Source organism: Falco peregrinus, chromosome 2, assembly GCF_023634155.1.
Source record: "Falco peregrinus isolate bFalPer1 chromosome 2, bFalPer1.pri, whole genome shotgun sequence".
Lineage (NCBI taxonomy): Eukaryota > Metazoa > Chordata > Aves > Falconiformes > Falconidae > Falco > Falco peregrinus.
In genome coordinates, this window is record NC_073722.1 from 122149489 (window position 1) to 122273682 (window position 124194).

The 124194-nt window shown below is 43.2% G+C and overlaps 6 protein-coding genes across 11 annotated transcripts; 3 read left to right on the forward strand and 3 right to left on the reverse strand.

Moving 5' to 3' along the window:
• Positions 1-48720: 48720 nt before the first annotated feature.
• On the reverse strand, positions 48721-55444 carry C2H17orf67 (chromosome 2 C17orf67 homolog). Its single transcript, XM_005230708.3, has 4 exons — positions 55310-55444; positions 54527-54627; positions 50787-50926; positions 48721-49258 (listed from the first exon to the last, which is right to left on the reverse strand). The coding sequence occupies exons 1-3, from the start codon at positions 55362-55364 to the stop codon at positions 50810-50812; spliced, it is 273 nt and encodes a 90-aa protein (XP_005230765.1). The 5' UTR covers positions 55365-55444; the 3' UTR covers positions 48721-49258; positions 50787-50809.
• Positions 55445-56952: 1508 nt separating this feature from the next.
• Positions 56953-74416, forward strand: DGKE (diacylglycerol kinase epsilon). 2 transcript variants are annotated; one of them, XM_005230707.4, is made up of 11 exons: positions 56954-57966; positions 59642-59801; positions 60273-60392; positions 61285-61428; positions 63359-63516; positions 63810-63861; positions 64011-64124; positions 64624-64695; positions 65258-65385; positions 66306-66417; positions 66726-74416. In XM_005230707.4, exons 1-11 carry the CDS (start codon positions 57509-57511, stop codon positions 66915-66917), a joined length of 1710 nt encoding a protein of 569 aa, XP_005230764.1. In that variant the 5' UTR covers positions 56954-57508; the 3' UTR covers positions 66918-74416. The 2 variants fall into 2 exon arrangements, with proteins under 2 accessions (XP_055651680.1, XP_005230764.1); XM_055795705.1 differs by lacking the exon at positions 61285-61428 and having other exon boundaries at positions 56953-57966.
• A 2239-nt stretch (positions 74417-76655) lies between these two features.
• Positions 76656-101278, forward strand: LOC101923508 (meteorin-like protein). Of its 3 annotated transcripts, XM_055794146.1 has the most exons (5): positions 76656-76756; positions 78362-78771; positions 80399-80458; positions 96083-96174; positions 100948-101278. In XM_055794146.1, exons 1-5 carry the CDS (start codon positions 76668-76670, stop codon positions 101083-101085), a joined length of 789 nt encoding a protein of 262 aa, XP_055650121.1. In that variant the 5' UTR covers positions 76656-76667; the 3' UTR covers positions 101086-101278. The 3 variants fall into 3 exon arrangements, with proteins under 3 accessions (XP_055650121.1, XP_055650120.1, XP_055650122.1); XM_055794145.1 differs by lacking the exons at positions 96083-96174; positions 100948-101278 and adding an exon at positions 82982-84647; XM_055794147.1 differs by lacking the exons at positions 96083-96174; positions 100948-101278 and adding an exon at positions 82982-84647 and having other exon boundaries at positions 76662-76756; positions 78317-78771.
• TRIM25 (tripartite motif containing 25) lies at positions 89966-100729 on the reverse strand. The gene is made up of 9 exons (XM_055794140.1): positions 100067-100729; positions 98946-99041; positions 97274-97507; positions 96623-96779; positions 95912-95995; positions 95437-95502; positions 94706-94732; positions 94245-94340; positions 89966-93505 (listed from the first exon to the last, which is right to left on the reverse strand). Exons 1-9 carry the CDS (start codon positions 100688-100690, stop codon positions 92973-92975), a joined length of 1917 nt encoding a protein of 638 aa, XP_055650115.1. The 5' UTR covers positions 100691-100729; the 3' UTR covers positions 89966-92972.
• Positions 101279-101406: 128 nt separating the features above from the next.
• On the reverse strand, positions 101407-108931 carry COIL (coilin). 3 transcript variants are annotated; one of them, XM_055794142.1, is made up of 8 exons: positions 108657-108931; positions 107179-108370; positions 106778-106864; positions 105685-105732; positions 104996-105071; positions 104201-104289; positions 103595-103703; positions 101407-102867 (listed from the first exon to the last, which is right to left on the reverse strand). In XM_055794142.1, the coding sequence occupies exons 1-7, from the start codon at positions 108905-108907 to the stop codon at positions 103617-103619; spliced, it is 1830 nt and encodes a 609-aa protein (XP_055650117.1). In that variant the 5' UTR covers positions 108908-108931; the 3' UTR covers positions 101407-102867; positions 103595-103616. The 3 variants fall into 3 exon arrangements, with proteins under 3 accessions (XP_055650117.1, XP_055650118.1, XP_055650116.1); XM_055794143.1 differs by lacking the exon at positions 101407-102867 and adding an exon at positions 102889-103113; XM_055794141.1 differs by lacking the exon at positions 101407-102867 and having other exon boundaries at positions 103473-103703.
• A 78-nt stretch (positions 108932-109009) lies between these two features.
• On the forward strand, positions 109010-120945 carry SCPEP1 (serine carboxypeptidase 1). Its single transcript, XM_055794144.1, has 13 exons — positions 109010-109130; positions 110167-110312; positions 111243-111332; positions 112232-112387; positions 112870-112944; positions 113153-113225; positions 114273-114310; positions 114497-114625; positions 116130-116214; positions 117018-117128; positions 117767-117904; positions 119247-119410; positions 119525-120945. The coding sequence occupies exons 1-13, from the start codon at positions 109073-109075 to the stop codon at positions 119588-119590; spliced, it is 1329 nt and encodes a 442-aa protein (XP_055650119.1). The 5' UTR covers positions 109010-109072; the 3' UTR covers positions 119591-120945.
• Positions 120946-124194: the final 3249 nt, after the last annotated feature.

Consider the following 124194-nt stretch of genomic DNA (forward strand, 5'->3'; position numbering starts at 1 on the left):
AAAATTATGCTGTCTGTACTGAACTGCTAGGGGTTTTTACAATCACTCGTCGCAGAACTCCATAAAGAACCTTCCATGACTTTTCCTCCTGGCTTTCACTGGTGTAAATCCAATCTAAAACCTGGTAAACAAAGAATCTTCTTGAAAGAATTTAACATTTGTTGCTTGGGAAAGTGTAAAGAGTGACTGTCAGATAGGACTTTGCAGAGAAAATATTGACCTGCAATGGCACTGATGTCTCAGTAACTGCAAAGAGCATTCTCCAATGAATAGTCAATGTTTGTCTTAAACTCAAGTGGCCCAACAGCTAATTCAAGTTGGCAGGCTTTGTTGACCGGCAGACCTAATTATTTACACTCTCCAGGTATTGTGACCTTTAAGGAGCACATTTCAGATTGAAGTAAATGGATATATGCCAATTTACACCAGCTGTGGAACCAAACCTTAGTTTTACACCATGTTCTTAAACATTCTAAGTCAAAACCAAAGTACAAGGATTCATGGAATTTAAGTAATTTCTGGATCCATATTCAAGACAGCTTGGCCCCTTCTCTTCCATTCCATCACTATCAGCTTCAGAAGATGTCTTCAACATAATAGTTTATGCCTTCAGAAAGGCCACCATTGCTGTTTCAGTAATTCCTGTCTACATAAAACATTGTTTGTTGAAACCTAGTCCTCTACTGGTTAATACTGGTGAAAATCAGGAGGAACGTCACTTACCTGGCTACAAAAAATTGAGAATCTTTCCTAAAGACCCCACCTAAGGAAGGAAGAGGAGGGAAGGGAGTAGGCAATATAGCAGCACAGAGCAAGTAAACTATAAAGCCAGAAATAGCACTTTTTTCCAACATTCTCTTAGCACCCTGCTCACTGGACTACACGGGTGTAATTAGGAGACTGAATTAAGCTGTAAACTAAATCTGTGGGAACTCGACATAGAAGAGCTAGCCAGAATATCAGGAACAAAACTTTGTTGTTGGAATTTGAAGGGCTCTTTTGCCAAGTTCACAGAGCGCTTCTGCAGTCCTTTGCGTGTAGAGCACTTAACTGTGAAGCTGGCTCCAACCTCTAGATACTAACAGACAATTTGTTTTTATCCCTTGAGCAATAGTACACCTACAGTGAAAAACTCTGGAGAAATATACAGGTATTAGTGCAGAGAGCGCAGCTGTCCGCAACAGTTACTGACTGGAAGTATTAGAGAGGAATCCATTGGTGAACTTGTTGCAGAGAGTCATCAAATTCTGGTCATCAGAACTTGATCCGTTTTCTTCCAAGTAATCACACTAGGGCAGATGAGAGCATTCCAAATCTACTTACTTAAAAAATGGCACCAGATTTCTAGAGACTCACTCTTAATTTTGCCATGTGTTGCTATGAGAAGGACATCCAGACACACCTAAGGACACCAGTTTGAATGGTGCCGTTTTAGCCCGTGGAAAAGGGCACATCTCCAAGTGCTCTGCGGTCAGGGGAAAGATTTCAAGGGTTCCTGACTCAGTGTAAATCCAATCTAAAACCTGGTAAACAAAGAATCTTCTTGAAAGAATTTAACATGGGTGCTTTGACAAAAGCAATGGTTATTACTAACTGCAACTGTCAGATTATTTTTCCGTAGAAAAATACCAGTTTATCAAAGCAGACTTTGAATCTTGATTCAACATTCTGATATTTAAAAAGGAATTTTGGATCAAAATCAGAGAAGGGCAGAGTGAAAGAAACTGTTCCTTCCACCCATTTCAAGTAGTCGGTAAGGTAGCAGTTGGGACAGTTACTTGGAACGTGAGACAACTGGCTTCTAATCCCTGATTCAGAGATTTAAAGCTTATCCAGCAGCTTTACACTAATTGTTACTCTGGAATTGTTAGCTTTTTGTTTTCTTCTCTGATTCTTGCACATGAAAATTCAGAGGGACTTATTTTTGTTCTGCATAAGAAATGCTTAAGAGTAGGGGCTAACATTTAGCAGTTCCTACAAAGTACAGTTCTTATTTTCTAGCTTCGATTTCTCTCTGAAGCTCTCCACACAGCCGTCAGGAATAGTTCCTGCACTCTTCCATCCCAGTTTCAGCTATGAGTACGCGTAGGGCCAGGGAACCCTAAGTGTATGCACTGAGATTTCTTAGCAAACACAAAAGTAACTTTGTTACACTACATAGGAAAGACTAGAAAATATAAAAACATTATTTTAAAAATCACATTTTTATCTGTTGGCTTTAAACTTGCAACCATGTGTATGAGGAATTGGGTGTGCCAATCCCATTAACAATAATGGGAGCAGAGGGCTTAATTCTCCACATACTATGCTGAAAATGTGTCCCCTTAAGAATACTGCGTGTGTAATTGATTTGGGCTATTTGTTTGAACTTGCCAAATGGATTTCTTGAATATTTGTAGCTAGTTTTGAAAGCACTCCCATCCTCAACCAGACACACACATTATTAAAGGATTTGATTTGACATTTAACAATTTTGTATATTAATATTCCCCTCTTTTTCCTAAATCGACATAATCCTCCTAAATCCTAGCATCAACAGTCATTACACCAAAAGAACAAGATGTTGCTGCTGTCGCTGTGTTCCAGTATTGAATTTTGTATGAGCTTGGCTGATTTGGACAGATTTATATTCTGCGATTTCCTGAACTGTGAGCAGGACCTCGCAGGTTCAGCTCTTTGAAAGCATTCACATAAACAATCTCACTTCATTACTTTGAAGGAAATAGATTCAGTGGCATCTGCGAGAGTGGTGATATTCTATGACACAGAAAGATATCTTTTCACTCTCAATCACTAGCTAAATAAGACTCAACCCTGGGTACCAAGAGACTGGTACGTAATGGAGATCTGATCCCAGATGTAGTAAGGATTCAGGTTATTTTGAGCTACTCTGGATTTCAGCTGTTTTGGGTAAGAATGACAGCAAGAAGCTTAGGTTCAATTGATGTGATGATTGATAGTTCTTCCCATAGCCAATGTGAGTTGCAAACCAGAGTTCAATGTTTTTTCCCCAGCTTTTCCTAGGACTTTTTTAATGATAGGTCCTTATTCTGTCTCACAACCTTAAAGTGCTTTTCATGTCATCTCTTTCAATGATCACAAGCTTTAAACTACATTTTGCTGTCCTGCCTGAGTATTGCATCACTCAGCAGATAATTCCACGGCAATGAATTGGGCTACTCAGAAAGTTTACCCTACGGCTTCAGATCTGGGTGTGATGAACAGGATTCACTCATCAAGTGACTTCCTTATTCCAGTAGGTAGAGCAAAGAATGAATGTTGGCTCTAATTTTAGAGTCACTAGCCAAAATGGCAAGCTCAGCATAGCAGGAAGATGTTGTAATTAGCTGCTGGTGTAAACCAGCAGTAAGTTTCTACCCCAAAAGACCAAGAGGAAGTAATGAAAGAATAGTGACTCAGAGGTGTGTCTCTGAGTCATGAATGCCCTGGGGATTATTTTCAAGACACTGTGGTGAACACTTCAACCCTTGTTTTGGAGGCTGTGCCCAAAGGCACAGTATAGCCTGTATCTTGAAGATTGATCTACCCATTCTGAGTCATAATTGCTGTTACATTGAGTAAGGTGAATGCTAATCACAAAATCAAAATGTTGAACGGAAGTAGTACAACTCAGTCAGCCTTTAGCAGAGGAATCTTTTGAGAAATGAGAATACCTGAAAACTTCTGTGGAAGATACTTAACTTTTTTTTTTTTTTTTTAAACTCTTGTCAGACACACTTCAAACCCAGGCTGAGGAGCTTGAAATAGGTTACTTCAGATACAGGTGAGTGTTAGTTGTAGCAGAATACTGCAATGGGAGAATGAAGGACTGTGTTTAGCACCAACCATTTATTGGCACTGTTTTGTTCCAGTATCTACCCTTACATTGACAGTGCAGTGTTTTCCAGGCCTTGTTGCAATTCACCAGGCTGGATCTATGGCAAATGGGAGAGAACAGCTGGCGTTCTAGGAAAAGGCCTGTCTTCCCATCCCCTCCCTCGGTCATACTGCTCCTTACGGAATACGCCCCACTGAGCACCTCAGGGAGCTCTTTCTGACCCCTTTTGCCTTTAGGTGTTAGTTCAGACTTGAAACATCTGGGACCTTCTAAAGTTTGCTCATCATATAAACCAGCAGTAACTACCAGCATGCATATACCTACCTCTTCCCCTACCCCACACCCTTTTTTTTCTTCTTTTTTTTTTTTTTTTAATAGACCATACCACTCTTCACATTTCTGTTATGATTCATGGAAAGACCTTGGGTCTATGATTCATGTATATTAAAAATCACCAGCGTTACGACCTTTATTTCCTAATGTTCTGCAGAAGTTGTGGTCTTGGTTGTGTTTTGTAGTTTCCTCCTATTAAAATGTCTTTAGAGAAGTTGTGGTTGAGTTTGTTATGTAAAAAAGGCTTCTCACAGTGAAGGTGACTAAGAGTGTAGCTTGCTCACTGGGCTCAGCAGGACTGAGGACTGCATTAGCGGCCCAGGCATTTGCTTTTTAAGGCTACTTAGGATGAGCCATCCAAATCTCAGTAGCATCTCCTTAACCTTTTCTGCCTCCAAAGCACATGAATTAAGTACCAGAGAGCAATGGAGTGAGAGCTTAAAGTCATCTCTAACCGATCAGAAACATGTTTTATTTTTAACAAAAGCAAGAGATTTTTTTAGTCAAAATACTGTGTTTGTGCTGATACTGTTGGGAACTAGCTGTTAATGTTGGAGCCTCATGGACCCCTAAAAGAATGAAAGTGGCCATTTGGCCATTAAATGTTACCGCTGTGGTGACACGGCTGACTTGTCTGGCATGAGATGGTGCAGCCAGCACTTGCCTCCATCCTTCACCTTTATGGCACAGTTACCTAATCCATTTTCTGCCCTCAGCAGTTACAGCTCAGCATAAAAGTTACATTATCAACTTCAGGGGTAAGCCAGATAATGGCTCTGGCGTTGTACTATCAGCTGCCACCAGCTCAGTCACTGCTAGGGAGAAAAAGGATTTCCCCTGAGAGCTAGCTCTCCTGGGGCCAAAACGGTTTTGTGACACTGCTGGTATGTGAAGAGTGATACACAGCAAATAGTATCGGTACATCCCTGCAGAGACCATTCGGGGCTTCCTGTACCGTAAGTGTTGAAGAGACAGTGCTTCTTGGGAGGTGACATTCAGTGATGTCATATTCCATTCCACCCTCTCCAGGTTAAGATGCAGTATTGCAGCCTTGAAGGAGTATTTCCCCTCTACAGGCTTACCCTTTTCATCTGGGCTTGCATGTTTGACTTACAAAAGGCTTGAATTAGGCAGGAAAAGAGAGAACTCTGAACAAATGGAGCCCGTAGGGGAAAATAATATCTCTCTCAGATTTATTTGAGCAGAGTTTAATTACTCTGTTAACAGCCTGTCTTTGGCAGCAGCCCTGAAGCCCTGTCCCAGCTCCTGGAGAGAACAGGAACCGGCTCACCCAAGCCCACCTCCCCTCCTGCATTTGCTGGGCAGGCCGGCAGCACCGCATCCAGCCCGGAGCTGGCTGCTGGGGCAGGAGCTGTGCACAGGAGGAGCCCAGCCCTCACCCACCTGCCTCCTCTCTCCCTGCAGGGCTGCTCCTGCTGCCCCGACACCCCGTGCAGGGCACAGCCTCCCCAGGCTGACAGGCACCTTGCGTGGAGTGCTGTAAGAGAGGCTGCCGGGTCAGGCCCGCTGGGTGAAAATGGAGCAAGGAGAGCAGCAATATTGATATTTGTGGTTTTGATCAATGTGGTTATTTTAGGATTTTCATGTCTCTAAAACCAGTATGCAGCCCTTTATTATATGTCAACAGTCTGCAGCTTAGCTCTGTTAGCTCCACTGAGTTTTGTACACGTTCCATAAATATGAATCATATAGTGCACTTAAAAAAAAAAAAAAAGAGGGCTGATTTATGCTTATTTATTCTGTACAACTACAAACATCTGTGTAGAAAATAAATATGGACACTGAAGAAAAAAAACACTTCACCCTTTTTTCCTTCACCCCTCTTATTTTTAAACCTTACAAAGGCAAGCCATGTGGTCAACATCTGGAATGTATGTGGGAATTATTCAGATGAGCCTTAGTGGTAGTTGCCTTGTGCCAGGCTCCTGAAGTGGCAAGCAGTGACAGCCTGCCACGGCTGTGTACATGCCACACTTGCACACCACATCCACATTCCAGTTGTCTTCTTGTTGCTGGGTTTGCCACTGGTGGCTCATAGACCTGGTGGAATGTAACTTCACCTATTTCATAGCAAGTATATTTTGCGTGTCTGTGGACAGGGCTATTCCAGGATGCCTGTATTTGATAGTAGGCCATCTTTGAGAGGGAGGGAATGGGTACTGTTACTGGTTTTAGTTTGGAAAGATAACGATGAGCCACCTGAGCAACATGCCCTTTGCAAGGCCAAGGGAGGACGGGCACATCCCTTCTTACAGCTGCAGAGGCCCCCATACAGCCTGCAGGAGAACACCCATATCCTGGCAAAGCTGAAGCTTTGCTGGGGCTCTCACTGTGTTACAGAGAAGCAAACTGATGCTCTTTGAAAACTGAATTTAGTGGATCAGCACCAGGAACACGGCCCACTACGGAGGCACAAGTCCAGCTCATTCTAGCTGTGCCCCGGGCTGTGCCAGGAGGCCGTGGCACTGGAGGTGAACTGCCACCCGGTGAGGTCTGCATCCCTTGTGCCTGGGCTGGTGGCTCCTCACACCCTGCTTGCCCAAAGCGCACATCACAGGCTCCAGCTTCAGTTTGCCTCTCAGCCGTGCAGCCAGGTTTGTAACGCCCCACCATGCTCTAGTTGGCTTCACTGAACTTGAATAAAGGCAGTAGGAAAATGTTTCCTGAGTATGACATGCTTATTTGCTGTTTCTAGCCTTGTAGCTGGAAGTCCTTCAGCAAGAGGCTTCATCTTATGCTGGCAGGGGCTGCATTTAGTATCAGTTTTGCCTGTTACCATCAGCTAAGAGCCAGCATCCATACTTACGGCAGACTTTGGCAAAATCTGTCTTTGCTACTGTGAGAATTGCAGAAGACACACTGGAACTAAACAGACTTTCTCTCCTGACCTGACAAACCTTGTTGCTTTTCTTCCCGAGCAGCCAGGCATCTTGTACTTAGAAGCTGGATCGTGAACGCCTTACTCACATCAGCAGCTCATTACATCAGTCATCCCACTTACGTCGGTGCCAGGCTAATGCTCTCCCTAGTAACTTCAACGAGAATAAACGCCTGCGAGTAACTCACCCTGCCGAGCTACAGCTTGGCCCGCCAGCCCTGCGCAGGCAGCGGGGCGTTCTGCCCCGCCGGCTGCGGCTCCATCAGCGGAGCGGGACAGCGGCGGCACGGGCCGCCCCGCCGCTCCCAGCCCGGGCAGCGCCGGCGGGGGCGCGACCCGCCCCGGGGGGCAGCGGCCGGCGGGGGGCTGGGGAGGGGCGCTGCGGCTCCGCTGCCCCCGCTCCTCCGAGCGCACCGCGGCTCCTTGGCAGCACCTCCGCGCCGCGACACGGAGCCCGAGCAGCAGGCAGGTGAGCGGGCCGGGGGCTGCAGCAGCGTGTCCCCCCTCCTCTCCGCGCCTGAGGCTCCCCCCGCCGGGCCGGGGGCTGCGGCAGCGCCCCCCCCACGCTGCCCGCGGCCGCGGGGTTCCCGCACCTCGGGGGCCCCCTAGCGGCGGCGGCGCCCTCTAGCGGCGGCGCCGGTGGCACCGCGGGGCCAGGGCTCGGCCTCGCACGCACCGAGGAGCCAAAGCTTTCCGTGGTGCAAAGCGGCGTTACGCCGCTGGCTTTATTGCTAATTGACTCCAGCTGAGGATCTGGCCCAGCTTGTTCAAACAAATTAAAAACGATGCAAATCAGCCGCAAGTACTTGATGATTTCACTGTGCTAAGGGGAATACAACTATTTGGCACCGGGTGTGCTGTCAATGGGAGGATTGCTAAGTATTTTGCAAGCGCAGCACTTTCTAAGTGCAAAATGGCTCACTTATGTTAGGGCTGATCAAAAATATTTTGTCAAAACTGTTTTTCAGTGGAAAATTGAATTTCCAAAAAAAACCCCATCTTTTTCACAATGGACGCCTGCTTCTGCAGAAGTTTATTTCCCTCACAAACAATTGAGCCAAAATTTTAAACTTCTGTTTACAGGCTCTTAGTTTCTGTTGAAATTATTCATATTTTGTTTTTTAAAATAAAAAGTTTGCACTTCTGAAGCAGAAGAGGAGTCATTTTCCATACAGGTCTATGAATTAACTCTCATAAAACCCCAGCCAGCAACACAAGCATAGTTTTCTTTTTATGGATGAGAAGCAAAGAGGTTAAGTGATTTGGCTCCAATCCCTACAGGCACCATTAAAAGCTCCTGGCTCCCAGTTCTGCGCTCAGAATGTTAGATCGCATGACATATCTTTGTGAGGCAGTTAAATGCTTTCAGACTCCCTTGGATTTCAACAGGAGAATCAGTCAGTCTACCGAGAACAAAAAGAGTGATGGAGTAGTCTTGCCTCAGCTCACGGGGTGAGGCCTCAGCAGCATGAGAGTGAGGGCTTCTGACTCTTAGGTCTTTGCACGGCACGTCACGCAAGGTGGCTTGCCATACACAACACTTGCACCTTGCACTTCCTTCTGGCCCATCGGGGCAAATCTTACAGCTCAAGGTGGAAAAGCGGTGGCTGTTCCGTGGACAATGGTGTTGACCCTGGGTCTGGAATCTAGTTGATACCCATAATTGCAAATGGAACTGTGGAGTCTTACTGAGTGGTTAATAGTACAGTATTACACTGTCAGCCCCCAAATGGTGATGGTCAGCAACAGAGAGGAAATCAGAAGACTCAGTAGGTTGACAAGGTGACTGAGGGTTTCAGTCATGTCTTGATAAGAGCCCATAAGCTGAAGCACCGAAGCTGTATTTCCGGTTCTGATACTTTCATAATGTCTAAAAATGGTTAAATCAGAGCATTTCCCTATACTTCAGTTTTCATACACATTTATGAAGTTTTTCCAAACCTTGTGAGAGAGCAAGGGCTTACTAAAGGGAATGGTATTTAGCTGGGCAGAAACTTAGGCTGACCACACTGGGGTTTTTGTGTATTCTCCAAAATTGCAAGAGGCAAGATTACCTCCCACCTGTGCTCTGAACTTGCACGTGTACCTCCAGAGGCCGCCAGCTAAGAGTAGGTTCCCACTGTAGTTAGGCATCAGAATGTGAAGTGACCTGGGGTCTGGTGGTTTTCATTAGCATATGTCTCTTCTCAGATGTTTTGAAAACTGAATCACTTTGTATATTGACTGAGTATCAGACTGTGAGATGGAAAATGTTACTTAGATTCTTCTGTACACGGCATTCGTTCTTGCATGGTACAGATCTTTTTCACTCAAGTGGCTGTGTATGCTAATATTTTTACACTGAGGCTTTACTATCTTCATTCACAATTTCTTTATCTTACAACTCGTTATCCCTTCTCTTGACATTTTTCTTTTATTCTGGACCAAGTATCTTGATGAAGCAGGTGGAGGAACTAGACTATACTGCACGGTATTACAGATGCCTTACCAGGTTGCAGCACTACTGCATCTTCTCACTATGCCAATCAAGTCATTTGTGAACTAGCTAGAGAATGGTGATTTTTCTACAAGCAGGTGGTGTAATGATCTCGCTGACAAATTCAACTTGCATGATTATCATGTTCAGGAGAGTTCACGGTATGGCAGTTCAGAGGCCACTGACTGGAGCATACCCTTTATCACAGGAGCCAGTATAAAGAAGCCAGCTTTTTCTCCTTTTCCACTTCAAATTGCTTTTAAAAATATGGTTCCAAAAATGTCAGTGATTTATTCTTAATTCAGAAAAAACGGTTTAAGGAGTCCTTACATCCTAAATACCAGTAATTTTTTATGAGCAACTTGAGATACTTTTTTTGCTGTTCCTTAGCCAGTTGTGGAGTTGATAAATATTGCTGAATATTCTAAATTTTAGGGAAAAGAAGAAAAGATACTTTTTTCCCCACAGAAAATCTCTATTCCTGTTTTTCCTTGACCTCTAATTTCTGGTTTTCCCCTAGCAAAAACTGACAAATGTTCTTTCTGTCAGGGCCCTACAGGTGCTAACAGGCCTTCATCACCCCAGCCAGCCTCACCTGCCCCCTGCCCACCACGGGTCCAGGAGCTGTATTTAAGCTCAGCTCTGGGCTCTGCCCTCCTTGTTTGTTCCCTGCTGCTGCTGGAGTCACTAGCCCCATCGTGGCTCTGTCTGGCTGTGGCTCCCTGTGATCTGGCCTTGCCTTGCAGGCTGTTTTCCCTGCTTGGTCTTGGACTTGTCTTATTGCTGTGGGCTTGCCTGGCAGGCCCGTGACAATGTCTGACCTGGTTAACCTCACTGGAGCTGGTCCTGGCTTGACTTCTCAGCCTGACCTTGTCACCAGGGACCCCCAGATGTGGAGATGTGGCTGCCACCCTGGGGCTGCCTTGCTCACCTGGCTCAGGTACTGTGGGACAGGGCAGTGGCTGGCAAGGTCATACCCCCACCAGTCTTGTTATCACTTCCAGCCCCACATCCCTTGGGGAGCAGCCAGCCCAGCTATTTCAAACACTTGGAAGCAAGACAAGTGTTCATCTGGCTGTTTTACTGTACGCTTCCTTTTCCTTGACAGTGGGGAGATGGAAAGAGTAGGCTGCTAATGCTAGTCTTGTTCTTTTCATCCACTGTCTAAACTATAGACATTTTAAATGTTCAAATTGGAATTTATATAATTAGGAGATTTAGAGACACACAGAAAGAAATTACTTACGCAGTAGCCTGCTAGGAAAGCTGGAAATGAAGCTCACTTCTTGAATCAGTGATCCCCTACCCACTGAACCAAGCTTAAAACTTTTTAAGTGCATGGTCACCTCATTTGGTAAAGGGAACTTTTAGTAATTCAAACAGTTTTTGCGCCACTTGCCACTCCTCTGCTCTGTTAACAGGTAGATAGATACATTGGCTCCTAGTTCCTGGTGTTTCTGCTGGTTTGAATCACAGACTTTGTGCTGGTGCGACCCACTATACCTTTGTGTGAGAGGCTTGTGTGTTTTGTTGCACTGGAATTACTTTTATTATAAAGTCAATTCAAATTTGGTAATTTTCTGTTAGAGTTTATTTACTTTGCAACTCAGCAAGCAGGTGAACAGCTTTGTCTGGACAAACCTATAGATGAACCCGGGACTGGTATCTAACAGTCTGCTTAGTGATGTTCAGGCAGTGTAGTATGTAGTGTATACATTGTGTAGCAATTCCCGGAAAAGTCCATGTTACTGCTTTCATTAAGTCTTAAAAGTTAACATCAGCCAAGAAAGTTTTGCAGCCTCAAACTAAGGAAATACAGGCAGTTGGACTTACAGCAGTATGAAGTGATGAGTTGGTAGCTGCTAGGAGAAAGTAACATGTCACATAGCGGTGTCCATCACGGAAATACTCTGCAGACATCAGCCCTCATAATCCCTCTTTCAAAGATACACAGAGGCAGAATCAGTTTAAAATAGACTGTGCTGTGACTTGGCCAAGAGCAGCCTGGATGAAGTCACCGGCAGATGCAACACAAACCCAGGCTTTGTTGGTCCTGGTACTGTGCCCCCAGTTCCCCCTCTCTGGTGTGGTGGCTTGGTCCTGTTCTTGCCCTGGCTGGGCAAGCTTGAGCTGGTAACCTCCATACTGGGAGGAGCTGGGAAAAAGGTCCGATACTGGCGAGCCCTGAGTTGTGAGCTGGTGACCTAGACTGAAGAAATTCTATGTCAGTGAATGGAAACAATCTCTGAATAAATGGGCCTTGCCATCTCACACAAATGGAAGGAAAACAATATTCAGTGTATCTGAAGGACAGGGCAAGGAGCACTTCCCAAAACCTTGTTTCAAAAGTTTTGTGGGGGTTGGAGCTCTAGAGTCAGGAAAAGGCAATTCATCTAGGTTTTTGGTTTCCTTTTTGCATGCTTTATCATAACTTATTATTGCTGAGGTTTAAAAAGGAGTTGTGTAAGTGGCCAGAACTTTTTCAGGTGAAAACTGCTAAAATTCCCTGTAACTTGAGTAGTGGCACATTGATTGGCATGGCCTGGGCATGGTCTCTCCGGAATTCAGTGGAGCTCCACTTGCATCAAAAGCAATTTTGGTCCAAGATGCACTCTGCTTTGTGTTTAAGGTGCCTGGCAACATGGTAATGAGCAGCTTTATAAATGACTCTGTATTATTATCTTTATGTCTTAGTAGTAGTATTGTTATTTTTATGGTACTGTAATGTTTATTATGGCTATTTTATGGTGTAATTTGATTAGCGTGTTACCCTAATGTCACGTAGAAAAGGGGAGGGCATTCCTGTCATACTTCTGAACACTGCCCCTCTGTTTTCATCTGAGGAACCCAAAGCCCTTCGGCAATCATTAATTGTCCCACACCGTATAAGTAAACTCAAGCACAAAGAACTGAAATGATTCCCCCAAGCCCACACAACAAGTCAGTGGCAAAGCTGAGAGTGAGACCTCAAGAGTCCTGACTCCCCGATGTCTGTGTTAACCACTAGAAAACATTCCTGTCACGGTACCAGCAGGTATAATAGAAAGGAAGATTGCCACTTTGGAGATTTTTAGGTCAGTTGTAATGAGAACGCTCAATGTTTTATAAACCCTTTAGGTTTCCTGTTTAGGACTTGATCAAACCATAAACTGCTCGTTTAAGTAAGCTCCAAAAACAAAATGTACTAGAAAGCGGAGGAGTAAGGAGACAACATCCAACAGCAAACTTATGTTTATTGCTCATTTGCTTTCCTTGCTGGGATGATGCCCTGTACTTAGATTAAACATGCAGAGCCAAATTTATCCCTAGGGTGTAATTTTTTTGGACTCTGAATGACACCAGGGTGAATTTGGCACATTTACACTCAAAATTAATATGGGGTTTACGAATATTTGGAATGGTGTCAAAATGTTGTGGGTTAAATTCTGTTCTCCGTTCCACCAGTGCTAACGCAGGTTAAGGCCATTCTGATCTCGCGCTGGATTTACAGCAATGTAATTCCGCCGGCCCGGCGTTCAGCTGGTGTGAATTAGTTTATCTGCACTGGAATGCAGGCAGCTCAGCTGCTTTACACCAGCTAAGAATCTGACCCATATTTAAATAGAATTACTCCTAAAATACACAATGGCAAATGCGATGTCAATTAGGCCCACTGTGCCCCTAATTTGCGCTGGGGAAACACAGCTGAAGCTGGTTGGGCAGCTGTGCCGTGCAGCAAGGCAAACCTGAACCTGACCCCCGTTCGGGCTTCTGATGCTTTCTAAGTTTTAAAATAACACTGCAGCGTTACACATGCTGTGTGTGTGTAAATCATCCCAAACTGCTACAAATCATCGTCCGTTCTCCTGTTTCAAAGCAGAGATTGGGAAGTGCTTGGTGATATTTGGGCTCAGTTCAGATATTCCCGAGCTTGGATGGATGGATTGTTTTGATTCTTTCTTTGAACTCCTTTCCCACCCCTGCTAAAAGAAACAGACAGATCCACTCAGTTAAGCGACAGACAAGTTGGAGACAATGTGCCACTGCCCTCCCCAGTCCCACCCCCCACGTGCCAAATTTGCAGACATCTGCTAGCTGGAGCGGTGCTGGTGTTGGTGGGATGTACTGCCGTTAGCGTTCGCAAATGACTGAAATTAACCTCTGTTCAGTAGGCCTTAACTTGGTTTATGACTGGGAGTCTTTTGTTTTACACTACTCTACAGAGGTGCCTTTGCCATGCTAAAGATTTAACTAAATTATAATGAATGATCCTCACCAGCACTGTGCCCCTAATTAGAACAAGTCGCACAGACATATTGTCTCCTTGATTTCCTCTGTTACATTTCTCTCACTCTCTTTCTCTGCCTGAGACACATGGGTCCCATTAAACATTTTAGCATTTAATGTGGTTCCCTTAAATGACTTCTCAAGTTTTCAAGTTCCATTTAGAATTGTATGTTACTCTCCTGACTGTGGTTTTGATTTTGTTCTGTTTCATGCATTTAGCCAAAGCAATTGCTCTTCTCCCCCCTCTAGTGGGGAGCAGCTTGGGTCTGTGGAAGCTTGTGTGTGCAAGTATAGCATCGCGTCTACCTATACATTTTGTAGCCATTCACACAAATCTCTACATTCTTATATGTAATACAGAGATGGTGAAATAGCTCCTAACGATTGGTGTGCGCAAGAGTGGTATGTTTTTTTCAGTGCGGTGCAGCTGATTTGTTAATGAAAGCAATGTGTCTGTTACCACTATATTTCTTTCAAGATCTCTGTGTTTTTGTACTACTCAGAGCTTCTTATTAATCTCTAGATATTTCCAACCTAAATAGAAGTGATTAACAAAAAACTTTTATAACATGGTTATACATATGATTCTGTGACGTGTATTACCCCCATTATGTATCCCTGTTGTACAGATGGAGTGCTGAAGGACAGAGATTTTGTTGTTGAGCACGTTGTCCGTCACGCCCGTCCTCAGTAACCGCTACAATGAGAATACCAAATTGTCCTTTCAGAGAGTATCAAGTCAAGTTCAAGGTCTGGACCCTAATCCTGAAGGTATTTTGTGGCCTGGGCCCAAGGTGTCTCATAAAGCCTGTCTGTGCTTGTCTTAAAGCTTGTCTATATCACTGTAGTTATCCCATTTCAGATGTATGCCTGGATAATTATTTTGGAATAAGAATGCCTTGTTTCTCCCACTCTTTCCCCATTTATCTTGCGCTCCTCTGAAAAGGCTATATACCTGTTTAAAGGAAAAGGGCATTCTTACTCCAAAATAAGCATCTCTTTCCAAATATTGTCGTAACTGTAAAGAATATTATAATAGCATAACTTAGCAATATAATTATAAAAGGTAAGTTTTATTTAAGAGAAAAGGTCTTTCCATAGTCGGAACAGAAATCTGTTACAAAAGTGAGAAGAAAATCTGGATTTCCAGGTTCCTAGTTACATAAGCAGCATCGTATTGAGGACTTGTATCTTTAAAGCTGTTGACTTTCTCGGTCCCAGACTGACACTGGTTGCTGTTAGGATACTGTTAGGACTGTGAATCCAGAAGCTTATTCCTTCCTGTTAAAAGCATTAATACCCTGGTTCTGATACCATTGTCACAGTATTTTAGTGGTGGATTTTGACATGCTGTAACAAAAACGTAAGGCACAATTTCAGTGACAACGTCTTGCTTCTTAGATCCCTCAGATGTGAAATCAGCTAAGATTTAATTATGGCAACTTACCAACATGACTTGTTCTTTAGATAATTCTTAAAAGTTTCCATGATGTATTGGCTTCCCGGTTTAAGCCACAAGAAGCTTGAAATTTATCTCTGGAGCTGAGATTTAGGTTTCATTAACAGTTAAGCCTTCGTCTGGAGTGCTGATGTGTTCTGCAATGGGTAGCTTGGCTTGTTAGTAACATTAGCAGATTTGTGAGTCCTCAAACACATCCATGGATAATTGTGTTTCAACCTTGTGTTCTTTATTATAATCCGCTGTCTGATAATGGGTGACAGGGTAGATAAGAGAAGGAAAAGTGCCAGTAAGATTTCATTCAGTCTTGTACATTCTACCCGCAGCTGCTCTTTCCTCTAAGGTGATGGCTGACTTGGCATCTTTTGTTTTCAATCTGAGAAAGCCACGATTGATGGCAGACTTTTAACGCGTCTCTTGCCAGCCACTCGTGGAGACTTTAAGATTGCTGTAAAGAGGTATCACAGGTCTAGGAGCTGCTTTCTGGACTCATTCTTCTTGCAGTAGTGCAAACGGACAGCTTTTGTTTCTATCACAGCAATGATCACTGTTTAAATTAAATAGAGCCCTTTGAAATTGTATCAACAGAGCGGTTTGCTGTTGATAAATGCAGTTTCACTAAAATTGAAATGCTTCTTCAGAGAGGGTATCAATTTTGGCAAAATTTTCCATGGGGACAGTTAAAAAGAGCATCATGGTTTTGTTGAGAGAAATTGTATGAACTTGAAGTATTTTAATTTGACTTCATCATTTTAATTAATGCTTAGATTTTCATTTTTGTATTAAGGTTGCAAAGATAGATATTTAATAACATACAATGCATTAGTATATTTTGTTGTTTCTACATAATAGTAATTAAAAAAATGGTTAGCTAATTCTAAATTTTGGAAAGTCTTAGAAATCTTGATTTATGGGGAAAATCTGACATTTAAACTTAGAATGAAAATAAATTTTAAATACTGAAATTTCCTACTAGAAAGAAATCCTGGTTTCTGACTAGTTCCTGTATTAATGCAGACATTTTTAATTTCTCTAGTTGATCTTTCAGTTCTTCAAAGCTCTGCAGCCTTCTGAAAAAACTTCTATTCATGAGAGCTGTTCCCTAGAAAAGGTTATTGTAATAAATACTTGTATTTCTAAACTGTAGAGTAGCATTACTTCATCTTTCACAGAAAGGTAGCCCTGTTTCCTACTGGACTTTTTTCACAATATTGATCATTTCACTTTTATTAATAACTTATTATGAGTGCTTTTACTGTCTCTGCAATATATTATAATCACAACACTGCTGTTGCAGTACAGATTAATTTAATTTATGAATTAAAAAAAAAGGGGGGTTATCAGAGAATCTAAAATCCAGACTGAAAGACTCTTATGCTGCTTTGGCTCCATGTGACTTGCTCTGTCACAGTCCTCCTGTATGATCTTGGGTGAGGAATTAACAGTCTTACGATCCCCGACCGCTTTGTGGTAAGCTTCTAGCAGCAGCTCCGTGCCTCTCACGGATGACAGCCCATGCTGAAAAATCCCGATTCATGTCATCTAAAGGGTTAAAAATCAAGGAGGTGAACCACCAACAACAAAATGCCATGCCTTTGATTTAATAAAGAGATAATCCTCTTTCTATTAGCTACGATAATAATGACTCACCAGTAGTAAATGAAGGAATATACACAGAATGACATCATGTGAACAGCGCAGTGTCTGTGGGACTTAAAACGAAGAGGATTATTCCAATATATCAGTTCTGAGCCTAAAACTGGCAAGGATGGATCTGGAGTAAAATTTAACATGAGAAATGTTTATTGAAGCACTAACATGAGAAAGGAATTATATAACTGAAGTTATTAAAAACAATAAGGTCCTATTTCAAAAGCTTTAATTTTGATAGAATAATATACACCCAGATTGACATAAGGCTGTAATTCTATTGAGTCATTCCAATGACATCATGAACCACAAGAGGGGATGTGCCATGGTTTATCGATGTCTGCAAACCACACCCCGTTCCCCAGCTGGAATTACAGCCTGTGTCTTGCACTGGAGACCGGAGTCTCACTGGTTTGTAATGTGGAGGGAATTACCCTGAAATCCCCAGAGTTAGGCTGGACTGACACTGGTGTAAAGGAGGAGCAGTTAATGCACCGATCACTCACAATTCTGAATTTCCAGGCAGCCTGCTTCTAGATGGCCCATCAACACACTATCACAAGAGTTTCCAACTGCTTTATATGGATCGGAGATTATTTAAAACAAATTATAAACCGTAGCAAATTAATGCTTTGGTTACAGGGTCTTAATCTGATTTTTAGAGACAAGGGACTTGCTTTAAGTTGATTTTGTGGGTCTGGATTGTCCCTGATTGCCCTGCCCCCATGAAGTGGGAGCTGGGGAATGGCTGGAAGCAGCCACTTTGACCAACTTTAGGACTTAAATGGTGGTTCTACTAAATGGTGAGCAGAGAGAGGTTCCTATAGAGAATGATTCAAAGCAAAAGCTGAGTAAAATGCAGATGAGATGTTCAGGCTACACAGTTGCACACTGGAAATGGGTGACACAACCGACTCTTCCGTGCCCTGATGCAGGCTTGGGAAGGTTTCGCTGGCTCTGGTGGCCCCGTCTGGAGGTACGCACCTGAGTCTGATCCCACAAAATGCTTTTGACCAATCTTGCAGCACACCTATTTCTCTGTCAGAAAGTGCAGATAGTATCACTTGTGTGGTACGTAGATAATTGGGCTGGATGCCAGTAAAGTTTTACTCATATTAGGCTTGGTTTTAACATTTTACTGTAACAAGTAAGGAAATGCAATTTAGATCTAACGGGCTAAAGCCTGCTTCGGTTTATTATTCTTATATTTAGATACTAAATCCTGAATATCTATTTCGGGTAAACTGAATTCCAGTGTCAAGCAGAAGAATAACTCAGAGGTCAATGAGATTCATGGTGGTGCCACTAAGGACAGATACAGTGAGTCTTGCTTGTGCTGATGTCAACAGCAGTGCTGGGGGGGAATCCACCCTGCTGCACTGCACAGAGGGTGCTGACAGGGTGTCTTTTATGAGGAGCTTGAAATATTCTGGAATCCTGGCTTCCTACCCTAGTCCACAGGAGTCCAGATTTGGTGACTTTCTAGGCGTGTTGCAGAAGACATCCATTTGTCAGATATCTGGAGAAAGCAATAGTATGCCTCTGTGCCCCTGCCCTGGGAAGGGGGTGGGTGAAATGCTGGGGAGCTGGTGTCTGGTTATTTTGTCCATGGTGAGACACCTGGGCAGACAACTTAATTAGCTGAAAACTAAACAGAAAATATATACAGACTTGATCAGGGAAACGAGGCAATAGGGAATTCTGCCTAGCGCTTTGGGGTAGGAACAGGTCCGTAGACTCTAGAAAGAAGGAATTGTTTATAAAGGACTCACATTTTCTGACAGTCCTCAGCAGGGTCATATCTTCCCTGTCTTCCTCTTGCCTTCCCCACCTACCTCTCCTTCTCATTGAATGATAAATGTAGAAGTATTTCGTTGTCATTCAGTGAGCTGATTTCTTGTTTTGGATGTTGGTCTTTGATAACGTAAGTTTCTAAATGCCTGATTAAATTTACTCCACTGTACTGCTGCAGATCGTGTTAGAAAGGCGATTACTAGATGACACCACATCAGTAAAAAGGTGGATAAATAAACGAACTGGGAAGAAGACATTTTGGAGCAGAGCTCTAAAACTTCTAAGTAGGGTCATTTTTCTAATTATAGGATAGTGAGGCCGAAAACTCTTAAGTGCCCAGGCAAAGGATGAAAAAAAGTATCCAACTGAATAAATAAATCTCTTAAAGAAAAAGATAGTTGTCTGCCAAGAAACTTAATATGAAATGTTGAGAGTGCAGTTCTGAAAAAGATCTAATTGGAGATATACTCCTAGGAATATGTAAATAGCCTTTCAGTTTCTTAACTAAAAGGAGAAACAGATGCCAGCTCTAAGATCTAAGATCAAATATGAAAAGTACTGAGGCCTCTAAATGTCACTTTAAATGTATATAATTAGATTCTTATCTCGCTAGGAGGTTGGCCAGTGCTTTTCCAGTGGAAGGTATAAACTCTTTACATTCTTTTACAACAAATGGTTCGCTTGTCTACTTTAAGTGCAGCAAAATTCAAACATCTAGATTTTAAAATAATTTAAAATTTTAGGTGGCCTTAAGTCAAAGCAGTGATACGTCAGTTTTGAGTAACTGCTGGTTTGGTACTCATTGGTCTGGACCTACTGATTAGAGACTCAGTATTTATTTAGTGTTTGGGTACCCCAGTAGTAAAAATTTCAGTGATGGCACGTGGACTTGAGTATGATGTCAGTTATAGATGGATCAATGAATTTGAATAAAATAAATAAATCCATTTTTATTCATTTAAGGCCCCACTGTTCATCAGAATCTTAGTCTTTACACATGAAGGACGACAATTCTATGGGCTTGGAGGCCAGTCATAAAATTGCAGATATATTTTTGCTCTCCCTGACTTTGGTAGGGACCATCGAGGAAAACACTGAACCATAGAGTGAAGATTAATGTTTACAGAAAGGATGGCTCAGTCATTGCCTGACATTGCAATTTTTCATTTACATGAGGATATTAGATAATTCAACAAAAATTACTATACTCCACTATGCCTTCATCACCAGCCAACAGACTAAGACCCAGGAGTTTATTTTGTTTGTCTGGGGCAACAGCTCTGACTCCAGTTCTACTGAAAGCCAAGACATAAAATGATTGTGACATTTCTGATCCAGCAGGAATTTGTAAGTACCAGAAAACTCAGGCAGCTTTCCCTCCACAAGTCACAGGTTCAGGTAGGAGGCTTGGTCTTGGGCTGATTTTGTTCAGTTTTGATTACTGCAATAAATCTGAAATTAAACTGAGCTTTCCAACACTGAGTTTCCAATGATGCCAGGCTAGATTTATGGTTCTGGGAACAAACCATACAGTTTTGCAGAGATTGTGGTGTTGCCATAGAATCATAGACCTAAAGTCTAGCTCAGTCCCTCTGCCTGCTCTGAAACAGAGCGAACTCTATCTCAGTCCTTCCTGTCAGATGCTTGTCCAGGCTGCGTTAGAGACTGGTAACGGTGATTCTCCCTAGGTGTTTGTAGAGAAACACTTAGAAAATTATAATAATGTAGGCCTGCTCTCTTATGGTGCACCCAGCTGGACCTCAGTGGCAGTCAGCGTTACGTGGCCCATGCATGATGAAACCAGATCTTCCTTGCATTAAACATTTCCATTTTGCTGTTCAAAATCATTTCAGTGAAACAGTTTGTACAAAATGACTGGGGGGGGGGGGGGGGGGGGAATGGTTGAAACTAGTCCTTTTCCCTTATCTTGGGGAAAAAAAAAATCTTGGTTTAAAACTTAGAAAAATCACTACTTTCTGGTTTTTCCAAATAAATGTCCTACTGTTATGAAACTGCGACAAAATGCAAAATTCCCCAAAGCTGGTTTTCCAAGCATCCCCAGCAGAAGGTCAATGCAGTGCTAGAAAAAGAACTTTGTACTGATTCCCTCCTCACCCCTGTTCTGTTGGATGTGGTTCTCACCCGTACTTCAAAGCTGCTTTAGAAAGACAAGGAAAAAAATGGCAAGTGAATGTCATTGTCCATAAAGCCAGCAGGAAACCTTTCCATTGTCTTCTGTACGCTCTGGAGCAGACCCAAACAGAAAATCAGGGAAGGATAAGGATTGCCTAATCCTGCCAGCATCTTCTGTGTGGCCTTCTGTTGTTCCCAAATACAAACTGCATCCTTACCAGCAAGCACTCCTGCCTCCACTCCCTGCCCTCGGTGCCACTGTAAATCCACCCCATAATCCCAGCGTGCCGCTCCACTGCTGTACTATCCTTTTTGGAATCGACAACAAATGTTTAGCCTGGCCAGGAAAATATCTGGGAGGGATTTTTTATTTTCGTGGGGACAGTAGCAGTGACCTTTGCGCGGGCAGACAGATTGGCACCTCTGCAAAAGCCGAAAGCATCACCTTTGCCTTTGCTGTCTGCCTCAGTACTCAGATCTCCCACACGGGCCTGGAATGTGCCTCTTGTCTACTACCGGCTGGCTTGGGAAGTTTTGAAAAGGTTTAATTTAGCTCTCATTTGAGTCCCTGCGCGCTGCCAAAAAATCTGAACTTTGGTTCCAAGCAGAGCTTAGGAATCCTGGTTCCCAGGAGAAAAGAGGAGGGGAGGACAGGGGAGAAAAAGTGGGGCATTTTAAAGGGGAGAGAGAGATGATACCAGATAGTTGGGTATTTTTTTTTTTATTTTTTTTTTTTACTTTTTAAAGGGACAGCTGTTTTGTGTTCTTGTCTGCTCCATGCTGTAGCGGGGAGGATGAGTGACCAGCTCCAAAACTTGGGGTAACAGCGCCACCCCGTGGCCAGTTGCAGCCACCCACATAGGGCTGTCCTGGGGCCCTGGTGGCTTTGCTAGTAGGTGACAGTTCTCTGGTTTATACTTATAGGACATGTATAGATGGGTAGGGCCAGCCTGTGCCCTGAGGAGCACCAGCATGGTCCTGCGCCTCGCTCACAACAGGCTGCTTCGTGGCATCCCCAAGGCAAGAGAGCTGTGCCTCACGTGGGGGACGGAGGTGTCCCAAGTGACTCCAAATGCCAGACCATCTCTGTTGTGCTGCGGTCGTGCACCTCAGAGCACGGGGAAGTGGGTGGCAGGGCAGCTGACCTGGCTGCATCTGGGGTCGCGGAGCTGGCACAGGCGAGATGCCCAAGGCTCAGGTTGGCAGTGAGTGCCTGAGGAAAAGGACAGGAAAGTGAATCTCATGCTTGTGCCACATCTGTGAGCACGTTTATATATATATATATGGACAACTGTGAACGGTATCTGGCCTACAAAACCCTACAGGTGCAGAGCAGAATCAAATTTATTGCTTCATGGACAAATCAGAGACCACTGTCTTGCCAGGTGTAAATTACCACTGCTCAGCTGAAATCAATACAGTGATGGTAAATCGTGGCACGTTACTGGAAGTCTAACAGTGTTTGGTGCATTGCTTGGAGCCCCAGTCCTGTCTCATATGGATGCACAAGAATCTCAGCTTTCATTTTGAAAAGTCCTTGTACTTGTGGGCAAAAGCTTGATAATGTGACCCAAGCACTCCATAAGGACTTAAAATTTATCTAAAGGAAAATGGAAACATGGAAAAAAAGGGGGGGAAAATATGAGTTTTCTGCTACGCTTTCAAATTTTCAAAATAGCCTCCTTATTCTGGAGATCCTGGTGGCTGCTCTGCTAGTTGGATTGAAATTAAATTAAACAATTTGCAGTGTCTTAGGATTTGATCTAAATATCCCTAATATAGTAGCATAGGTATGGAAATAAATTCTTCTTTCTTGTAAGGACATGTATTAAAAACTGTATATGCCATTTCTTACTAATCTTCCCTTTTTAGACTGTTTTCCCCCTTGTCAGTGACATTAGCATATCCAACCTACATAAAGCACAGCAGCTCTGATTTTTTTTTCACTAGCTCAGGTAGACAGTCAACATTTGCATTTATAGCTATTAATAGTTTCTGGTACCATCCCAATAATTAGACAAACAAGATACTTCATGTGTGCACATAAGGAGCAATTGCACAAAGCAGCGGTCACCAGGACCACATTTGCAGGAGGATTTTTCTTTCCTATCTGGTTACGGTATCCGTGGTAGGCACTTCAACAACCAGCTGTCAGGGAGAAAACTCTGAGACTCCTCAGAAAATCAGCAATGGGACTTTTCCAATGATCTTGTTGACCTCAGATGTCAAACATAATCGGGTTAACACACCGAGCAGGGAGCTGCAGAGAGCTGTCAGCTTACTCCAAAACTAACACCCAAAGGACGCCGTTCCGCAGCCTGCTCAGCCGCCAGCGGGACTCCCGGTACAGAAGAGGGCTGCAGCAATGGCCCCCAGGAGGGATTTCATCAAAAAGAGTTCCATATGAAAATATTACTGCTTGTTAGTTTACTAATAGCTGCAGGCTAAGTTATGACAGAAAGCAAGAATAAAGGCATTTGTGTCTAGAGAGAAGAGGTTTCACTGTGAAAGTTATTCGTGCCCTGTGATGAGGGACACCAGTGGCCAAAGACTGACAAGTTCTCAAGCTGACTACAGTGTAGGATGTGAAGGTGGCACCAGTGCTTATGCTGGAGATGTCAAAAGATCTTAAGGGGTTGGGGACCTACATGACAGGCACATCTGAATGGTGGTTAAGTAGAAAATACAAAAAATCTCAACTTGCCCTGTAGAAGTGCTGAGTTTCATGAAGTCCTCTGCCACCATGAAATGTAGATTGCAAAGATCCAATTCACAGATGATAAGTGGAACTATACTTCAAACTTGTATACGATATACTATAGAAAATTCTACGTTTATATTTTAACTGAGAATTGTATCCCCTGCTACTGACCATTTCCAGATGTGAGAAATATTACCAGTTTTTGAAAGTGGTGTAAGCCTGGACTAGGTGAAAGCCTGACATACGCTGTGGGAAGGTGAACTGCCACAATAATCTGCTGCTGGATAAAAAAAGAGAGCCGAGCAAAAATCTGGGAAGGAAGGGGAATGGCATGGATGTCTGGAATAACCAGCTGGGGAAACTTGCTGGCCGTTTCAGCTTAAAATTGAACTACCCTCGTAACTCAAAGATCTTTAGTCAATTCTGAAAGCAGGAAATTTCAGCCTGAATCTTTCCTTATTACAACAACATAAATAATTACTTTGGAGACTTGTAGTGAAATAAAGCTGATGTCATTAAGAGGAGAACTGGACCCTCTTGATGGTTAATGAAAAGCTCCAAAATTTCAAAGGAGCAAGCATCGATACTTTATGTTTCCATGTAGCTTTTCCTTGGAAGTTCTTGAATGCTTTGCAAATAGTAATTAAGCTTCAGAATAGCTATTTACAGATTACCAGAATAAGGTGTAAGGAGATTAAACAATTTGTCTTGACTGACAGAGTGAGTGAAAGCAGGGTTGGACTAGATGATCTCCAGAGGTCCCTTCCAACCCTGACCATTCTGTGATTCTGTGAAAGCAGGACAAAAAGCAGGGATTCCTCCTGCTTGCTTTTGCAATGCACTAACCAAAGTGCTGCCCAACACTGTGAAAATCCATTATTTGTGGAAGCAGCATCCCATATGATTGGGAGACTGGTGCTATTTCTGGGTATACCCTATGCATAAAGCTAGTTATAAATTTCATCTTCCAGGATTATATTAAGATTAGCAAATAGCCCATAAGAGGCCTGAAATACTTGTATTGGTAAACTAAGCTACTGCAGTTCCCAACAGCATACAGTGCCTCCATGTATACGACCACAAATAATGTTTTATAAAGAGGAGACTAGGAAAAGAGCTTTCTAAGAAGGGGGTTTCAAAGGTGTCACAGTTATAGCTCTGTATAGCCCAGATGCTGCATAAACACCACTCACATTTAATGCTTCATTAATTTCTTTTGTAGATTAATCCGTGTTTGCACAGAATGCTTTAAACCTGTCCACTCTGATCCCACACATTCACCGCATGCCTTGCAGCTGAAGGCTGGTTGATCCCACTCCATGAGCAGTTTTGTGAGCTATAGGATATGAACTGGCCAGCAGGTACATGCACGTGGGTATGGACAAGGGACAGAGGTGTGACTTCTCAGATGCCTTATTCATGATAGATATTTTTCTGCAAAGTCATTGTAAATCACCGTCATTCTGAGCTGGCGTGATTTCCCATTTCATTCACACTGCCCTGAACATACTGACTTCAAGTGCTGTCACACCTGATTAAAGCTAGGTGGGTAGAAAAGGAATTGGGTTCAAGTGTAGCTAAGCATCTTAAATTCATGCTGTGGGCCAGATCTTGGGCTGATGTATTTCAGCAAGGATGTTATTCTATATCTGCTGAAGACACAGCTTCTGTTTTTTGATTAGGCAGAAAAGAGTTTCTAAAAAGCCTGGGAATATAATATGCTGGGAATCCTTCACAGACTGTTTTTCCATTAGAACTGGCTGCCAGCCTGCTTATGAGGCTGTCTGACATCAGGTATATCTTTCCTAGGAAGTCTCCATTATCTGATACTGGTATTATTTTTGTGCCAATAATTGAATTAAACTATTCTGTTCTTATTTTTAAATGAAACCATTCTAATGTAAAAGCCATGGACAGATAATATCCTTTAATTCAGGTGGCTGAAGATACTTCCTTTTGTTTTAACCGAAAAGGAATCTAAAAACTGAAACAAAATTTTGATGGTCAAGAAACTGTAGTCCAAAGCAGCTCACGTGTTACGTGACAGAGAGCTGATCAGACAGCTGTCTGAGACGGTGGAAGTGAATACTGATCTAATTCGTGCTGATCTAAACTTAGAGTTACATGATAAAAGTCACAGAAACCACTTCGATCATCTCCAGGCTGAGATCGTAATCGCCAGCTATCTAACAGCAGCATTTGGCTGTGGCTGCAAATTAAATCTTACGTCTCTGTAAGGAAGCACCCTGTCCAACTCCAGCAGTGACTTCAGGAGCAAGGAGTGTTTGGGGATTTTTATTTTATTTTTTTTGTCAGTGACTAGAGTTGAGGAGAGACTGATGAGGTGTTATGCTGAGACGCCTCAAAGGAACTGATTTTTGGAAATCCTCAAACTATCAGGCTGTTCTCAGGGCTGGCTCAAGTTAGGCAACCCAGAACAGGCATGCAAAATCACTAGTCCCTTTTAAAAAACATCAGTCTTCATCTGTCTAGCAGACATATTGGGGAATCAGGCTAATGTAGAAATATTAGCTGTAAAAAGCCTTGAAAGTTGTACAAATCTAAAAAAGGTACTTATTAGAGCCTGTAAAATCTGTGTGTATAGTGCAGGATTTCTTCTTCCACTGAGCAGCAGAACACGCTGTACTGTAGCTATCATCCCCATAAAACTGCTAATGATGCTGTATTTATGAATAGTCATTAGAAAAAGTGAACTGTCTTTGCCATTTTGGTACTCAGCCAGCCCGCCCACTTGCCCGTATTCTAATAGAACTGAATGCTGACTGTGATGTGTTGCCTTTGAGGATGAATTAAGGCAGAGAAGGAAATATTGCAGATAATGATGCAAACTGAAAATGGCTTGGTTTGGTTTAAAGCTGTGCTCTAGGCTGTTTGGGAGCCAGCCCAAATCAGTTTGAGCCACTCACACAGATCAGTTTATACACATTGCTCTCAGTGTTATCTCCTAACAGGACTAGTTAACATCAGTGAGATAATTTATTAAATATTTGACTTCACTTTGTAGTTGGAGACCGTGTAAACAGGAGTTCCCCTGGAAACATGTTAAGAATGACTGCAACACGTTAATACAACCACATTGTACTTTCAGCTTGATTCTAGGAACATGTAAAAAGGTATTGGTAATCCACCACCGGCAACTGAATACACTGTGATACATTTATTCAGGAGTTGGATTATTTTTTTTTTGCCATTTCTGTCTCTCTCACCTCCTCCTACCAGTCCCACCCGTCACTCTCATCCTGGGATTCATGTGTTGGCTTTGAGAGGCAAAATTGTTCTACCCATCTACGATGATAGTAGCATTTACTAAAAACTAATGAAATGGGTGGCATTATGATGTCAGGAGGATCAGAGCCAAAGGTGGTTTTCTGAACGGAGACTCTGCATGAATCTCCCCAGACTGCCCAGCAGTCAAGGAGATTATATTCTCAACTGTTAAAGCTGTTTACACATACCAACCAGCACTGACTGCCTCTTTGTGGCAAGTTGTTTACATGAATTTATTTTGGGAAAATTCCATTAGACGGGACTAAGATTTCTTCATAAATCATTGAATTTAGCTTGTGTACTGATAAAATCTGGTTAGTCATTTATTCTTCTGAGCAGTGCTTAGTTATGAGTGTTCATTATTTGTAAGGAGCAACTTACATGGGTAATATAAAAATAATGGATTGCCTATGGCTGTTTTCAGTGGTGAATATTTTACTCTGCTAGGAAAGATGTATTAGAAAATGACCCTCCTTACCAATTCATCTAATAAAACAAAGGACTCATTAACTGCAGTCACAGACCTAATGTATGCTCTGAATTTTGCTAATTTAGCCAGCAAAAATCTCCCAGTGAGACACTGAAACCACTTTGAAAATGGTCCTGCAGATCTGTTTGCTGTAGCCTGTGTTGCTGTGCCCTCTGTAGCAGTAGGGATCTGGCTTGAGATATTACTGCTGCCGCAGTGCTCAGCTCTTTCTTAATCAAAGGAGAATCGATGCTGTTGGACTGGATGGCAGCGTCCTAATTTTGTGCACTAGCAGAGAGTGAGTTTCCACAAAGTACCATTTACCAAATCATGGGAGAGATGTATAGAGTTTGAGAGGACAGAAAATTCACTCCTTAGTTTTGAACAGAAACTTATTCTTACTTTGACCTAGTGTATCTGCTTGTTCCGCAATTTCAGGTGAATATACAAAAAGTCTGAAAAGATCTAATACTCTTAAAATTCTGTAATTTATAAATCATCTTTCTGCTGATTTGTGGCTTCTTTACGAGCATTTGCTGCAATTCATTTATATAGCAATATATCATCGGTATAAAAATATGCATTAAAGAAAGGCCCAAAATGCAAAGCTAGGTTCTAGCTGTCTGTTTTAATACAAACTTCTGGCATGTTCCGACCCAGGATTTTGGTTGCTTCATTTCAGGCAAACGGACCAGGGTCAGATTGTCAGGAATAACTTTCTTATAATTAACTGTCTGCATCGGTTTACACTAACTTGGGATTTGACACCTTGCCACCAAATGGAAGGTGGCTTTTCATCCTCTAAATTCATACAGACATATTAATCCAACACTGAGGTTTGGCATAATCTCTGATTTTATATAGCACATTTCTTCTCCAAGTGCCTCACAAGTATCGCTCGAATGCAGCCATGCCAGGTAGGGAAGTTAGAAACATTCCACAATGCTCACCAAAGAAGGCAACTTAACGCCTCCTTTTATTAAAAATAACATTAATTCAGAGAACCACAGTTTCAATTGTGTTGGAAATATTCAGTCACTCAGACTAAACGGCATGAAGCTCAGTTAATGAGGTGTTTAGCTGCTCCTTCCAGAACCTGTACCTCTGCTTCAGCAGTCTCTGTGTCTCTTGGATGGTTCTAGATCTTTACCTTGAATTAATAATTTGCACGTAAGGGTCTTTAGAAGATTGCTTATTGTGATGTCGAGTTCCCATAAAGACAAAGCAATTATGCCTCATGCAAATAAGGCTGCTCCCACTGAAGTTAAATGATAGTAAGCGGTTAGCAGTAATGATCAAGCGCAGGCAGTATTTTGTTGTGGAAGAAATATTTCTGATATTTGACAGATTTGGTGATGTTGATTTTCTTGTCCCACAATGTTGTATCTTCACCTTCACCAGGAAGCCTGATACACCAGTTACTGTTTCTGCTTGTATGTCTCAGTCCTAGAAGCTGGTCTTCTGAGTAAGGTCTCTCTGTGTGCAAATAACTCGGGTGAAGATTCAGGCTGTCTTCTCCAGATAGAGGAAGAAACACAAAGTCCTGCCTTCTAGATGACAGGAAAAGGCTAGGATGACAGGTGGTTCATAAATTAATATTTGGGTTAATTCAGTCAAATAAAGATGATGTAAAGGTTGGTAAAGGCAGACTGGCAGAACTGGAATCTAGATGTTTGTTGCCTGTGCAGGTGAGGGAGAGATGCAGGAAGAACAGCCATAGTGTTCCCGTAAACTTCCTCCTTACGCGTGCTGTTGCAGATGCTGATTTCAGCGCCGCTGTGCCCCTCTGCGGTGGCCGCAGTGGGTGTCGTAAGTGGAAAGCCAGTTCCACATGTGCAGCTCCGGGTGGAGGCATTCCCCTTGCTGGATTGCAGGCTGCCACACTGCTGCAGCTGGTGTGCAGAAGGACTTCCCCACGTGAGCAACAGCTTTACTTTCCATCTCGGGTTCCTGAAGGACTCTCAGAAATCTCTCCCTGAGAAATGCACAGAATCAGCCAGCCTGTCGGCCAGCTCAGCCCTGAACTCTGCTTGTTTGGCCCAACCAGAACTGGAAGAACAAATGTTGCTGAGGCCCAGAACTTGGGTGCGAATTGGACCCCAAAAGAGTACGCTTCCCACTTTGCTTTCACTTAGCACAATGTGGGAAGTTCTTGAGTAGCAACAAGTTTCAGGCCAAGCAGTTACTTGATTATTTTTTTCTCTACTTTTATTGATTGTTTGCTTTTAAAAAAAAGATTGGCGAATCCAGCGATCATGAAAGCCCTGGATGGATCCAGGTGTTGTGTGGGCAGGATTTGCATGAGTGCCTCCCAGAGCTCTGCCAACGCACTTTTGTCCTGGCCAATTCCTTCTCTTGCTACCTTTGGCCTCTCCAATGCAGACACCACCAAGTCAGGAAGAACTGAGACATGTTATTAGGTGGTTTTGAGCTGTGGATGCTTGCCTACAGAAAATGCTATGCTTGCTTTCTCCCCTGACCAGACGCAGTGCTTATGCTAGGCTTCCAGAGGCAGAAAGTGGAGCAAGACTAAATGTGACTAATGTGGAAAGGAAATGGTGAAGAAGGGCCATATTCACACCCCTGCTGTGGGAGTTCCAGGGGATGTTGTGCTTTCTAGAGCACTAAGGCAATGGTGGCTCCAGTCTGTCTTGGGGATAGGATTCCCCTTGCTGGCTGAATGTGGAGACCTCAACCTTTCTTTAGGTTGCTGTGCTATGCCTATCTCTGTGGTGTCCAAACCCATCGCTGGCTGAAGGCAGAACCTGCAAGTCCTGCTTCCAAAGAATAAGGAGGACCATTGTGGACTCCCCTAGCCCAGAGATGCTGGCTGCTCTTCCCCCGGACAATTAATATGCACACATGCTGGAGCTTGCTATGGCCAGGCCCTAGAGAAGGTCTAAGAGGCACAGTGTCAAGTGACCAGGGCGTTGGACCAGAGATCTGGACAACTTGGTTTCTGTCTGGGTCTGCCGGATTTTCTCTGTGACTCTGGGAAAACTACTTAGCATGTCTGTTTCTCTTCATCTTCTTTGCCTTTTACATGATCCTTAGGATAGGGCACGGTCATATAATCATATGTACTGGAGGGGGCTACTGTGTTATAAATGATGAGGCATGAAAGATCATGTTCTTCAAGCTGGAAAATCTCATGCTGAAATGAGTAAATGCAGAAACTGGGAGAGCTTTGATGTTTTACCCGATAGGTAGCAACTTTTCACTGATTAAAATCACAAGATTAGGGAAAACTTTAGCTCCCTAAAAAACAACCAAAGTAAAGATAAGTAATTAGAGGAAAGCTATCTATCAAACAAAATACAGAACTCACAGAAAACAGTTTCCCCTATGGCTAAAGGCATGGGCTATAAAACAGAATTTTTTTTTTCCCTTCACAAATCATTTAAACATAAGTAAGAAATCAGTAGCTCCCTCTTCAGAAGCACCCTAAGGAATAAAAATGCAGTGAATCATGGGTATTTTATTACTAGCCTGTGTGTCTATCTGATGGCAAGCATCAATGGCTTCCCTTACACAGGGTGCCCAGGGGGATAGAAGAATGCAGGGAATAGCTTACTAGTTTCTGTGTCTGTCTAGTGGCAGAAATCCATGTTTTCTTATAGAAGACACTGCGGTAATGCACGGGCAGCATTTCAGCGTGTGTGCCTGTCTTTCTGGTGGCAAAGCATAAAGTGGGATTGAAACGTTGCCACCAGTGAAGCGCCTGCCGTGCCAGCGCGGCACGGTTCTGGGGCTCAGCCCCTCGCAGTGCAGGCAGAAGCTTCTGCCATGCAGGTTTGTAAGGGCAGCCAAGGACAAACATTAGGAGACAGAGAATGCTGGGGGGGAATAGCCAGAGTTTGATAACAGAAACAGATACTGGTACAGGAGTTTATTCTGCCTTGTGGGGAGGGAAGATGGGTAGAAGGAATCTTCTCAGGTAGTGGCTGACGGCTGACACTCTGGTTAGGATGGAAGTGCGGTAAGGCATCAAACACGTTAGTTTCTCACTAGTTTTGAAGAAAGCTGCTTCTGTGTGAATCTTGAAAACGGTGCAAACTAGGAAGGTCCTGATACTTCACTCCCCACGTAGCCTGGTTCATAAACAACAGAGGGCCAAAGCCAGCTAGGTCCAGAGGAGGAAAATTTTTATCCATATCGGTGAGTGATCTATCAGCCTACAGGGCTTATCTCTGAAAGTGTTTTTATCTGCTTACTCTTTAGAAAGGGACTGTCTACCAGGCCATGAGCATCATCCAGTGATCTCTCTATGAAGCCCATATCTATCTGAGCTTTCATACTTCATCTAGAAAGTTAGCCACATTACATCTACGCCAGAGACCGCAGGGAAGAGTGAAGATACATAAGGTAACTTTAAATAAGCTGGTGGGGACAGAGAGCAGTCTAGCTGAACTCAGAATGGGATAGTTTACCCTACCAAAAAGCTAGATAAATTGGCCTAATTAACTTGTATTAACTCTGCCTTTCTACTGCTAGACTCATGTTACTATGTGAGCTAGGTGGTTTTAAAATGGCTCTCACGTATCTGCTTTACATTGCAGCGTGACACACAGACATATGCCAAGTCTTGATTTAAAGACTGTAAGTAACAGGAATCTTGTTCATCCCTAGATAAGATACCGCAGTGATTAACTGCCCTCATTGTTAAAATTGTCCATGTTATTTATTAATATAGACACAGTCTCTAATGTTGATTCTGATCTTAAAGGGAAAGGGTTTCTAAGGACTATGGCTGGCGCTCTTTAAACCTTTTGGCTGCTTCTGAAGATGGCTTTTTTTTAAAAAAAACAGTGTTCCAAGATAGAGGCAAGAATAGCTATTTGCTCCTTAGTTTGGTTCACGCTTCTGTTCATAATTTCCTTACAGCAAAACACAATTTAAAAAACAAGCCATATAAAATTTTGTTCCTCTAGTGATTTATTTTATTTTCACGGTGTCTGGAGACTTGATGTACTCCCATCCTCTCAGAGTGGTTATTAGCATTTGGCCTGGCTGTTTCTTGTGGAAAATCATAAAAATATTTGGTGAGCAAGAGAGAGATGCTAAGTGCTTTGGTGGTCTGATCAGGGAGGATATTTAGAAAGACTGCATGTTTTGTTTTGAATGAAATGACTAGCTGTGTCCTTCACTGATGGCAGAGACACACCAAATTGCAGTAGAGTTCTGTATTTTTCTTTTAAATCATTCTTTTCATTTAGAATGTTTTGCATGAAACTCCTGACTGGTATGTTTTCAGATTAAACTACTTCTGGTGTTTTGGTGAAGATAAATAAGCATCCTGACAAGGCAACCCTTAGAGCAGGCCAGTAGCCAAGGCCAGCTGAAATTTAGTAAGACGGTTAGAGGATGAATAATTTCAAGTGTCATGGAAGATCGGGAGACATGGATAGTGGGTCTGAGTCAAAGGACTAGAGATCAACCTCAGCAGGCTTTGGACCAGGCAAGTAAGAGAACTGGCCAGCTGAGAGAGGACAGCTTCCCAGAGGAAATTTTTAATGCTTCAGAAGTAAAAAAAAAAAAAAGGGGGGGGGGGGGGGGGGAAGCTGTAATCAACCCCTATTAGCACCAGAAATATCCTTTTCGCAATGTCATAATAAACATTGAGCTTGTAGGGAACTAGAGGTACTACTTCGGTGAGTATGTTTCCTTAGTTCATTTTTAACAAGAAAATAAAATTTTGCTGGATTTTTCAATGCTTTTGGTGTCTGCTGTTTTTGAAAGGAAAACAGTTCAGAACTCTTTTGTTAATCTGTTGAAATCCATAAATGTGAAAGAACAAATCTGAGAAGAGCTATCACTGAAATTATACTAGTATAAGACAACTGAAGCTTAAAATATTCAGTTGCTCAATACCAAATTAACACCTTCAGAATGAAAAACAGGAATCATAACAGATTATCAGAAAAGCTAAATAATTTCATTAAAATTGCAGATAAACTATACAAGTCCTAATAAAAAATTGAAGAAAATGGCAAAAAATACTATTCATTATAAACACTCTGGGACACGGCTACTTTCATAGCTGCGTATGGATAGTAAATTTATAAATAGTCCTAAGTCACTTGTGGACCAGCCATGGAATTACTATTACCAGCATTGGCACTGGTGTCATTATTGTAATGGCCTAAAATAACATGAAACTGCTTCTTCTAAGGACCCTGCAGGAGTCCTTAGGTCTCAACACATCCTAATTTATTCTGTTTCTATGTTTTCTGCAAAGATACTGTCTACCTTGTAATCGAGTGGCTAAAGAGCTTGATTCTTCCCTTGGACTTTGCATTGCAGGCTCTCAGCTGATTCAGGGAAGCATTGGCCCACAATTTCATGACTCTTTCCATAAACTGATGGTCAGGAAATTGCTTAGGAAAGCTGAAATTCCAAGTTGGGAACTCAGACAGTATCTGCCAGTTCTAGCCCAGAAAGATGATGTCTTAAGGAAAGCGGAAAACTTGCGCACGTAGGCAATATTTTGTCCATATTCTGTATCAGTCAATATTCCGTATCAACCCCTTTTCACTATAGTCCATGCTTTCTATCTCTAATGTATATGCATACACATATGTGTTTTGATTTGCCACTTCATTTAACTCCTCTGTGCTAAGAGAAATACTAATATTTATTTCTGAACACTGTAAAGCTTTTTTGCTGCAATGTCTGCTTTCTGATTCCAGCAGAACACTATCATGTGAAAGAACCTATTCAAAATCCATTGCATTCCCGTCCTTTTAATTTATGCAGTCAGATTTATACTCTAACTTCACATATCAGTTCTTGTCTGCTCTTGAGTTCGTTTGCTTTCATAGCAGATGGAGCTGCTAAAGTGGCTGCATACATACCAGCCTTCTTAACACTGGAATGATATTGTCCCTAGGTGGGTTTCCTTGTAATTGCCACAGATCCTCCCAGAAATTCTCGCAGAGTGCAAAGCACATCACAAGTTCAGCAAATGTGAGACGATCAGATGATAAAAGCCTGTTTGTGCTGCTCTTAACTCAGTAGGAGTAATAGCTGATTCTTCACATGCCCAAAATGAAATTAAGGGGGCTACTCAAAGAGGTTGTGGTTACACGGTTACTTTAATCTGGCATAAATCTGGCTGCTGCTGAAAAGGGTTGTTCCACTCCTCTCCCCTCTCTTCCACTGCACCCAGTCACTTTTTTTCACCCAATCTTGTCTGGCACCAGTGATTATACGGCTGTGCAACGAGTTGGACCATAGAACTGATCCAGCTGAATATCAACTCAATTAATTGTATGCTTTTTTTAATTAGTTTCTTATGGTTGTACAGCCACATGAATGCTTGTGCTGCGTAAGAGAGCACAGAAATGAGTGTCTAGGGGTAGAAGGAATGGAAGAACCACTTTTTCAGTAGCAGCCCAAAGGGCCACTGAATGATGGCCTGATTAAACTAGCAGCATCCAACCCACACAAATGAAACTATCTAGGCTAGGCTGTGAACTTCTCGTGTTTCTTGGTAGCTTCCATGCTCCTTTCTCATAAGCACCTTCCCATTTCTCAGTAGCCACTGAACACTTACGGTTTTCAGGCACTCTGTCATGGGAATCCTCTGCCCATCTCTTCAGCAGTCAACAGTTATCTGTCTTGCCTTCTTTTTCAGTTTGTAATTTCTACAATCCCCCAGCAGTCCTACCCCGAGCTTGTCAAATTAATTCAAATTTCTTGTTTGTATTCATTTTTCTCCTTTTTACCACAATGTGCATGCCATCCTAAACTTTTCCAGAGACCAGTCAACCAAAGAAAAACAAGGTATTTTTCCAAATTATCTAAACAATGAGCATTTCAGTTCTGAGACACAGCCTAGTGATCATTTCCCAATCCACTGAAATATTGTCCTAGTTCTGTTGGGCTTAGGGGCAACATGCAGTATCCAGTTGAGTTATCCCAACAGCAAAGCCATGCTTCAGTTGTGGCTCCTGGGTTTCCTCCTTTCCAAAAGAAGCAATCTGTGTTAGCATTGTGCTTGGCTCCGACTGCGTTCCCCTCCTTGCTGCCTGGCTGTCTCCGTGTGCAAGGGGTGCCAAACCAGAATTCTTCAGCTCCCCTTCCCAGCCCACCCGTTCCCCACCCGTCTGTGTGGGAATGGGGAAGGGCCACTGCTGGGACCTGCTGCACTAGCAGCCAAGGTAAAAGGAAGGTAAAACTCCCACTCCCAAACTCTACCACAAGACAAATATTCTCAGACCAGCTACCCAGACAGGGCAGGTTCAGACCCATGGCAATAATAACTTGTGTAGCATCTGTGACTTTTTCTTTAATGTGATGTAAAAAGCCCTTGTCTGCGGCACATTTTTGCACGAGGCTTGAGACCAGAATGCGCTGGCAAAGGGAAGCATCAAACCCAGTAACAGAACAAGAAAAAATGCAGGATCATCCTGGAAAGATACAAATCTTCCAGGTCAGTGTTTTGCATTTGTTATTGTTTGTTTCAGTTTTATCACAGAGCTGATGGTAATTATTGCTGGTTAGATGCATCTTCTGAATTGACTGGTGCGGAACAGCTTAATAAACTTCACAAATTTCATCCTCTACCGTTGCTTTGATCGTAATAGGTGAGAGTCTGTAACACTTGCTAGCAGTTAGTACTGCTGTATTCCACAAATCAGCCCATTCAGTAAGGGCAGCAGAATTTGGATGCAAACTGGTACACGGATTTGTTATTTTTTTTTCCCCTGCCACAGCTGAAGGCCAATATGCCTCGATATCCCTGAAGTCAGTGATCTCCCCAGGTTTATAACAAATGAGGGTCTGGCCATTCAACTTAAAATCCCTTGTTGGAGAAAAAGCATAGTCCCAAAGTGGGGTTTTATTTTCAGATAGAACCTCCAAACTCAGCTTGTTAGGACTTGCCATGAAGAGTACTATCATAATACTAAAATTTGGTCCGATGGGAAATACCTGCACTATTAGGATAAAACTTAAGGTGACAGTAAGTTTTACAGCTTTACTGTCACTATGCTCTGAGACAGATAATACACAGAATTTAACAAAAGATTTTATGATACATACTGGATGTTCCTGCAGAGATTTATCTTAATGGTTTTAATAAAAACACAGGAGAAAGACACTTAGCTTCTTACTTGACAATTTTTTTTAAAAAAATGTGCTTTCTTGCTTTTTTAAAAAAAATTTTGGTAGCTTGAAATGATTGTTATTCTCTGAACTGCTCTGGTCTGTTATATTCCCTTCCTGCTCTTGGAGCTAATTTCTATTTCTTTGTCTCAAAAAATGATTGTATTTGTATCATCTCCAGACAGGTCACAGGAGGTACGCTGAGTGCACACTGGATATGTTACACATCTGGTTTATATCCTCCTCCACTGGGCCACTTCATATCCCAGAATGCAGCATTTCTGTATGGTTGCCATATATCAAAACACAAAGACAGACACGCAGACAGTGAAGCTAAGTGGACACCGCTACATGAGACAGTTAGAAATTCAATTAATTTCAAATAGCCACTTTCTTTTAAGTGCAGTTCCTGAATCTTGAAGTAGAAGCAATATTGAACTGTAAAACTATGCAACACAATGTCAATGTCTCCATTAGGCAAAAAAGGCCAACAAACTGGGTATTCTGGGTTTTCTTTGCAACAGCCCGTTGGCATTTGTATATAATCCCAAGAGACTCATTTTAGGGATGGAAAAAAGAAATGTCTATTTAGACAGAATCTGTGGCGGTCTCTCATTTTCATGATATGCACCACAACAGAGATTTACTAGCTGGTTTTTTAGGTCACTTCTTGGAGGCCCATGGACCATAGTTCAGGGGCTTCAGCAGAGGGGATAATGTATGTCCTGTAGGTGACCAAAGCACAATCACAGTGAGAAGGCAGACCCTCGGTGCCCTCAGGCTGGCATCCACTGCCCCTGCTCTGCCAATTCATCTACTTTCCTCTTATGAGACAGGACAAATCTTTCTCGGTCAGCACAAGACAGTAGCTCTGTGAAAGGGCTGTGCCAACGGTAATCCCTGAGGCACCACCTCTGCGGGCCAAGAGAGCCTCTGAGCACGGGAGAAAGAAGTACTTGATGCTGCCTTGGGCTTCTCTGCTTCTGGCACAGTCTCACTGCCAAAGTGTTTTGTCCCATAAGCAGGTTTGGGTTGGCCTTTTAGCAGTGACAGAAGCTTTCTTTGGGTTATCTGTAAGTTCAAACTAATCTTTACTCAGATCCGCGCGGCTTTTCAGACTCGTGCAGTGACAGAAGCCAGGCAAGGTTACAGCCATCACTCGATGCAGTGACCTGACATGGAGGCAAGCAGGCAATGCCATGGACTGGCAGACAGGCCGACGGCCAAGCAGACGGCTGTGCTGGGCAGCCCCAGAGCAAGCAGGTCCGTGAGTGACAGGAGCGTGTAGCCCCTCGGCACTGCAACCACCCTGTTAAACGGCAGTGTCACAAGGCAAGCGGGCATCCCGAAGATCAGCGCTCGAAATTCAAAACTCTGCTTCTATAAGCTCTTGGGGTTGAAAAAAAGGTCCCCTGTGTGTCAGACCTGGGCCCTGGGAAGGTGTGACAGGAACGGGAGCTGGCTGGGGCAGCACAGGGATGAAACGTGCTGGGAAGAGGGACGGCACTGATTGCCCATTGTCTCCATCCTTCCATCCACCCCCCCCAACGTATGTGCACACCTGCACCTACACACCCAGTTTCACTATTGATTTGTCCCTGGATTGAATTAAGCTGAAGGATCAAAGAGCAAAGCTGGGACGCTGTTTCCACACAGACCGTAGGCAGGGGCTCTGCTCTCAGAAGCCAGCCCAGTGTTTGTCCCTGCTGGCCTCACCTGATTCAATCAAAATACAGCCAAAGGCCTTGTGTTTCCAGCCCTCGCTCCCTCCCGTCACACCCCCCTCAGCTTTATTCCCGCTTGGGCTCCTTCCAACTTTGTCCCCTGTTGTCCAAAATGCCAGAAAGTGTAATTCCTTCCCCCAGGATTGGCATGTTAAAGCTGGGAGCAAAGACATTTCTGCCTGGTCAGAGGCAGGGAATATCTGTTCCAAACGCTTTTAAATAGGCACATCAAACTTTATGACACTTCTTCTAGAATAGTGGATTCTATTTTCCTTGTATAAACTTTGGTGGAACGATTTTCTGTGCCTGCATACATGTGGACTGCCTTATTCCTGGTTTGGGGAGGCTGGCTCTCTGGTAGTTGAGTGGTGCACACAGTTTCTTAATGTGAGCTTGCGTTTTTGGAAGCATTAAATCTTCAATTTTACCTTACGGTTCTGTTGAAAGTATGGCTCTTAATAATAATACACCATTGTAGAGCTTTTTAGTTAAATGCAAACTCTTAGTGCTAATTTAAGCAGAAGTAAGATACTTTATTTACAGGTTTGCTCAGGGTGTGCAGTTCATTATTCCACCCTGAAAATTTTAGGACAGTTGAGGTGATGTATTTATAGTTCCCAAGTACCCCAGCCTAATAACAATCAATTTGAGCTGTGGCATGCATTGTTCCTGTGATAGCAAAGGAGATCAGAAGGTGAGGTTTGGAGATAGTAAAATCTGGTCATGAGGCAAATGAAGTGAACAATGTCTGAATGCTAATGTTATGGTAAATGCTGATCTCCCTGATTGGCAGTAACCACTATAATTGCAACATCTAATCAACTCTGTCACCACGTGGGTGAACGCAGCCATTGCAGTCCAAAGTAGTAAGTTGTCTAAATAATGTATAGCAACGTTATATGGGGAGGTGTTTGTACACCGCACCATAGCAGGACCTGGGTTTTAACAGGGAACATCACTTCCGTAACTGAATTCTAAAAATAAAAGGAAATTTCAAAAAAAAGCATAAGCTAATAAATGCACAGCATCTTTTGTAGTCATCCTCTGCTGATAGTGCTCTGTAACCATCTCTCATAGGATAGAAATAGCAGAAGAGCAAAGCTGAAAATAAATGGGACACGTGCTTAAACTGGAGCAACAGTTAAGGAAAAAGTCACCTTGCTGTCTTTTCATATATTTTCTTGTCTTGTTTAATTTAAGGAATCATGCTCTAAAAAAGCACGTTTTGGTATTTCTGTTGTCCTCGTGCTTCTCTCTCTGTGCTGGTGATTTACTGTGTGTAGCCCAGAGCTGTAATCCATTTCTTCTGCTCAGGCAAGTCATTCCGGGCACATGTGTGTCCTGCCGCTGACAGACTGGTGCCACAGGTGCTGTTCGCTTCAGACCTGCTCTGGAGAGACTGTGGTTTCAACAGCAAAGCTGTCGGCGCATAGGGAGCAGAATTAAAAGCTTGCGAATGAATTACCTAGGTGGCCTGCACATTTGTTATCCCTGGTAAATAGGAAATAGGTGAGTAACTGAGATGATAGAAGTAGCCTCCTCCTACCCCTTGGCAGCCATGAATTTCAGACCGTGCAGGATGATTCCCTTCCAAAGTGGAACTGAAGATGCATCAGCAGTCTGAGTGCGTAAATAATGCTGCAGCCCTTAGCACACCCAGGCAGTGTATCATCCATGCTACCCCATGCCTCTCGGGGTGGATCCCAGCCAAAGTTAAAACAGTGCCCTCTGTTCAGTGCACCATTTGAAATCTACTGTCAGATTACTTTGAGGGAAACCCCTCTTTCTTTCTTCCTTGGGTAGGATGAAACACTGTGAGTATCTTTGGGGTGAGTTGCCCCTAGGTGCAGCTGGCGTGATTATTACACAGGATGGCCGGTGGCTGAGCTAAACGAGACAACCACAGCATGCACTCTTGGACACGTTACTAGTAATGGGTAAGAAAGCTTTAACCTCCCTGGGCAGTTTAACCACAGCTGCAGAATTTCCCCAGTGGAGGAAGCTGTGCAGCTGATAAAAGCACCCTTAAACAGCAGGGAAGTTTCCCAGTTCACTAAAGCTGGTGTGGAAGAAAGCACTGGGATAGTGCGCTGCATGCTTAAAGCTTGAGGTGAGAAAACGAAGACAAGTCTGACTGCAGAGCTCATAATCTATTGCATCTGTAAGTAATTCTTTACTGAGGTTGAACTGGAAAGCTGTGATACAATCACACATAATGAGTTCTGTAGGCATGCACCAAAAAACAAATAAATTGGCTTACTGTCAGCTGTAGGGATTTTGGTCTTACTCTATTTTTGTGATTGTTCACTTTGCCGAAATTCATTGCATTGAAGTGTCTCTTAAGAAATGCTTTTAGCCCCAAAGCAGTATTAATATTTAAAATGTTTTTCTCAAGCAGTGCAACAGCTGTGCAATGTGAAATAGAAGACATTTTTCTCTCTTTCCCTGAGCAGCTCTAAAGCATCAAATGGTAAACAGAGAAGAAGGGGAAAAAAAAGAGAAATCTTTTTTTTCTGCTATGGCTCTTATATAAAAAACAGATATTAACACCCCACCCCCCCAAACCTCCTCCAGTGCTATAGATCTGACGTTAGCAAAACTTTGTGTATCACTGAAATGCCCTCAGATATTGATGACTTTAAAAAAAAAAATTACTCTGGGCAGAAAATGTTCTTGAAAACCTTCATTTCTGCAGCTGGAATGCTGAAATGCAATTCAGAACCACCAACTGTTGAAACTTAAGCTTAATGTCTGTAGTTTAGAGTACATTCAAATATATGTAAATAGATACATACATAAAAATAAATATAGACACAAATCTCCTACATTTATTTGTTTTGATTTTTGCTTTGAACTGAAGTTTGTTGCCTGTGAGCCTAAAATTGTGGGGTTTGCAACTGGAAAATTAATAAATGTGCATGCATGGTTGGCCAGGCTGACAGCAAGCTATGACCATGGTGTCCCATGCTGCCTCTTGCCCTCAGACTTTAACCTGGCCCTCTTCAGAATTGCCAATAAATTTCAGAATTGGAAAGAACAAGGTATGTCACATATCTTGGAACTGCTCCCTCCCTAAAGACACAGGCAGGATCTGCTGTGTGCAATTCGTATTTCAAGCTTTTCTTTGTGTCCATGGGGGCTAGAACCATGTGTTCTAAATGAGAGATTCTGGTTTCTTCATGTGGCTCTAGGAGATAATGACCAGTAGTCTTGTCCATGTCAGACAGATCTTAATACCAGCCTGTTGGCCTCTTCTGTGTTAGTAAGGAAATGAGTATATTTAGGAGTTACCGGAATTGTATTTGGTAACAGAAAAAAGAAAAAGGTTGAGTACCATGTCCCATAGCATCTTTACTTCTGTGGAAGGTTGGACTTCCAGGGACAAGAGTTACTCGTATTTTACAGAACGAGATCCTGATTATTTATTTTTTAATTATACTTCTAAATTATTTCTTTTTCAGGCTCAAGGCTTCTGATTCTTGTGGATCAGGGTATTTGGCTGTTGTGCAGTCTGAGACTTCTGCAGTGACCTATTTGAAATGTGACTCACGCGATAATACAGTATCGCTGTAGTGTAAAATAGTAGCAGTAGATAATGCAGGATAACACAGTGAGGACAGCATGGAATAACCTAATATAGACTAGAAACGAAGCAAACCTACAGCTGCACAGTATTGCTATGAACAATTCCCTATACGTATGTATGGTTGTGGGCCACAGGTCTAGCTGGTGTTCGAATGAAAGGGCATGTCTCCTGATACACTTCATTTGCTGTGCAGAAATCTTATTTAACCCTAAATACCTGACAGTTGCTTCCAGGAAGATTTTACTTTTCGAACATAACATTTGAAAAGATTTTTGGTTTTTAAGTCATTGCAGTTTCATTTGTAGAAAGGCGAGGAATCCAACACATCCGACTGAGCAGGGCTCCTTGATGGGTTGGGATGCTGCATGAATAATAAATACATCCGCAGACTCAGAGTAAATACTCAATGGCACATAACTAAGGTATAAAGGAGTAAATTTTCTACAAGTTGGCCACAGATGCCTTGTCGTTTCCCAGTAAATTAAAGAGTCTTCCATTGGACCTATAAATTTGTCATACTGGTATTCTTCCATGACTACAGAAACAGCCTGACCCTGCTTTGATGGAGTGTTCCATTCCCTACAGATAACGAGAGTCCAGTGCTGTTCCTGTGTGTACCATGGCACCAATAAATTGAGCATAAAACCCTTTTTGCAGCTCATCCTGTGGCTGCCACTGAGTGTTAGTCTTTCTTTTTTACTGGGGTTTTTTTTCCCAGAACCTTGATCAGCCTTTGCCAGAAAAAAAAAAAAAAAAAGTGCTCTGCTCATTACTTATAGGCTTATGAGCCATGTTTTGATAACAGAAGTGTAGGAGTAGGATGGAAATCTTTCTCCCATTATGAATCACGGTAGGTCACCAATATTCCAAGCACAAGCTGATTCAGAGGAATGGGGCTGAAGGCCATACTATTAGCCTGGATTAATTTCAGACTTCAGATTTGTCTGTGTCAGAGGTAAAACTGCTACCTATTTTGCTTAAAATCCTGTGGGTTTACATGCCTTACCCCTCCTCAGGATACTCTGAATGTCAGATCTTGCCCGTGGTTGCAAAGGGTCTCCTGGGGGAATGGATCAGTGTTGTGCTTTGCACAGGAGACTTCTTGCACGGTGCTGCACTTATGGAGCAATCCCTGAGCAGTGCAAAGAGCAGGTGGAAGAGCTGGGAGAAGGAGGAGAGCTCTGTCCTTATGCCAGGCAAGGTAAGGCCAAACCACGTGCTGTGAGGATCTGCCACATCCTGGGCGAGATTTGCTTGCACAGGAAAATGTTTGGGGTTTTATTTTTATTAAATATTTATTTAATATTTTATATATTGCTCTGTGGTTGGGGGTGGGGTGGGGGGGTGAGGATTCTCCCTCCCAAATGTTCCACAGGCACCTGCCAGGCTCTTTGGATAGCTATGGACAAAGATGCTGCCACGTGGAATTCAGAACTTGACAAGTGTTGAATGGTTTTCAGCCCCAGGAGAAAAATGTTCAAAGTATCACAAGCACAGGTGTCTGAGCATAAAAATAGCCATGCCAGTGCTGCACGGCGGTTGTTTCTGCATAATTACCGAGGATCAGATTTTGAGAAAGCTCAAAAAGTTACAATTTTTGTAGATTTTGGGTACCTCCATAACCAACAAAAATAAATGGACACTAGTAGAATGCCTATTCTGAGAATCTACTTTAGAATTAAAGGAATCATGACCTAGGAGGAGCAGATAAATCCCACCTTTGTTCATTATTAATTTAAGAATGCCTTATTTACATTTGATCCGTTCCTTTTGCTGCTAAGGCTTGCTTTTATGTTCGGTGCGTTTTCTATGCAGGAATGCAGCAAACCCTGTTTATTTAAATCACCCACGACTGATTGCTCCTCAGATCCCTGTGAGGTAGGTGAGCTCTACTATAGTCATCTTATGGACCTTGCTTGGCCCAGTGTCTCCCAACCAGAGAGGGGCAAACCCATCGTTCTGCAGGGCTTAGTTTAAGCTGTGCCTCTTACGGATCGGTAGAGGCTGCGACAACACTCAAAGGAGTAGATTTGTCTGTTAGGGCTGGTTTTGGCCGAAAGTAAAACTGGCCCACCAACACACGAGCAATCTGCTGGTTGAACTGGGTAAATCTGTGTGCTAGAACTGCATATCTTAAATAACTAGGACAAGCTCTTACTCTGCAAATAATTATGTATGTGAATAATTTTTCTGATCTGCTTGAAGTTTATTACTGACATTGGAACTAATCCTATACAGTGTATGGGAGGTATATAGAAGTACATCCTGATCGCATTAAGTGGAATGTTGGGCTCTGTTGGTGTCTGGACAGTAGAAGTGCTGTGGATCTGATAATTCAGGCGTTTTGTGGGCTGGATTCTGGTCTCTGTTCCATAGGCACTATAGGCATATATTCAATTACACCAAAAGAGTTCAAGAGCCAGTCTCTAAGCTGAATACGTTGTGAGCATTTGGAGCATTTTGCTCAACTGATTTTTTAAAGCCAGTCAATACTTGCTCTTCTCTGAAAAATGTAAAATGAAGCAGTAGTCTGCCCCACTTTTTCCTTGGTCTAAGATCTCCTGTATTTAAGGTTGGCTTACTCAGTTTAATAAAGGCATGTGTATGATGCTTATGTTGCATACATTGTGCAAGACAGAAATGCCCAAATGAATCCTTGGATCCAAATCCCCCCAGATTTGGAAAAAAAAAGTACTTCAACTGATCATCACTGAAATATCCGGGGGGGGGGGGGGGGGGGGGGGGGGAGGGGGGGGCGGGGAAGATGGGAAGTACCAAGATGAGCTTGAGATTTGCAGCAATACCAGTACTTCAAACTTTTGGTTTCATGTTGAGCCTACACTAGGCTGGACATGCCTATTTGATAGAATAGACAGTTGTATTAGCTCAAAGTTCATTGAACCTTTTCTGCTTTTTACTGTTTTTTCATTTTAGTACACATCTTTACCCCCAGACCTGAAAAAGGATTAAAATGCCAGAAAGGAGACAGATCACTCAGCATTTCTAATCACATACCAGGAATCTCAAGACACAGTTCTCACAAGATTTTCTACTCTTTATAGACCATAAAAGGCTCGGATACCCTTCTGAAGTCCACTCTGATCTCTTTAGTCATTAAAATTAAGTTTTTACTGAGAATTTAAGCTAGTTTCCTACTGCAGTGATCACAAATCCAGTTTCACCCCACAGCTTCAGAAGTTATTTATGCATTCATTCATTCACTAAGACAGAGTAACAAGTCTTCATTCAAAACAAGATTCTAACATTCAAACCAAGGCTGTAACTATTGCAAAAAAAGCCCCAAAGCACTGCAGGAAAACATTTCTGTTATTTCATTTTGGAGTGTTATAGGCATTTGCTTTGTCTCTGTCTTTCAGGTTCACTTTCAGAAATGCTCCAGAGAAGCAGTACTGTTGTCATGGGCAGAGGGGGACACTCACTTGCTTGGCCTCCATGAGAAGCAAGCAAATGCTCTATCATCTAAAATATGAACTGGTGAGTTTAATTTTGCATTTACCATTACCTTCACCACTGTAGAAGTGCATTTCAAATAAAGCAAGTGATTAACTTGCTTTGAGTGAAATTTCTGGAAATTCCAGCCTTAGTAAGTAAGGTGAACAGTACTTCTAGTACATGTTCTCCTGAACAGTAAACTGGTCTGGTTGAAGTAGCCCAGTAGTTGAACTGCTGCATTGCTTAGTGGCAATAGTAGAACTGCTTAATACACCGTTTGTCTGACTGTGATAAAATCTTCTAGCCTTGGCCTTGCTGAAGAAGTTGATGCTTTCAAAAATTCCAGCCTTTGTCTCTTTGCCCTGAACAGTTGTGTATTGAAATTACACTTGATATTATTTATCTACTCTTTATAGAGGTGTACTACATTTCAGGCCCTGGGCACAGTATGCTTTTTCAGTTTGGGTTTGTACAGCACCTAACACAGTCCTTCAAGCTCCTAAAGATAATAAATGTAGTAAGCTAATGTCATGCTGTGAAAAGTGATGTTTTTACCATATAGTAAAATGTCTGCAGATTACATTTTGGGCTTACTGAAGGTAGATCAAATGGGACCTACTCTGAGAGGGAAGAGCTCCTGCAAACACACAAAATTCTTTCTTAGGATCTGTGTTTGCATGGCAGACAGTAAAAAGTCACAAGCCACTACAATGTACTGTGCAGAAATCTTCAACCATTTCTTTCTATGGCATTAATTAAGCGTACTCACATAACCAGGCAGATCCCACACTAACATCCACAGCAGTCTTGGATCCAAAGGGGGAAAAAAAATCAGCCATTTGCTAAAGGTCTTTTTTTTTTTTCTTGTACGGTTCAGAGGTGACTTCTTATTTCAATCATCTGAGCTGAACATTTTAGGAGAAGAAGTAAAAACCCAAGAGGGGAGAAGGGGGGATGCAGCGTTTGGAATCAAACGGCCGTTGGGGGCTCTGATGCCGTTTATACGCAGAAACAGTGGCATCTAGTGGGCTGTTTTTCAGATGAGAAAAGACAGCAGGCACTGAAATATAAAACAAGTGAGCGATTAAAGCCAGTGATACGTTTATCTCTTTCACAGATGAAAGATTTTCCCAAGTCTGTTGTAATTCTTTTCTGCAAAAGCATTTGGAAACAAACTATTTTGCCTCTTTTCCCATCTTCAGTATACAACTTTCACAACACTTGTTCTTCCTATTTTCATTATATTAAGCCCTCCCATGGGTTTTGCTTGCAAATTCTAATTACTTAATGTCATATAGACTGTCATAAATCTTCACCCAGTAAGAAAGCTAATGGTTTGTGTGCATGTGCACAAGTCTAGCATTTTCCCCCAAGATGTGACATGGAGAAAAATAAACCTCCAAGTAGTCCTTGAACACACTTGGTCTAGTTCAACTTTGGATGATTTCAAGCACAACATGGCTTTGAAGGAAGGATCTGTGTAAAGGAAGAGAATAAAAACGCAGCAGAGCAGCCACACTAAGGGCTCTGAAAAGAGCTTGATTACATAATTTCTGTAGCTATAACTAAATATAATGTTTATGCAGTGTTAACTTTTTATGCTAATTAGTATGAGTTTTTTCACTGCTGAGTCATAATAAATGTTTGAGTTAGTTTATTTATACCTGACCCTAAGATCCTGCTCTTTTATTAGTCTGCTGGATTACATGTAAAACTTGTATATATTATATGGACCTACAGAAATGTATAATAAGCAGGGTAAGGGGCTGCAGCATCCGTGGCAGGAGTTTAAAGTAGTCACACTCATGCCTTCCCTCTGTCTTTATACTTCACTGTTTGCCAGTGCTGAGCAAACTTAAAGTCTTCTGTGCTGTCTCTCCCTTGGCTGTCTCTCAGATAGGTTGAAGGGTGTTTCTCTGTTTACTTACAGGGCCCAATTTAATTTGTATGGATGGAGAACTTGGCTGCTTAAATCTAGCAGAAGAAGTGGATGTCTTAAAAAGCAGTATCTTGGCTACATTCTTCATGATCACAAGATTACAGAGGCACTGATAGGCTTCAGACTAGATTTTTCTTCTTTTCCCTCATAATTTTCTGTTCTCTCTCTTTTTCTTTACACTTTTTTCTCGTTTTATTCTCTGTGTTTCAAACTTTCCTGTGTGATATCTGCTGTTTTTCTGGTCTTGATGTACCAGGAGGTACTTCAATGGTCAGTTCTACTGCAGAACAGAAGTGCAGATACTTTTAAGAGAGTTTACTTTTGTAAAGAAGCAGAAGTGCTGGAATTCTAGAAACACTGGTAGTGTTGTTATTTGAATCTGAGTGCAGATACAAGTTGGATCCTTTCGCCTGACACAAACTGTGACACAAATTGCATTGGCCTGGCACAAATGTGGGCTAAAGACTATTAAGACTACACCAAAATTTTTCCTCTTATGAAGTGGGAGGGAACATGGAACAAGGACCTGGAAGTACTTGACCTTTCTATGTTTCTACTTTTCTCCCTGTAAATTAGACTTAATAATACTTTTCTCTGGAGCTACCTATATGAGATCCTTCAGCCCTAATGCAGAAAAACAAATTTAGAACTAATAAACAATCTCTATTCCACATGTTTGCTTTAGGATTAGCTCAGTGTTACTGAGGTGGACCTAGAAGCTACTATTTAGCCTTACTAGTTATCTAACTCATGACTGAATATAACTAGGTGGGAGTTCTTTTATTTCAGATAAGTACTTAAATCAGTTTTCACTGGGTGGAAGTTGGCACAGTTGGCATTGGCATGAATTTTTCACTGCACAAGAAAAAACAGAGACAGGATTTCACCTAATGACTTTAACTTCAATAGAGATATGCAAATTGATATCTATGTATTGAGAGTAGTATGAGCGAGGCACACAATAGCAGCCTGATTATACATTTTTACACTCCCAGATTTAATCTCTGATTTCATTTTGACAGTAGGGGAAAGCAAGCCTTTGAAGCTTTGAGATTTAAATTATTTCCTTGAGTCATCTAGGAAACCTCTTACTGGAAGGAAAGTATTCTAAAAGGACTGTTGATCTATTTCAGCTTATCAAATGCCCTTTGCAGCAATAATTACCTTATGCATCTTCATAAAACTGTGGTTTATTTTGCTAGCAGTCCTCAGGCTCTCAGTGTGACTGCAGTGAGGAACTCTGAAAGTTACTTTGGTCCATTCATAACTAATTCTATTGCCATTACGGATCATACAAGAGCCATCAAGACATTCATGCTGTTTTGCAGATGTCACATGTTTACCACCTGACTTTACAAGATATTCTATGCTAAGACATAAGTTACCAAGGCATACAGGCAGAAAAGGGATGGCTGGATACATGTGCCTGATCTGGCAGAATCATAAAGGAAAGGGAAAAGTAGTGCAGAGAAACTACAAAATGATTAGACTACACTGCAGTGCTTCCCAGCTGATGATCCTGGGAAGTCCTCTGACATTTCCTTAGGACTTCACAACACCAAGCCTTGCTTCCAGTGATTTTTGTCAGCGTATATTATGGGAGGCAAAGGCCATCTGAAAATGGATTTGAATCAAGCTTTTATTATGAAACAATACATGAAATACTCATCAGGCAATTAAACGTAGATTAGTGTTGCATAAATGTTATGTCTTCATACAATGTTGTTTTTAACCTAGGAAACTGTAATTAAGGATTCCTCCAAAGTCCAGAAAGCTGGTCTTCTCTTCATGCTTATATTCTCCAATTTCCTATGGATCTCTCCCTCCAAGTTCCTTTTGCTTCAGGCAGTCTAAACCTGTACCCTTAAAAAGCATACTGTAGGACTAATCAGTGATTTATTCTTGTCCATACCTCAGAAACTGTGGAAACCCTTGGTTGATTTATTCATGCATGCAATCATTACTGGTAGCAAATATATGGTGGTCTATAACATATCTAGCCATTTATAGTTGGAAGTTTTGCTGTATCACTGTATTGCAAAGAGGTTCGGCTCTACAATGAGCATGCAGCCAACGCAGGAATGATCTTGTCCTCTTTAACACAACCGTAATATATATCCTCTTCAGCGCCCATGAAGAGATCTGCAGGAAAAAAAGAAAATATAATTAAAAAAAATGCTGACATTGGCCATACTAATAATGTATAAAGGGCTTCAAACCATTTAAGCACTTTTCTAACATTAATTCTTCACAATTGCCTGTAAGCAGTTATTGTGAAGAAATGCAACAGCTAAGTGAGCCAGCTTTCAACTGTGTCTCAGCTAGAAGATTTTTTAAAACTGCCAACTTACCTCCCAGGGCTAAGGTCTGGGAATTTTATGGTTTTCGTTTTAAATAAGTTTCAGACCTTTGTCTTATTTTGAATTAACATAGCTCCATCAAAGTCTACCACAACATCCAGATCTTCAAAGGTATTTAGGTATGTACAGGTACAAGTAGATAGCAGAATTTTAAGCAAACTTTCTGCCTCTTGAAACAGATCATCCCTGTCAGACACCATCTCTGTATTCCACTGCTTAAATACTTTTGAAAGTACAGAGCTAAATTTGCAACTTTTACATTAAAAAGTTAACTGTGAGTGATAGAGCATCACTGTTATGTTGATGATTCAAATTTATCCCAGTTGACAAATTTCATGTCTGCTTAAAGAATGCAAGCAGGAAGGCTTATCCTGTGATAAAAATACACAGATGTAGGTGTATCTTCTTTTTTTGGCATCACAAACAGCTGTTGGGTAATTGGAAGAGTTTATGATTAATACTTATCGTTTACAATCCTATATGCTCCTTACCTCAATACATCATTTTTTTTAATGTAGCGGTAAGTTGATAGTGCGTGCAAAAAACACAGAAGGAAAAAAAAAGCATGACCATATCACAAACCTAACGTGCATGGGGTACTACTGGGATGTGTCATTTTGTCACTGATTGGCTTGTGAGTAGTGCCTGGTTTCTGAGCTGTGCTTTGGAGTCTATTTTCCAATTGAATTCTGTGATGCATATGATAAACAGAGGCAATAAAGCAAATGATGCTGCCTGTTACACTGATGTTGGAAATCATAAACAGAACTAATAATCTGTGCAACTTCTGTGAAAATGTTCTATGTTAATGTTTACCAGCATGTGTACTAAATAATGAAATCCATTTAAAAACTCAGCAGCTAGCAAATTACTATAGCTGTGATACTGCAGAACAGGCTCAACTCCTGGCAGGTCAGACTGCATCTTAAGTATCTCAAGGATGACAAGATTAATCCTGCCATGGTCCTACTAAGAGTTAAGTGAACAAGTACAAAACTTAAATAGATGAGTTGGAAAAGGAGGACAAGCAGACAGGAAAGAAACATTAATGTTGTGCAGTCACCAACTTACATCCATATAGCAGAGAAATGCATAACCAAATGTCTTATTAACACAAATAGAACTACACTGACACAGCTGATCCTAGGGCACTTATGTTCCCTGCCAGTGCTCTGTTGCCAGGCACCTTTCAGCACAAGGTACTTGCTCCAGCCATTAGTTATTTGCTCCTCTTCCAGTTTGTGGCTCTGCCTGTTATGGAGAAAGAAATATGCACCATAAAAAAAAAAAAAAAAAAAATATATATATACCAATTGAAAGGTAGACAAAACCATTAGATCGGATGCACTAAATCCCTGTTGCAGTGTGGGTAGCAATGTGGGTTTAACCAGTGTTCAAGGAATTGCTCTTCTGATCTCTGCTCCAAGCGCTGGAGGTAAAGCATATACTCCTATTTAAAGAAAAGAAAAAGTAATTTCATTATGACATTTAAGTCTAATGTCAGGCCAATGAACTAGGAGAATTTTACAGCTTACATAAGAGCAATTAATTTACTCCTTAAAATTATCAAATATAGTGAAATGGTGTTGCTAGTCAGCTTGCTCAACCTAGCAATATGTAGTGAATGATATCACCCAGATCATTAAAGGTGTTGCACCAGAATTTCACAACAATATTTATAAATAAGGAATTCTTCATACACATTTGCATTTCCACACAGAAGCCTTTCTTGGTGCTGAGGGCACAGAAGGATTCTTAGACAGGTCTGTTGTAGCCTCTTTTGAAAATTGATTCCTGCTGATTAAAAAACATTAACCCCTTATAAGATCATGTGGCAGTACTCTGAAGGCTTCTAATAAGTAGCATGCATGAGCGCTGATTGTGCTTTCTGTGATACATAAAATAATGTGAATTTCCCATACTCCTTTATAGGAGGCTTGGTGTAAGCAACAAGTTATTAAACTAAAGTGGGCCGTGTACCAAAAACTTGACCTTCACAGGACTTTTAAAATGTTACGTCCCAGCGCATGTGGGCTGGTAAGCTTTGTGGAAACTAGATTTTGCAAAATAACCCCCCCACTGCTTTGCACAGTAGGCGCCGCAGGAATGGAAGCTGTAGCATAAACCCTTTGTACTGGCCAAGAATTCCCGCTGTCATCCAGTTCTCTGCTCTTTGTGCTGAGCAGAGGGTGACTGGGTGCCAGCAGGAAGCATTGGTATCCTGCCTTTTACTGTGCTTTCTCTCCTTGCGGCACAGGGCGACTTGGCTCGAGTCCCCCGTGAGACTGCATTATGAACTTACGGAGAACAGAACTATATGACTGAGAAGATGCGACATGATAAAAAACAGGGTCTCAGTCAAAGTAAGATTAAAACATGCTGATAACATAAATGATATTTTTAAAATAATCAGAGATGGCAGATCTTGCTGTCTGTAACTGAACAGGCTTTTTGACTGAAACAACACTGTGGAAGTCAAAAAATGTCACAAAGAATTGCAAATTAAATTCCCCAGCTCAGCATGATCTGGCCTAGTACAAAAAGCTTTTGCTTAAAATAGATGAACGAAGGTGGGTTCATCCCAGCATTTCATTCTGCTACAAAGAACCCATACAAAATCAGTTTTTCTCCTGCAGACAGCAGTAGAACTGTGCACAGGGGTACAGCAGCCATGCACCTTCATTACAGGGAAAGTCTTCATGTTCCACAAGGCAGAAGGGGATAGTTTTTTTATTGAAAGGTGGTTCCTTTTCTACAGAAAACCTCGACATTTAGTGAGAAAAACAAATACTCTTATGTTTGAGGTTTCTTACAGAAAGCCAACATTGCTGTATAGAAAAAAGGAAAAAAAAAAGAAGGTTGGAATTCCTCAAGTGTTTGCTACTAATCACGTTAGGATGGGAAGTGGCAAGGACAGAGCCACAGAAATCAGCCATCAGACACACCTCTAGCCCTAACTCCCTCTACTCTCCATCTAGAATCATCACCTATCTCAGCTTGGAAGACCCATAAGGATCATCTGGTCCAACTCCCTGCTCCTCACAGGGCTACCTAAAACTAAACCATAGGCTGCGTTGTATGTACACATGTAACTTCTCGCAGTACAGGATATAATTCAATCCAACTTCTCTACTGTTCTATTTATTTTGTATTTAATACATGTTATATTTACTATATAGGATGTTATATAATTGTGGTGGTATATTAAACATAAGCATAGATGGGAGCTGTATTCCTGCTGATTTCTAATTTCTTACCCAGGTGGCCAAGAAGGCAAACAGCATCCTGGCTTGTGTCCGAAACAGCGTGGCCAGCAGGACCGGAGCAGCGACCCTCCCCCTGCACTCGGCCACTGGTGAGGTCACACCTCGAATCCTGGGTTCAGCTTTGGGCCCCTCACTCCAAGGGGGACGCAGAGGGGCTGGAGCGTGTCCAGAGACAGGCAGTGGGGCTGGGCCATGAGTCTGATGGGGAGCAGCTGGGGGAACTGGGGGTGTTTAGTCTGGAGAGGAGGGGGCTCAGGGGGGACAATACCGCTCCCCACAGCTGCCTGACACGGGCTGTAGGTGGGGGGGGTCGGTCCCTTCTCCCGAGTAACAAGCGACAGGACAAGGGGGAACGGGCTCAGGCTGCAGCAGGAGGTTCAGGTTGGATGTTGGAAACATTCCTTCCCTGGAAGGGTGGCCCAGCGGTGGAGCAGGCTGCCCAGGGAGTCAAAGCACATAGATGTGGTGCTTAGGGACACGGTTCAGTCAGGGCCTTGGCAGTTCTGGGTTAACAGTTGGAATTGATGATCTTAAAAGTCTTTCCCAACCTACAAGATTCTATGATTCTAGTTTGCAAAAACAAGGCTCATTTAACAGCAGCTTAGAAACCAACCCAGTCCCGAATGCTGTGGGCAGCAGTGAAGCCCGTGCCTCTGGGTTTTGGCTCTGTCGTACAGTCTTCACGGTGCAAGGTGGTTAGCAAGCATGGTGCAGTATCCTTGTGACGGCTTTGATTTGTTGTGGCCTTCACACTCAACAGAGAAACGTGTGCATCGAGAGTGCTGTGTGGCCTGGTGGGTTCTTTTTGGCTGATGTACAATAACCACTGGAAAACCATGAGCTATGTCCACAATCCTGGCACACAGTGAGCTCAATCCTGCCAGGCACATAGCACTCCGTGTCCCATGGAGCTCAGAAGTGTTCAGCACCTTGCCGAGCTGAGCACCTCGTATTCATCACACATGCACAATCTATTGTGTGCTTTCTAGCTTCTGTGGGTTTTGGCTCTTCAGAACCATGTAATTTTAGCACAGCTTATTTACTTTGGAAAGAAATAGGCAGTAATTTTAAAATACCTTAAGCACCTCTTGAGAAGTGCAGAATTATATGTTACATCTTGTCAAAGCAAGTAAAACAGAAAGCTCTTTAATTCTTCTTTTGTTATAATATGATTTAGAAATAAATAAATGTAATTATTGCATGCAAAAACAATTTAGTTGCACTAAAGCTAGCAACTAAAAACTTGTACACTATCATAACAAATCATCCTATCTGTAGCATTCATAAATAAATGAATGAAAGTAAGTGATTTTGAAAGCTAGTCGAGAACTACCTCAATCTCCACACTGACCACTGACACCTACATCTCCTTTCTGCCTTGAGTGCAGAATGTACTGTAAGCAGAAGACATTTCCTGTTATTTAGTTTTTCAGGAACAACCTGATGAAATCCACATTTCTATAAATGAAAAGCTACTTTCTTCTCAATAATTTAATCGGCATTTTTAAACCATGATAAATAATTTCCACATTCTGCAAGCGTACGTTTCCTGAGCAATATTCAGCACTTACAGAATGCTACTTAACAGTAATTGAAAGAATGTAAAAAAGCTTTTTTAATATTTTACAGAAGAAGAACTCAGCTGCTTAAAAGGGTGATAATCATAACATATTGCTTGGAATTAAATCTATAGAAATTTAATACTAAGCACAAATGTTTTGGAGATTTTGTTTGTTTGGGGTTTTTTTAAGTTAATGTAATTTAAAAATAAGTATCATCATCACCCTCATTGGCTCATCAGGGAAACCAGCTTTTCTCGGTCTGTCTTCACGACGAGTTCTCAGAATCTGTTTGGCATCTTTTTCAGTCAAAATTGGTGAAGTGTCTAAAGACAGAAAAGCAGAAATCAGTTCTGAAATTACCAAAAAGTTAATATTTGATCTGTCAGTTGTAAAATGAAATGTCTCCAAACCTGATTTTTGTCTATATACAAAGTGTTCTTTCATTACAGCCCCTTCCCAGGGGATACTGCATTCCAGGAGATATGAGTGGAATTTTAAACCATTTTTATACTTGTGCTTTCTCTAGTTCTACCAGTATGAAGCAAACCCTACATATTCATGTTACTCTCTAAAATGAGGAAATATAACAGCACCATCTAACCACTGACATTAGTAACTCTTCCAATTATTTGTTCTTTTCTGTGTTGCTTTACTTAGGATTATTTTTCAAAGTAATGAGTTAGACTTTTGTTGCAAAGGACAGATTGCATTGAACACTTAGCTTGCAGGACCTTGGTAAAATAATATTAAAATAGTAAGGTAGTAAAATTAAACTTTTTGATTTTACAATAAATGACTACAGTGTGGTAATGCAGAGAGTGAAATACGGAATACAATAGCATGATTGTTAAAAATCAAATCATGGAAAGCATGCAATGCAAAAATAGTTAAGTATCAAAAATTAAACAGGAAGATACTAAAATACAAGGCTGACAAACTAATAGTATTATAATATGCTCTGCAGCTCTACATACGTACACAGGTTTGTTTTATGTAAACTCCTACCTGTAAAAGTGGTCATCAGGACCAAAAAGGAGACAAACACAAGAAATGTCTTCATTTTGATTCTGCTTTCTCTCAGTCTGTTCCAAAATGCGTAACGCTGACTGAGGCATTAGCTTATTTGACGTAGCTACGTCAGTCACAAATGTTTGTTTATGCTTTAACTAATTTGAGCGATAGTATGATTTTGAAGACATCTGGCCTGAAGCTTTGAATTAGGCTATTATCTGCTCACACATTCTCAGCATAACTCTGTTCCTGAGGGAAAGAAAATAGCAGACCTTTTTTCCACTTCAGGCTTCAGAGTTACACTGGGTATTTAAAATTTGTGAAAACAGAACAGATCACCTTACTTTAGCGTAGCAAGCAAGAGTTTCGGGTGCCTCAGGTAAACGATTGTTTTTGAAAAGAACCAATTGCTCGTTACTGACCGTTAATCTCAAAGGTGGCTGCAAAGGGGCCCCTTTTGCAAAAATTGTCTCTTCTACAGCACAGAAGTAGGTATTAATGTGGTTTTACTCTAGCAGAGCCAGATTACCACTGCTGAAAAACACAGCAGAGATATTTTTTATCAAATTAATAGAATGTTACAAATGAAAACTCATACGGTTCTTCTATTTTCAAGACAAGTTAGTAGGAAACAGGATTATAAATGTCCTTACTAATAAGCACAGTGTGAAGTAAGAACACAGGTTAACCAGTGTCGTTGCCAACAGCTTGTTTTGGTTTTGAGCACCACTGGCACCACCATGTGCAGGAGAAGAAATGTGTCCCTTTGAGAATAGCGTATGAAACGGGCACCCAGCATGATCGGCAGCTCTCGCCCAAGGGACGTGTGCCACTGGCACTTGCCCTGGGAGGGGACCGCGCAGCCGCCCGCATTGCCCAGCACATGGGGGCTGGCCCGCCGCTTGCCGGCCTGGCTGCCAGCCGCCCCCTCCTCCCTGCCCGTCTCCTAACAGAGCAGCGTTCATCCCGCCGGTGCTGCTGTACCCGCACAGGGCAAATGGAGCAGTGGGACGTAGCACAGGGCCACAGGGCTCACCAGTGTTCTGATTCAGGAAGGTTCCAGAAACGGGAGCACGAGGCCAGCGGGAGGCCTGGCGCTGCAGCGGGCGGCTGCCTTGGCCCGGGCCCACGTCTCCTGCCTTGCACCGGCTGGCGCGTTACTGCCAGCTCCGAGCCCCATGGGCACAGCGGGGAGGGCTGGGGGGTCGGGGGCCATGGAGGGGCCGCTGGGGCTGGGCCGTGCCCCGCTCTGGCCTCGGGGGCCTGAGGCACCCCAGGCTGCGGGGGGGGTGCCCTTCAGCGCAGGCTTTGAGATACCAACAGCCCAAATCCCAGGCAATGCCGCGCGGACGGCGTGGCGGTACGGAACTGTTCAAGGCAGTTCCGAAGGTGCAAGGCCCTGCGCCTTCTATAAGCAGCAACTGTTTATTTTTCGACCTGCGGCGGGGGCAAGCGGTTACGGCCGGGGCGGGAGGGCGAGACGGTGTGACCACGCGGCCCCGGGCACAGGCAGCCGCCGCCGAGGCCGGGCCGCTCTGCGTGTACCGTCGCGACAGCCGGTCAACCCCCAGTCGCGATAAAGCGCCGTCGAGCCCCCCGCCCGTTTCGGGGCGGCGCCCAGCGCTTGGCAACCGGCCGCTTCCGCTTCCGCCGCCCCGCGCATCCCCGGCGGCCGGCGCTCCCCCCTCGGCCCAGCGCAGGCGGCCGCGGCCCGGGGAGCCCCGCCGCTGCGGGGCGGGCAGCGGGCGAGTGCGGGCGGTGGCCCGAGGGGAGGGGGCGTGAGGGGCCGCCCCCCGCCCCCGCGGCGGGGCCTGGGTGGGAGCGGGGCGGCCGGGGGCGGCGCGGCGGCTCCCTCCTGGCGCGGGGGGCCGGGCCCGGCCTTGCGCTTGACCCGGGCGGGCAGCGGAGCAGCCCCCCGCACCTGGCCGGCGCTGAAACCTGCCGCCGGTAGGCCGGGTGCGGGGCAAGGAGGCGCTTAGCCCTAATAAGGGATTAAAAGATGCTTAACGAAGCTGCGCAGCGGCCCCTTGAACTAGGGGGCCGTTCCCGGGCTCGGCCCGCTGCCCGCCCGGCCGGCGTGAGGGGCGCTAGGCGGGCCTGAGGGGGTAGGGGTGAGGAGCCAGGTGTCGGGGGGCCAGGCCGGCGTGAGGGGCTGTGCGAGGGGCTAGGCTGACGCGGCCGAGCTGCTGAGGAATGGCAGGGGCGGCGGGCAGTGGTGGCGCTTCCTCCTCGGCCGTGGCGGACTGGAGCTTGGTGTTCTGGACTCTCTGCTCCGTGATCCTGCCGGTGCTGATCACCTTGTGGTGCAGCTTCCAGCGGTCCCGGCGGCAGGTGCTGATACGGGACATCTTTCGCAAGAGCAAGCATGACTGGCACTACACGGACCTCTTCGGGCAGCCCTCCTACTGCTGCGTGTGTGCCCAGCACATCCTTCAGGGTGCCTTCTGCACGGGCTGTGGGCTGCGTGTCAGCGAAGGCTGCCTCAAGAAGGCTGACCAGCTCTTCCTCTGCAAGGAAATCATGATGAGGAGCGATGGTGGAGCCCACAGCTCAATGCCACACCACTGGATCAGAGGCAATGTCCCGCTCTGCTGCTGCTGTATGATATGCAAACAACAGTGTGGCACACAGCCCAAGCTCTGCGACTACAGGTACTGCACGGGAATTTGACTGTATATGAGGAAAGTATGATGCCAAATCAGTATGGTATTTCCCACAGGGTTATTGGAATGCATTACCCCAAAGAAGAGCCTGCTGTAGTCAAAATATGAAACTCTGTTAAAATTACAACTTCAAGAATGAAATTGATTAAATTAAAATTGATGCTGGTGGGTAATTGGAGTCATAGATTGTGTCGTTGCATCTCAAGTCCGCTTGTTCTCTTAATTGCATGATGCACTAGCTCCTGCATAATTACATATGAAAGGCTCTCTGTGTCCAAGAGAGCTTATTTTTTAGGGGATGACATTGGGAAGGTTCTAACACATTTGCCATTCCTACAGTGGGTAGCCTGAGCAATTTGGGTGGCACAGCTCCCACTTCAGAGCACCAAAATGTGTGTCTCTGCAAAATTGGCATCTGCTCAGTGTTATCTAGAACAAACAACCATCCTATAGCTGTTTTAAGTTCATTTCTGGGGGTACTCAAAGCTAATGGGAACTTTTAAAAGCTACTGTAATATAATCTATTGTTTATAGGTTAGACAGGTGGTAAGAGTGTTCAAAAAATTCAAGGGACCATTGAAAGGGCTTGCACTTTCATCAGTAAGGCTGCTTGCAAAGTTGTCAGCGTGACACATGGTAGCACATTATGCCAAAATACAGTGCTAATGGCCCAGGTCCTAGGTGTCGTGTGTTACTTCAGCCTTCTCAAAGGATGTCATCTTCCCAGCGTATATGCTACTAGCTTTTGCTTGGCTTCTGTGTGATACTGTCAAACTTCTTGGTAAGTAAGCAGAATTACTGTGTAAATGAGCATACTATCAGAAACAAAACCTTGAGAGAGAGTGGGTGTGGGAGAGGAGGGAAGGAGAGGGTTTTGGAGGCAAAGGGAGAAGAAGAGGAAAAGGAAGTCACAGTACATGGCAGATATCAGTGCCACTCTAGTTGTGTGCTGGATTAGTCAGAAAGACTCCAAAAATAGCTTGCACAGCTGCTTAAACCGAGGGTTTGGATGTAGCAAATGAGGATTAACATTCTGCAGGGGCTGGCAGTGCATATTGCAGCCTTTCCTCTTGTTCCGATCTGTTTTCCAGGACAGCTTTTGGAATAGGTCAAAAAGCTGAGCAGTTTTGCATAACAAAATCCCAACAGCCTTGTGCAGTACTGCGTAACCTTTTAGGTTTCAGACTTAAAGGGATGTTTGCATTCTTAAGAGATACATTAATTAATGTTACTAGTAACACTTCAATAAATTGAACTCTAGCGTTTTAAGTGTGCTCTTCAAGGGTGAGGGGGAGTTTCTCATACAAACTTCCAGTGTAACCTAATATTGCAAATAATGCAGGAGGGTATTTATAGCACCTGGTCTGGGAATTAAAAAGAATAGAATTACTTTAAAACTGTTGGGTTTTTTTCCACAGAATTCAAATGCTTTTCTAGACTTGCAAGTCCATGACCTGGTTATGTAATTTTCCGTAGCCAATACGTAGTCATGTAAACTTCCGAGTAATGCATGGTTTTCTCCTTCTTGTGCTTAAAATGTTACTTATAATGTGCATGTGAACATAAATACTTTGCAGAAGGTTAACCTGTCTAAAATAAATGAGCAAAATCGATGTGCCTGTTGTTTGAGGACTTTTTTTCATGTATTTTTGTCTTTTTCCAGATGTGTGTGGTGTCAGTACACTGTACATGATGAATGCATGATGGATTGTTTAAAGACTGAGGAGTGTACATTTGGAGAATTCAGAGACTTAATTATCCCACCATACTATATGTCTACAATCAACCAGATGCGTAAAGACAAAAGAACAAATTATGAAAAGGTAATTGCCTACTGCTTCTTGTTTTTTTAATATATTAAAAAAAACCACCCCACACATTAAACTCAGTACCTTGTCAGGTTAATAACTGTCAGGTAAATGTCTCAATGTACATGAAGTACTTGGAGTGTTAATTCAGAGGTGTTTGTCATGTTCTTAACATCGTAGTCGCAGCATGAGCAAAGATTTGCATTTTGTTACTCCAAAACACTGAGATTTGGGTACCTTCCTTGAATGTTTTGTGATTTCTCTGCTGCTGTGTTCATAATACTGCAGTATTTATCATCCTAGGCACTGTAGAATGGAAATCTTCAATTCGGTGTGTCAGAAGTATTTGTTTCTTGTTTGAATGCTTCAGGCTAATCGGTAGTTTCCTCATTTCAGCACTTAGAAGGGACAGGTTTTGGAGCAAGGCTTTAACCACTTTCAAAAGTGCAGTGCTTGTGTGACTGACTGACTTTTACCTTTTTCCAGGTAGTACCTTACTGCAGAAAACACTGGATGCCAGTAATCATACTGGCTAATACTCGTAGTGGAAACAACATGGGTGAAACTTTACTAGGAGAATTTAAAATTCTGCTGAACCCCGTTCAGGTATTTATGGTGAAAAGCCACTATAATAAAATAAAAGTTTAAATTAGGATAAATGTAACTTTGTTTACACAGTGGCAGTAGGATCACAAAGGAAACACTCATGCGTTTTATTCGTTAAGAAAGAATAGCTTTATTTAGAGAGGTCAAAAGTGCAGAAGGTCCTCCTACTCCCATGTTTGTTACGGTTCTAATACTGGTACATTTTTTTTTTTTTAATTTATGTTAATACATGGCAGTAATTCTGTTAAAGATGGGTATCTGGCTCTTGAAACCGTATACAATTTTTAGAAAATGAAATACTGAGATCTTAATTTGAGACCTGTGTTTGTTTAAATCCTCACTTCACTTGTGAAAACGTCAGTGTTTACAGTTGCTGCTTTGTGTTGCTGCTTTCCCCTTAAAATCCACTGGGATGGTACAGGATGTTGATGTAAGGCAGTTAGCTTCTTGGATTTCCTGGCTGCACCTCAATACCTTACTCTGAAGTTCAAAAGCCAGCCTTAGACTACAGCCTAATAGAAACCACTATGCGTTTTGTTTTGAATGCATCCCAATAAGGCTTTAAAGAATAAACCTCTTTGTATGCTATTTAAAAATAGCTTTTAAGTCTTCCATGTGTACAGAATTCATCATAATGCCTCTAGATACAGACTTTTCTTAGGACAGTGTTAGCTTGGTTTCTTGGTGGCATTTATTCCTAGTGAAGCAGCTGGAGGTCTACTGTGAATTTGGGAAACCAAATCCTGCTTGTAAAAGTCACGTCGGCTCAGTTGCTAATGTAATATTGTAAATGGAGAGTCTTTGTTTTGCATTAGAATGAGCTTCTTGAAGTTGTTCGTCTGTGAGGCAAATCCTGAGCCATGTTCTGTGAACTTATTTTCCTTTCTTCTAGGTATTTGATCTAAGCAAAATTGCACCTGCTAAAGCACTCCAACTTTGTACCTTGCTGCCTTGCAATGCTGTCAGGGTTCTTGTCTGTGGTGGGGATGGCACAGTAGGCTGGGTCCTGGATGCAATTGATGAAATGAAGATAAAGGTATTGTGTTTTAAATTAAAAGATGTCTGATGGCAAAATGAGTTTTGGAGCTACAGAAGCAATACACCTAATCTCTTACCTGCATTTGTTGTTTTCATCTTCCTGAGTAAGCCTGCAGAGAAATGCTGGTGGAATTGCTTATTTGTGTTTGGGAGTAGGGGGAAACGCATCTTGTTATGAGTCCCTGTAGTTCAGGAAAAATATGAAAGCTTTAGATTTTAAATTATATTTAAAGTCGTTCTTTTCTATAAAACAAGAAGAGAAACTGCAGAATATTTTATGCGTTGTTCTTTCCTCTTTGTCTAAACAGATTTACTTTGTCGTAAAAGGCATTGCTAATAATGGCTAATGTGCTCTGAGTTCTTATTTCTCCCAGCATGCTCAGTCTTTTATAATAACCTCATAATTTTGCTGGCTGTACTGGTTATATCACTAGTATGTAAATGAGTGCCATAATTTGCATCTGCTCCTTACAGTATGTTCTAAAGAATCTTACCAGTCTGCAGCCTTACCTATTAACAGCAAGTAGAGAAGGAAAAAATAAGCTGTATGTTTACTCTTGATTTGAAATGGAAGATATTCCCATTTACAGGGTACTACTAAGAACTCCTGAGAAAGTTAAAAGTTAAGAACAATTACTAGGGCTTTAGTGCTTTATGTAGTAAACTTTTTCTCTAGTGATATAAGGAAGAAAGTTACTCTCATATTGATGTGTTTTGCTTTTTTTTTCCTGTGACTTTCTTGTTAATAACTGAAATGCTGTGGTTGAAGACCATTATTACAACTTCATGCATAGTCAAACTGAGCTTCTTTGAGAATTTTTATGTACCGATGAAGTAGAAATGCAACCAAGTTTAACTGTAGAGGTTAATGAAGATAAGTGCGTGGTTACTTGGTCTTGGACAGTTGATATATTGTCCCTCAGAACCAATATAGTTTGATGAAATCTGGATTCTTTGTTTCCAAGTATTCAGATTGAGTCACATGACACACAACACATTGGAGTTAGATACATACTGTTGAGTTTATCAGCAAAACCTTTTTATTATCAGCAGTAGGTTATTTGCTCCCTTCATTTATCTTGACTCTCAAATACAGGTTACCTGGCTGATAACTCTTCTTGAAAAAATAGTAACCATAATGCCACTTACTGCAAGTACTTTTCACAGCTGAATTTCAAAGGCTGTGGCACATCTGAAATAACTGCTCACCCTTCTGTGGTAAAGAGAACAAAGACCTTTGCTAAGGTGGCCAGTTTTCAGTGTCTGCTGCTGTTGCTCTGTGATCTGCACAGGTGATTATCATCTGCTCCATCTGTCTATGACAGCTGGATCAGCGTGTGTATGTGGCAGCTCTGAAGCTTAGGTACTGACTTTCCTCCTTTGACTATGTGAATTTCTGTCTGTGGTTGAATACTCTACTATTACGTGCATCTGTTGTTTTAGACCTAACCTCACTTCAGTCTGTTCAGAGCATTTTGGTGTCTTGTTATGGTTCACAGCCTTGTGTGTTACATCTCGGTGTCCATACCGCTTTCCAGAGGTATGTGCAGTATCGGGGTGAGTAACTTACCACCGCTGCAGCAAGTCAGCAGTATATAATCAGGAAATCAGATGAGAAGTTCAGGCTTTGACTTCTAGATCCAAAGCGTCCTTCTCTTGAAGGAATACTCTGTTTGGTATTAATAATGCATTGTTTCCATATTGTGTTTGTGTTCTTTCCTTCTCACAATTTCCTTCCTTTGCGTTATCCCTGCAGTAAGTACTCAGATGTGCCATCTGCTGTACTAACGCTGCCAGCTCTATTGCTCTGCACTGGGTAACAGGCTGCTGTGAAGGTTAATGATACTTTTCTAACCTGAACATTGGGGGTAAAACGGGGAAAATGAGTGCTGGAGAAGGAGCTAATACACAGTGCTTTTGTGTCGTAGGGGCAAGAACGTTATATTCCACAAGTTGCAATTTTACCTCTGGGAACAGGTAATGACCTGTCTAATACACTGGGCTGGGGTGCAGGTTATGCTGGAGAAGTCCCTGTAGAGCAGATCTTACGAAATGTCATGGAGGCAGATGGAATCAAACTAGACAGGTAAGTAACAGTGAAAAGATAAAATCTGTACAACCAAATACTACTATAGCTCTACTGATGTCCAGTTGGATCAGTGTATGTAAAGAAATACAGCTATTGCTGAAGGGAACTACAAAAATACTGAGGTAAAAAACTAGTCTTTATTTAGTTGGTCTGTAAAGCTTAACTCTTTCATAATTTATATGAATCTCTTGACTTGATGCCAACACATATAAGAGCTTCCTAACTACAACTTTGATACTAAGTGAGAACAGTCTGTTATGAGTCTAAGTACTGGCTGGTTTTTTTTTCAGGTGGAAGGTTCAAGTGACAAACAAAGGATACTACAACTTAAGGAAACCAAAGGTATCGTTTTCAAGTATAAATATGGATTTTATGGAATACCTGTATGTTTATACTTATTTTTCTGGTTACCTACTTCCCATTAAACACGTGACTCTTAAAACATAATAATGATATTTAATAGGATCATAACTGGAAGTTCTGTCTTACAGGTATTCACAATGAACAACTACTTTTCTGTAGGACCTGATGCTCTCATGGCTTTAAATTTTCATGCTCATCGTGAGAAGACTCCCTCTCTCTTTTCCAGCAGAATTATTAACAAGGTGTGTTTGGTAAAGTGACATTGTCTCCTTGTAGTTGTTGACTTGATTTAAGGCTATTTTTTGCTTTATGTTGCTTCGCTGCCCTACTTCCTGTCATGCCATTTTAAGCGTTCACTCCTTTTTCTTGGGAAACAGATTCCATAAGTAAAACATGTTTCCAGCCCACGCACAAGTGTTCTTCCTTGCCTTTTCTTGCTTGCTTATAGAGTGTGGCTGTTTGGTCAGTTTTTTGTTTAGAATGTCTCATTTTCTTTGAAACATAATGATTTGAGGACATTGCCTGTTTCCTTTTAAAGTGGAAAGTAAATTTCTTATGCAAATTGTAGCCTATCTCACGAAGAAAGCTTAGTTGAAGGCGTGCAAATACGTTGTGTATGAATTCTAGAAGGGGTTTGCAGAACAGTAACTATACATGAATATTTCAAATAGTCTTCATATGTATTGTCTTTCTCTTACAGTGTTTTCTGTTCTCCCTGTTTGGTTTTTCTTTTTTGTATAGGCTGTTTATTTTTTTTATGGAACCAAAGACTGCTTAGTACAAGAATGTAAAGATCTTAACAAAAAGGTTGAGGTAAGTTTTTTTTTTAACTTGCTTATTCTTTGGATAATCAGTGGAGTATAAAAACATACAAAAGTTTTGGGGATTTTTGTTGGTTTTGTTGTTCGGTGTTTTTTTCTTTTCAAAAGAAAAGGGGAAAAGCTTTGCAGTTTGCATGTATATGATGTTTGTATAGGATGGCTCTGGACTTTAAGTATTTTTGATGTTCCTTTTGCGGTCTTCAGCTTACTTCATGGAATTAATGTCTTTGAGCTTACTGAAAAGTCCTAAATTTTGGCCTTGACTCAGTTCTGTAAGTTCAAGTACTGATATTCAAATAAAATTTGCCTTAGCACCAAATACTTACATAAGTGAGGTTCCTTTTTTGCTTTATTAACAGAAATTTATTACAGCTTAGGATGTCTTGTGAAACCAGAAGTCATTTTTTAAAAGTATGAAAGGAAAACATGTTCTATTTATACAGGGCCAATTTTTCTTCAAGTGGAAGTCTATTAAATGCATAAAGAGAATAACTAGCTAATATTGAATTACTGAATTTGATCCACAGTAATTAACTTGTGTTTGTCTTTTAAAGCTAGAATTGGATGGTGAGAGAATCGAGTTGCCCAATTTGGAAGGCATCATTGTCCTGAATATTGGATACTGGGGAGGTGGCTGTAGGCTCTGGGAAGGAATGGGCGATGAGCCATACCCCTTGGCAAGGTACGCAGTGCATCTTCTTTTTCCTTTAACAGTTCTTGTAGTGCAAGCATTCCCTGCAGCAGGCTGTGCTTATGTAGCCAGACCTGTCTGAAAGTCAGAAGATTCCTTGTGACAGTAGGCTATCTCAGATTATTTTTCTCATGTTAGAGACTTGGACTAAGTGCATCCCACATATTGAGGGGTTTTTTAAGACTTTTTTAAAATGATGTCTGGCATGATTAAGTGATACTGTTGAAGAGGCTATTAAAAATAAAGGTAGGCTTCAAAAAGCAGAAGATATGTCCGCTTCAGAATATAAAAGAGCACATCTTAACGGAGGTTAAAATATAAAGTAAAAACAAAGCAAGCAAAAAAGTTGACTCTCATGCTTGAGTAAGTCAGCTGGAGCAATACTAAAGAGAACAGGTGAGTATATTAATTATTCCCTCTTGTGACTTCCTTCCTCAGAGGTCATATCAATATACTTCATAATTCTGTTACAAGGCTTATGATACTGGATTTCTAAAAAATACTTGGGTGAATATTTACCAAAAGCTAAAAAAATTAAGCCATGAAAAGGCTTTCCTGTAGATTAATAACTGAGTGAAAAGACGGAATATTGTACAAATTTATGGAAGTGAAGTCGACTGTGGGCCTTAAATATGCACAATGAACCTTGGAAAATCATATAATTTCCAGAAGCCAGCTAGGGTATACCAGCTGCTGTATTGCTCTACGCTTGTGTCTTTTTTTATGGCTTCTTTTGCTGTTCAGTGTGATTTGTTGTCCAGCACAAATAGATAGTTTCAACATATTTGTAGAATAACATTAGTCTTCTCTATAGGAATAGCATAAAAGGACTGGGTTTTTTTGGTAATCTTTGGACAGCTATTATAGAGCTCATGAGCATCACTAAAAGAGTCTGTTTTCTTAATTCATAGACATGACGACGGACTTCTGGAAGTTGTTGGTGTTCATGGTTCTTTCCACTGTGCCCAGATTCAGGTGAAGCTAGCAAATCCTGTTCGCCTGGGGCAGGCACATACCGTGAGGGTAAGTGGTGTTTATCAACCTGTTTCCCTAAATTTTTTTTAATAATACACACTACAGACTCTCAAGCACTCAGCTGTCTGATCTGAAGTTGCAGTTGAGCTAGATGTTTCTCTTGCTTAGTAAAAATTAATTACTTGATAATCCACAGTACTTGCTGTGGTTGGTGGCCTATGAGTGCAACTAATTACATACAAAGTTTGTCCCTGGTCAGACTGAAAACGTGCAGCATCAATATATTGTAGTTGTAAAAGGTATCTTCAGAGCTCCTTTGAACTGCTATGATGGTGTGTTCTTCTCTTTAATACTAGCTGATCTTGAAGAGTTCAAAGATGCCGATGCAGGTGGATGGAGAGCCGTGGGCTCAGGGGCCCTGCACTGTTACCATAACTCACAAGACACATGCACTGATGTTGTATCACTCGGGTGAACAAACAGATGACGACGCTTCCAGTGTGTCTGAGCAAGACCACATTAGAGAACAGACGGATGAAGACGTATAGATGTCATGGAATTAACATAGTGCAATGATGAACTTCAGCTCACTAAAACACTGAAAGCACCTAACCTCAGATGAAGGTTTATGCCCTAAGGTTCATACTTGTGAATGAACTAGAACTGAGGAAAAAGCCATGCTTTTACGTCCATGAAAACTTTCACAGCTAAATTACCGTGAACTGTTTCTTGCCTTTTTGATTGGTGGGGATGCCCGCCCTTTCTAGGTGGAGCAGTTATTTATTACTCCAATGGCCAGAAAGAGACGCATATTGCAGCCCTTCTTTGCTGTGGAGTCGGATCTTCTGCACATACACAGTATAGAATGCAAAATGTTTGATACCCTTGGAAAGGGGGAACAGCTGGCAGTTTGGCCTGTTTCCCCCTGCTCTGTTCCCCAGAACAGTCCCAGAACAGAAAACCAGACCAAGCAGGATGTGGGCTGGCGTTCTGACAACAGGCCCGCTCCTGGCTGCCGTCTCTTCTTGGGAACAAGACAAGTACTCTTCTGTGCACCTGCCGGCGCAGTGCCTATCTCATAGGCTTGATGGAGAGAGCAGAGGATCTGGGAGCTCTTGGGAAGGTGGTTAGCAAGAAAGATGATTTTGGACATAGGTTTCTGGAAATGTTCTGTTAGCAAATGACCTTTTTCATTGGCTTTGTAAGCCATACGTAGAGTACTACTGAGGTCCCAAGTACCCAAGATACAACTTCCGAATAATTGTACCGTGACTTGTACTGAATGATCCTGTGGCTCTGCTTCTGTTCAGTGAGAAACTAATTCTAGTTTTTGTACATAGCAGCATTGTAGTTCTTGAGGAGGCTTTTTAGGGGCTGTTTAGAGGAGGATTTTAAAGAAAAAATGATGATTGGCAAATGTGGGGGTTTTTTTGAAAGCTTGTTAAAGATCTTGCTTCATAATTACCCAAAAATGATCAACAGTAAGTCAGTCTGTTAACTATTGCAATTTTAAGTGTGGAGGCTGAGAGCTAAGTTTGCAGAGGTTAGCAGGTTCTGGCATTCACATGTATAATTTCTCAAAAAAACATGGAAGCATTTGTTTTCCAACTGGCTCTTAGGGGGACAAAGATACCTTGTTGGACCTGAAACTTCATTTCCTATATGAATATAGGGCAAGAAAAAGATTAGTGGCCCATGCTGATAGTAAAGGTTAAGAACACATACAACAATACACAGAAACTGTCAGTTTGACTTATCTGAAGCTTCTCAGGTTAAAAGCTTCTCAGGTGAAAACATCTTCATGGTTACTAGAAGTAAAAATCTGCTTCCTTTTTTCTTTTCTGTTGCAGGTATTTTAAGCCTGCAGCAGTTGAGAGCTATGAGTTGAGGTTTAAAATCTGTCATTCATTTAGTTGAGTCCAGTTGAGTTACTGAAGGTGATCTTCCAGGTAGGGAGAGAATTTATGCTAAATGTATACTGCATAAGCTAAGATCATAAGAAAACTTGAGAGCTTTGGTCTGAACTTTGAATGTTGCTGCTTTTGTCAGAACTCCCCCAATCTTTTTCTTTTCTTTTTTTTTTTTTTTTTTTTTTTTTTCTTCTGGTGTTTCTGGTTTTGGTGTTTGTTTTTTTTATGCTAACTGAAAGTGATACCATTGGGTAAAGTAGGCAATGTTTCTAGGTTTTGTAAAATGAAACTGTTTTTCAGCTGTCTATAAAATGACATTTGCATTAACGGTGAATGAACTATTTATATTTTAAAATAATTTATTGAAACCTTGGCAAAGTCAGTATTTTTAAAACCTTCAATTGTAATCCTCTTTGGAGAGCATTTTTTTAACTTGATGGTGTTTGTTGTAGAAATTGTATGTACTAGATCTTAAGTACTACTGATTATCAGTGAATTTACAGCTGTCCGAAAATGTGATTAGAGTGTAATGAACTGTAAAGCAGAAGCCATTTGTAAATTCCATATTCATTAGCCTTATACATATCATCTTAGTTTATTGTATGTAAATATAGAGAACAAATTAATAGTTAAATCTATGTAAAAATATCTATACTATTATAGTATACTATGTATAGTATAGTACACTACCTTTTTTTTTAGTTACAAGGTTCAATTTATATTAGCTTCAAAAATCTTACTAGTTATTAATATTTTTTTAATAACTTGTAACAGTATCCTAAAAATAGTTCTGTGCTATGGTTGTGTAACTGTTGTTTACAAACAAATTACAAGTCTCTGGAAAAGCAGGGTATGTGCTATGAAAGGCAGTATTTTCTCAGAGAAATGACACCACTGGCTACTTAATCTAAACTATTCATAAAACAGTTTAAAGAGTTATCTGAAGTTGATAGATTTATAGCCTAAGAACCTTTAACTATTCAAAAGCTTCACTGTGAACTCCTGACATCTAGAAAAAAAATAATCAATGCAAGACTTTGAAAGTCTCCCTTTTTTACAGTAGGTGAGCTGGCTTCTCTACTCGTGCTTTGCCTGAGTGGGTGCCAGTGACGTTGTACTGTGTTTGTGCCAGCAAGATCCTCCCCCTTACTGTGGCTTACTAGGAGTCAAGTTCTGTCCTAAATGCGTGAAATCCTCTTTGGGAACTGTAAATCCATCATTCCTTTTGGGGAAGCGTAGGAGAATTAGAAGTGAAAGTAGCATCTAATGGGGCTCTTGTTTGGGGGGACCCTCAGTAAATGGTCTTGTTTGTATTGGACCGATCATCCCCTTGTTGCAGGTGGACGTTAAGAAGTTTGTTTCACAAATTCACTGTTGGTGATTGCAGCACAAACGATCCATAGCAAATGTAGCCATTGTAAGCATGGGGAAGCCTCTTGTAAAATTGTATTTATGGTATGGAGAATATTCTGTAAGATTGAAGTGCCCAGTCCCAATCAGACATGGGGTCATCCTTCTATTGTAACTATATAGCTGTCATATGCATGACCAAAAAAAAAGTTCTTTTTAAGCGTACAGTGTTAGCACTAGAGTCTGTTGGGAAGTCTTGCTATTTTCAACACGCTGTCCTTTGATTTCAATGAATCCTCCTTTCCACTATGTTGCAAATTGCATTAAAGTCTGGTTTGAGTTACTTTTATGGAACTGTTTTAAGTTTTAGTCCAACTGCAGACAGTAAATGTCAGCAATGGGCTCCCAGTTTCTAATGCTAGCATAAATGAACTTTCCTAATTTGTAATATAGCTGTAGTTGCTTAATGTTGTCATGTGTGTGTTGTGACTGTAAAGCTGTTACATGCTTTTTTTAATGTTGTAGGTGCATAAAGCACCAACCAGTGCAAATAGCTACTCTGTAGCTCTTTGAAAACAGATTGGAAACCTGAGAATACTGCTGTACATTCTCTATCCAGAAGAGGGTACTCTGCAGCTGGATCTCACCTCCTGCACTGAAGAATTTTCCTTTACCCTGTAAACGATTAACATTTGGAAAAAGAGTGAAAGCGATGTTTCAAAAAGACAGATAATGAATAATTTCTTCTGGCAGTTTTGATACGGTATACCTTTGTGTAAAATGTACAGGGTGAATAATAACATCAGTTGTCAAGTGCTCAAAAGTAAATTCACAAAGTTTTAAGTTTTATTGCTGTATATGCTAGCTTAACTGAAGTTCGGTCCGATTCAGATAGCTTTACTGTAGGTTCTCAGTCCTGTGACATGTAATAGGAAAAACTCGAACTTGTACGGAGAGCCTGTGAGTCAGCTTGCTGCCTTGCTCAAACCTCGCTTGTTTTCACACCTGTTGAGAGGATGTGTATGCATATTTTGATGTGTGTAGAATTTCTTGTCATAGGCTTTGTTTTACTTTGTGTTTTCACTTCAGCAATTCATAGCAGGGTTAAACAGCTTCAAATATCACCTGCGTTTTGGATCTTTCTCCATGTCTGGACTTTTTTAAAAAGGTATCTGAAGCCCAAACTTGCATTCTTTGTCTTCAAAAACAGCTGAGGTGAGCAGCATTCACTTGCATATATTTTTTTTTAAGTATGTCTGTTGTGCCTGGTATTTAAAGCAGGTTAAGGTAGTATTTAGAGTGTACTTTTAGCAACAATTTGGAATTATTGCAGTTATTACAGAACATAGTCTTGTGGTTTTTCTACTGCAATGGCAATATTTCTGTTTCAAATTAATTTGGAATTATGCTCAAATTTGAACATTTCTCCCAGCTAGCACTGTTATGAATTGCATTTCTTGTTCATAATATGAAGACCGTATAGCGTAATTTATAGATTTGCTACTCTTTTTATATGTTCACTTTCGATGTTGCCCCTTCATAGGGTGTTTTTTTTCCCAGGTCTTGCTTTTCATAGGCACTAAGGAACTTGAAATGCCATTTACTTTAGTTAGAAGCTTGAAGTACTTGCTCTTGGAAAACAGACTTGAGTTTCTCCTGGTTGCAGAATAAAGTGCTGCCATGTTTGCACACACTTGGGGAAAATAATCTTGTTGAGACAGTGCTTGTAGCAAGAGTAAGTTAGAAGTTTCTTCTGTATAACTTCAGCTGACTCAGGTTGAGAATTTGTTCCCCTATACGTTTTGTCTTGCTGATGTTTACAACTATTCAGTAAATACTGCTTTCCCTCAGTCATTTAATTACTCATTTCATGCTGTCTCACTACTTTCAGCTAAAAACATCATTTGGGACAGTATCAAAAGCTCTGCTGAAGCCAGGATAGTGAGCCTGGCATCTGTCCATTTTATCCATGCCAGCTAGCTTGTCAGAAAACAAAATCGGAATGGCTTCACACAGTTTATTCCTAGCCCAGTATTCCCCACTGTTTGGCTTTTTCAGTCACCATAATCACACCTGGAAGGTAACTAGGAAAGACTCCGAAGGTTCCTGGTCTCCCTGACCTATTTTCAATGTACAGTTTTTGCTCTTTGCTGCTGGAGAGGAACCTCCCCATTCTCCACAGGTTCTCAGAACTGGTAGTTAAAGGTTCTGGCTTGAGTTTGGCCAGTTCCTTCTGGTTCTGCATTATGTTGCACAGAAGCTCACAACTTTTATGGTGTATGCTATTGTATCTCACTGGTTTGTAAAAAAAAAAAAAACTGAAAGCACTGTACTTTAGCTGTGAACGGCATAATGGCATCAATGTTACGATAGTTACTCTTTCTCACTTGGCAACAAATGCTTTTTGGTAGAGCACCACTGTAACCAAGTTAGTTAATCTGTAGGTAAGAGTAGGACACTTGGGAATCTTTGCATGTGTTCTAACTGAAAATCCTTTTTTGTTCTGTATTTCATACCAACTACTGGCAGTTTTCTTCCTTTTGGAAAAGAAGGAGGATTTGACCCTTCAGTTAGGAGTAAACTAGGATATTTTCAGATTTAAAAATAGCAGCATATAACTGATCCTGTTGAATGTGAACCATTTATTTAAAATGCTCTGATTTTTTTCTGAGAAATGATAGCTTGCTGCTTGAACACAGGAATGAGACAACAGAGATCAGTTGTTCATTTAGCAATTAGGTATATTGAGAGAATTTATGCATTGTCTATTTCAACTTTGTTTAGGTCACAGTTCTAAAAGCACGACATGTCTTTGTCTCACTAGCAGTGCTGAATACCCAGTTCAGGTTTTGGGCATCTCAGGGAGAGACTTCTAGCTGGAGTAAAGCCACATGCCTTGACTAAACCTAGTGGTGTTATGCGAACTTACATTAGTTGAGGTTCCGGCCCTTAACTGTTCAAAAGTGTGAATGTATTCAAATTTTTACTTTGTTTCTTGTTAATACTGCCCTGTTTACTGTGTTGTATACCTTTATTGCTGTATGTAATTAATTTCTTGTTGCATTTGCAACTTGTTTGTAGATTTCAGCATAAAAATAATTTTACAAGTGGGAACTTCCATTGTGAGTTTATTGCGTTCTGTATCTTCAGAGTTTACATCCCTCAAAAGCCATTTTGTCTGCTACCAGCTGTTGTAATCCATAGAGTACCTCCAGCCATCTTCTCTTTCTAGGATTTTTATAGTTAAACAGAATGTATTTTTATTTTTGTAGCTTGTAACTTCAATATGTATAGTAGTTATTTCTATTTAGTAATTAGTGATTAGAATACTGTAAAAATGTTACTTTTAAGAGCGGTAACTTTAAATTAGTAATAACTAATTACAAGAAAATACCAGCATGTTAACAGTTTAGAAAAAGAAAAGTTACTCTTTAGCTTGGAAATACTGTGATGCTGTGACTTGGGATTTGTATTAAACGTGTTCATGCATATATTCTGAAGTTGCACTAAATAGGGAAAAAATGAGCTTAAAATGCAAGTAATAGATCAAAAAGTAGAATTTATAACGTTGGGATTTGTTTTTGTTTTTTCAACTGAGAAAGGTGACATTTGGGATTCGGGGTTTTTTTTTTCTTTTGTTTTCCCATGAAAGAGTAAGGAAGGAGTGATCAGTGTACTCTTGACAGAACAGTTGGTTTTTTTATGGTGCAGTTTGAGAGATGTATTATTTAGTGCCCAAACATAAGCAAAAGCTGTCTGCACCATTCCTGCCTCTCAGAAAACAAAACCTCAGTGCAAACCTGTCTGCTCACAGCTATAAAGTATATGAGATCTCACTTGCAAGGAAATAACTAACTGACATAACACTGAACCTCCAATATAAATGTTTAAAGTCAAAATTTGCTAATTTTTTCTTGACATCATGATGCTTTCAAACCCAAATTGTTTTTCCTTTGTGTTTTTTTTTAAAGAAGGCAGGTTGAAGTGAGAGGGTAAGGAGGTACTGCTGTAAAACTCTTGGTCATAAAAGCTGGGAAGAGTGTTCTTTATTTACCCTGTAGGCACAGGGTGCGTGCGTGTGGAGCGTCTCGTAGAAGTCTGCTTTGTTTGCGTTCTCATCGGCTTCATCCAGTGTTTCGGAGGAGGGTAACAATATTATGGCCCCCTATAACTGTGATGTTTGCTCCAGCCGTTACACGCGGTGGTGTCTTAGTTGAGGAGCTGGGCCAGGTTCTGTCTGTCAGAAGCTGCAGCCTCAGTGAAGTCCCAGCACTGCCCCTGGTTCTGTGGTGGTCTCACCATTAACACAAGTGGGACTGAAGAAACCTTTTGTCTTCAGTCAGTTGTGTCATGGCCTGCCTGTTGTGACCTGGGCTTCCAGAAGGCTCTTTTGAGAAACATCTGCTCCATATTATTCTTAGAAGTTTGTAAATACAGATTCTTCACAGCGCTGGCTCTGTTACTGAATTTTCCTAACACGTATTTTTGTTGTCTTGTTATTTGTACTGTATTTCTCTGTAGATTAAAGTGTGTGGATTAAAGTATTTCAACTCAGTTTTTCCTGTTCCCCACTGTGCGTAACCGCAAACGTGAGTTTTCAGCTCTGCAATAACCTAGTGATGATAGCGACTGCCGGGCCTGCCGAGGGCTGCAGCGTGATGAACTTCGTCATTTTGAGAACGAAGTTGCGTTCCGTTGAATGCTGCAACCGTGCTCCTGCCTGAGATCCCCGCCGCAAAGTCCAGGCGTTTCAAACCTCAGATACGTGAGAATTTCTAGACAACACGGTAATGTCATTCAGAGGCAAAGTTAATACTGTTTGGTAACCGACAAAGATGGCTCGGCAGCCACTTGCCTGCTTCTGATTCAACCTTCTTGAGATGTTCACACCTGGGGAAGAGCCGAGTTTGTACAGCTTTATAATGGATGTGTTTAAAATGGTTTGAAAACCCCAGGCTTCAATAGTAGGGTGAACTGTCGAGATTGTCCTTGTCACTGATTTGGGATCTTAACAGTTTGTGATGCACACTATTTAGTCTAAGGGGGAAACAGGCATACGGATTTCTTACCTGTAAAGAGCAATTTCTGAGTAAGAGTTTTAGCAGGAGATGTTTTGGCGTTATGTGGTGCTACTGTAAGGGAAACGCGGGAGGGCTGCTGGGCACAGGTCAGCAAAACACAGACGGGGCTTTCCCCAGCAAGCGGAACCGCTGCTGGACGACGTCCAGAGATAAGTGGCGCAACGCTTGCTCCTGATGGCAGCAGATGGGTTAGTTTGGGCTTTTGGAAGTGAATAAATCCTCCTGTGGGGCCACTTCATCATAGTGGCAGCTCCTTCCCTGAGCCCTCTGTGCTGTTCCCCAATCTCATTTGCATAAAAGAGGGAACGGGCTCTGGCCACAGCTCCTACATTATGCTGCAGTCAAACCTTTTAAAGATTATTTGTGTGGTGTTTTCCGTTCAAGATGGGGTCAGAGCATAGATATTCAGCAGGCTTTTTCTTATACGGGTAAGACAATAGTTTCACAGAGCTTTGAGGGTCACTGGCACTAATGTTAGTACAAGATACAGGTTTAATGCATTTTTATAAATATTATGCGTGGGTTTGTATTATAAACATCATAAATGTTTGTAGAACTCTTGGAGTGAACCGTGCCCGGCACCAGCTTGAGCCTAAAGTTGTGTGAGAAAAGTCACGTTGCAGGTACGTGTGGGGAGGAACACGGGGTCCTGGAAACGCGCAAGACTGAAATTCTATTTCTGCCTTTTGATAGTAAAAGTAAAAATGTAAAATATTTGATGAATGAAAAGTAAAAGTAGTTGTACGGGGATCCAAATAAGATTCAAGGAGTTCAGTGTATCTGAGGACTAAAACTCTGCTTTTGTGCTATCTCCTCTAGCAAATGTTTTTTCCTTTTACAGAAAAATCCCTGGTTGCAGAAGCACCGCCGACAAACCCCGCTTCGTTCCCCACGCGGCTGCGGGCCATGCGAGAACACGCTGCCGCCCACAAGGTAACAGATGGCCGGAGGGCCCGAGCGCATCGTGGCCAGCGGTGAACAAAGCGGCGGGGCCCTGCATGTGCCACCCAGCAGCACAGCCGCCGTTGTCCCGGCCGGCTGCAAAATCCCGATTCCACGCTCAAGGGCTGCAGAAAAGCGCCTGGCTCCCGCCAACCTGCAAAAGAGCAGCTCCCTATGCTGTTCATTGAAAATATGGAAAGGTGAATGCATATAGAAATCTAATTATTGGCAGCACAGCCTGGCTGTTAGCATGATAATCGCGGCCCTGGTGCTTTCTGGTGCACGGACGGGAGAGGTGATGGTGTAATAAGTAACTAAGGGTAATTTGCTGATCAAATGGGGTTTTAACAAAAGGAATGTTCTTGCTGCAACAGATTTGAGAATGTTCTGTCTGGTGAGAAAAGACTTAACCATGAGGTTGCACGATGTACTTTCTCAAGGCAAATGTTAAACCATAATCTCATGTTACTATGACAACTTTTGTCTTTGTTTAGACCTTAGTGTAAAAATAGATTAGTTTTTAATATACAGCTTCTTGCTACGGGACTGAAAGCATAACTGTTTGCTTAAACCGGCCTTGAAGCTGAGGATAAAAGGGCTGTGTTACTTGTCGGAATTTGCGAGCCTGGATGGAGCTGCGACTCCCCGGCCACCCAGCGCGCTGTTTTTGCTTTCCTGCCTTAATAAACACCTAGTGAATTTATTTCGGACTCTAGTTATTTCAATTCAACTCTAACAATGGTGCAGGCGGGGTTAAACGCTGGGCCGTGCACCGGCCGCCCCGCGGACCGGGCTTGTGCTGGCGCCGCGTGCGGCTGCTCCTCCGCCCGAGCGCGGGAGCCTGCGCGGGGCTTCCCCGCTCGGGGGCGGCCCGGGGGTGCCGGGGGGGCGGCCCGGGGGTGTCGGGGGGGCGGCCCAGGGGCGGAGGCCGGCCCAGCCCGGCCGCCCCCTCCCTCCGCCCGCGCTTATATCGCGGCCCGCGGCGGCCGCCCCTCAGCGGCGGGGTGGCCGGGGCATGGCCGCGGCGCGGGGCCCGCGCTGCCTCCTGGCCCTGCTGCGGCTGCTGCTGCTGGCGGGCGCCGACCGCTGCAGCTGGCGGGGCAGGTAGGCGGGGGCCGCCGGGGGGTACGGCCGGGCGGTTGGGGGGCGGCGGTGGCTCGGCCGGGGGGCGGGCGGCCCTGCCCTCGCCGCGCTGGTGCCTTGGCGGGCCCGGGCTGGGTCCCTCGGGCGCGGTGGGCGCTGAGGGCGGTGGGGTCGGGGCCGCGCCGGTTAGGAACGCTGTCTCTGTGAATTCTGACGGGAAACGTCAATAATAATTTTAGAAATTGCGGTTTATTAAACCCAACTTTCCAGGCGTTACAGCAGCGCTCGCCGTGCAGCTGCCCCAGCCCGCCGGCGGCGGGACCGGCCCGGGGTGCCTGAGGCGGGGAGGGGGCCGGGGCCGCTTGTCCCGAGCCGAGCGGGGCCCTGCCCGCCCCAGGCACCGCCGCTGCGGCCGGGGGAGCCTGTGTGAGGGCTGCTGGGGTCGAGTGGGAGCTGGGGGCCGTGTCTCGGGGTCCTCAGTGATGGATGGGTACGGGGCTGGCGCACAGGTCTGATGGGGGGGGTTAGTCTGGAGAGGAGGGGGCTCAGGGGGGACAATACCGCTCCCCACAGCTGCCTGACACGGGCTGTAGGTGGGGGGGGGTCGGTCCCTTCTCCCGAGTAACAAGCGACAGGACAAGGGGGAACGGGCTCAGGCTGCAGCGGGAGGTTCATGTTGGATGTTGGAAACATTCCTTCCCTGGAAGGGTGGCCCAGCGGTGGAGCAGGCTGCCCAGGGAGGCGGTGGGGTCACCACTACTGGAGGTGTTAAAAAAGCACGTAGGTGCTTGGAAAGTGGTTTAGTGGTGGTGTTACCGAAATCTCGGAATGAAGAATTTACCGACGCCAATGTGATGCAGATAAGCAGACACTTCTTTATTGACGGCCGGGTGTGTGAGTGAGTCTTCTCACGATCAACGCACACCAAACTTCAATATCATACACCTCATATAGAACTTATTCATACATATTCATTAAATATTCATGCATAATCATAATATTTCCTGAAAATCATTAACATATCCTCCTCCCAAATCCGATTCTGCGCAGTAAAGGTTAGAAAAGTCTAGAAATGGGTCTGGGTAAGATTTGGGTAGGTGGTATATGAGTCGGTGGTCGCGATCTCCCCCTGCCAGAATTACTTTTTACTAAAGTTCACGGTTTCTTGGCAGGTAACCACAAGTTGTTCCAGTCAGCTCTCCCCAGTTCCCATTAATTCTATATTCTGACATTTCAATACACTTTCTACATACAGAAGACTAGTCAAATACAAAGAAATCTCTCCCCAGTCTACCTGTAAATACTGTATCCAATTATCTTCAATCATCTTGAATATTAAGTCTATTATCTAAGTTCTAATCATTCCTACTAGGTGATTCTGACCTATTCTTTTGGCCTTGCTACAGGGCTGTGCAGAGGATTTCATAGCAGCTTTTGCTGTGCAACTACAAGTTTCATTAAAATATATTTCTTATTCCAAATGATTTTATAAAATCAAATAAAAATTTTAACTTATTAGCAGATCTGTAACAGTGGGTTTGGCGGTGCTGGATTAACAGTTAAGACTTGATGATCCTGAAGGTCTTTTCCAGCCTGAGTGGTTCTGTGATTCCATTGCCTTGGCAGCGGTCTGAGCTGGGAGCCCCGATCCCGCGCGGTGGAGCAGGTCCATCTGCGCTGCACCGAGGGCTCCCTGGAGTGGATGTACCCAGCACGAGCCCTGCGAGTCCTCCTGGAGCCCAACCTCGCCAGCGCCCGGCACACCACTGTCTGCATCAAGCCCGCCAGCGACTTTCAGGGTGCCAGCATCTACGTGGAACATGCTGGGCAGCTGCATCTGGTGGTAAGCGAGGCAGAAGGAGCTCGACCTCACCACGTGTCTTGCTTCAGTGCCCACGCACCGCAACGAGTGGCCCTCTTCCTGCAGGCCAGCCCACAGAGGGACATCAGCCGCCGGACAGCCAGCTTCCAGTATGAGCTGCTGAGCAACCAGAGCACTACTGGCTCCGACTTCAAAAAGATGGCACTGGTCGAAGGTAAGAGCAGGGCCAGACCTCAGGGCTCCCCCACTGGGGCAGATCCACGGTGGCATTGGTTATCCACTGACCTTGCCTGTGTGGCCCTAGTGACAGCCCTGAGGGGTTTGTCATTGCAAGGGAGGTCCTTCTCCTGCTCGCTGACTGCTTGGTGCAGTATATAGTCAGATTTCTACCGTGGGGGGCATCACGTAGGCACAGGAGGGAACACTGCAATGTAAAAAGCAGCTCTGCCTTTCCATTAGCAGCCAGCTTGGTCCTGGATATATGCACTGTGAACATGGGTGTCCCCAACCCCTGGCGGTACCATCACTGAGGACAACTGAGTGCCTTAGGAGGTTTATTAGGTTTTAGGAGCCTAAATCCTATGTTCAGAAGGGATTTAAATTAATCAGGTCCCAAGGTCTCAAGACAGTTGCTGAAAATTAGAATGAGAGTTTGAAAATGGGATTAGCTGGCTAAATTGCTTGAAACTTCATTTACCGTTCTTTCCTATTCTCACACCAACGCAATCCTGCACCTAATAACGCTTATATACTCCCCCCGCTTTATGTATCCAAGGAGCACTGAGGTTGAAGGGGCTCTTTTTCATCCTGGTTATTAAAAATCAAGACCCACCTACTGCTGCCGTTATATCCCTGCTGCTGAAATAAAGAATACCCTGGCTAAACCTGCTGTTAAAAAAGGGGAGTATTCAAGCCGTGTTGCAATGACAAGAAGCTGCCCTTAAAACGGAGGGTTTAAATAAAAAGAGCAACTATAGTGCGTTTGGGTTGTCATCTCTCCTCCCCTCTTTGTTAACCTGCCCAAGGTGCTGCTTTGCTGTTCGCTGGAGCTTCATGGCATTAACTGGGGGAACATGCTTATTTTAGGAAGTGCTCAATAGCATCACCGGCCTGATGGCCCAGTACTCAAGGCAGGAGCTTTTGGTAACAAACGTGGTATATACCAAGTGTGTGGATAACAAATGACGTTTATGGGGGAACAGAGCCTGATTGATTCAATGAACCCTACAACCTGGTGTTAGACTCATGAAAGCTTCAGGTGTGGCGTGCAGTGTTTTCTTTTATCGCTAATATATTGAATGACTTAAGCTGCTACCTCACACTTGAAAGAAAATTCGGCCACGTCCACGCTGGATTGCTGGTATTTCAGTAGACAATACTGGAGCGTTCCCTGGCTGTGGGGCTGCACATTGACTGAAGTTGTTGTAGCTCCCAGCGCACACATAGATGCTTCTCTTTATTCTTATCTTTCGTAACCTAGAAGTAATATAGGAGGTTCTTCCCCTCTTTCTGCCAAAACAGAACCAAATTTGAAAAGGTTGAAAAAAGATGGAGGATAACTGTGTGCCAGGTGCTGTGTTTTCTGCTATAGGTTTTGCATGCTTCGTCAGCTGGTAGAGGTATTGTGTGCTGCCAGGCCCTGTTGTCGCTCAGTGACTCTTACAAATCATCTGTGCTTGTTTCTTTGCTTCGGTTGTATTTGCATAACAAGAATTCTGGTTTGCACCTGATCATGATGTTCTCTAGGCTAGTAGTTCTACCCCATTTCCCCTCATAATTCACCAGTCCTTCAGCAATGAGACACACTATAGTATTAAAATAACTGTTCTGGTTTTTTCTAGCTATGTGCCGGCCTTGTGACAACGTGGAACTGCTTATGGCCATTTGCAGCAGTGATTTTGGTAAGCTGACTAAAGAGAAGTCATTTTGCCTTTAATTATGCATTGATTATTTGGATTTATTTGCTTCTTTTCTTAAAATAACAGCATGACTCTGCTCTTTGATCTGAGAAAGAAGTTATCTGTGTGGAAAATAATTCGGACTGGGGAGGGGGGAATGAAACCTAGAAGAAAGAAGCTTTCTTTCAAGGCACTTGTTTCCTGCAGGCAGAAGGGTTATGGTCTAAAAACGAACTGGAAGTAATTCTCACCAGTGTGCTGCTGGCTCTCACACAGAACAAGTCACACGCCTGTGGACATGCGTACACACAGGTTATACATGCTTGGTGTGTTCCTTTTTATTTCCTTCATCCTTGTTTTTTTGTTTTGGTGAGTTTTTTCCCCAGTGATTAATATGTTCTCTCTCTTCCCTCACAATCTGCGTACTTCCCAGTTCTATCTGTACAGAGGTAGTAAGTTGTTTGTGACCTAGCTAAGGATTTCAGGTGATTCAAACTTCTTCCAGTGATTACTGGTTAGGTTTCATGCCTTATGAGAAAACAGAGTTGAATATTCCCTAAGGGAAGAAATTATAAGAAATCCGATGGTACATTAAAAGCTTTTTCCATTTTCTCTACTTAATAATGCAAGGTATTTTTTTCCTTTTTCTCTCGATCGTGATTCATTCACTTTATTCCCATAGTTTTGCACGTGGAGATTTGTACCTCTTTGATTATGTCCAGTAGCTAAAGTGGTAGAGCTGCCACGTGGCCACAATTATATTGCCGTAAATATACCTACATAAAGAAATAAAATTATGAGCTATATTTAACCCTATTCAGCGTTTAAAAAAATCCACCAAATTACTGCTTTCCTACTAGAGGTTGCCATACTTCAAGGCTACTGATAAAATCAAACACCAAGATCTTTGTGCTGATAGAGAAACAGCGTGTGGAGCATGCTTCCCTTAGAGTGCTTCTTAGCTGGTAATTTTCCTTCTTCTTCTAAATTAATTGGTGCAGTCCAGCTCGTTGTTTCTACTTCGTGAAGTTATCAGTTCCCAGGCACTCTCCCCTCGCACTGCCTGAAAGCCCAGAGATGACAGATGTGGAGGCCCAGGCACACAATGGGGGCACTTACACTTACAGCAGCAACAGACCAGAAGAAATGGCCCTTTGAACTGACTCTATTTATGGCCTGACTTCCCTGCCCTAAGCTCACAAATTGCCATCATCAACGTTTTTGATTAGAGAAAATAGCTGCTAATGAAAGTGTAAATGGCACTGGGAGTGAATAGGGGCTTTATAGTTATTCTGAAGGTGGAGGTCTTCAGTCACTAGGCCCTGAGCAGTGCTGGAGCAACTGGGAGCACCAGGAGCAAGTGCATTATAGCTTGTCAATAGACTTGACTGCATCTGATTAAAAATGATCACACGGAGAGGCAGACAGAGAGCAGAGACATCTGTTACGCAGAGTTCTGGATTCCACTGGAAGTGCCATTAAATGAGGAAGTTCTTGGGAACTTCAGAAATAAGCCTTTTCTGCCTCTTGACTTGTGGAGTTCTCTGTCCCTGCATGAAAGAGCTTTGTGGCAGAAGCGTGGTGGTGTTCCCCTTGCATTCATAACCCCTCGTTTGCTCAAGAGCTGTTGGCTCAGACGGTGGCATGTTTCAAGCCTTCTCTGGATATGGGATTGAAATTAGTTTAGTTAGTAGAAGAATAATTCATTGCTTTGAAAAATGGGGGTGGTGAGAATAAGAGAGATGGCTTCAGGACAGCAAACACCTGTCAGATGGGACGTTTCATTCTCCATACAGTTGATGCAAAGGGTGCTTTCCATCAAAAAGTCTCTGGCTTGTTATGCTTTCATTCCCAGAAGACAGCTAGGATCATTGTGGGAGAAGGGAGTATGTGTATGCTATGTGTTTTTTTTTTAAATAAGGCTTCAAATAAAGTCACGTTAAGAGTTCTGCTTGTTGTTTATCATCTCCCTAAAGTGTCTTTTCGTGGATGGATGACATTTTCTTTTGAGGGGAAAAAAAATGCCAAACCTTTAAATGAAAAAATGTTTAACAAGCTCTTATTTTTTCCAACCAAGCCATATTCTGATTCTTCTTGGATCAACCTCTGTTACTGCTGTCAAAGGAAAAGCTTCAGAGCCCCCTGGAGACAGGAAGGAGGTTGTCTGTGACAGTCATTGTCATGGAATATAGACTGAAAAAACCAAATTCCTGGGCTGACCTCATTTCATGTGCTTTTTTATCCTTTACTGCTACTTGGAAGTATCAAGCAAGTTATATGCTTTTTCCTCAGATGCAGCTGATTTGAGTAGTCATAAAGCATGCTTCCAAGCACATAGCACTGTGTGCGTAGGGATCCTCCGTGTAAAGGATGCAGTGTGTGCTCAGAAATGTGCCCACCTGTGGGTGGTAGGTGTCCAGACTGCACAACAAATCTGCTTCTCCAGTTATTTCATTCAGTGAGCTCCTAGTACCTGAACTGCTTACCTGCTGCTCCATAACCAACTCCTGTCTTGTTCACATCTAGTGGTGAAAGGATCTATCCGAAATGTTTCCCACGATTCAGAGAACCACATGTCACAGGTTGATATCAGCGTCCAGAAAGTCTACAGACAGAAAAACAGAATTTTCCAGCAGGATGAAGCAAGTGGTGAATGGCGAGGCCCCATCCAAACCCTGCTGCAGTGCAAGGTGAAGAAGGGAGGTGGAGATTTCCTTTTCACTGGAAATGAACATTTTGGTGAAGCTTGGCTGGGCTGTGCTCCTCGGTTTAAAGACTTCATGTTCATTTACCAGGCTGCCAGAGAAAGAGGAGCCAACCCATGTGAGTTTCAGCTCAACTGACAGGAGTGACACTGGAGTTGAGAGTGGAAAACTTTCAGCCCAGCTTTTGAATGCTGAGTCTTGAAGTAGAGTTAAAACCAAGGGCTAAAGCTAACAATTTCACCAAAACTGGGACCTGGAGACTTTCCTGAAGATAATGGCTCTGTGAGCCATGTAAACTCTGACTTTTAATCCACATTTGCATTGGTTGCATTATTTTCTCCTTCGCATCTTCTTTGCCTCACAAAATAACTCTGAATTTTGAAAAAGTCTTTTTTTTGTGGTTAGAAAGCAGCTTGGGCTCAGTGTTACAGAATTCTTTCCAACATCATCTGCTCTGTGTACATACTGTGTGCTTTTTCTCTAGACTTTTTTTCTCTCCTCCCCCATCTCTACTTGATTTCCCTTCTGAATAGCTCCTTTGTTTGTTTGTTTGTTTGTTTGTTTGTTAGATGACTGCTAACTATAGTCTTAGCCATAGTTATTAACCCTTCAGACAATTGGCGGGTTTGCCAGTTTTTTTGCCTTCTGTGTGTTAGCAGAGAGATTAACCCTCTGGGGCAAAATCACAGCTGGTGTAGTTCTGGTTTCTGCACAGCTGACAGCATCTTATTTTTGCTCCTCACACAAACAGGCCAAGGAGGGATACAGCACTTTAGCTAATATGAACACTAACACTGTATCTCATCGCTACCACATGAGAAAAGGTGTTTGGGAAACACATTGAAATAGTCGGAGGTCTTGGTTGTAGCATTGGCTGTGTGAGAATGTAATGTTCGGTATTGATGGTACTGGGCCCACAACTACCTCTGGTTCCTGTTTAGGGAACAACAGGAGAGATCTAAGTGAACTGGTCGTTGTAAAGTTGGAGGATGGATGGGGTATCAGAGTACTTGGGTTTTGAGAGCTGGAGGTCGATGCTACATTTCAGATTTTAAATGGAGTACTCTTCTTTGGTTGGTATTTGCACTGAAAATATGAGATAAAATGTTTTCTTTTAGTGTAGATGGGAGGTACTGCATTTCTTTGTCGTTTTATATATTTGTCTATGTCAAACTTCTGTGGGGTTTTGCCTTTTAAAGGGGCCTTAGCCATTTCCTATAGCGTTAATGTCATAATACTTGCTTTCATAGAGCATCATGCCTTTGAAGTAATGTGTTCTTTTTAAAGCATGTAACTAGTGTAGTTAATGAGCTGTTGAAAAACTAAAACAACCCAGTGTGAAGTGAAACAACATACTTAGAAATGCCTGTGATCTGGTAATTTAATCCGCAGCCTTGTGGATTCATCAGCCTTGCAATGAGCAACCTGAAATCCTTGCAGCTGGTGAGAATAATGAAAAGCTTATTAAAGACCGTGGATGTTGTATATGTTCATTCTATTTGACTGTAATCTCCCTATACCGCATAGATTTGAGATAACTATCACAGTATCAGTAACTAGTAGAGGTACCTGATGTTCCCATGTGGTGGGGTAAAAAGCTTTTCTGTAGAAAATCCTTTTGTTTTCATTTGTTTCAGGTTTTAAACAAATATTCTGACTTTTCTGGGGAAAACGTGTAATGTATAGAGTGCCTACACTCAAGAAAATTTCTGCTGTGCTAACATCAGTAGTGCTACTGCTGTTCACGTTTGGTCCAAATTTCTCGCAACATCAAGTCTGAGGGTGTTCAGATACAAACACGAGTAACAGTGGGGCAAAGCAGCCAGTGTTTCCACTGGGATAAGATGAAAAATTTGAATCAGTGGAAGAGCAGTAAAATGGTTAAGAGTAACATACGATCAGGCCATACACTCTTTAACTTCACTGACTCCATTAGCGTGACAGGGTGGACAGCCATTATCGCAGCAAGGAACTGTGATTACATCAAGGCATTTTAATTTCATCTTTCGGTGTTTTAAGCTCTGTCAGCCTAAGTACTTAGTTTTGAGGGCAGCAAGCAATGTTTCTTGCTCTGGCATTTTACCTCCCATGGTTCCTAACTGAACTGTGGAGTCCTTTCTTCAGCCATAGTAGAATAAAAGCTAAAGGGGAATAATCTTCCTTGCACTGGCCGTGTTAGTTTATGTATAATAGGAGCCAACAGTTGCATTTAGGTACTCATTTTAGTCTTCTCAGACAACAAGAGGTTGAACAGAGACAAAACACGTGAGGCAAGCAGTTTGTAATGCCCACTGCTTCATTGTGTGTGTCATTGGATGTATCCCAAGTTCACCCGCACTGCTCTGTTTGGTGGCCCCCTTGCAAAAGAACAGGCAGAGACCAACTGTATTGAGGGCATGAAGCATTCAAACCAATGCAAATCAAAACTTATAAAGACAGAAATGTGGACTGGGAGCAAGAGTGGTGAAGAACAGCAACAAGGAGTTCAAGCTGCAACTGACCATAATTTTTGCTTAATGGTTAGAGGAGGCATCTTCCATAAAGCAGCAGTCTGCCATGTAAGATTTGTTCTGTTGCTTGCTCTCTCCATAGATGATTAAAACCTTTCAAAAAAGTCCTAGACGTCCTAAAGGAGATATAATCTACCGTTCCAGAGATCTATTACAGGAAGTCCCACATCCCAGGAGCTTGTCATTCTGTGTTCAGCAGCCATATAGAAGAGAAAGCGTCTTTTATGACACCAGACAAACTCTTTGTTCAGTTGTTTCTCAAAAATTCTGTGGATTTTGCTCCTTTCAAGATGGATAAATAGGGCCAGGCAGCCTTACAAAAGCACAGTGATTCACGTATTCAGGGAATGGGTACCTAAACAAAGTAAGGATGCCAAAAGCGTCTTCATGTTCATCTTCATGGGCTGTTTGTTCTGCCCCCCCCCCCCCCCCCCCAGTCTTTGGGGATCAATTTCTTCAACTCTGCATACAGGCAGATGGGGCCAGAATGGTTTCACATACGGAGAGCTGAGGTGATGAAAAACAATTCTTGGAGGAATTTGGGTGCCGGCTCTCATTAGTGCCAACTTTAAGAATTGAGATAAACCTCGTATGGGGAAGGGGAGGACCTAAGTTACAGTCAAAACACATTTGTGAACACCTGCAAACAACCAAGTGATCTTTCTTAACTGTGGTTGAATTTGACCCAATGAATTATCTTTACCCAGGAAAGCATGTAGAACATTTTTCCCTTCAGCACTGCAAGCTTAGGTCTTTCAGCCTCTTCCAGGAAGGAAGCAAAGCCTTTTCCGTAGTCCTTCTGATGTGTAATATTTCATAAAGCAGCAGGGCTCTTTACACACTCAATCATTTGTTCTTTGCCGGGCTTGTGCCTGATGTGTAGATAGAGAATCAAAGGAGGGACAGGACGTTTCCCCTGTTCGTTGAAAGACAAAAGAGCCGCAAGAATCTCTGCGAAGTCTTTGAATGACTGGACCAACACCGTGAAGTGAAGGTTTGTGAATAGACACCGTGGGTTAAGTCTTCTTGACTGATTTGAATGAGGTTTCGCCTGCTTACACCAGAGTGGATTTGGCCGTTTTTGAATGCAGCTGGCCTTCTCCTCGTGTCTACCTTGCCTCTTCTGTGCAGTTTCAGAGGCACTGAATTTTCAACATGTCATTCTGTAGGAAATGAATTACACGAATACAGGCTTATTCCCTTTGTTAGAGGTTTGACTCATTCGCTCTCTTTCTCCAATTTATGACTGTTTTTAAGGTAAATGTTTCAATAGTTTTTGCTGCAATATAAGCTCAACTTTTGTGTCAAACAAAAGGATAAGAACTGTGTTTGCATAACAAAGTAGGGTAAGTCTTCTGTCACTGTATGAAATGGCAAAGTCATGGCTTTCAGAGACCTTGACAGTTCTAGCGGGAAGGCACAGGAGCTGCGTGCCAAAGTCTTGAAATCAGAGGTTTATGCTGAGCTTTGCCACTGAATCAAGTACTTAATACCTTCTGCCATCAGTGAGAAAGCCCATGCTTTAATACCTCTTCTAGGAGCTCATTCTGCATTAAGATTTGTAATCTTAACTTCAGCGAGTGAGGAGGAATAATTTTTTTTTCTTTCTCTGTCCTTGACCAAGAATCCATCTTTTTCTCCCTTTTTAATGGTCTTGATCTCATTCTGTTGAAATCTAGCAAGGCTTCCAAAGTAATCACGGAGAGTCAATTAAGAATATTTGTAGTTTTTCTAAATGGTTTTCTTCATTTCAAAGTGGTGAGTTTTGGTTTCAGTATGCCACAGTGATAACTTAGAGATAATTCATGCTCCTGTAATATTTAACATATTTATAATTTTGTCTTAGGATATAATCCTAGTAATGTTTGAAAAACTGTTTCCCTGAAGGTAGAGCAGTGGCTGTCTCACTAGCTAAAGGAATACTCTCACTGTCTTCTGTAGGCAAGTACCTGAAACGAATCGGGGGCTAACAGGGAATACAGGGGCTCCAGGGATGCCGTCAGCGTGCCACAAAGCAGCAGCCCTCTGTGCTGTGGGCTCGAGAAGTTACAGCAAAATTCCCATGTCCTTACCTATTACATTACCTATGCCAAGATTAAGGATAGCCGAACTGCTTGTCGATCAGTTTCACGCAAAATGAATGCTTGACTTGAATCCTAGGGGATTTACTTTTGCAGGAATGGTATTCCTGACTCCAAAAGAAAAATTGTTACACTTCATTGAAAAGTGCTGCTGATAATTTCATCTAAAGTTTTTGGGTTTGACTTCATATAAATGGACCTATACACAAATTACCTTGTTACCGTCAAAAGTAGGATTTGCAGGATCAGGCTTCTAAGGCACAACATTCCTCTACAGACAGATCTGGAAACTCTCTCTAAATCTGGGGAAAAACCTAACCATAAAGCAAAAAAAAAACCCCTTCCTTCCCCCACCAAGAACTACTTGATTTTTAAAATGGAACATAGGTGCTGTAAAAAAGGTGCTGTACAAATTCTTTTTTTACATTAAAAAACATTAATGACTTTAATACAAACACAGACAAAATACAAGTAACTCACTTCCTTAAAGTTCTGTTGAACTCATTTAGGATCTAGAATTGCTCACGATGGTATTTTCAGCTAAATTATCTGCCTCTTTTCAGTTACCTTTTATTATTTTAATGGTGGCTCCTCCCACCTCCCTTATTGCTTTGGCCAGACTCACATAATTGCCTATATTTTATGTAAATGGAATTGTTACACCGTAAAATGGTACACAAATGTGTCTACCACACAAAGTCCAACAAATGGTGTGAATAAACCCATTATTTTCAATGTAACAGCATCTGATAGCAGCCTGCGAAACAGGGGGCTGACAGATGTGAGCCCATGACAAGGCCTAGGAGAAAACTGAATGAGGAGCACTCTGACAGGCCACAATTAATTGACTTTTGAAATAACTCCTTTTTTTCCACAGTTCTACTTGACTGAGCAAGATTCACAAATTGCTGTCTTGAACTTTTTAATGGGACAGAATAGCTGCCAATGAAAGTCTAAATGACATGGGCTTTGAATAGGAGTCACACAATGACCACACCGTGACACGTTTTTAACTGACATATCGATGATTTGAGAAGTAGCAGCCACTCAGCTGGAAGGGAAGCGAAGAGAAGAGATGGAAAGGAGTCAGAAAATTGGCCATAGAAACACACTTTGGTAAACATTAGCCAAATGCAATTTTGTTTTAGGAAGAGAAACAAGTATTAGGTTTCTTTCTGATAACACTTTCACGTATGTTCCCAGAGACTCTTTGGAGTCCAAGTCTGTTGTACCTTTTGCTGTGAAAAAGTGCTCCCAAAGCTAAATCACGAGGGAGTTACATTAGTAAGTAAGGAAACAGACCTCGTACGAGTGACGAGCATGCTGACTTCTGAGGTTTCAGTACCTGCTCAAGACCCAGGCTGTAGTCACCGTCAAGTTTACACAGGCTCAAAATATCTATTTGTCTTTCTTTGAAAAATAATGCCAAACTCTGGCAGACCTAATTGACCTCTTAATCCCAGGGACATCATGGGAGAAGCAGTGAAGAGGAGGCTGGGTTGTTTTTCTTGGATTTTTTTGTTTTTTTACCACCTGCCACACTGATCGAGCAATACTGTTGTCTGACTGGGAACTCTTTGGAGTTTATTCCAAAACCCTCATCAGCCTAAGTCACTTGGAGAACTTTTAAGTGGAAAAGTCAATTTTTAATTTGTTTTGTGGGTCCCTTTGTTTTGGCTAGTCTTTAAAAGCCTGTTGAGCCACCAGAACAGCTCCCTGTTGAGCTGCTTTCCGCTGGCCACATGGAGAGGCAGCAGCTTGCAAACGAGAAATGCTTTAGCTTGATTTCACTGAGCAGTGTAAGGAATCGTCACCTATTGCTGCTTCTAGAGCTAACTTAAGCTGGCAGATGCTGGACGTCACCTAAGGCTTTTTTTTAAGCAATCCCACTGCACATACTGAGCCCCTAGTCATTCACCTTCCTCCAGCTATTGACCATGATTTTGCTTACCTGAAAAGGTCCCAGTTTTGGTTACTAGCTAGGATGCAGCGTTACTGGTAAAGGGTGCATAGCTCAGGTGAAGGAGATAGTTTAGGACAGCATTTGACAGTCCAGAGGATACCACAGCTGTCTCCCTTTTCTCTCTTCCCCAGTTCTCGTGTAACTCAGCGAGTTATGCAGTGAAAGACCTGTTGTTTGTACGCTGTAGTGTCTTTATTTCTGCCTTCCTTACTGCTTGCTTCAACTTTGAGCACGGAACAAAATACTCAGAGTTAGGGTTTACCATGAATATTTATTGAATTCAGAACGTCATCGTTCATTCACTTTCTAGCTGAAAAGATCAACAGTCAACTTCTAGAACAGGTACAAGCACACACATAAAACAGATGGCGTAAAATCTACGTCTACTGCCCTGACAAGGATGTCTAGCTGATAAATATATATGAAATACCATGAAGTACATGGCTGATATAGCAGAACCATCAACAGGTTTATTATTACATAAGCATTTATTTTTCTAACTGCAGTATTTTACTGATGGGTTTTATTGAAGAAAAGATTAAATTTAAACAGATAGTGTATTTTCAGTGGGAAAACGTTTCTCTGTTTATTCTCAGTTGTTCATTAATATGCAAATCATTCCACATCTTCATGGTTTTATTAACACCAGAATTGGTTCTTTTTCTAGACTGGATAAGTTGGATACTTCATACTGTTAAAAAAAATAAGTATAATTAAAACACATGCTCGTATCTACATTTTGTTTAAAACCAGTACAGCTTTGCTAGTTACTGGCTGAGTAAAACACTTCAGTTGTGTTGAAAAGGCTTTTGCACCATTATTTGTCGTGCTGTAACTGGTATTTTTTTTTTCTAATGTTTTGTCACCCTGATGTTTCAATATATCCAAAGATATCTGAAGCTAATGAAAATAACAGTTTTCAGGAGCGTAATTCAGTTACGCGTTTCTCATTGAATTCCAATTTAAAAGAACCTCATTCTAGCATTTCTAGTCGTTCATAGCACAAAACAAACAAAAAAGAGAACCAGGAATACAGCAGCAGGCTTGTATCACTGCCTGTGGTAATCCCACACACCTTAAATGTTTTACAGTGTTGGTCATACACCAGTGTCACAGGTAAAGCATCCCACCTTGTCCAGTGTGGCAGAATAAAACCCCTCTCCTTTACTCTGCTTGAGTATCACTCCAGACTGTAGCTAAAGAAGCCCATAGTCTTAGAGGTTGGTATTAATCCCGCCTGAAAGTCAAGAAGCAAGCAATAGGAAATGTGGACTTTCTCCACTGCACAAACTGCCAGAGCACTTTTTTCCCCCCCGTGAACAAGGGGGCAGCTACTCCTTCTGCACCCTGCCAAGGGGATCTGCAGCCCTGCGGCACAGCCAAGCGGCTAAAGGGCCAGGATTTCCCAGAGGAAACTGCTCTTGTCCCTCGCTGCTGAAAAACTGGAGGTGCAGGAGGAAAAGCCTTGTGTTCATTGTTGCTCCTAGCAGGACACATCCTCCTTCCTGCACCTTCTGGAGTCTTCTGCTTAGTTTGGTAGTTTTAGTGCTGGCTGTGCTTTGGGATGCTGAGACCCTTGAGACAGGACAGCCCTGGCACGCTGAGGTCCACCACCAATTCCGTATCCTGTTCTGCCCAAGGAACTGGAAGCCTCTTACTAGACTTACACAAAGTACTAAGAGTTTACAAACCAAGTAAAAACAGAGATGCCAAGCCTGAATTCCTGCAAGTCTCCCTCTAAAGCACTTTGGCGAATGTGAAATGTTGTCCCAGAGGTTCTTCTGAGCCTTCCGACAACTCCCTTCCACACTGCCAGCAGCCGCTGGTTTATGTCACCCAGTCCCGTAAGGGGGAGTTTTGCAAATCAAAGCCCAGGAAGTCTCTCAAGCGAGCTCCCCTGTTCTTCATGGGCTCCTACAAGAAATCAGAGCTAGCACAGTGATTCCAGAGGCATTAACAAGTTACAGGCCCAGTTACTATGAGATCCAAATACCTTGATTCCCTACTGGTTGTTTTAAAGTTGTAAGAAATGCAAAAATACAGATCCCCCTGTACAGAGCGAGGACTTCTGAAGACACCACAACCCAAAGAAAAGGACACCAGGAGAATTAAAAATACATCCTCGTGGGAATGGACATATACTCTCCTTTGTGCTAATTCCCTGTATGTTTCGAGAGATTCAGCTCTCTGCCTACAGGCTTCGAACAGAGATGAAACAGCATTTTCTAGGCACTGTGCATACTGTCTTGAGACTCCTCAAATCAGAGTGCCAGGAACACGTAGGAAATCCAGTGTCTGCCACCCAAACTACTACAGATGCACCAACAGAGAATATCCTGCCTCCCAAAGAGGAAAAGCTTTACAACAGGAGACCCTGCTTTAAGCAAACAGCACCTTTATGCTCCCTACACAAGCCAAAAAAAGCACTCCCTGAACTCAGCACACAAAGAGCCTTCGGTGTGAAGATGTGAAGCAGGTTCTGGGTCACAACATGAGACAGAATGCTTCATCCCACAAACTGTATTACAGGGAGCACACTACTGCTTTGCAGGCTGTCTTCCTGAAGACTGGCGTACTCCCAGTCTCTGAGTCAATGCCATATATTTCCTGGTGATTCTGACACCATTTCTTATCCATCAACTCTAGAAGTCTCTGCATTTCCATTCTGATCAGATTTGACATACTAGCTTTTATAACTTAGCATCATAAAACCTGAACTTAGTGATTTTAATAGTTCACTCTGTACCATCTCATGGAGTCGTACACTGGCAACGTGTACATTGCAGATCCTGACTATGAACAGTCTGCGTACAGAGAAAAAGGCAACACTGAGACCTACCACAAAGCCTGGAACCTGAATTTAGCAAGGAAGAATTCCTTGCTAAAGGGGTTACTGCTACCTGTGAAACACATCTAGACCTGAAAATTAATTCTGGAGATTCTTTACAGCAAGCCACAGAAGGCACTGAAGACGTTTAACAGTTTGTATCGTAACTTTGCTTTCAGAAGGACAATCAAAGTCTTTGCTAAACCTTTCATTATAGTTTTTACTATCATCAACATTTTACTGAATCACTATATCTAAAGGCTTTAGCGATTCAGACCAAAGAACCAGCAGATTTCCCAAGCTGCTTAAAAGAGCTAATAATTTTAGTCTCGAACAATCTTCGAGACTTCTTAGACTAAAACATACAAAGAGTTGCTGCAGGACTGATTACCTGCATGTAAGCACTTAGGTGAAATAAATAAGGACAGTCCTTACTGTTTCATTTGGCATAGAGAGAGAACAGTGCCACTGGAAAATAACCAGAAGGCAGGGTACAGGGCTTCAGTGAACTCAGCTTTGAATTTGTAGATCAAGTTGTGCTTCTTTCCAACAGCCATGAAAATCACAAACCCTCCCTCACAGTGGAGCAGCACACCGATCTTGGTAGCGTGCACAGCAGGCAAACACTTCTCAACATCATTATGCCAGGATGATATTTTGGAATTAAACCACTCAATACACCAAGAGCTGCTGTTCCTCCCCAGGCGACTCTCGGGCCCCTGCCGGTCCATGCTGCCGTAGCAGATGCCAATGCCACAGAAGTTACTCTGTTGCAGTTCCACTTCCCAGTAGTGGATGCCCTTCTTGAAGCACTGCAACCCCAGAACTTGGAAACAATCGGTGAAGCGCTGAGGGCTGTTATTATAATTCAGGGAGGTGTCTGAGACAGACATCCTGGTGTATCCGTCAGACAGAATCACTTTGTTATGAGCTGTGTTGCAATCCAGCATGACGTTAACAGCATCTGCAATGACGTGAATTGTTTGAATTTACTGAAGAGCAAAGCACTTTTATTTGTACTGTCCCACCTAGGCACTTGTTCCTAGACATGTTTATCTCCCTTCTCTGCTCTCCTCCACACTGCAGGCAATTCTTCGGGCCACAAGAACAGCTGTTGGGTTCAACTGCAGCTCTGTGTTACACCTCAGGCAAATGGAAGGCACGTTTCCTTCCTCCCTGCATCCCCATGGGATTCCTTCACCACGTATATATATATGTGCTGGGAGAAGAAGGGGATTGTTGATCTGGCAGCAAAAGGTACACCGTATCGTATGCCATCTTGGACAGCATCTTAAGCAAGCCATCATGGCCTTGCATAAAAGCCTACATGTCATTTCAAAGAGAAACCCAGTTGTGTTACACATCCTGTTTCTGGGCTACCTTAACGCAGTCATGTTGGGGGAAACCAAAGCCATTACTGAGAAAACTTCATCTCCCTTTGTAAAGATACATGCATACCAAAGATAAATTTGATTCGTCTGGCAAAAGAAACACTTAGAAACCTCCTGCCCACTTTTCCTCCAAAAATTTCCTTCATTTGTAGCAACCAATTGATAACCTACTAAGCTAACTAAACCCCCTCAGAAGTCTTTTTGCAGATAACTACAGAGGGAATATACCACCAGGGCAGTAAGTGCCAAACCCTCATCTTTAAGTAATGTAACTTTTAATTAGTAAACTCATCTTTAAGTTGGGTGTCTTACACTGCAAAAGCTCCTCTCTGGATTTCTTCAGAAAGCTGTCAATAAGCTCCTTGGTTGAAACGGCAGCTGCAGCATTCGGTGTTCCCACGTCTGGTGCTGTGTCGGCAGAAGAAGAGAGAGTTGGGAAGTTGGGAAGAAACCCTGCATGCTTAACAACCTGAGCGCGTCTGTGATGGTGTGAAGTGGACCTCTAGAAGTTACCTGGTTTAGCTTCATGCTCCACACAGGGTTAACTTCAATATTAGCTCAGGTTGCTCACCGTCTTGCCAAGTTTTGAAAACACCCTGTTGTCTCTGGGCAACCTCTTTGGGCGCCCGATCGCTCTCAGAGTAACTAGTAAGAGCCTTCTCAGAGCAAGAGTTGAACCTTTGCTTAATGTACCAACACTAGTGACCATCTACTTATCATTTTAAGAGCAGTCAATGAAAATTAGAATAAGTATGCGGAAAGTTTGGACTCACCAATTTTACCAGGTTTCTTTTTCTCCTCTGGAGGGGGGGGAAGAAAAAAAAAGAAAAAAAAAAAAAAAAAAAAAAGAGAGAAAAAGGTGACCTGTGAGCTCTACTGAGACTGAAAAGCCACTGATAGACTCTGCCAGCTCTGACACCATCGTCATGGCTCTTCTGAAGCTGCAGCAGCATATGAAGCTGACAGTGCAGCACACTGAAGCCACATACAAATACACCCATACCGGGAAGCTGCACGTGAAGCACAACCTCCTGTTCTCTCCGTTTCACAGGGTCACAAGCCCAGAACGAGCTTCATCTCCACTCCAGGATGCAGCGTGTTCAGGCAAGTGGCAATAAGCCTCTTCCCATGAGGTACCCAGACCTGTTCCTTTTCTTTTTACAATGGAACTTCTGGTGCAGCAACAGGAGCCAAAAGTCCATTCAACTCCAGCATCCCCCACAGACCCCGCCGAGTGCTCCACACCCGGGACTCGCGAATGGAAAGGACCAGGTGTCAAGGGCTCAGTAGAAGGGTGTGTTTAACACTTGGATTTATTTCAAGACAGTATGGAAGATCTTCTGAACAGGCTAGAGTGCCACATTAATACTAGTATCTGGACAGAAAACACTGAGGCCCTCGTATAACCTGCCACAGACTGTCTGCATCACCCCAGCCTTAGACTGTAGGCAAGATGTGGCCAGCAAAACGTTTGAGTAAGGGGCTGCTGTTCATCACCACTTACTGGTATCTGCCTCGACCTGTGAAGCGGCTGGAGTCTGGGGAAAGTTCTTCTCTTTGGAGGCATGATCTTGGGAGGGGGGGAAAGAAAAAAACAAAAACCAAACAACGAGAACATGGAACAGCTTGTAAGCAGGATTCAAGACATACAAATCCATCAAACGTGCCAACAGACGTTTAGTGCAAATGAAAAAAAGTCTGCAAGAACCCGAGGGCTGGGAGGCTCCGCTTTGCTTTACAGCCTGCTGATACCGCTGCAGGTGCACACGGAGGCTAATGCGCCATCGTATCTGTGCAGTTTGCTGCTTTACAGCTCACAAGGCATCCAGTACTAAATAGCCCAAGCCACCCTCCCTCCCTTTCCCATGCCAGAGCACTCGCTACAGGTAGTCACTGCATCACTCCTATAGCAAAGGGCTCTTGGGTAACTGCTTGAATTCTTATTTAATTAGGAGAGGATGATATTCTTTAATACTTACATGGTCCCAGTGTCTGTCTTCCAACAAAGGTTCTGTTTGGAGAAGCTAGTGGAGGGGCTTTGGTTTTCCTAGGTGTTAGTTTTGCTGCAATGGTGATATTTTTACATTACGGTTTGTATTGCCAGGAACATTCATGCATTAGCAAGGACATTTTCTAATCTTATTTTTCAGTTATGGGAAGAACTTATGTGACACACAGCAGAGATGGTAACAGCACAGAAGACACCCATACCCCAGTCCAGAAGACACTTTTGCTTAACCCGGTAAGTAGAGCTTTGTTCTACACCACTTACACAACCAGCACCTTCACAGCTGGGTAGCCATAGTCCTGTCACTCTAAAGCATTTTATGACTTCCCTGAAATCCACATCCTAACTGCATCCAGCCCTGCTACAGAATAAAAACATAGATTACTGTAGGGAGTAAAGGCTGAGGTGTGCCAGCAGGGCTTGGTATTGTACTTGTCAGCTTATCCAAGCAGAGATAAAAGCGAAGAGACACTGATGCAATTTTTTTCTCCTAGTTTAGCCCAGACTGTAGCATTTTTGTGTGGAAATGCAGGACTGCAGGAGCTGGAAGACACAATTTATTTTAGCCAACTGTATGTGCTGCACTATTTTTTTTCCAATGATACTTGGATTGGAGAGGAAGATCCCTCATTTGTGCTCAAAGGCAAGGCAGAAAATGCCAGTTCTCCCAGCAATACGTTACCTTCCACTCTTTCCTCCCTACACTGAGTCACTGCAAGTTTCACAGTGTCTTTAAGGTTAATGGCAGACTGGCAAGTGGAATGTATCAGGTTTTGGTCCATTTCAACTTCAGGAATGAAAGCGTTTTTTGTTGGTGTTCGTTGCAGTGCTGCTGCTTTCTGAAAAGGCAAATGGAAGATCTTGTACAGACCACCTTATGTAGCAGAGAGAGAAAAATACAACCAAATTATTATAAACAGGGTGGGTTTTGTACATTTATTTCAAATTTAAAGCAGCAAAGGCTACAGTCAGACAATGACCCATGGCAAAACTTCAGCAGCAACCCACACACGATTCACAAGTGAGAAGGATCCACCAGACAGCATCACAGCACAGAGCTGCAACACCTCACGGGGATGAGCTCTCTCACCCACTGGCCCCTCTGCGGGCTGTAGAGGTAGTAGCTGACTTGGGGCGAGTTACCAGACACCATTGCATCTCTCTTTCATTGGTATTTATGTACTTATCAGGATATCCTTTTGTAGCAGACTTTTGCACACGCCTGCATTACCATTCGACTGAAAGTGTCTGGAGAGCAGGACTACCACAGCAGGTTTTTGTGATTCCACATTCTCGAAATAAGAATTGGATTTGCATTTAAAGGATATATTACCTTCAAAAACAGAACGTCATCCTGTTCAGTCAGTGCCACCTCAATCTGATCTCTCAGAGACTGAATGTCATTCTTCTTATTTCCCAGAACACCATAAATATAATCAAACTTTTTCCAAACTCTTTTTTCTTCATCTGCAATTACTTTCAAAATCTGATTTTCTCTTTCTTCAATTAAAGCTTTAATTTCTGAAAACTCATTTCTGATCAAATTGATCTTTCTGGAAGCTGTCTCCTGGAACAGATGAAGAACAGACAGACACTGGCTTCAAAAGAACAGTCTGTGGACAAAGTACTGCTTACTACTACTACAAGAAAGCCTTTGAGGAACATGTAGGCTTGAATTACTTGAAACAGGCCATAGAAAAGCTGTGTATTTCTGTGTCATTAGGAAAGAAAACGCATTTACTCCCAAGGAATGAGGACACTTCTTGGTCTCCAGATCCCGGCTGCGGGCAGAGGCCGGGCCATCTAGGGGGCACTGGCACTGGGACAGGGCCATGCCACCACTGGCACACTGCTGTCCTAGGTTCGGCTGGGATGGAGTTACCTTTCTTCTTAGTAGCTAGTATAGTGCTGTGTTTAGTACCGTTGTTGCTGGGTAATGTTTATACTAAAGTCAAGGTTCCTTGGGCCCTGCCAGCGAGAGGGCTGGAGGGACACGGAAAACTGGGAGGGGACACAGCCAGGGCAAGTGACCCAAACTAGCCGAAGGGGTATTCCATGCCGTATGACATCATGCTGAGTATATAAACTGGGAGAAGAAGAAGAAGGAAGGAGGGGGACAACATCTGACATTATGGCATTTGGCTTCCCAAGAAACCAATAGGTGTGATGGAGCCTTGCTGTCCTGGGGATGGCTGAACACCTGCCTGCCAGTGGACAGCAGTGATGAACTCCTCGTTTTGCTTTGCTTGCAGGCGTGGCTTTTGCTTTACCTGTTAAATTGTTCTTCTCTCAACCCTTACATTCCTTTCTGATTCTCCTCCCAACCCCTTTGGGCAAGGGAGGAGTGAGCTGGCGGCTGTGTGGTGCCGAGTTACTGGCTGGGGTTAAACCCTGACAGCCACACACCCACTTGGACAGCTGTAGCCATTTCTGCCTCGGAGATGCGACATCTCTGGTTCATACAAAGTTATTCCTGATTCTCCAAGAGATGTTCCAGAGGAGCACAAAACTACTAACAGTTTCTTGGTCTCTACCACTCGGTTCAGAAAGGACGGTGCAAGTGACACGTACCACTGATGTACCATCAGTACAAACAGCAGCCCCAATCGTCAGCTAAGAGCAAGGATTAGCTGTGGTCATTTATGGGGCAGAACCATCACAGATTTCTGCACCGGTGCAGCCATTACAGCTCACTAATCCTTTAGCTTGGGCTGCACGGACACACACTTTCTGGTACGACAGGGAAGGAGGGGTTTGAGCCCCGTTACGGGCCGGGTGTGTCAGCACGTGCGGCTATAAACCCCTTGCACGGTGGCTGGTTTACTCCCGTCTCCCACGGAGCTGCCTGGCTCTGCCAAAACGCCTTTTCTGTTCCTTCCCAACCACATCTTCTCCTGCCAGTGCTATCTCAGTACTACAGCCGTTGCCACAAGAGTGTGACCCTCAGTGACACACAGTGGCAGTGTATGCCAAGCAACCCGACAGCATTTTGAACGGCCACTTACAATAGTTTGGCTTTGATGTATTTTCACAGCCTTCATTGCCTGAGCAGCTTTTTCACACTGATTATGCAGCTCCACAAGTCTCTTCTTCAGCGCTGACTGCAACAGGAGAGATCAGAAGGTCGTTCAGCGCAGCAGTTGCCATGCCTGCTCTCAGTCAGGGCACACATACTGCAGCAAGAATCATATTTACAGGACGTTTTAAATAACCATTGTAATCATTTAGCACTATTGGTTTAAAATCTACTGCGCCTTAAGCCTTGGGGGACGCAGAAGCCCTCTCCCACGTGTGTTCGACTCGTGCAGCAGGTGCCTTCCCCGCAGCTCCACCTCCCAGCAGCAGGAGCAGCTGTTGATTCAGTCTCTGTACGATACAGCCTGGGTGTTCTCATCAGCCCAGGGTTTCCCAGTGCCAAGAATAAACTTTCTGTTGGCTCTCAGGTTGGACTTTGGGCACTGGGTTGACATGACTGTTCACCCCACTTGTTTTAATTGAGAATTTTATCACTCAGATGGGAGTTATCTATCCCTTTAGTTCAATATGCTGCCAAGCTAAATCAGGGAGGACTTCTGAGCATAAGAAGGACACACACTTGCCAAACAGATGGGAGACTGGCCACCTAAGCTTTTCAAGCACACCTTACTCATCCACCCTCTGACTTTGAGCTGGGCTGTAGGAGAGGAAGGCTAGCCTCCCTTCCTGCCACTCCTGCCAACCTCCTCCTGCCTCTTCTCCACCTGCTAGTGAGCCCCTGGGCTGCTCTTGACACATCATCGCTTCTTAAGGACGTACACAGAGCAGCGCCTGCCTACGGTCCCTCAAACGGCTGACAGCGGGGGCCCCGGGACACAGGTGACGCCCGCGGAGGCCCCCTGGCCGGGCCGGGGGCTGCCAGTGCCGTAGACCCCCGCCCCCCCGGCGTGGGGAGAGGAGGGAAGCGCAAGGAACGACCCTGCTGAGGCCGAGCGGGCTCTGGAGGGCCCATAATGTGCTGCCAAGGCCAGGAGTGAGGTGTGCCCTCCGCGTCTTGTCCAGCCTTCCCCTGGCACACCCAGGGCCCCGGGGGAGCCCCGGGGTGCCCCTCGCAGGGCGCTGCAGCCCCCCCGGAGCACGCACCGCTCACCTCGGCGTTGGCTTTGGCCAGCTGCAGGGGGCTGGTGTCGCACAGCTTGTGCCCGAGGAGGCAGAGGGAGCAGATGCAGCAGCCGTGCTGCCGGCAGAAGAACTCGAGGAGCTTGTTGTGCTGCGGGCACTTGCGCCGCTGGAGGTCGCGCAGGGGGGCGCAGAGCTGGTGGTCGCGGAAGGCCGGGCTGTCCTGGTGCGGCCGCAGGTGCTCGGCGCAGAAGGAGGCGGTGCAGGTCAGGCAGGTCCGCGCCGCCGGCGCCCGCAGGCAGCTGTCGCAGCGGACCGGGAGGTCCCCGGGGGCGTCCCCGGCCGCGCTCCCCGCCTCCCCCTCCCGCTCCCCCTCCCCATCCCGCTCCCCGGCCCCCGCGCAGCCCCGGAGCTGCTCCACCACCCGGCACAGCACCGTGTTCTTCTGCAGCTGCGGGCGGCCCGCGAAGGTGGCGCGGCACTGCGGGCAGCTGAAGTCCGCCGCCGGCCCGGCCCAGGCGCTCTCCAGGCAGGAGCCGCAGAAGTTGTGCCCGCAGGGCACGGTCACGGGGCTGCTGAAGAGGCTGAGGCAGATGGAGCAGGTCAGCTCCTCCTCCAGCACCGCCAGGCCCGGCTCCGGCGGCGAGCGGGCCATGGCGCGGCTGCCCGGCCCCGCGGCGCCTGAAACGAAAGCGGCGGTGGCGCTTTCCGGGAATTTGCGTGGCCCGGACCCGCCCCGGCGGGAGGGGCCCGGCACCCGCCCCCCGGCGGCCCGACCCCCCGGGGCCGCCTCTGCCTGAGCGGGCGGCTGGCGGGGACCGCCGGGGAACGTCGTGCTGAGCTGTCTCGTGTGTCACCAGAGAAGGGCCCAAAGAGCACCTGTTGATGTTTACATTTTTTATTTTTCTGTAGGTGAACAAAGCACTTCTTCCTGGGCTTACCTGGGGCAAGGCACCGTCATCTTTCAGAGGCTCGCAGCCGCACTGTATTTTCTCAGCACTCACCTGGTGTCCACCCGTGCAGACAAAGGTATGCAGATGTAAAGGGTAAATACACACCCTCACAACTACAGCTTTTGCTTCTGGAGCAGAAGATGGAATGTTTAGAGCTCAGGTGAGCAATTTATGTTCTGCATTGTCAAAGAGGGCTTGAAATTCTGTTTTGAGTAAGCTCGACCTCTCCTGTTGTCTAAAAACCCATAATGTTTAATATTAAAAATTACTGAAGAATTTTACCATTTAAATAGCTGCTGAGGTTCCTACTCCCTTTGCTTCCTTGCAATTACTTGAGAACTTCTCCATGTGGTTCTGAGCTAAATCTATCCCTTTGCCCAGAGAGTGCGGATTCAAAGTGCTGCTCAGTCAGAGCAGGAAGTTAGAAGCACAGCAGAATCAACGGTTCATGTACATGTGGCTGCACAAACATCGAGACAGCTGTTCCAGTAATCTTTGCCTTTTTTGGATTTAATATTCAAAGTGGTTTAAGTAGGTATGATTTGCCTATCAGAATTATAAATTACCCCAAATTCGTACAGAGCAAGCAGTATGTATAGTTGCAAGGTCTGTAGTCACAGCAGCAAACTTTCAGATCTAAGATCAGCTCAGCAGCTCTGGCTTCAGCCTCCTGCCGGGGCTCAGCTGTGGGCCTGTGGCACGTTGTGCCGCTGGGCCTGTGGCTCGCAGCTCAAACACATCCTCGTTTTGAGTCGTGAGGCTAGAACTCGTCAAAAACTTTTAACAAGCTTTTTAAACAAACCCATAATGCTAAATTGCATGGAGGAGGGTGGCAAGGAGCCCCCGTGACTGACAGTGGGGCTGCCCCAGCAAAGGGGCTCACAACAGACGGGCGTTTGTTCAGAGCATCACCAGCTGCTTCTGGGATTCACACGCACGTTCCACATTTCTCACCATGCAGCGCCTGGGCCCTGCCCTGGCTCCCCAGGTATGAGGAACCTGTGTGTGGCTGTCGAGAGGTGGGTGGTGTGACAGGAGGGGCAGCCAGCCAGCTCCCTCACCCTGTGTTTACTTGATTTGGTTGAAATTGTGCATTGAAACCTGCAGTTCCACCCAAACTTGGTAACAATGGATAAATAAAACTCAAGATTGTATCTTCAAAACATCCTCTCTCTGAAGTATGTTTCTTTTCAACCATCATGTTAAGTCACAGCCAGAGGGATTCTGTATCCATTTAATTTATAGCCCAAACACACAGTAGGCAAAGGAACAAGAGGCGAATCCTGCTCTAAAATGCTGTGAAATACTTGCATTTTGTTTCTGCAATTTCTTAAGAATCCAAAATTAATGATTTCCTTTAGAAAAAAAGTCTTTCCATTAACCCCAACTGGCTCAGCACAACTGTGCTAGAAGCTCTGGAATTTTCTTTTTACCCAGTTTGCAAGAATATAGATACATGAATCTAACCATCCCTTTCTCTAAAAAACAAGCACTAGCATGAAACAATGGCAACTGAAGAGAACCACAATACACAGATTAGTTTTACTCATATAAAAATGATTCCTTTGCAAACAAGACATTTTAATAGAGGTAATGCAAAGGTGTGCAGCATTTTAATGTAGTCACGCCCTTGTCACGACTACATGTTAGCTAAACCATGACATACAGTTTGTCAGGTATGTGTTTGTATCTAGGGGCTTTTTTCCATGTCTCCTGTTTAAGAATCAACTACCCAGGACAGGGAGTATCTAAAATTTTAAGACTTGCCAAGATGCAAGTACTTCATGGGTACGAGGTGCTGCCTCAGTGCTGGTAACTAGCAGAGATGTCACTGAAGCGCAGTGCTCTGGTGAAGCGCAGAACCTGGCGAGCCATTCTGCTATTGAGAAAGAAAGAAGAAACTTTCAGCACTTAAAAGGGCAAAAAGGTTTGCTTTAAAACAAACCAACAAACGGGTTTTTAGAGCCTACACAGATTAACACACTGGGACACACTTTTGCCAGGAATTCATGTTATATTCCACGGGCTCTAGGTGAAGTTGACAGTTCCTAGTACTATTTCTCTGCCTCCCAAAATTACAGAAGCTTGAAATCCACAGGCTTTTCTTGACACGTTCAGGTAAACCCTGTAAATAACCACAAGGTCATGACATTTGTATCATGCTCTGCAGCTGCAGAGGAAGTGATATGCACATCAACAATATTTATATTTAATTTTTAAACGCTGGGTTTAATTACCCCTACAGCAAACTACCTATGGCAGTTGCATGGCTCTAGCCAAACCCAGGCATTTAAATGGCATTACTGCCCATACAAGGTCGTATTTTTATCTTTTTGATCACACCATTCCAGTTTTACAGCTTGCAGCAGTAGGATATAAAAATTGTTATTAAGCTTCTATTAAGGAAAAAACCTCAGCAGACCTATATTAAAGAGTTCTCATAATAAACTGTATTCCTGTATTACATATCCTAGAAAAAAAATGTTTCTTTTTCTTTTGGCATAGTTTCTTTTTTAAACCATTTATTAAAAATATCCACCAGTGCATCTGCTGCCCTCAGAACTAGAAGGCAGCATTTCACAAAACAAGTCCATACAACTATTTACATTTTTTCACATCGTACATTGTTCAGTGTTCATTTTCAATGCTGGATCCATTCACTGGGGGCTCAACAATCAGCCTTGGCTCTATCAGTGCATCCCAACTTTCAGTTATCTGAAAACAAAACACAGGCAAGACTTAGCATGCACCGGCTATAACGGCAGATGCAATTTCTCCTACATTACGCTTTGTCTAGACTCAGAACAGCACCAGTGAACAAAGATCACAGATCCTTCCTGTGATGCATCGGTCTTGATGAACCTCAACCTGGCTGATATCCTTCCTGGGTGAGGAAAAATGCAGGTTTAAAAAAACCAAGTGTGTGAAATTAATAACCTGATATGAACCAATACTCTATCTACACATGATACTGTCTATTTTATTAGCCAAAACAAAGCGTTACACAGTTTGATAACTTTGAACATGCAAGAAAGTGATTCTTTTGTAACAGTTAACATTCTTGCTAGAAAGAAGAGTTGGTTTTGCTTCCATTTATTTTAATCAGATGCATTATTATGAAGAGAATCTCACTGAGATGAACGGAGTCATAAAGCAGGCATGTGTCAGCTACCGAAAACCTGTAACAGGCTCAAAGCAGGACAAGCACGTACCTTTGTATCCTGAGGAACAGCATACTCTATCAGTTCCGCTCCATCCGCAGACTGGTAAACCAGATCAAATTTCCCTGGCTCTTTAGCAACTTAAAAAACAAACAAACAGACCCCATTGACTATAAAGAAAAAAAAAAGAGTTTAAATGTTTACCATCTTTAGAAAGCTAACGAAAACCAGCTGGTTTTCTTAGCTGAGTGTTTGCATTCCTAATTGTAACAAAAAATTCTGAGGCAGAACCGACTACTACACACCAACATTCAGGTAATTATCTGACTATATGCATGAAAAAGTTAAACAACAATATGCTGCCGACATTTGAGAAAAATGCTCATATGGTGATGATTCATGAATTCTGGCTTAAATGGCAACAGGAGTGTGTGTATAATTATATACACACACACACACACTTTCAGAAACATTGATAGTTTCAGGTCTCTGAAGTGCACTGTCTCATCGCAGGGACCCAGTTTCACATCCACTGAAGACAGTGGCTTCCCTGACCCTGCAAGGAATGGCATTATGATCAAAATTTCTCTGTGTAATTCCATATGAAGATTTTAACGTTTTCATATTGGCTGGACAAATTTCATTTTGTAAATACCTACGAGCATCTTTAAAATAACTAGCAAGTGTTAGAACATCTCCATTTAAATACTTTCTTGGGAAGGATGTTTTGAGAATGAACTGGAGGAAATTTGAAATACTCCTGAAACATAAGCGTGCCTTGGACTAGCTGTTTTCCAAGTGATTGATGTACATGCCCACAAGCATTTGGTGTCCCAGGGTACATACATTGTGCTGGTGATGACGAAAGGATCTCAAGCTCAATCTGTTTTTTATCAGCATTCCAACTGATTATTTTTCCCTCCTTCATAAAACAACAAGAAAAGAATCAGGTAAGATACACTTCAGTACTGGGTAACTATCCCGTACTTACAACCGCCGCGGTACTTGATCACAGTTAGAGGAAGCACAACCGTCTGCAGAGTTTATACACAGAGATAGGAAAATCTGACAGAGTATTAATGCTCAGCAATCTGCAGTTACTGGCATCAATAAACCGAAGTTATTCATTGTCACTGTCTTGGTAGTTTAAGTCAGTATTTATCCAGAAACTAAGTTATCTGAAATAGCTAGAAAATTTTACTTGTACCAGTTTCAAGAATTTGCCTTGACTTCAAACAGCAGCAGACTTGAACACAGCTGCGTTTTTCTGGTTGAAGGGCTGCATTTGTTTGTCATCTCTAAAATATTAATGATCATTAAGGATGCCTGTGTTGGTTTTTTTTAATCAACTGCTACACCTTTCAAATCTTCAGTTAGTTTTGGGTTCTAGAGTTTTCATTTTACTCCTGTACCAGGAATAGCCAGTGGAGTCAACTGGGTGAGAAGAAAAACACTGCATAACCTCAAAATATTTAAGCCTTACCTGACCTATAATAGTTTTGTAAGTGAATTAAGGGAGGAAAGAACAACAGTACCTTATAGTCTGAAACTTCAGGACTGTAATTTGCCGTTAGTTCCAAGCGCTGTCAAAAGAAATGCAAATAAATTACAGCTTCTCCTGACCCTCGATGATGCCAGCTATACCCAGACATGATTTCCTCAGCAAGGGGAAAGTGCAAGAACAAAGTCTCCCGCTCCCGGATCCCAATGCCGGTCACAGTCCCAGGTTGTCTTCTAGGACTCACTGCTCCACTGACCTACGTTCAGGTCAGCCTGTGAGAGGAGATGAAGGAGATGGATCCCAGTCTCCTCAACTGCAGTTATCTTTTATTTGACAGTGAAATGTAATTATTTGTACAGTAAGATTTGCAATAGCATTGCAGAAATGCTACAGAGAGAAAAAACATCGAGATTTTTTGGTTTTTCCTTTTTATAGCATCTCATTTTAATGCTGACTTTCCTTGTGTGTTGGGAAGAGAGGGGCAAGACGCTTCTTTCTGACATTCCTGTTTAAATGTAAACCTTGAAAATATGCCCACATTAGAGAGAGACTTTGTGAAGGTGAACCAAAAAATTCTGTTATTTGTGAACTGACCTGTGTGCTAGCTAAAAGAGTCACTGTACAAATGTACGTGGAAACGCACACTGAAATAACTGGAGAAAACATTTCTTTCTGTTACACAAATACAAGAAGTCTAAAGAAATGCACTGAGCTTACGCACCTCCTCCAAACCTTCCTAAAAATCAAAGTCAGGCTTTACAACAAGAGAATTTTTTAAAGCCAACAACAAAAACTGTTAACAGTTTCTGTTGTATGGGCAACTATTAGGTTAGACAGACAGCAAAAGAGCTGTGAATGCTTTCAGAGATGCCTACAAACATCTGACACAAGGCATGTGCTGAACTGCTTAAGACAAAATTTTTTACAAGAACAATTAAGTGGGATGAAGACCACTTCCTAACTCTTACGCTTCTAGGATAACGGTCCCAGAACAATGTAAGATTAAGTTCAGTGTAAGCTTTTAGCTGTAAGGACTATGCTATTAGTAGCGTGTCCTGCAAAACTTGCAGTGGCCCAAATGAAACAACTTTAGCCCACCAACATTCACTATTCCACAAGTTCTTTACCTTAAAGGCAATTCTTTCTCCCACTTGTGGTGGAGCAGCTAGAAGAGGTAACACACTATAGTTTCTCTTGGGGACCTCCACAGGATTCTGTGAAAGAAACAGTAAAGCCGTTGATTTTTAGTTACGGTATTAATAAAAACAAGAGGCAATGTTTATGCTGTATGGACTGTAAGCAGTTCTGAGAAGAGTAAGGTACATATTAAGAGTGCTTTGTTATGAGATATGTAATACAATCACTTCCTCACACTGCTAAATGGAGATACAGTATCAGATTTACTAAGTTAAGATCAACCTTTATCCTACTAATCTATTTCTGGTTTTAGGAATTACTCTCATCCTATACATTTTTCGTAGTTACAGCTGCAAGAGAAAGGTGACCTATGACTACGCAAGTCACTCACCTGGACAAGAACAGAAGTGTTTGTCGCAGTTTCATTTAACTGCCTCTGTTTCTGGCCTTCACTGCTGTAGTTATAGAAGAAGTTGGGGTTTGCTCCTCTCCCATGGCCTTGGCCCCTCATCATCCCACGAAACCCACGGCCCCTAGGTCCTCTCCAGAAGTTATCCTCTCCTGTTCCACGCCCCTTTCCACGGCCTGGGCTGGCAAGTGGTCCTTGAATACTGGTTGGGGACTGTTTAATAGAGTTTCTTACTATGGAATTACTCAGTCCAGCATTTGCTGTGGATTTTTTAATAACAAGTGTTTCTGAATCTGAACTATCAGACTCTGAAGAGGAGGTCTTTGCTTTGGGAGCCTTGGTGGTACTGGTTTTTACAGCTGCCGCGTTGTTAGGCGGTGACTTCTTCGCAGTACTGTCTTGTGCTGTTGCCACTTTCTCATCTTCTGTACTCGAGTCAGAATCTGAACTCGAGGACTGGGATTTTTGAGCATTTTTACTAAGTGCAGTCTTAGTGCAGTTTCCAGCGTTAGACTTTACAGTCACTTTATTAGAAGCAACAGTTTTCACATTAGAATTTGCAGCAGCTTGGAATTTGTCTTTGGGAAGCGTTGCCACTACAGGTTTACAAGAAAATTTATTTTGCTTTACGTTTAATTCACTGTTGTCACTGTCAGTTGATGTGCTGGAGGAATCTGAAGTTCCCACCCTCTTTTTTCTGCACTGTGTTGTGGTTTTTTTTGTGTTACTGTCACTAGAATTTAGAGACAAGCTCTTATTTGCCTGTTCTAAAGCCATCTTTGCTGCAGCTGCCTGTGTCTGCTTTTCATCCTTCTTTTTTGTTGGCAACTGTTTCTCCCTCTCCCTTTTGTTAAGCTTTTTAGATTGGTCAGTAGAGCTCTCTTCCTTACCTCCTGTGAGTTTATTTCTTCCACTAACTTCTTCCTTTTTTTTTCTTTTCTTGTACCTTTTTTGAGACTCCCAAATATCTACAGAGGCCTCTTCCCTACAAGAGGAATGCTCAGGATTATGTTTATTCTTTTTCTTTTCCCTTTTATGCCCATCATCTTCATTTATAGATAATTCTTCTTCCTCCTCCTCCTTTTGCCTTCGCCTTTTTTTGTCTTTTGGCAGGTAAGAGAAGCCATCATCTGTCTCTTTGTAATCCTCTGCAACTATCTCTTCCAGTTTGACTCTGTCAAAGAAAAAACACCAAGAAGCCAAAGCCGCTATTAAGGGTAATTAACACCATTTTCCTACACGTCAGCACACTCAGGGACGCGGGATACTGGGGATGCGCCGCCCGCCAGAGGACGGCGCGGGGATCCCCCCGAGGCCCGCGCGGGCCGGCGGCAGCGCGCTCCTGCCGCCCCTGAGGCGATGGGGAGCGCCGGGGCCCGCACGCCCCGCTCCCCGCGGTTCAAGCCGCCGAGGGGACACCCCCCGCCCCGGCAGCCCCCCCCCCCCCCCCGGCGCCGTACCGGAGCGAGTCGTTGTCCCGCACGAGGCGGGCGCTCTCGGTCGGGGGCAGCAGCGCGCCCTCCAGGAAGAGGCTGAGGCGGGCCCGCCGGCTGAAGCCGAAGCGGTGGCGGATGAGGCTGACGAGGTCGGTGACGAGGCGCACCTGGCCGGGCTCCAGCAGCAGCCAGCACAGCGCGCAGCCCGGGCTGCCCGGCGGCGGGTAGTCGAAGAGCAGCCGCAGCCGTAAGGGGCCGCCGCCGGCCGCCGCCATCTTTGGGGGGGAGCGCGGTGGCACCGGCGGGCGATGGCGCCGCGCGCGGGACAAAAAGGGCGGGAGGCGCGCGAGCTGTGGCCGCGCCCCCGAGGGGCGGGGCGAGGCCGGGCTGGGCCGGGCCCCGCGCACGTGACGCCGCGGGCGCCGCGAGCTGTTGGCGGGATGGGGCCGCCGCCGCCGGTGCTGCCGGTGCTGCTGGTGCTGCCGCTGCTGGCCGCAGGTACGGGGCTGGGGGGCGGGGGGCTCTGCCCCGCGGCCGTGCCTCGGGCGGTGCCGGAGCGGCGGCCTCGGGCCCGGGCTGAGCCGCCGGGGGTCCCCAGCCGCGCCGGGGGCGCTGCCGGGCGGGAGCGGCGAAGGGGGTGCGGGCCCGGCGGCGGCAGGGCGGGCTCGGGGCGGGCCCGTGCTGTGCCGGGGGTCCCGCGGCCTGGGCAGCCGCCCCCTCCCGCCCCGGCTGACCGGGGTCCGCGCTCCCCGCAGCCCCGGCGAGCCCTGTTGGAGCAGGAACGTGGGAGCTCGGGTTCCAGCGGGGCAGCCCCCCCCGCCGGGGTCCCCGCTGGGCAGCCAGCGTGGCCGTGCCCGCGCCCCGAGGGTCGGACGGGGGCAGCTTCTGCTGCTTCCCCGGGGGCTGCTCCCTGCGGGCACGGTCCGGGAGATCAGGGATCTGTTCCGGGGAAGCGGCCGTGGCCCGGACGGAGGAGGCTGGCTGCTCAAGTCGACGAGACTCTACCGACCTGAGTTTGGTGCTGGCTCCTGGGTTCATTTAGCAGCGGCCGCGCTGTGTGCCCAGCGCTCCCCTGGGGGCTGGGAAATGATTTGATCCTCCCAGGGACTAAGATCAGAGTGTCGGACCCCTGAAGGAGCACCACTGGTGATCCTGAAACTGGTGTGAGTTACCCCATCGTGCCTGGTGGGGCTGTGCTTTCAGCCCAGGCCTTGAAAAAAACTTCAGATGTTTCCCCGATAGAAAAAAACCACCAACTATCCGAGCTGTCAGGCTGCCATTTCGGCAGCAGCTGTAAGGTCAGGCGCTGATAAGTAAGCACTTAATTACACGCTTAACTTCATTCATTGATGATAACTCAGCTCTGTGTGTGGGTGTAAGTATAGGCAGGTTTCTTACAGTAATTTTTTGTAATGGAAGTAGTTATAATTATCACACCCAAGATGGAAATGTAACATTTTAGAACAAATCTGGTGGGCAGTCCAAAGCAGAGCCTTTTTAACCAGCTGATTTTGATTTTTATTTCCCCCACAAGGTGTAGTTTTGAGGCAATCCCAAGAACCCAAAGAGCTATGGGGATACGTGCAAGTGCGAAGTAAGGCCCACATGTTCTGGTGGCTCTACTATGCAGATAACCCAACCAAAGACTTCACAGAGCTGCCTCTCATCTTGTGGCTTCAGGTAAGGTTTGGTGAAAGATGCTTAAAACCGGTAATTCTTTCCAGTTCAGTCTGGTAGATATATTGCTTCTCTACAGAAACAGGACTCAAAATCGTCTGATTCTAAATGATTCACCTTGTGAGTGAGGTATTCAGGTTAGGAAGAAATAATGAAAATATCATTCTGCAGTTGCAGGGTGTCCTCAACTGCTCCCCTTCCACCAAGCTAAATTGCAGAAATAGAAGTTGTTCTTATCTTTACAGTAGTGCTTTCTGTGCCAGACACTACAAGTACGTTGTAGCGTCACAGCTCCTTTCCTGAAGAGCTTACAGTCTAGACAAGGTTTAGAGAGAGAGAATCGATACAATAATCAGAGATTTAGAAAGATTTCTATGTGGAAACAAGAGAGACTCTGATTGTTTAGAGATTGGTTGCATTCAGTCACAGCTTGATTAAAAGGCAGTGGCGTGTGCTCCACGTTCACCTCCAGCGTGACATTTCAGAAGATAATGTTGAATATAATCACTTGATGACTTGGTCTTTTTCTTTCTTGGTTATTTCTTCAGAGCGAAATGCATGCGCTGTACGTGCTGATAAAACTAATGACTTGCAAACCTCTGTAGGTAGCTGACTTCTAAATTTGGTATTAAGGGAATAAGGGGAAGGGTTTTCAAACTGCACTCATACAGCATGCAACTCATTAGATGCTTTCACAAGTGGGCAATTACTTCTCTGTTAGTTCTTGCTTTCAGAAATGGCATGTGTACACATAAATGAAAGATGATGAGGAACAAAGCCTGCTTTGCAAATTAAAATGTAGTGCAAAAGCCATTTTTAAAAATTTATAATCTTGTCATTCTACTTAACTGGTTTGCTTATATTTTTGTCCTGTCTGTCATATCTATACCATGCTGCCTTTTAACTTATTTGTCACTTGGTATTTCCCCACAGGGAGGTCCAGGAGCTTCAGGCTGTGGGTTTGGGAACTTTGAAGAAATTGGTCCGTTAGACAAAGAAATGAAACGAAGAAATACAACCTGGGTATAGTATAATTACTGATTGCAGATGTTTGTTGCTTGTGCAAGCACATGATTGCTATGCAAAAATGCAAAGAACAGTTTTCATTTAAAGTTCAACAGAACTCTAAGATTTCATCTTAAAATAGCATGGCTAATAAATTGGCTTAGAGGAATAGCATTGTTAAGAAATGAAGAACAGACCTATTATTTTGATTTGATGGAGTATCTCTGGGGTTCCATGGACTTGTGAATTGCAGATGTCTGGGAAACTGAGAGCAAGGAAATTCTAGAAAGATGTTATTTCAGGTCATAGCTTCATTGCCTACAGTCATAGCGGTTTTTCTGGATGGCTGGCAACATATAACCAGTGGCTCATAATTACATTTCCAGTATGGCCTTCAAGGGAAAACAAATTGCAGCTGCCTACGAGGGTGGAAGTTTATTTAATGAAATCTGTTTGTCCTCTGAGCTACCAGTGGTCTAACTCCTTTGGAGTTCCCTAGATCGTATGGGTGATCTGCCTTTGGATCACTGGGATTTTTTGGGTGCCTTTCTTGTTGCAGACTGAGCAAAGTGAAAGACCTTATGTTGTACCTCTTTATTTGTGAGCCTTACTGCTTTGAGCCATGCTAGCTGTCTGTGTGCTGATCTGCTGATCTTATTTGTACACTTGCAACTGTACAACTGTAGCATTTACTGTAGTGATTTCACAAAACCCCCAAAAAGAAAACCCTCTTATTTTACATTCTGATGACAAGTCTCACCTTTACCATTCTCTCTTTGGACTTGCACCTAATTTTTTGGCAAGTTCTTTCTGGGCCAGAGATTTGGTGGCTCAGTGAATTATTTGTACCATCAAAACTAAGTTTTTTGCTGGTGCTGAACTGAGTTTTCATACAAACCTTCTTTCTGCTTGTACAGTTGCAGGCAGCCAGTATCTTGTTTGTGGATAATCCTGTGGGAACTGGATTCAGTTATGTGGATGATTGCAGCTTGTTTGCCAAAAACCTTACCACGGTAGTTTCTGATATGATGGTTTTTCTTGGAGAATTCTTCACACATAGAACAGAATTCCAGGTAAGTGAATTGAATTCTTGGTTAGAATCATATCTTTTCTTTGCTTTTAAACAGGTCTCAAAACCAATTGGTGAACAGGCTTCCAGATGGGCAGGTTTTGCTACTAGGTAGCATGCAGTTGGTGGGAGTTAGTGCAGGTATAACCACTGCCTCTTACTTCTCACAGTTCAGAAGTTGTATCTTGAATCTGATGCTAGATAAGCAATGGCGTGGATTATTGTCTGTCGTGTGATCAGAGGAGCATAAAGAATCACTGCTGTTTCTACTTCCAAATACTGAAGTGCCTGCTTCAAAATTTACCCTGGTAATTACACCAGGACGTTACAGAAATCTTATCTGCAGCTTAGAATCAGAAAAATACCCAGTAATTGTTAGTGAGAGGTGAGCAGCCAGTGCCTGGGCTCTGTGGGATGTAGGAGATGGTTGGAGGTATCTTCTGTCCTCTGCCCAACAGGTTCATTGTGTGGTTTCTCTCTCTCCAGACCATCCCATTCTACATATTTTCCGAGTCTTATGGAGGTAAAATGGCTGCTGGCATCGCTTTAGAGCTGCATGAGGTGAGCAGTTGGAAGATGTAGCTCACTTTTTACTTTAAAGTGTGGTGGTCTGCAAGTACTTATATTTCCTGAAATACACTGTCCCTGTTGCCTAATTCAGCCTGCTACTTCTTTTTTTCACTTAAAGAAAACTGGTTCTAGAGTCACGAATATTTAACTAAAAGTTGATTATTTTTGTTTGGTTTTGTTTTCCTTCTTGCTCACCAAGGCTGTTCAAAAAGGGACCATAAAGTGCAATTTTATGGGGGCTGCTCTTGGAGACTCGTGGATTTCTCCTTTGGGTACGTTTAAAATCCTCAGACTGTGGGTGGGTATTTGTTGTTGTGTTGTTTTTAAATCGTTCCATGGATACCGTGGGTAGGTGGTTGTTGTGTTGGTTTTTAATAATTCCATGGATACCTAGAGTCAAAAATGCCAGTACTGCCTTAACTGAATTAAATCTCTAGTGAGTCTGGTAAATCAAAAAGAAATACTTCAACACTGCAAGCTGTGATTGAAGAATCTGCCTTTAGAATGTACTAGATTATGAAAAGTCAGAGAGTAAAAAATAAAAAAAGTCAGTGAGGAGTATACTTGCGTTTGAAGAGGGGTGGTGGTGAAATGTCCCTGTACATCTCTACAGCCTCTGAGGTGTTTTGGTAAGAGTACTGCACTTAAAATGTGGCCACCGAATGATTGACAAAACCTCAACTGAGGTTTTCTCTTTCTTTTCACAAGAAGACCTTGTGCTGAGGAACTGATGTGCTCTCAGACTTGGAAGAGAGACAGTGTGTGTCCGGTGGAGGACAAGAAACAAATTAAAGGACTCTTGATCCTTCAACAAGATTAGCAAGGGCAGGCTTCACAGTTCTTTGCAGCATGGGACCGTATCAAGCAAACACCTGTCTTGTCTCCTATCAGCTGATCCCTGAGACCTTGTAAACAAACTTGTTATAAAACAGATTTTATATCTAAGTTTATTTCCACTATAACTTTTGCAAACAGATCAGTTTAGACAAAGCCCGTTCACTTGTCAGATCTCTCCTCATGTTCTGGCAATGTGCTGCAGTGTTGGGTTGAGAACATTTTGGTAAGAACATGTCTGTTGCTTTAAATAAATTTCACTGATTAATGTTTAGGGGCTGAATGACATTGCAATGCTTTTATTTGTTCTCAGGACTTGTAAAGAACCTGCTCTGTGGTACGTAACCTTCGGGCTAAACTGAGCTGACAGTACCTCTTTACTGATTAGTTCGTCTCCATATATGGTTACAATCATTCTTGCTACAGTATAGGAAAACATATGTCAAAACCAAAAGCAATGTTTGAAATCTGTTCTGTTTCTTTAGACTCTGTGCTGTCTTGGGGGCCCTACCTTTACAGCACTGTAAGTACCTTCTTAACCTCAGTCCTCACCTGACTACTTGTACTGCCATGCAGTATAAATGGATAGTATAGTGATTTTTAAGGTTAGCTCTTAGCTGGAATAACACCTTGAAAGCATGGAAACTGTTAGTGAGGAATGAATGTGAAATTACAATTAAAGCTGTCCTCCTTTGTGTTTGTCTTTAAGTCTCTCCTTGATGATAAAGGTCTAGCAGAAGTGACTGGTGTTGCCAAAGAAATAATGGATGCAATAAATAAAAATCAGTATGGGCTGGCCACTGAGCTCTGGGGCAAGGCTGAAGATATCATTGAAGAGGTGAGATCTTTGACCAGCATTAGTATCTAACTGGTGCCTGGGGAGGCACAGAACTTCAGGTTATCCTTTCTGTGAGCACTGGGCTGACATGAATTCTCCAGCACCCCATCTAGTAATTTTTGGAAGTGTTTGTTTTATCACAGTGCTGATGTAAAAGAGCTGTTTGTTTGCTGCGCACCACTGTGCGATTTTAAGAGGAAGTGGGTAGGGCAACCCATACGGGCTTGCAGTATTGCATCAAGGCTTCAACCTGGCACATCACTTAAGTAGATCCTTAATTTTTAGCGTGCAGTTAGTCCCATTGATTTCTGTAGAACTCAGTTTCAACTTAAATGAGCTGTGTCTCCTTGAAAGCTTTGTTTTGGATATTGAAAACTATGAAGCAAGACACAAATTTCAGGTTAAGCATAGATCTCTGTTTAAAGAACCATAGTAGGTGCACAGGATGGAAAGGAACCTCAAGTTATATTCTGTTACTGTGGGTTACTGCATCTTGTTACTTAGCACGTTCCAGCTTAAAAGATAGGTAAAGTTTTACTCATTTTTCCCGTTGAAGTGTTGCTCAAAAATCTCATTCTTTCTTCTGTTGTTTTAGTACAAGTAAAGCTCTGGCTTCCTCAGAAAGATGAATCTGGATCTGCTTCCTTTTGTTGCTCGCTCTTTTTTTTGCTTTTTTTTTTTTTTTTTTTTTTTAACTATGCCTTGCAAATAGTTGGTTTCACTTACTGTTTGGAAGGAACTTATGGTTCCTATTTTGCCTTTCTTAAGTCTGTTTATCTTATCTTCCCAGTTGTGGTATTGCTGTCAGGGTACAAGCACTTCATTTCTTTTAGGGTTGCTGTTTTCTGTGCATCAGAGCTTTTAAAAATTCAAAAATTGAATAAAGCCAGGCTTCAGGGATCTTGAGTAACTTACTCTTATGGCAGCACTGATCATACTTGTCCTTTTTATGCAGGCAGCCTGGTATGTGCATCAGAGCTGCTATTCTTCAATTCTTGGTTGCATCCAGATGTCAGCATTTCCAAAGAGGGGTGGCTGATGCCTATCACCATGTTCTTGAGGAAGCAATTTGGGTTTTGAAGGGTTGTAGGTTGGGAGGATGTTGAGCAACAGGCAGCATCAGGTGAGACTAGGTCTGGCAGAAGAGACCATGTCAAAGCATCATCTGGCATTGCAGCTCCCTCCATGAGTAATGAGAATCTGCAGTCATCTGCAGGGTGTCAGGCTTCCTGTAGCTTCACGTCCGCTTCAGAGAAGTAAACAGCATCTCTGGCACAACCCATGTGCGAACAATAAAGACTTGAGAAACCTCTTCCCTACTTCTCAAAGCACACGTAGAACCAAAGTTTTTTCCATAAGTATCTTCCTGACATGTAGGTGAAATGCCACATCACAGGGTCCTTTATTTAGTATTTACTTACCCCTCTTTTTTTCAGAATAGTCTGTTCCTCATATCTGAGAAATGTTTTTTTACAGTGTTACTGAAATTATCTTGTGTTTTCAGAACACAGACAATGTGAACTTTTATAACATCATGACTAAGGAGGTTCCAGAAGTGAAATCAAATGAACAAGGAAATCTCCATCTCAGTAAGTTGTACTTAAGTACTTGAGCTTCTGAGGCCCTGTGTTTGCATTTATATACCTCCAGCTCTGACAGTGGGAACAGCCTCAATTTAGCACATCCTTAAAATGGGGCCTTCAGATCCGAACAATACTGATACTCTCCTGAGCAGAACTTGTTTGCTCTTGCATAAATAGGGTTAAATAGGAATGTGGAACAACCTTTCTATAGATTACACCTCCACCTATTCATCCTGCACAAATTATGCAAAGGAAGCAGTCAGTATAATTGCAGCATAGTTTTATGACCTTTAAGTTACTTCCTCTTAATGTCTCTCATTTCTGTCTTCAAGCTAGGACACAAAAACATCTCATCAATATAGATAGTCTGATTGACTCTTTTGTTCCATGACGTTTATGCATCAATGTGAAAAACACATGTATAGAATTTCTTCCAAACTCTTTATCTCTTTTTGTTGGCTTCAGCAGGGAAGGTGAGTGGCACAGTTACCTCCCAAAACTAAAGCACTGCAGCTCAAAAATAACTGCTCTGTTGAGAAGAAACCGTGTCTAAAGCAGAAGCTGATCCCCTGAAAAAGTGCTGTGTTAGCCAAAAGCAGAAACGGGTGGTTGGGTTTTTCCCATATCATCCCCTGACCTACATAAGGGGTGACTTCAGTGGTTTCTAGTAGAAACAAGCAAATCTCTCTCTGATGTTGTATTTTCATTAGAAAAGAGTTGGCTGTGACTGTAACACTGAAAATTGTTACCTACGCAGGATGACTGTCTTAAATGTGCTGATAATCAGTGTGTTCTCTCTTTTTCAATAGGACTTTACCAACGCCATGTCAGAAATATGCATAAGGACAGCCTAAATGAATTGATGAATGGACCCATCAGAAAGAAGCTAAAAATTATTCCTGACTGTGTGAAATGGGGAGGTACTTTCCTGCCTGCTAGTGTGCATCTAATGAGTCTGTTACTGCTGTTCACAATATCACAGTCTGTAGGAAGATACGTTACTGTAGTAAGCAATCACATTCAATTGTCATTATCCTTGGGCCTAAGAAGAGGTCTTATTCTCAGAAATAACACGTAATGAGGCAGGCCCATGGCAGCAGATGTGGTTCTGATTCTGTATCTATGTTTAGTGAAGCAGCTAAAAATACAGGGGGAGGAAGAAGATCCTCTGTATCTCAGCAGCTGGTTTGTCTTTCGTGCACTCTAAAATCCCTGTTGGTTTCTCTGCCAGAAATCTGGTATCATGTAATGCTGCATGGTGGGGAGGGGAGGGTGTAAAACAGGAAGGAAGGCTTAAAGCCTGCTGCCAGCACCCTGTATGTGCGTAACAGGAGGCAGAAGCTGCAGTGCTGTCTGTGAGCTCCAGCGGGAGCGTGGCTGCTTTCTGGTCCTCTTTAGTTCCTCAGATGGATAAACCAGTGGCTGCCCCTTTGGGCTACAACTGGTTTCTGTGCAGCTGTGAACTGCACTTTAGAACCCTTAGCCAGCTGCTTCTGTCCCAGCTTGGGGATGGCATTCTTCATCAGTTAAAATTTGTCATCTTTTTGGTTCCAACCAGGTCAGTCCATAGAAGTCTTTCAGAACATGGCTGAGGACTTCATGAAACCTGTCATTGATATTGTTGATCAGCTTTTGGCAGCCAATGTCAATGTTACGGTGTATAACGGGCAGCTGGATCTCATTGTTGACACCATGGGTAAGGGACTTCTTGACTGGGGTTGGGAACAGGTGACGAGTAGAATGTGAAGTTGCCGGTAATATTGGTACCGGGATCTCTGCAGTCTTCTGTGGAAATCTCTTATCTTACTGGCAACACTTAAATAGTAGTCACAAATTAGCAGCTGTTAGGATGTTTTGTTTACATCTCTCTCAGAGGTGATCCCTTTACCTCCATTATACTGTTGGGAAACAGATCTGCAACATCACTAATTGCTTGTTTTACTGAAGCCTGTAAGTAAGTAGGTAGCTAATAATTCACGTAGTTCTTCTGGGTAGACACATATATATGTATGCTCATTCATAAATGAAGAATGAGGATAGATGAATAAATACATGGCGATTATCCTCTCTCCTGCTGTGCCTTGAAGATCCTGTTCTCTGGGGCAGAGGTCATGCCTTGCTGTAGATTTGTGCACAACACAACCTAGTGGCCTGCAGCAGAGCATGGTGCCAGCTGAGGTGGAACAAGGGTGTTGGTAGTTAATCAGGGAGGGCGCAGCTGAAGAGCGGTCACACCTGCTGCTCAGTAACCTGTAGGCTCCTGCACGACTTGGCCACTCAAGGACTTTGTTTGCATCTTGCAAGCAGCAAGGGACAGGCTTGATCAAGTGGCAGTTTGGGAGCCAGGCCAAAGGTTGCTGAAATGCTTTATGTTGCAAGACTGCCGCGCTCTCTTCCATTCACCTTTTCTTACTGATTTAAATAATCTGCAGTCACAGACTGAGCTAAAATTGAGTTGCAGTTAACATGTAAATTCTTCCAGTAGTTCAGAGGTAAGCTAAAGCTTTGTCCCCCTTGGAATTGTCCTTGGAATTGGGGCTTTTTCCTGTCTTGACCTCCACCTTTTCTAGCCAGCACCTGAAAACAGAAAAATTTCCGGTCTCTCTGTATGACTGACTAATAAATAGAGAAGCAGTGTCTCTTCAGATCTCTAAGAAGGGGACTTGGTGTGGCCGATCCTTCTCCATAGCAGGACATTCAAGGTGATTAAGGAGTAAAGCAAAACATGTCAGAAATGTGGGAGCTGCAGAACCTCTGAGGCACATGTTCAACTTGTGCAATCATAAGTGCATTTCACTTAAATCTTCACTGTTTGCTTTTTCCCTTCTCCCTCCATTGGTTTGTTTCAGCTTGTCCTGAACATAGCCTTGGTTGTTTCTGTAGACATAGCAAAATTATTTTTAGAATCTGAGCATACAGAGACTTCCCACTGACTCTGCTGTATTGGTATCTGGTACAGTGGGCATCCAGCTGAACTGGGACTCCCAAGTTGCTATGTCAGTATTGGTGTAATCAAGCATCTCTCTTCTCTCTAACAGGCCAGGAGGCTTGGATCCGGAAACTGAAATGGCCGAATTTGAACCAGTTCAGCCAGCAGAGGTGGAAGGCACTCTATGTGTCTCCAGAATCCACTGAGACAGCTGCTTTCCACAAGGCCTATGAGAACTTCGCTTTCTTCTGGATTCTTAAGGCTGGGCACATGGTAAATAATGGAGTGGGATGCACCGTTATCAGCAAGAAAAGTGAAGATGCATATATGCTTGCTCTCTGCTTCCTTATGGCAGCTGCTTACCTTGTGCTCTTATCTCTGTGCTAGGTACCATCTGATCAAGGAGAGATGGCGCTGAAAATGGTCAGGATGGTGACGCAACAGCAGCAGTAGGGAAGGGGAGGCCAGCTGGCCTCGCTTCCTGCTGAATGTCAGTGCTCTTGCAGAATGTGAGTCCAGAGTAACAAGCCGCAGGAGGAACAACAGCTATTTGGACCCATAGCCTCTCTGTTTTTGCTGATAACATGCACAAGCATGTATGGAAAGGCATTTTTTTTTTCCTTGAATGAGTTTTTGCTTTTGAATTTGTAAGCTGTGATTTGCTGCCTTAACACTGTTCATAATGACTCTTCCAGAGGGAAGTCCACTGTCATAAACAACTAGCCTTTGCCTTTGACTTGGAAGGATTTTGTGCTTTTGTAAAAAAAGCTGCCCTTCCCTGAATGCTCTTTTGCCTGTTCACACACCAAGGCTAAAACTGATTTGAATCCTGATAGATCTGTTTGTTCCTCTCTGAGAGCTAACTGTTTCATGAGGCCATGGAGCGTTCCTTCCTTTGTCCTCAGGCCTCTGCTTGAGTCACCTGGCTGGATTACAAGCTGAAGACATGGAGATGCTAAGATAGAGGACCTGCCCTAGAGCAGTTACAGTCCATCTCATCTTACTGAGCTGCCTGAGTTAGGATCCAAGATTCTGTGCTATGGAGAGAGAAAAACACAGACACACGCATGCACAGAGGAGGATTTGATTTTTCTCATCTGATCGTTAGTTTCTTATTTTGTCTTCAGTGACCATTACTCAAACTTTGCCTGAAGCACATCCAGCAGGAATTCCTGCTTTCCTGTATGCTGAAGCAGGAGCCCTGTTAATACCCTCTTGTACCGAAGAGAGTCCTAATGGACAGAAGCCTCTTAAAACCTTCTGAGCTCAGCCTGGAGAGTGGAAAAGGAGAGCATTATCTGAGCAATAACAGCGTAATTCTGAAAGATAATAGCAGTGTTTAAAAGAAGGATATACAAGCTAGAACCAATACCTTGATCCATGCTTTTTTTAAGTCTTGCAAAGACCTGTTCTTTTGAAACATTTGGTTTATATAGTACACAGTCAAGAGGAGACTTGGTCAGGCATCATTTGACTTCTGCTATGGAGCACAAAGTGATGGTTGCTTATTGGTGTCTGATAGGAGGCACAAGAGCTTGTTCCAGTTGTCAGAATCCTAAATAAATAGCAACACCTCAATTACTCCAGCAACTGAAACTGTCATGAAATGTCTGATAGTGTTGGCTTAGCAAGGACAGACACAATGCTATGTAAACACATGCACTCACCTAGCAGCTGGAGTATTGGCATCTAATAATTGCTGCTTTGTGTTCTTTGCTTGAACTGTATTCTTGAGAAGTTCAGCAACGCAAATACAGATTATTTTTTTTAGAACATGTTTTTTCAATAAATGCAGTAGGTCTAATTCATCTTTCTTCAGCATCAAATCGATTTCACTGCTTGAAAATCACATCTTTTCTGTTTTGGCTTTTCAGTGTAAAGCCCCTGCCAATGGGAGCAGATAAAGCCACGCTTGAGAGGGAAGTGTACAGATGTGTGCTCTTCCCCATGACTGCATTGCATGGTAAGGAGCACATGCACTGGGAACTGCACCCCCTCTCACCCTTTCCACAAAATGCACTCCTTCAGAGCATGAAGGGCAACCCCGAACGGCTAGGCAGAATCAAACCAGCAATTGTTTCTATTCTCTTTCTTGTTGAACATTAGATGAATGAGAGGAGGGTCCTAGAGATGTGTAAATCTGCATCCTTTTGAGTATCTTCAAATAACTTGCCAAGCAAGTAAGTGTCTGAGCCTGGACAGTTTGGGTTGGCTTGTAGTCCTGAACCCTGTTATGTACAATACTTTGTATTATGCCTGAACAACTAATACTATAGGGCTTGACAGAGGGAAAAAAATGAGAAGATGATATCTCCAGAAAGCAGCATTTGCTGCTGTTCTTACGCTTCTTTATCAAATGGGACATTCATTCACGTTGCCTAGAGCCTGTGCTTAGTGATAGGCCCGAGACATCTGTTTCTTCTCCTGCTTTGTTTTAGTTCTGCAGGTTTTTCTGTTGGCAGAGAGATGGCTTATGAGGAAAAAGAATGGTTTCAAGAAGGCTAGTGGTAATGATTTGTTGGTTTTGGGGGCTATGCCAAATCTAAACATGTTAGAATAAAAATACTTGCCCATGAAGACAGGCTTTTAAATAGCATCCATTTAAATGCAAACAACAACAAAAAAAGCAGCAATCCTTTAATATCAGGGAAGATTCCTTCCCTTTATTTCACTAAATGCCTTGTAGCTGGCATCTCGCAGCCCTAGATCATCAGAAAGGTAGGTCAGCTGTCCAGCAGATGCTGTAAGAAATCAGTTGCTTTAAAAGGAGTTCAGGTTCTGCTGTGTATCTGATTAGTAGTGGCATACTTTATCCCTTTTGATTTCATGTAGTATGCTATTTCCAGATAAGGGCTCTTGCTTGGCAAATCCATTAGAATGAATCATTCTAGATACTAGTAAGATTTTTTACAGGTGCTGGATCAGTCAAAAGAAAACTTCGTCCTCTGCAGCTGCAGGCTTTGATTGTGTAGATGTCCAGAGAGCCACTGACTTGTTTTGCTCCATCAGCTGAATCATCCATTTTCATAGAAACAAGTCTAACTGTGTTAAAAATCAGTAACTCAGCACAAACAATTTTGGCTTTCTATAACTACGTTTTCTAAACTAGACAAACCTAAAAGTTATCCATTCTGATAAACAGGTGTCTCTGTTTTTTTCCTTTCTATTTTGCCGGATCTGGGAGGATATAATGGTGAAGGCTCACTTGATGCATCCACTGTGCATCCACAGTGTATACCAGTGCCTCATAGTCACAGGTGCACAGACGATACAGGACAGATGGACCTTTGGTCTGGCCTTTACAGCTGTTCCTATGCAGTAGAGGTTGAGACTGTTGTGGACAGATGAACGCAGGGGCCAAGAGACCTGCTCCGTTTGCCACCATAGGGTATCTGTGCAGGCACATATTTGTGTCTAATGGAACTAACCTGGCATAGAATATATTTGCCGCAGGAAAAGTGCATAACACAAGCTATTTCTAAGGCGAATTTGGCACATAACGCTCATCAATTTTATGTTTTTGAAGTTTGAGGCTTAATGGTGGGCATGTAGCTGTGTGTTTATCTTTTTTCAGAAGATGAACATTTTTAAATGTTATAACATCTGCTTATCTGAGGATTCAAAGCCACAACACATCTGTGTACTGAGGCGGGATGGAGATCTTGGAGCACTTCCTCATTGTCATGTTATGTCTGTTATCCTGTAAACGTTCTGCTGTATGGCAGCACAATTTGTGTGTGTCACTTCTGAACTCTGGGGTATATTTGTGTTTTTCCAGAAGGGATTCAGGAAGGGAGTAGTAATTTATCTGACCTACAGACAGTGATGAAGGAATAGTAAGAATTTAGAGCACAGTTCACCCTCACAAGGTTTCTCTGAAAACTGGTTTTGGCATTTGCTCTGTAATAGATGTGGTAGTTACGGAATAGCTTTAGCTCTTGTGGAGGAACAAATGTACCATTTTGTCACTGTTTCAGGGGGATATTTTTTTTCTTTCTCCCAACTGTGGCTGGTGATTGAAGTAATAGGGAACTATGCTTGATGTTTATCTGTGGGAGTAGAGGTGTGTTAGCATGAATGGCCTAATGCAGTGGTTTCCAACCGATCTCAGTTTACAAACCCCTCACCTAAAATATTTCCAAGGAAAGCAAAGCATCCTTACAATTTTCATATACTGACCATTACTCTTCCCTTGTATCTGATAAGTGATATAATTCAGCAGCTAGCATTAGCAAAGTATTTGCAGAATTAATGCACTAACCATACCAATGGTCTAAAACAGATGGGAATACTGGCAGGCCAAGTCCCATAGGGGACTTCAGAATTTCCAGCCTTGGTCTGAAATAGCCCTAAAAAGTTAGTCTTCAGGACATAGTCTAAAGCATACTTTGCCTTTTTCTTTTCTTCTCTCCGCCCCTCCCAGCCCCTTCTCCCAGTAACCTACTAGATGTTGGGGGGCGGGGGGGGGGAAGGCACTAAAGGGGCATGGCATTGTGCTAATTTATCATAGCTAGCTGTCGGTGTTGGGTGCTCCCACAAACTGGAAAGCAAGAGATGGACTACAAAAAGATTTGCCCTATGACAGGGACCTCTGGAACAGTCAGCCAGCCAATAATCCCTCCATGCCCACTGTTCCAGGGACTGGGCAAGCACTGCAGACAATCTGCCTTGAGATTAGTGTATCAGGTCTCAGCTCGGAAAGGGGGCTTTCCACTTCAGTACTTTTGTGGTCCAGAGCTTTGGTTTTCTGTTTATTCTGTGCTACAATACTGCAGGGAGGAGGCTGGGGCATCTCAGAAAACCAAAAACATCCAAATAATTCCCACTTCCAGCAAATGTCTCTGTGGCTCTGCTGTTCGGTATTTCCATCTAATACCTTGCACAAATCCGAACCCAAAGTACCCTGTGGTGAGGCAGGGGTTTAGGATGTAGAACTTGCTCATCCAAAACATTCACTTGGATGTCATGTTGGCAAAAGCAGCTGCAAACTCAGAGGGGACTTGCACAAATAAGGCCAGAGTGACTGTATGGCAGGGAGGCAAAAATCATACTTTTAT

What these genes read in the sequence shown, in the direction of transcription:
- C2H17orf67 (XM_005230708.3), bottom strand. Translation starts at nt 55,364, where the DNA reads ATGAAGACATTTCTTGTGTTTGTCTCCTTTTTGGTCCTGATGACCACT. An exon ending in CCTGATGACCACTTTTACAG is followed by an intron (nt 54,628 to 55,309) that starts GTAGGAGTTTAC and finishes TTCTGTCTTTAG; the next exon opens with ACACTTCACCAATTTTGACT. An exon ending in TCCCTGATGAGCCAATGAGG is followed by an intron (nt 50,927 to 54,526) that starts GTGATGATGATA and finishes TTCTTTAAATAG; the next exon opens with GAGTATATGCTTTACCTCCA.
- DGKE (XM_005230707.4), top strand. Translation starts at nt 57,509, where the DNA reads ATGGCAGGGGCGGCGGGCAGTGGTGGCGCTTCCTCCTCGGCCGTGGCG. An exon ending in CCCAAGCTCTGCGACTACAG is followed by an intron (nt 57,967 to 59,641) that starts GTACTGCACGGG and finishes GTCTTTTTCCAG; the next exon opens with ATGTGTGTGGTGTCAGTACA. An exon ending in AAAGAACAAATTATGAAAAG is followed by an intron (nt 59,802 to 60,272) that starts GTAATTGCCTAC and finishes ACCTTTTTCCAG; the next exon opens with GTAGTACCTTACTGCAGAAA.
- LOC101923508 (XM_055794145.1), top strand. Translation starts at nt 76,668, where the DNA reads ATGGCCGCGGCGCGGGGCCCGCGCTGCCTCCTGGCCCTGCTGCGGCTG. An exon ending in CGCTGCAGCTGGCGGGGCAG is followed by an intron (nt 76,757 to 78,361) that starts GTAGGCGGGGGC and finishes TTGCCTTGGCAG; the next exon opens with CGGTCTGAGCTGGGAGCCCC. An exon ending in CATTTGCAGCAGTGATTTTG is followed by an intron (nt 80,459 to 82,981) that starts GTAAGCTGACTA and finishes GTTCACATCTAG; the next exon opens with TGGTGAAAGGATCTATCCGA.
- TRIM25 (XM_055794140.1), bottom strand. Translation starts at nt 100,690, where the DNA reads ATGGCCCGCTCGCCGCCGGAGCCGGGCCTGGCGGTGCTGGAGGAGGAG. An exon ending in ATGACGTTCTGTTTTTGAAG is followed by an intron (nt 96,780 to 97,273) that starts GTAATATATCCT and finishes TTGCCTTTTCAG; the next exon opens with AAAGCAGCAGCACTGCAACG. An exon ending in TAGGGAGGAAAGAGTGGAAG is followed by an intron (nt 95,996 to 96,622) that starts GTAACGTATTGC and finishes TCACCATTGCAG; the next exon opens with CAAAACTAACACCTAGGAAA.
- COIL (XM_055794142.1), bottom strand. Translation starts at nt 108,907, where the DNA reads ATGGCGGCGGCCGGCGGCGGCCCCTTACGGCTGCGGCTGCTCTTCGAC. An exon ending in ACACTTCTGTTCTTGTCCAG is followed by an intron (nt 106,865 to 107,178) that starts GTGAGTGACTTG and finishes TTTCTTTCACAG; the next exon opens with AATCCTGTGGAGGTCCCCAA. An exon ending in CTGAAGTTTCAGACTATAAG is followed by an intron (nt 105,072 to 105,684) that starts GTACTGTTGTTC and finishes TGTTTTATGAAG; the next exon opens with GAGGGAAAAATAATCAGTTG.
- SCPEP1 (XM_055794144.1), top strand. Translation starts at nt 109,073, where the DNA reads ATGGGGCCGCCGCCGCCGGTGCTGCCGGTGCTGCTGGTGCTGCCGCTG. An exon ending in CTGAAGATATCATTGAAGAG is followed by an intron (nt 114,626 to 116,129) that starts GTGAGATCTTTG and finishes TTGTGTTTTCAG; the next exon opens with AACACAGACAATGTGAACTT. An exon ending in TCTCATTGTTGACACCATGG is followed by an intron (nt 117,905 to 119,246) that starts GTAAGGGACTTC and finishes TCTCTCTAACAG; the next exon opens with GCCAGGAGGCTTGGATCCGG.